The sequence below is a fragment of the Peromyscus eremicus genome, chromosome 19 (genome assembly GCF_949786415.1).
Source record: "Peromyscus eremicus chromosome 19, PerEre_H2_v1, whole genome shotgun sequence".
Classification (NCBI taxonomy): domain Eukaryota; kingdom Metazoa; phylum Chordata; class Mammalia; order Rodentia; family Cricetidae; genus Peromyscus; species Peromyscus eremicus.
The window spans coordinates 2,266,556-2,410,734 of record NC_081435.1 but is presented as its reverse complement, the minus strand read 5'-3'; the positions used below and the strand labels follow the sequence as shown (position 1 = coordinate 2,410,734).

The 144,179-nt window shown below is 41.4% G+C and overlaps 1 protein-coding gene across 4 annotated transcripts; it reads right to left on the bottom strand.

Annotated features, from left to right (window-relative positions):
- Window positions 1–39,615: 39,615 nt before the first annotated feature.
- On the bottom strand, window positions 39,616–140,114 carry Rbbp8 (RB binding protein 8, endonuclease). 4 transcript variants are annotated; one of them, XM_059246036.1, is made up of 19 exons: window positions 139,977–140,114; window positions 114,428–114,632; window positions 105,138–105,180; window positions 97,833–97,928; window positions 88,071–88,183; window positions 82,622–82,688; window positions 75,340–75,515; window positions 71,356–71,460; window positions 67,316–67,413; window positions 65,024–65,136; window positions 62,915–63,803; window positions 62,710–62,836; window positions 59,778–59,866; window positions 58,255–58,363; window positions 53,393–53,533; window positions 49,401–49,470; window positions 44,774–44,870; window positions 41,361–41,502; window positions 39,616–39,828 (listed from the first exon to the last, which is right to left on the bottom strand). In XM_059246036.1, exons 2-19 carry the CDS (start codon window positions 114,534–114,536, stop codon window positions 39,731–39,733), a joined length of 2,682 nt encoding a protein of 893 aa, XP_059102019.1. In that variant the 5' UTR covers window positions 114,537–114,632; window positions 139,977–140,114; the 3' UTR covers window positions 39,616–39,730. The 4 variants fall into 4 exon arrangements, with proteins under 4 accessions (XP_059102019.1, XP_059102016.1, XP_059102018.1 ...); XM_059246033.1 differs by lacking the exon at window positions 139,977–140,114 and adding an exon at window positions 118,849–119,008; XM_059246035.1 differs by lacking the exon at window positions 139,977–140,114 and adding an exon at window positions 118,223–118,476.
- Between the last annotated feature and the right edge of the window lie 4,065 nt (window positions 140,115–144,179).

Sequence of the window (144,179 nt, the reverse complement as noted above, 5' to 3'; positions counted from 1 at the left end):
TCATAACGCAGGTTAAATTTGTGTTGAGATTGTAACTATTATATTGTGGATGATCCAAAAATGGGAAATATTCTTCTATTATTCACAAGTGATTATTTAATACATTGAAAGGTTGCTTACATTGTTGAAGAAGAGCAATATCTTGATATGTCTTTGCTGTTTCAGGTTTATCTCTCATTTTAGGAAAATGTTAACCTAATTCATGTCAACTATACTTTCTCATCACTGTGATGGTTGTTCTTGGTTGTCAGTTTGACTACATCTGAAATCAACCAAAATCCAAAAGTGGAGGTCACACCAGAGAGGGATGTTGGCTTAGTTTGAAGCAGGTAGATCCACTTCTAATCCAGATCTAGAGGAGGGAGGGCACACCTTTGATCTGGGCCACACCTTCTACTGGAAGCCTCTAAGGACATGGAAGAGGAAAGCTTTTCCTCCTTGCCTGCTTGCCCTAACCTTGTTAACACATCTGTCCCTTCACTGGCATCACAGCCCACTTCTTTGGGAGTCCAGAATATATTGAAGGCCAGCTAAGACATCCAGCCTTGTGGACTGAGAAACTTCTGGATTCTTGGACTTTACATTCACAGCCAGCCATTGTTGGATTAGCTGGACCACAGCCTGTGGGTCATTCTAATAAATCCCATATATATTCAATCTATAAATTCTGTTACTCTAGAGAACCTTGACTAATACAATTACAATCAATGTTGGTGGCTTCAGATTTGAGAGTTTGGCAAGAGTTAGTTAAATCATTCCTTGAAAACCAGTAGGAGATGTAGAATTTAAAGAGTACTGTGCATCTTACAGTTTTTAAGTTATGTGATACACTTTTTACCAGTCATTCATCCTACACTTACATACAGATCTATGCATAGCAGCACTTACTGTTCTTGCTGGAGGGGCAGTTGTTAACCATCCTCACCAGGTAGAGTGATCCCTTACCATTTCCTCACACAGGTAACAACATCCAAAGCCTTCCTTTACAACAAGAGTTGGGGACAATAAAAGTCATAAACATAAGACATGTGCACTCCTCTAATCCCAGCACTCTGGAGGCAGAGGCAGGCAGATCTCTGTGCGATCGAGGACAGCCTGGTCTACAGAGTGAGTTCCAGGACAGCACCAAAGCTACACAGAGAAACCCTGTCTTGAAAAATAAGGAAAAAAAATAAAAAAATATATAAATAAATAATAAATGGGACGAAAGAAAGAAAGGAGGAGGAGGAGGAGGAGGAGGAGGAGGAGGAGAAGAAGAAGAAGAAGAAGAAGAAGAAGAAGAAGAAGAAGAAGAAGAAAAAGAAGAAAAAGAAGAAGAAGAATACTGTAACGCTGTAGTACTGTAATACTGTGGTAGGGTCGCCACCTGTGGCCATGTTGGTTTCCAAGGGCCAAGCTGGCACTGGGGTCATGCTGATCTGAGTGGCCTGTGCTGCCACCCAGGGCCATGACGACATCCAGGCCTGAGCTGCTGCTAAGGGCCCCGTCTGGGTATGTTGTTCTGTTGCACCTGGAGTCTGTGTTGATGTCCATGGCCCTTGTTACCACAGGGAGCCATAGGAACCATGTCTGTTGAAATCCGAGGGCAATAGTGAGCCGAACTCGCCCTTCACTGGCCCTGGGATAGCTGGCACTGCCCCTTGCTGCAGCAAGAGAGCTGGTCCCCCCCTTCACGGGAAAGCTGCCTCCCCGACCCCATCCTTGCACTTGGGAAAGATGCTCCCACCTCTCACCATTTGTGTGGGAGAGCTGGCTTTGATGACAAGGGCCTAGAAGAGCTGGCTCCGCCCCTCACCTGAGGGGGGCGGTCCCAGTGGCCTGATTGGCCAGCTCAGCTACCACTCAGACCCACATCCTGGGCCTTCGGTTGGCCCTCCTTAATATCTACCCCATCTGTGACCTGCTGGAGCAGGTAAAGGGACTGGTCCTGCGGAACCATAACTTGGGGCAACAGCAGGATATCTGAGAGGGGTTTTGGTGAGGATTTGGTGATGATGGTTTGCCAGAGTCCTTGAACCGGACCAATGGCTCATTGCCATGAACATTTGTCGGTGGGGCTGAGTGGACAAAAGGGTGTACTGCGTGACACACCGCAGCTCTCAGTGCCACTAGGAGAAACAAAGGAAGAAATGTTGGAGCAGTGGGAAAGACGGAGGAGTGAGGTGGGCTTTTTCTTTGTTTTGTTTTTAATTAATTTGGGGGGTTCTTTTGGGGAGGACACTGCAGGGGTGAGGGGCAGATATGGAGGGACTGGGAGGTGAGTGGGATTGGGATGCATGATGTGAAATTTCCAAAGAATCAATAAAGAATTGTTTGAAAAAAACTACTGTGGTAATGGGTTAAGTTCCAGCAGCCACATGGCAGCTCTCGACCATCTGTAAGTCTAGACCCGGGGGACCTGATGTCCTCTTCTGCATCATCAGACACGGCATGCATGTGCAGGCAGAACACCCAGACACATGAAAAAAATGGGAAAAAATAAAAATACCATGGTAAAATATACTTAGCGTAAAGTTTATAATTTGACCCATTTAAGATGTACTCTCAGTGGCGTTAGGAGCACTCACCATTTCTGAGCAGCAGCAGCAGCAGCATCCATCTCCAGAACTCTTCTTATCATCCCTTACCGAAGCTGTGTATCAACCAACAGTAAGCTCTCATCCCACTTCCCTCAATAAACCTCTGCTTTATTCTGTTTTCTATTTCTTTCAGTTTTCATATTCTGGGCATCTCATGTAAATAGAATCACATCACATTTATCTTTCTGTGATCCTTTTCCCACTTATCATAAGCCTTCAAGGCTTATTTACATTAGAACCTGTCAAAAAAAACCTTCTGTTTTTTTGTTGTAGGATAATCTTTCTGTACACTGTGAAGATGTATCTCTGTCTAAGGCACCTTCTCATTGGTTTAATAAAGATATGAATGGCCAATCGCTAGGCAGGAAAGAATAGGCGGGACTTCTGGGGAGAGAGAAAAACTCTGGGCAAGAATCTGAGAGGTAGGGAATTCGACACAGGAAGTCGGATGTATGGTATTGAGGAGGGGTAACGAGTCATATGGCAGAATGTAGATTAATATAAACGGGTTAATTTATGTTATAAGAGCTAGTTGGGAACAAGCTTCAGCTAAGGCCCAGGTTTCATAATTAATAAGAAGTCTATTTGTAGCATAAGTTTTCCTGCCTGGCCCACAGTCAGGACAAATCTCTCTCACCTGCAAGTCCCACAGCCGCTCAGACCCAACCAAGTAAACACAGAGACTTATATTGGTTACAAACTGTATGGCCATGGCAGGCTTCTTGCTAACTGTGGCTCATGGCTTACCGGCATCTTCACATGCTGTTTGTCATCTTGGTGGCTGGCAGTGTCTCTGACTCAGCCTTCCACTTCCCAGCTTTATTCTCCTCCCTGTCCCGCCTATCCTTCCTCCTGCCTGACTACTGGCCAATCAGTGTTTTATTTACCAACCAATCAGAGCAACATATTTGCCATACAGAACATCCCACAGCATCTCTGTGTCATTATTTGGGAGTTGGCAGTACAAATGGTCTATCCACATATGGTTTATTCATTCACGCATTGTGGAATTTGGGCTGCTTCTACCTTTTGGATTTTGTGCATAATATTTCCTCACTAAGAGTTCTTTCCTTCCTCTTTAGAATATTTTAATTCTTTGTCTTCTGTAGGGCAAACGAGAGCAAGATGGCTCAGAATGGGATTCTCTCATAGGGGCTCACAGAAACTGAACCAACAACCGGAGAACCTGCATGGGACTGACCTAGGCCTTCTGCACAGATGTTACAGTTGTGTAGCTTGGTCCTCTTGTGGGACTCCTAACAGTGGGAGCAGGAACCATCTCTGACTCTTTCACTGGCTTTTGGAACCCTACTCCTCATACTGGGTCACCTTGCCCAGCCTTAATACGCTCAGTCTTACTATAACTTGGTATGCCATGTTTTCGTGATACTCACAGGAGACCTGTCCTTTCCTGAACAGAAACAGAAAAGGAAGGGATTGGGGGGGGGGGGGTGGAAACAGAGGGAGTGGGATGGGAGGAGAGGAGGGAGGGGAAACTTCAGGCGGGATATAAAATAAATAAATTAATTATTTAAAAATAAAATTGGGGTCCGCCCCACTCAGTGTTGCCGCGGCCTACCTGAGCAGGAGTGCTCCGGGGCAGGGTGCGGTCGTGCAATAGGAAGCGGAGTGCTTTGCAAGCTTCCCGTGGGACACCCGCTAACCCGGCCGGACACCAAGTTTGGTGCATCCCCAGCCGGTCTCTCTGGTTTCCATTTGTGGTGCTTGAAGTGCCCCGCTCGCTCGTAGCAGCCATGCCTCTCAGCCGCAGTCTCTCTTTGTCCTGGCTTCCAGGACTGGAAGACTGGGAAGATGAGTTCGACCCGGAGAACACAGTGCTTTCCGAGGTGGCCTAGGAGGTGGCCAACAAGGGTGAGAACGCTAGCCTCGGTCCCTTGACCAAGAAGGGCAGTCGAGGATGGGGGCTCAAAACTGATTCATACGGACACAGAGCTGCCGTAGGGGACGCTTGGGTCCTGTGAAAAGCGCCTGTGACTTCTGTGTCCTTCTGTGAGTAGGCGTCCTAGGCCCTGGGGGGAAGGGACAAGAGACTACTCTTAAGATGGAAGGAGGCTTCAGGTCCTGCGATCTAGGGGAGAAGGCACTCGAGAAAGATTCCTGGGTCTTGGAGGGAGTTTTTCGAGGGCCGAGAGACCTGGGATCTAAAAGGGGAAGAGCTGATGCATGTAACCCTGGGGGGCATTGGAGCCTTTGGGTCTATGGTCCAGAGGATGTGACTGTGGACTAGAAAGAGCTGCTCCTAAAAGTTGGGATTCATGAATTCTTCAGGGAGCATGGCGGACCTGACCACTGTAGTGTAAAGATGGGGAGTGGGGGGAGGTTAGAATTCTTAGATCCAAGGTAGGAAAGAGGTGGGAACTTGAATGCCGAGCTGTGAAGGAGCCCAGGGCCTGAGCCATGGCTTCCTAAGAGGAGCGGTGTCTCCCTATGGCCCAGGTCACTTGCATGCTGGAATGGTTGGAACCCACAGACCCCAGTTGTGTGTGTGTGTGTGTGGGGGGGGGGTCTAGGACCACTGCCTTATTGCTTGTGAGGAGACTGGGTTGGAATCCCCAGGAGCTGGGCTGTGTGGGTCTGAGTTTTTGTTTTCTGAATCTTGGGGGAGAAAAAGACTGAATTTCCGAGCATGGTGGGAGCTGGCAGACTCAGGACTGTGTACTGCCAGGGTGCTGGTTCCAGATGAAGAAGCTGAAGACCCAGATTCCTAAATCTGAGGTGGGGTCACAGGAGGGGCAGGTCCAGCCCTGAGTGAGCATAGTCAAGGGCCCTGGAAGTGAGGATTGTTAATTCCAGGTTCCTTTAGGTAACTGTGGGAAGCTAAATGGGGCCATGTACCATTCTTCCCAGTGCATCTGAAAGTTGGGAGTTTAGAACCGGGGTCTTAGCAGGGCAGAGGTGGCGCACGCCTTTAATCTCAGCACTCAGGAGGCAGAGCCATGCAGATCTCTGTGAGTTCGAGGCTAGCCTGGTCTACAGAGTGAGATCCAGGACAGGCACCAAAACTACAAGAGAAACCCTGTCTGGAAAAACCAAACTAAAACAAACAAACAAACAAACAAACAAACAAACCAAACAAACAAAAATAAAATTGGGGTCTGGGTGGGGTATGTGGCTGACAGTGCCAACTCCTCAATTATGCCATTATATCTGGTCTTTCTCTTCCTCTTCTTTTCTTCTTCTGTTTTTGTTGTTTTGTTTTGCTTCGTTTCGTTTTTTCGAGACAGGGTTTCTCTGTGTAGCCCTGGCTGTCCTGAAACTCACTTTGTAGACCAGGCTGGCCTTGAGCTCACAGAGATCCGCCTGCCTCTGCCTCCCCAAGTAACGGTATTAGAGGTGCACACCATCACTGCCTGGCTTCTCCTCTCCTTAAATAAGAAGTTGTGTGCTATGGGAACAAGACCCAGGAAGGCCAAGCTGGGCTGCTGAGACATGACACTGAATGACGTTTTGCAGATGAAACATGGTCTGGACTCCTACCATAGTATGAACTACAATTGCCTCCTGCAACAGGGCGACAGATACCCCAGAGGGTGGTTTCTGGGGAGCCAAGTGTCTTTGACATTGTGAGAGAGTGGTCTCAGGGGATGAAGGAAGCAGCCAAAGGTTTAACCTCCTCCAGGAAACACCAATCTACCTGAAAAGCTACAGTGATGTGGATCTGAATAAGCTTTTTTTTCTTTTAATGCAGGGAATAATTTATCCTGATATGTGCATAGTTGCTGAAAAAGCATTAGTCTTTCCCAGATGGAAAGAACTATTTGCTATTAAAAATTCATTTTTAAATAACATGCCTATCATCATGTTTCTTTGTCAGCTTTTTTAATCCCCTAAAACAACTAAAAATAAAATAGATGATGAGAAAAGGTTTTTTTTGTATGTGTGTGTATGGGGGGGGGTTGTTTTTTGTTTTTTGTTTTTTAAGGAGAAAAATAGACATTGTTGGCTCTTTTGAGCAAACGGTAGAGCTATGTTCAGCAGGGCAAGGTCACTGTAACAAATGTATTTAGGTGGCATCAAAGCTTGGAATGGAATCAAAGACCCCAAGATGAAGAACACTTCTATAATTACTTTTAAATCTTTTGTCAGGCTAGAAAAGGTTCCTAAGTTGGAGAGTGCTGGCCTCTGCTGATAAGGTAAGAACTTTGAGACGGTAAGGACAGGGAGCAGAGTGTTAAAATGGCCACGGTTGCATAAGGCTTAGGTTGCAGCCACCTCTCCACTGCCCTTTGTAATATCTACTTACCAAGACCTCAGTTTACGGACATTCAAAATTCTGCTCCCTCATTCCTGCCTGCACCTCCTGGTCGTGGGAACTCTCTGGAAGACCCCAAATCTGAGTGTCTTGGACGCAGTAGCAAGTCCTGAGCAATGCTCTCAGTTGGGCCCCGTTGGGCCCCAAGTCTGTCACTATGGAACACAAGCAGATGCTCCGGGCAGAAACTGTCCACCTCAGTCCGTATCTTCATCTGGGGCTGCACCTACCTGGAGTGAAGATGTGTCGCAGTGACTGGTTCACTGAACAGCTGTACGGCCAATAGATAGATACAAATTTAAGTTTGTTTTTGCTAGAACATACTGTACATATATCTCTATTCTTGTTTAAGGCAATGTACCTATGCAGCTCATTTAACAATGTAATGTAAATTTCTAGTTCTTGAAAATTATTATTACAAACTATTTAGGATATAAAGAGAAGCAGGTCAGTAGTTAGTTCAGTCAAACTTGAGTCATGTTAGGTATGTTTGCAAGGTCAGCAAAGTATTTTGGATAGATGGGTGATCTTCAAACACTTCAAAGACCTACAGAATATGGATTTTAAAATATTTTAATAACATAAGGCTTTTCATGACAGTGAGACACTGTCTTCTCCTGGCAGCACCAATGTACTAAAAAAAAGATGATTAAAGAACCCCATATGGAGTTTGCTTTCTTTGTGGCAAAAACTAGCCATTTGGACAAGAAACTTCCCTTGCCTCGACTGCTGACCATATGCTATCCAAACTGGACAAGCAGGATACAAAAGAAAGGAATTGCCAAACTTTGCCATGACAGGATAGAATAGTCCTTCAAAACTTTGCTTCACAGAAAAGTCTGTCAGATATTCCAGGCCTGGAGGCTGAAGATGGATGCCCCACTGTTACAGAGGAACCTTAGGTGACTGTCCAGGCAGCCAGCTGTCTCTGTCATTTCTATAGTTTTGGAAGTTGCTTTCTCTGCATTTCCTGTTTACTCAGGTAATATATCCTTCTTGCATCACTGATGGAGTTGAAAATGAGATAGTTATAGTTACAGTTTTCTTTGTTACCAAATTCAAAAAAAAAACTCACAAAAGAAGTAGAAAATGTATAAGGTTGAGAGACATAAAAGTTTAAATTGTTTACGTAGGAAAATGTTTTGAAGTCTTAAAAAGATAGTCTTAAGATGGTAATACAGGTTACGATAGAAAATGGTCTAGGTATAAAACTTTAAATTCATCAAGATAAGATAGGTAATAGAGTATTTTTTCTCAATATGCCAAATAGAAATGGACTGGACATTGTAAATACAGTTCTTACCTGATAATTGTTCATATTGCTTATAGTTTTATTATATTAAGTTAAGACCTTTCTTTTTTATTTAGAGAAAAGGGGCAAATGTTGCGGAATATTCCTTTACACTGTGTGAAGATGTGTCACTGTGATTGGTTCAATAAAGAGCTGAATGGCCAATAGCTAGTCAGGAAGAGGTCAGGTGGGACTTCAAGGGACAGAGAAGTCTCAGGGAAGAAGAAAAGTAAGGTTGCCAGCCAGACACAGAGGCAACAGGACATGTAGGAGGAAAAGTAAAAGCCGTGAGGCATGTGGCAGCACATAGATTAAAATAAATGGGCTAAAGCCGGGCGGTGGTGCATGCCTTTAATCCCAGCACTCGGGAGGCAGAGCCAGGTGGATCTCTGTGAGTTTGAGGCCAGCCTGGTCTACAGAGCGAGATCCAGGACAGGCACCAAAATAACACAGAGAAACCTTGTCTCAAAAAAAACAAAACCAAAACCAAAACCAAAAATGGGTTAAGTTATAAGAGCTAGTTAGAAACAAACCTAACTTATAGACTAAGGTTTCATAATTAATAATAAGTCTCTGTGTCACTTTTTTTGCGAGCTAGCGGCCCAAAGAAAAATCCGGCTTCACCCAAACAACTATTTGACTAAAATAATCAGGTATTTTCAAATTTCTCAGATTTGATCATTTTTCTAAAACTTTGTAAAGCACAGGGAAACATTTTACTTATTTTTGCCACTTTATTGCGAGGGACATTAAAGGTCCCAAATAAACGGCCGTTGAAGTGGCACCTAAACGAGGTCCAGAAGGGTCCCTGCAGATTTGAGGTGCCTGGGTGTGTTCACCAGCTCTCAAACCCTCAGAGCTCTGTTTTTAAGGTTTCTATGGAGGCATTATTAGGTAGGCAAGATTGATTAAAGCATTGGTATTGATAATTAGTCCAATTTCCAGCTCCTGTCATCAGAATTGGGGTCTGACCACAAGAAAACCCACAGAATCAACAAACCTGGGCTCATAGGGGCTCACAGAGACTGAACCAATAACCAGAGAGCCTGCATGGGACTGACCTAGGCCCTCTGCATAGATGTTACAGTTGTGTAGCTTGATCCTCTTGTGGGACTCTAACAGTGGGAACAGGAACCATCTCTGACTCTTTCACTGGCTTTTGGAACCTATTCCTCACACTGGGTCACCTTGCCCAGCCTTCATACATGGGAGGTGCTCAGTCTTACTGCAACTTGATATGCCATGTTTTCTTGATACTCACAGGAGACCTGTCCTTTCCTGAACAGAAACAGAGAAGGAAGGGATTGGGGGGTGGAAACAGGGGGAGTGGGATGGGGGGATGGACTGGGAGGAGAGGAGGGAGGGGAAGCTTCAGCCGGGGTGTAAAATAAATAAATTAATTATTTACAAATAAAATTGGGGTCTGGGTGGGGTATGCGGCTGACAGTGCCAACTCCTCAATTATGCCATTATATCTGGTCGCTAGAAGATGTTCTGTTGCCCCAAATTACACAGGCTTAAGGAGCTCTGAGCCAGAACTTTGTAATAGATGTACACACACACACACACACACACACACACACACACACACACACACACACACGGGGAGCGAGAGAATCTGACAGACTATCTATCAGATATTCTGGAAGTGGAGTTACAAATAGGTGTGAGCTGCCATGTAGGTGCTGGGAACTTAGCCTAGGTCCTCTTCAAGAGCAGCAAGTACTCTTAACTGGTGATCCAACTCTCCAGCCCTAAACATAGTTATTTAACTAACATCTTGCCTTGATCATCTGGGAAAACCAGGCCTTTAGCATTATAAAACATTATTAACAAAACAGCAAAACTGTAATTGTTCATATTTCACAGTTTTTTTGCTAATATCCTTTTCCAGGCAATGGATCCAGGATCCCAGGTGGTACGGGATTGCTACATCTCAGCTTCCTCTATTCTACAGTAATTTCAGTAAGTATATTCTCAAGAAAAAAGGCCTTCCCCACCATGGCAGTGTTTAGTAACGGAGAGTGCAATGGCCACTAACTGATTTAGGCACCAAAACTACCCTGTGGAGGTATTGTGTTCCCCAAAATATTGTGCACCCTAATAAACTTATCTGGGGTCAGAGAACAGAACAGCCACTAGATATAGAGGCCAGAAAATGGTGGCACTCACACCTTTAATCCTAGCATTCCAGAGGCAGAGATCTGTCTGGATCTCTGTGAGTTCAAGGCCACACTGGAAACAACCAGGTATGGTGACTCACGCCTTTAATCCCAGGAAGTGACGGCAGGAAGCAGAAAGGTATATAAGGTGTGAGGACAAGGAATTAGAGCTGGTTAAGTTTTTAGGCTTTTGAGCAGCAGCTCAGCTGAGATCCATTCTGGATGAGGACTCAGAGGCTTCCAGTCTGAGGAAGCAGGATCAGCTGAGGAATTGGCAAGGTGAGGTGGCTATGGCTTGTTCTGCTTCTCTGATCTTTCAGCGGTCACCCCAATACCTGGCTCTGGGTTTGTTCTTATTAACAAGACCATTTAAGATTCATGCTACACTACCTAGGGTTGCTTTTGTGCTGTCAGTGGAAGTGTTAGCATGGTGGAAAGGCAGTACTGTTACTTCCCACGAGGGTTGTCTGGAAAGCTGCAAGGGCTTCCGTGGAGCCAGAGGGATACCACGTCAGTTCCCAGCGCAGGCATTTCTACTCGGAGTTGATTTTACAGCATCAGGACTGTTAGGCATCCAGAGAGATCTATTCAAAGCTCTCTGTGGATGAACACAATTCCTACCTGGAGGAAATAGCAGAGCCAGGAAGACCCACGGCACTCTGTCGGGAAGCTTCTCTTTGGTGCCTCCTTCCCACCAAAGCCGGGTTCCCACTGCTGCCTGAGGCCACACGGGAGAGAGCCCCGCGTGCAGAGCTGCTCAGCTGTCAGAACAACCCTGTCACCATGTGGCTGTGTCATCCGCAGTACAAGTGCAGAAACCTAGAGGAAAAACTAGGTACCCTAGGGCTGGACTGGGTGCCTATCCCGGCCACGCTTGGACTTTCAGCAGCGTGGGGGAGTAGTTTGTGACTCAGATGTCAGACATTTCCCTCTTTTCTCCAACACTGCACCCTCAAGAAAATCCTTCCTTGAGACTTTTCCACGTTAACCTGAGAAATGGATCACCACCAAGGTAAGGGTGACTGTGAAATGTGAGATGATTCATCAGGTAAAGGGGCTTATTACCAAGCCGGGCCTACTCCAGTTTGATCCCTAGGACCTACATGGTAGGAGAGAACCAAATCCTTTCAAATTGTCCTCTGACATACATACACACACGGACGCATGCACACACACAAGCACATACATATGTAAAAAATTTGTGTTATGTAGGAGTGCTCATGTTTCAATAAGGTAATTTTACAGGTAGCATGAATTAAAAAGAAAACAGTCTGTAGTGGGGCCGTTTCAGGTGAGGCTTGGGGGCAAATGGAGGTGATTCTGGAGCCCCTGAAATTGTATCAAGTGACTACTCAGCCGAGGCCACGTCTGAATGGTTAAATGATTGGAGGAAAGAGAGAAAATGTATGTGTCAGTAATTTAGCTCTTTGTGAGATGAAAGTTGTGGGCTTAAAATTTTTTAAGTTTCTCATGAATGAAAATATACATTGCCAAAGGACAACTAGAATCATGACATCTGTCTCCGTTTATATAGCTGATTTCATAGATAATCACATTTTTTGACATTTCCATGTTATTCCTCCTTGTGGTGTTTGGACATTACTTACATAGGGCATGTTTTGACGTTCAAGGGACAGGTCCCCATACCTCTCCACTGTGCTATTTTTTTGATTCAGAAGGTTTTTCCACGTGCTGTGCAGAGATGGAGGGAGGCATGTGACAGGGAACATCTTTAGATAATTCAGCAGCTCTGTCATTTAACCCGGCTTCCCTTCACCCTATCTGGAACAAGTGGGTGCACAGAGAGGTACATTTGGGGGAACAGTTGGTACTGCCCAGTGGATACCTTGTACCTGAAATGCACACCGGTCCACCACCAGAGCTATCGGTACTCCATTGCATCTGCAGAAGGTCAAACTGCTTTTCTTTCAAGCCCTGAATTATGAAACAGGGCCGCACGCACTCTGGAACATCCCTTCGGTAGGCGTTTTCTGATTGCCTTTTTGTTTTGTTTATAGACACGTTGATTTTGGCTCATGGTTCTGGGATTGCCAGGTCTAGAGACCTCATCTGAAGGTGGCCCCCACGTTGGCAGAATCCTGAGTGCCACAGACTACCAGATACCAAGAGACATGAAACTGGCCTGTTTGTGTGTACGTATTTTTCCAAAAGTATTAATTGGGTCTTTCAGTTTTCATATAGACCCAAGATTTCAATGCTCGACTCTAATCTCCACTGTCTTCATCGTGAGCAAAGAAGTGATGAGTTAACGTAGAATAAAAGCTACTCTTCAAAAGAGACAGCATTTAAAATTACTATGGCTTAGGACTGCAAATGCTGTTTATCCTTCCTACAGAGTGGACATTCAGAGAGCAGGGAGGATCCAGGGCCTTAGAGGGGGTCTGGTCTAATGGATGGCTTCACTTACCTCTGAGAGTGTGTCCTAAGGGTATGTGACTATCCTGCTGGATTCTCCTGCCCAGGAGAGCTGTGGTCCTGCAGCCTCCGCCACAACCTGTGACACTTGTCCTGGGGCCTTCAGGCCTTTGTTCCTGTGACCCGTGTATCAAATACCTTCCCAGCTTCTCCAAACGTTATCTGGCCTTCAAGGTCCAGCTGACATCCAACTTCTCGTCTTTCTGACTCACCATCCACATCCCTGTAACAGTGACAATAATTTAACAACAACCCAATTACTAGGTTGTTTCTTCCAGGCACCATAGTGAGAGCCTATACCATTTCATTTAACTCTCATAATGGACTTGCTACTTGTAAGCATGAAAAGTTCTGAGACTTTAAGTGCATGGGTCATAGCCTACTCTTTAGTGGTGGAACTGGAACTCTGGTCTTGTTTTCTCTGAAGATTATGCTCTTAACTACTCTCTAGTCTTCTTCTATAGAGGTGCTATTACATAACTGTGGGAAGCTGGTGAAGCTGGGTGGGACCTCAGAGGTAATATCATCCCCTCTCTTTTACCCACAAGACTGCCTAAAGGCACAAATGGCAGTCTTGACCAAAGCAACACGGAGAAGCATTGGTCTAGACAAACACTTCTTCTGATTCTCAGACTCATTATTCACTCAACAAAATATGTTACATTCTAATGCATTCAAGCACTTTGCTGGCCTGCGAACACCTTCTCTATGAGTTCCTTTTAGTTTAAACTATATTGTAAACATATTATGTAAAATTTGATGATTTGGATATCATGGAGTTAAACTGTGCTGCCCAATTGACTCAAATTTTGTGGCAATTCACATGAAAGCTTTCCCAAATAAACTAGGGTAAATTCTTAATGTGTGTGGTGGTTTGAATATAATTGGCCCCCATAATCTCGTAGGGAGTGGCACTATTAGGAGGTGTGGCTTTGTTGGAGTAGGTATGGCCTTGTTGGAGGAAGTGTGTCACTGTGGGAGTGGGCTTTGAGGTCTCATATATGCTCAAGCCATGACCAGGGTCTCAGTGCACTTCCTGTTGCCTTTGGATCAAGATGTAGCTCCTTCTCCAGCACCATGTCTGCCCACATGCACCATGTCCCACCATGATGATAATAGACTAACCCTCTGAAACTAAGTGAGCCCCAATTAAATGTTCTCCTTTACAAGAGTTGCTGTGGTTACAGTGTCTCTTCATAGCACTAGAAACCCTAACTAAGACAATGTGGAATCAGTCAGAAAGATTGTATCTCTGCATAAATTTGTGGGCCTTTTGTCTGTTTGCTTTCTGAAGTAGCATCTTACTATGTATTCCTATCTGGTCTGGAACTTGTTAATGTGGACCAGGCTGGCATCAAACTCACAGAGATCTGCAAGTCTCTGCCTTCTGAGTTCTGAGATCAAAGGTGTGTGCCATCACACCCAGCTCTTCTGTGTAGTATTTTATGTCTATTCACAGAACTGTGCAACTAATATACTATATATCCCTAGTATATTTAGCTAATTAGCGAGCAAACTTCAGTTGTACTTGCTATGATCGAGATGCATGTAAGTCAAGATTGATGAATACGCTTTGAAGTTTGAGACACTTGCATGTACTGCACATTGCAAACTATTCAACTTTGTATTGAAATCACTCTTGCTTTTCTTCAAGATTTGGGGGTAATTTTATAGAAGAGGATTTTGTGATGCAAGATAGGTTGAAACAAACTCCCAGCCCTTCCACTGGCCAGCACTCGGCAGTGTGACTGGAGATGCCCTTCAGCACATTGAGGGCATGTTGAGCAATCACACACTGAAACAAACACTGAAGCTGGCATAAGGCTGTGGCTGTCATTTATAACTGCAAATTTCTAATTCACCTGAGTAAACGAAAGGGAAATTACTCCTGCACCCCAAAACAGTTTATTTATAATGTATTACAGTTCTAGCATTAAACATTTAATCTTTGATTCTGTGAACCTGTCAATCAAATGCATGCTAGCAGGATATTTTTGTAGAGCCTAATAGCTGGCTTGTGATTTGTGACTTCCTTGATCATAACTCTAACTTTCTATGAAATCCACTCAGCAACATTTCTGACAATCATATTTATTGTTTCCAATGCTTTTCTTTTCCTTTGTAACTCTACATTTTTTGGAGTACTTTTTCTTTTTTCTTTAATTAGCCTATATTAATTACACAAAGTAATGGGTTTCATTAAGACATTTTCATATCCTTTAAGAAATTATGATGGTATTATAGTACAAGCAAGCTGCTGATGAATTGCTTTTCTTGGAAAATGTCACTCTCCATGTCTTCTCTTTCTTTCTGTCCTCACTCTCCAGTCTCTTCTTCCCCAGGCTACCTTTCGCTTTCATACCACATATTTGGTTTATGTGTCTATAGGAAACCTTAGATCCACAGAGAAACCATGGTATTTTCCTTTTTGAGATTGCCTTGTTTTGCTGAATGATCATCTCAAGTTGCATCCATTTTCAAGCAAACAACATAATTTCATCCTAGTGCTACAATAAAAATGCCTGCTCGGAGACCAGGCAGTCGTGGTGCATGCCTTTAATCCCAGCACTCTGGAGACAGAGCCAGGCAGATCTCTGTGAGTTCAAGGCCAGCCTGGGCTACAGAGCGAGTTCCAGGACAGGCGCCAAAACTACACAGAGAAACCCTGTCTCGAAAAACTAAAAAACAAACAAACAAACAAAATGCCTGCTTGGGTATCTCTGTGGAGTGTTAACCATGTTTATAAACCAGAAGTGGTGTAGCTATTTTATGTGTTAGTTTTGTTTTTAGTTTTTTTAGAAATCCCCGTATTGACTTGGTTAAATTAATTTACATTCTAACCAGCAGATTATAAGGGTTTCTTTTTCCCTTTTTCCTTGGAGGATTGATTTGTTTCCTTCATGACAATCTTCTCACTGGGAGAGATGGAATTTCAAGGTAGAGTGCATGTGGTGCACAGGGATATGGAGCCAGAGTTTGTGCTGATGTTGAGCATCTTTCTTGCCGCCTTCCACCTTGTTTTTTGAGACAGGGTCTTTCACTGAACCTGCAGTGCTGGGGATCCTAATTTAAGCCTCATGCTCTCGTGGTGATCACTTTACTGACTGAGCTATCCTCCTTAGCCTTTTGATATAATATTTAAACATTTTTGGATTTGTTTATTTTATACATATGAATGTTTTGCCTTATGTGTACCATGTGTGGTCAGAAGAAGGTGTTAGATGCTCTGGAATTGGAGTAACAGATGGTTAGGAGACACTATGTGGGTGCTGGGAACAAACCTGGGTCCTCTAGAAGAGCAGCAAATACTCTTAACCACTGAGCCATCTTTTTAATGTAGTTTTAATTTGCATTTCCCTCATGGATGACTAAGGATGCTGAGTATTTTTTCATGCTTAGTGACCATTTGTACTTCATTTTTTGGAAACTGTCCATTTCATTAGCCCATTTATTGACTTTATTTTTCTCAGTAGGCTGTTTTTTTTTTTTTTTTTGGCTAGTTCCTTATTTATTCTATATACAGTTTTCTAGCTACCAGCAGCAATCCCGAGTCTCTCTGTGGTTGTTGGGGGACAAAAGCCCCAGAAGCAGTATTTACCTTTAGCTAGCTACCAAGCCCAGAAGAGCTGGCAGATTTTTTGCAGAGTGGAAATTTGGGGAGGTCAACCTACCTGTCTTAGCAGAGAGGACAATTGATCCCTGTTGCTCTGGTTGTTCATAGTCTGGACAGGATCTCAGCAGCAGTCTAAGGCAGCTTTTCACTGCATGGCTGGCCTTGCCATATGCCTGCAGATGGAAATTCTGTGGCCGTCTATCTTCTTGGAGATGATACAGGATGCTGCCAGAAGCTGACATGTCTCTCTACTGTAGAAAGCAAATGCCATATTCTCAGATCTCTAAAGGTATTTGAGGACTGGAGGAACAAAATCTGTTAGATATATCTAAATTAGACAAATGTTGTTTAGGCTTAACTTTGAGAGCATATATAAGTTAAATCTGGATATACAGTTTTCCCAATTAGTTACAGCTTAATAAAGTTAGCAAGGACAAGGAGGCTAGATATATATTCTTGTACTGTTGTTTTTAAGGCCCTATAGTTCTGATCTTTGAGTATAGCCAGATTATAATCCTTAAATGATTTATATAGAAATAATTTCTTAAGGCCATATAATACCTCTTTGGTTCTGCATAAAGAAGGTCAAGTGTCTTATTCTAGAACCACTTTAGTTAATAAATCTGTTAATTGACACCTCTTGGCCCAATTTCCTAGTATATAGCCATCTTTGTCCCCTACGTCAGGGAGTTTTCCTTTGACTTGGCCTGTTTTGGGGACAGGGATGAGATATTCTCTTCTGTAGCTACTTCAAGCTGAAATGGGGTGTAGGTGGTCAGGGCCCAGGAAGGCTGAAAGGCTAGTAAAAGGTAAGGAAGGAGTTTAGGGAATGGGGCATTTGTCAGCAGCATGTGGTTCTCTGACCCAGCTGTAGAGACAGGGAACAATCACTTTGGCTGGACTGGTCCACATCAGCCTTTAGCAAGCCCAGAGCTTGTGGTCACTTGGAGGAGGTTGCAGCCAGCAATCAGAGGTGCCTGCCAGACAAATGGAAACTGGTTGAGACAAGTTCAAACTAGGAACAAGTGTTAAAATTTATAGACTTATTTGAAACTTTTAGGCCCACAATAATTAGTAATTGGACAGATGGGGAAAACTCAAGCTGCATTTTTATTTTATAAAAGGACACACAAGTTTTAGATATATTAGTATTACCAATCAATATTGAAATCCAAATCATAGGAAAACAAATAATAGGTATCTAGGCTCTTACCTTTGGGTTAAAAGGTATGTTCAAACATTTTAAATAATTTTTGTTTAGAGAGAACCAGGTAAAGAAAAACTGTTCTTAAAAAGAAGCCCCAGGAGGGGGTGGCTTGAGCAGCAGAGCCAGGAAGGCGGGTCCTCTAGGGCTGGTGGGCGCCATAGCATCCTGCTGTCTCGCCCACAGGGAACTGAAATCTGGCTCGCTGTGAGCAGGAAAACACCTTTCTGGAGTCTTTGTCAGCCTTATTGCCAGTATGTGCTGTAGCTCTTTATGGCAGCACAGGTGTGTGGGTTCATGTGGCTCCATGGTGGAAGAAGACTCAGAGGCATCTTAAGAATGAATTTACCCTTTGGTGGCTGCAGGGGGGTCCAGCCTCAAAGGACTTAAGCACTTTCCCTTCGCCTAGAGCATTTTTATTTTCTCTCTATTTACAGATTACCCAGTTAATTTCCCCATCTTCAAAGCAACCTGAAAGGAGTTCCAGAGATAAAATTCCAAGTGCAAATTCCTTGATTTCTCAAGTACCACGGTTTTCCAGGTTTCCTGAACCAAGTTTTGCACAGGCCTTTGATCTTTGGGAGACTCTCAGACAAGATTCACATAGAGAGATAAGAGAAACAAAAGGTATCAATTAAACAAAGGAAGGATTAGGGCTAGGTGCTACTCTCTGGAGCTCCAGGCCAAGAGTAGCTCAGTAGCAATGCAGCCACAATGTGGTGCTGCTGATGCCTGAGAGCCCAGGAGTGAGGGAGGGAGGGAGAGGATAGGTCTCCAAGGGGCCCATGTGAGCATGCTCTGTCCCCACCCATGCTTGAGCCAGGAAGTGACTTCCTGCTGCCCTTAGTAAAGATGGTGCTGGAACATGTGATCACTCTCTGGAACCTGACCACATAGTCATTTTTTTCCATTCCTAGCAAAGATGGTTGGCAGACATGTGTTGTTATGCCCAGATCATGGGGACTTCCAAAAGACCACCATGGAGACCAGAACTCATATGTAAAAGCAAAAAGCCTTTATTCAAGCTCGAGCTTGGTCTCTCTGTCTGTCTGATGCAGTAGTGAGAGCAAAGAGACCCCAACTCAGGAAGGGTAGGTTTTTATCATAGCAGAGGTTGGGGTGAGAGGATTTCCAGGGTTCAGGACCCTGATTGGCTGACATTTGTCTAGGGATATCTTGGTAAAAGGGGGAAATAGGTGTGTGCTAGGCTCAGGGACATCTGGCTCTCTTATTTAATTTTATCGAATGGTTGGAATTATTTGGGATGTCAGGTACTTCCCTTTAGATGCTGGCCCATCCCTGGGTGGATCCCTGGGTAGTGTCAGCTTATGGCTTTTCCTGGATCTGGGTGTTGCCTCTCAGTAAGCCTGTCATGGCAGCTGTGTGGTCAAGCTGTTTTGGGCCTCCCCGAAGTGGCTGATTAAAAATGGTGGCAGTCCAAAATGGAATAATGTTATATCCACCACCCCTTTGCTAAGCAGCAGGCAGGGCCTGGGATCCCCAAGCACCAGAGGGTTCCCAACCCCTATCATATCATCTCTCAGCCTGCCTGTTGGCCTAGGGCTGGGCTCGGGGCTGCACAGCAGCCACCAGGAGAGGAGGGAGGAGAAAACTGGGAAACACAGTGGTATTGAAGCCGGGCAGGAGAGAGGGACTCTCCGGGCTGTGGCGTGGTAGAGCCTTGGTAGCAGCGGCAGTGGCCAAGGGAGAAGAGTGGGAAACAGGGAGCAGACAGAGACGGAACAGTATGAGACGCTGGGCAAAAGCATGAGGGAGTGGGTGGTAAGGGAGGGATCCAGCAGGCCACAGCTGGGATAGGAGCGCAAACAGGATGTGGCTGGCTGGCGGAAGTTGGAAAGATAAGGGGTATTAGAGGTTTGGTGGTAGGCTCATGTTCCATGAGTGAGGTAGAAGGTCCAACAGACTAAACTCCAGCACCCCAGAGGGTCAGCGAGGACTGATGATAGCACGGATTAGCCCGTGGATCGTCATCCAAGATCTAGGGACTATGGGGTGAGCCGAGGCAAGCTGTTCCATACATCGTCACGTAGGAGCAGATGCCTGAGGCCAGAGCCCAAGACACGTGTTCGTCCAGTACCAGGACTTTTGAATAGGCTGAAAGGTGAAAAACCACAGTGGAGGTGGAAAATGGCCAGAGGGGAGGGGCTTATGATCCTCTGATGGGAAGGTACAGGAGAAAATGCCAAGGATGCCTGCCAAGTCACGTGGTGCCAGTGTTATGGACCGACATGCGGGAGTGTTGTGAGATGGAGTGTTGTGAGATGATGGAGTGTTGTGAGATGGAGTGCTGTGAGATGGAGTGTTGTGAGATGGAGTGTTGTGAGATGGAGTGTTGTGAGATGATGGAGTGTTGTGAGATGGAGTGTTGTGAGATGATGGAGTGTTGTGAGATGGAGTGTTGTGAGATGGAGTGTTGTGAGATGATGGAGTGTTGTGAGATGATGGAGTGCTGTGAGATGATGGAGTGTTGTGAGATGGAGTGTTGTGAGATGATGGAGTGTTGTGAGATGATGGAGTGCTGTGAGATGATGGAGTGTTGTGAGATGATGGAGTGTTGTGAGATGATGGAGTGTTGTGAGATGATGGAGTGTTGTGAGATGATGGAGTGTTGTGAGATGATGGAGTGTTGTGAGATGATGGAGTGTTGTGAGATGGAGTGTTTTGAGATGATGGAGTGTTGTGTTGTGAGATGATGGAGTGTTGTGAGATGATGGAGTGTTGTGGTGAGATGGAGTGTTGTGAGATGATGGAGTGTTGTGAGATGATGGAGTGTTGTGAGATGATGGAGTGTTGTGAGATGATGGAGTGTTGTGTTGTGAGATGATGGAGTGTTGTGAGATGGAGTGTTGTGAGATGATGGAGTGCTGTGAGATGATGGAGTGTTGTGAGAGGGAGTGTTGTGAGATGATGGAGTGTTGTGAGATGATGGAGTGTTGTGAGATGATGGAGTGTTGTGAGAGGGAGTGTTGTGAGATGATGGAGTGTTGTGAGATGGAGTGTTTTGAGATGATGGAGTGTTGTGTTGTGAGATGATGGAGTGTTGTGAGATGATGGAGTGTTGTGGTGAGATGGAGTGTTGTGAGATGATGGAGTGTTGTGAGATGATGGAGTGTTGTGAGATGATGGAGTGTTGTGAGATGATGGAGTGTTGTGTTGTGAGATGATGGAGTGTTGTGAGATGGAGTGTTGTGAGATGATGGAGTGCTGTGAGATGATGGAGTGTTGTGAGAGGGAGTGTTGTGAGATGGAGTGTTGTGAGATGATGGAGTGTTGTGAGATGATGGAGTGTTGTGAGATGGAGTGTTGTGAGATGATGGAGTGTTGTGAGATGGAGTGTTGTGAGATGATGGAGTGTTGTGTTGTGAGATGATGGAGTGTTGTGAGATGGAGTGTTGTGAGATGATGGAGTGCTGTGAGATGATGGAGTGTTGTGAGATGATGGAGTGTTGTGTTGTGAGATGATGGAGTGTTGTGAGATGGAGTGTTGTGAGATGATGGAGTGCTGTGAGATGATGGAGTGTTGTGAGAGGGAGTGTTGTGAGATGGAGTGTTGTGAGATGATGGAGTGTTGTGAGATGATGGAGTGTTGTGAGAGGGAGTGTTGTGAGATGATGGAGTGTTGTGAGATGGAGTGTTGTGAGATGATGGAGTGTTGTGAGATGATGGAGTGTTGTGAGATGATGGAGTGTTGTGAGATGATGGAGTGTTGTGAGATGGAGTGTTGTGAGATGATGGAGTGTTGTGAGAGGGAGTGTTTTGAGATGATGGAGTGTTGTGTTGTGAGATGATGGAGTGTTGTGAGATGGAGTGTTGTGAGATGATGGAGTGCTGTGAGATGATGGAGTGTTGTGAGATGATGGAGTGTTGTGTTGTGAGATGATGGAGTGTTGTGAGATGGAGTGTTGTGAGATGATGGAGTGCTGTGAGATGATGGAGTGTTGTGAGAGGGAGTGTTGTGAGATGGAGTGTTGTGAGATGATGGAGTGTTGTGAGATGATGGAGTGTTGTGAGAGGGAGTGTTGTGAGATGATGGAGTGTTGTGAGATGATGGAGTGTTGTGAGATGATGGAGTGTTGTGAGATGATGGAGTGTTGTGTTGTGAGATGATGGAGTGTTGTGAGATGGAGTGTTGTGAGATGATGGAGTGCTGTGAGATGATGGAGTGTTGTGAGATGATGGAGTGTTGTGTTGTGAGATGATGGAGTGTTGTGAGATGGAGTGTTGTGAGATGATGGAGTGCTGTGAGATGATGGAGTGTTGTGAGAGGGAGTGTTGTGAGATGGAGTGTTGTGAGATGATGGAGTGTTGTGAGATGATGGAGTGTTGTGAGAGGGAGTGTTGTGAGATGATGGAGTGTTGTGAGATGGAGTGTTGTGAGATGATGGAGTGTTGTGAGAGGGAGTGTTGTGAGATGATGGAGTGTTGTGAGATGATGGAGTGTTGTGAGATGATGGAGTGTTGTGAGATGATGGAGTGTTGTGAGATGATGGAGGAGTGTTGTGAGATGATGGAGGAGTGTTGTGAGATGATGGAGTGTTGTGAGATGATGGAGTGTTGTGAGATGATGGAGTGTTGTTGTGAGATGGAGTGTTGTGAGATGATGGAGTGTTGTGAGATGATGGAGTGTTGTGAGATGGAGTGTTGTGAGATGATGGAGTGTTGTGAGATGATGGAGTGTTGTGAGATGGAGTGTTGTGAGATGGCCTGAGAGGCCTTGGCGGGTTTGAGTCGAGGAGACGCACCACATGGGCGGCAGCCAGAGGGGCACAGTGGACAGTTACTCACACCACGCAGGCACCGCATCCCTGGGGAAAGTTTTATTAAAGGCGGAGGGGAGAGGGAATAGAGAGAAAGAGGGAGGGAGAGAGAAAAGGGATAGGAAAGCGGAGGTGCACACAGCCTTGGGAAGAGAGAGCGAGAGAGGAAGAAGAAGGGGCAGGTTTTTTTCCCCCTTAAAGGGGGCTTTACGTAAGATGACATCAGGATGCTGGGCGGGTCCTAACAGCAGGGACATCTGGGGGAGTCCAGAATGGACGTGACCAGACTGACTGAGCTGGGCCATGTGGGGAGGGGAAGAGAGAAGGGAGAGAGAGGAACCAGGTGCAGTATTCAGGAGGCCAAAGGCACAAAGGTGGAGGGTAATCAAAATGGTTGGATTATTCAGGAAGATCCTCTGGAGGAAGGGCAGCCCAGTCCCTGGGCTGGAGAGTTCAGTAAGGGACATGGTATGCCAGCCATACCCTGTAACAGGGAGGGACTGAGAGATGCTAGGACAACCCAGAGCCCAGGTCCACTTTGACATATTTTTTGTTTTCCCGTGACAGGGTTTCTCTGTGTAACAGCTCTGGCTGTCCTGGAACTCGATGTGTATATTTACATCCCTGCCTAAGTTTCCCCTCCCTCTTCTCCTCCCAGCCACTCCCCCCACCCCCTCTGTTCCCACTCTCCAATCCACTCCTCTTCTGTTTCTGTTCAGGAAAGGGCAGACCTCCTGTGGATATCAACAAAACATGGCATATCAAGTTGCAGTAAGACAGCACCTCCCCTTGTATTAAGGCTGGGCAAGGTGACCCAGTATGAGGAGTAGGGTCCCAAAAGCCAGTTAAAGAGTCGGAGACAGCCCCTGTTCCAATGTTAGGAGTCCCTCACGAGGACCAAGCTACACAACTGTAACATCTATGCAGAGGGCCTCAGGCAGTCCACACAGGCTCCCCGGTTGTCGGTTCAGTCTCGATGGGCTCCTATGAGCCTAGGTTAGTTATTCTGTTAGTTTTGTCTTCTTGTGGTGCTGGAACTCAATTTGCAGACCAGCTTGGCCTTGAACTCACAGATACCTGGCTGCCTCTGCCTCCAGATAAAGGCATGTACCACCACTGCCTGCTTGCTTTACTATGTTGAATCAACACCTCAGCTGTTTGTCTCGGGTTGGGAACTTAACAATGGTAAATGGTCTTTTTGATGTAAAATTGAGAATTCAATTTTCAATTGAATTCAATTTTCAAGTATTTTATTGAAAAACTCTGGGAGATTTGTTGTTGTGTCCTTATCTGACTTTGATATCAGGGTGACCATCTCTGAAAAACAGTTTGGTAGCGTTCCTTCACTTTCTGTTTTATGAAATAGTATGGGGAGCATTGCTGTTAGTTCTTCTTTAATGGTCTGGTAAAATTTAGCAGTGAATCCATCCAGACATGAACTTTGGATTACTGTTTCAACTTCTGTTCAGATCAACTGTTACGGATCTATTGATATATTCACTTAGTTTAATTTCTGTAGGTTATATGTGTTAGCATTTAGACATCCACACCAGCCTTCCCTCAGGGACCAGCCTCTTCAACTGCCGAGATGCGACACTGTCGCTACTGCCGCTGGAGTGGGGTACCCAAAGCAAGTGCCTCTCTCCTCACCCTCCTTCCCTCTGCTCTTGCTCTATCATCTCTGACCTCCTAAGAAAAAACCACTTTGCCCCACATTTTCTCCCTTTGAAACCCCTGTACTTGCAGTTAAAAAGCCCAAAATGGCCCCCAAAGGGAATGGCACTAATGGGAGGTGTGGTCCTGTGGGAGTAGGTATGGTCTTTTCGGAGGAAGTGTGTCACTGTGGAGGCAGGCTTTGAGGTCTCATATACTCAAGCCATGCCCAGTGAGACAGACCACTTCCTGTTGCCTTTGGGTCAGATCTCAGCTCCTTCTCCAGCACCATGTCTGTCTACATGCCACCATGTCACACCATGATGATGATGGAATAAATCTCTGAAACTGTGAGCCATTCCAATTAAATGTTTTCTTTATACAAGTTGCAGTGGTCATGGTGTCTCTTCACAGCAATAGAAACCCTAACTAGAACAGGGACCTACTGCCTGGTCCAAGATCTCCAGTTCATCAGCTCTGCAATGGTCTACTCTCCCCGTTGTGGATGGATAACCCTTGCACTCTCCTTTCCACTATCCTCTCAGGAGCCTCTCACTTCTCAGTCCTGGCCCTCAAGGATGCCTTCTTCTCTATCTCCCCCAACACCCAGCCACAAAATACCTTTGCTTTCACCTAGACTGACCCTGACACCCAACTCTCTACCCAACTCATCTAGACTGTCCTACTCCGTGGGTTCTGGGACATCCACACCTATTTGGCCAGACTCTGGCCTCTCCGATCTATTCTCTTTATCTCTCCCCAAATCTAAACTTATACAGTATGTAAATGACCTTTTCCTCTGCAGTATGTCCTCAAGTCAGCCAAACGGACACCTCTGCTCTTCTAAATTTTTTGTCTAGTCAGGGCTGTAGAGTCTCTTAAGGTCCAACTGTCCACCTCTCATGTCATCTACTTGGGACTAACCTTTACCCCAACTCATACCTAAGCCAGTGCCTTTAAGGCCCTTCTACCAAAGAGGAGATTTTATCTTTCCTAGGAACAGCTGGCATCTTACATTCCTGGATCCCCTATTTTCCCCTCCTTACCTGCCCGCTATGTAAGGCAGCCCTTAGCCCCTCACATGAACCCCTTCTCACTCCCATTCCCTTTCAGAAGCTAGGCCCTCCTCCAAGTCCCAACACTACACCTGCCATACCTAACCCATCCCTTCTCCCTCTATGGAACAGGAAAAGAGAGATATGCCCTTTGGGTCCCAGGCTGCCAACTGGGACTTTCCTTTATACCTGTGGCATATTTGTCAAAATCCAATTAGACTCACCACCCAGGGATGGGCACCCTGCCTATGCACTTCAGCAGCTGCCACGCTCCTCACCCGAGAATCCCAAACACCAACTTTTGGGCCACCTACCACTGTCTTCTCCTCCCACAACCTGCCCCACCTCTTAGCGTATGAAGGCTTCCAAACTCTACCTTCCTCCGAGGCCCTTTCTCTCCAGGATGCACCAGTGGAGGATGCCACCCTTACTTTCCAGTCGTGTCCACCTCTCAATATCTCAGGTCTTCTTCCCTGACCAAACACAGACCACTCTTCCGCTCATGCTGGCATTGAAACCCTAGAGGAACTACTGCCCCATCCCTCACACATTCAAGAGGACACATTGTCTCAGGCCATCTATACCTAGTACACAGACCACAGCTCCTCTTTACATGACGAGGCCCAAAAATCAGGCTATAGAGTCAGATGCTGAAGTGGTTGAGGCACAGGACCTCCCTGCCCACACCAACAGGCTGAACTAATAGCTCTCACCTGTGCATTCCAATTGGCACAAGGGCAACCCCTAACCCTCTATACAGGCTCCAAATATGCGTTTCCTATCCTGTCCCACGCTGCCATCTGGAAAGAGTGCAGACTACTTACAACAAAAGGAGGGTCCATAGCCAACTCAGACCAAATTATGCTAAAAGCCTCCCATCTCCCCACGGTTATAAGTGTTGCTCACTGCTGGTCCCACCAGACCGACAATTTCATCATCTCTAAGGGATATACTGAGCTGAAGAGGTGGCTAGAGCTGCAGCCCTCAGAAGTCCAGACCCATCTCACCCTCTTCAGGGCATCCTGACACTGTAACCCCCACTGTCACCCCCTGACACCCAACACATTCTGTCCCATCTACACCAGCTCTAAATAGCCAAGCCTTGTCTCCCTTAGTCAAGGCCCACCTGCAGCCCACCTGAGGATTTGCATTTCTTAAGGGCTATTACTGCCTCTTGTAAAATCTGTCAAATGTCAGACTCCAACTCCAGTTATGGCAGCCCCCCATCCCTACTCACTAAGCCAGAGGCTCTCTCCTCAGAACTGACTGGCAACTTGACTTTACCCACGTGCCCATAGTCAAATGTGTTAGGTGCCTCCTGGTCTTGGTGGACACCTTCTCAGGATGGATAGAGACATTCCCTACTACCAACAAAAGGGCTCAGACTGTCGCTGACCTCCTCCTCTGGGAGATCATTTCCCACTTCAGAATCCTCGCCTCCGTCCAGTCAGACAATGGCCTTAATTCACCTCCTATATTTCCCAAACCCTACCTAAAGCCCTCAACATCCTTTGGCATTACCATATCCCATACGATCTCCAGACCTCGGGAAAGACAGAATGAACTAACCAATCCTTAAAAAGCATCCTTGTCAAACTGTCATAGAACTCTACCTTGATTGGGTAAAGCTCCTCAGGCTAGGGGCTCTCCCCAAGCAACTTCTTCCCATCTTGCTGTTTGAGCTCATGCACGGACGCCGCTTCTGACCCATCTTTCACACAAACCCTCACCTCTCCCTCATCACCTACCCAGCCCCTTACTCTGTCACCTCTGCTCCCTCCTACGGAACTTTACTGACCACTGCCTACCCCAGCCATATGTCAACTTCTGTCTGTCTCCAGTCAACATCAGGGATCAGATCCTTCTCCTGCCTCCTGACCAACGTCCCTCATCCCTTCCCCTAAATGGCAGGGCCCCTTCAAGGTAATTCTTGTAACCCCCACAGTCATCAAGCTTGAGGGCCTCCCTCACTGGATTCACCTGTCCCACCGCAAGCCCTTTACTCCCTGCCTCAAGATAACTTCCCTTCCTACACATCAACCCAACAGCACTCTGCTCCCTCGAGTTTCAGAGGACACTGAGATCAACTGCCTTATCCCCAGTTCCAGAAGAATGAGGCTTCACCCTGGCAGCCATGCTGGACTCTACTGGATTGGACAGACTTTTCTCCTTTCCCTCCATCTGCTTCTGTCCAGGGCAACTCTCACATATGGAGATTTGGGGTTCAAGAAACCCTCACTTATAATAAACAGTCCCTCCAAATAGAGTCGGGAAATTGTTCCATTGCAGGCTGTCAGGAGCCAATTAGAAATATCATCACCCCTCCACCCACCCCTCCCTGCTTCATTTCTTGACTTTCTTGTCTGCTTCCTCTATAACCAGACAAAAGGTTATTGTAGAGACTGGCCAGACAGATATGAAGGCTGCTCATACTGGTCTTGCCAATACCATCACCCACATTTATATCCTCACCCTGATTCCCCCTTCTATCGACAAAATGGGGCCTTTTTTTTTTCTCTATATCCAGGATCTATAGAATCCCAGGTGGGACACAGGCAATGTCGGTTAACCCTACCATCTCTTCAACCCCCAACACACAGTGAGCACAATTAAAATCCAGAGAAAATATATCCCCATTACTCAACCCCTGGAGACCGCAGAAGTAGAAGAGCCTTCTCTATCAATCAACTGGGTATAGGAAAAAATAAATCCAACAACTTCAAACAGACATCCCAAAACGTAAGGAACAGCTTGATGCCTCCAGCCCCTGGGCCCTCGAGAACCCCATATGGAAGTGGATACTTCCCTTCCTGACCCTTCTGGCTCTCCTGTTTCTACTAATCACACCCTGCTTTATCAATTTATTCTCTACATTCCTCTAAGGACAAATTCAAAAAGAATTGCTAATCAAACAATTAGTTATTGTTACAGGACGACCAACTGCTAGCCACAGAGCTGGAGGCTCACGACTACCAAATAATGCCCTGATGGTGACAACCAATAGCACCCTGAGGAGGTCTAGCCCCCAGACAGTAGGAAGCAGTCTAAAAGAACATGATGCCCTACCCCTGCCTCACCATCTCCCTTCCTATTTTTTACCTTTTATAATAAAGAAAAGAGAGGAATGCTAGCATTCAGGCATCACACTTCCCTGCCCTCGGGGACCCAGCTACAGTCATTGTCAGCCATCAAGATGTGATACTGTTCCTACTGCGCCACAAGTCATCACACACACTCCCTATGTGCATGCACTGTGTCCCATTATAAAAAGGAAGTGCCTTCTCTACCTACTCTTTTTTCTTCCACTCTCACTCAGAGGCTGCCTCTGCACCCCCCCCCCCCAATAAAACCTTTCACATAAGATCTATTGCACAGTGCGACTTTGTGGAACCCCTTGGCTCCGACTTTGTGGAACCCCTTGGCTCCAACCAGCCAAAATACTTTTCTGTATTTAAATCATTACAATATGTCTAGAAATTTATCCAATTAGATTTTTTAAAACTTTTTTGGAATATAGGCTTTCAAAAGTATACCCTAATTGTGGCTGGAAGTTTTCCTGTGTCCTGGCCTGCCGGCAGTCAGGATAAATCTCTCCCAAGTAAACACACAGAGGCTTCTATTAATTAAAACTGCTAAGCCATTAGCTCAGGCTTCCTACTGACTAGCTCTTACACTTAAACTCAGCCCATTTCTGTTCATCTATATGTTGCCACATGTTCCATGGCTTTACCTATGTGTCATTATGTGCTACTCCCTGGACAGCAGACTGGTGTCTCCTGACTCAGCCCTCCTCTTCCTAGGATTTACCTTGTCTACCTATCCTGCCTATACTTCCTGCCTAGCTACTGGCCAATCAGCGTTTTATTAAACCAGTGTACAAAAGCATTATCCCACAGCACCTAATGATCGTCTGAATTTCACTGCTGTCTACTGTAATGTTTTTTCTTTTCTTTTTTTGAGACAGGGTTTCTCTGTGTAGCCCTGGCTGTCCTGGAACTCACTCTGTAGATCAGATTGACCTCAAATTCAGGGATCCACCTGCCTCTGCTTACTGAGTGCTGGGATTGAAGGTGTATGCCACTATCACTCAAGCACTACTGGGGTGTGTGTGTGTGTGTGTGTGTGTGTGTGTGTGTGTGTGTGTGTGTTTTGAGATAGGATTTCTCTATGTAGCCCTGAGTGTCCCAAAATTTGCTTTGTAGACCAAGCTGGCCTCAAATGCATAGAAATCTGCTTTCTCCTAGGCCACCACGCCCAGCTCTGACTGTGTGTTTTAATTGGGGAACTGAAACCTTTAACATTCAGACTTACTACGAAAGCGATTTTCTGTTGTTTTTGTTGATGCTTGAAACTTTGCTAATTTCATATATTTACCATTAGGGTGGTTTATTTTTCCTGTGGTCTCATGGATATGTTTCTCTTTAGTGTGTAAGATTCCTTCAGGTATCTTCTGTAGTGCTGGTTTGAATTTCTGTGTTTAGTGTTAGGGTTTTCTTCAGTTATGAAGGACAGCCATGCAGGTACAGCAGTCTGGGTTAGCAAACACTGTCATAAAGAGGCTGGAATACATTGTTTCACTCTCTCTTTATAATTTCTTAGTACTAAATGTCTAGAATAGTATCCTTTTCATTTCTGCTGCTTGGGGTTTGAAGAACTTCTTGAATTTTCAGGTTGATACCTTTTGTTTTGAAAACATTTCCAATAGCATCTACTACTGCTTCTGTCCATTCTCTAAGACCCCAATTATATGTAGTAGACTTTTCCAGGGTGCACTGTATTTCCTATTCCCTCCTCCAAACTCTTTGCTTCCCTCTAGGTGATGTTTCAATCCACTAATGTTATCTTTCATGAATGGAATCGGTTGTTAAAGATGTCATTCAGGACCCCTTGATGGTCTTTCATCTCATTCTAGAAAATATTTATTTTTCTGCCATTCCCCGTTGTCATAGAAATATTTCTAAGCTTGAATCATACTAATCACTTGTGAACTTATCAAAAATTGTAAGTGCTCAGGTTACCCCTGAATCAGAATTCTCATGGGAGGGGCCTGAGAATCTGCACTTACCAAGCACCTTGGTGATTAGGTGATTAGACTTGTGGCCTCCATGCTAGCACCACCAGCTGGCAGTGTAAATAATGTAACGCTAGGGTCAAACCCAGACCTATTTAATCAGAAACTCTGAGTGGGGATACAGCAAAATTTAATTCAACACATCTTTTAGGTGATCCTAGGCTAACGCCTGAATACCACTGTGCTGGTGTGTAGTAACATCTTAGGACTGCTTTCATATTTAGCTGCACACTAGAACCATCTACAAACTTAAAACAATACAGTTGTCTGTTGGGGAATACTATTTTACGATGTGTTACTTCTGCTTATGTTGCATTTGTTTAACTCTGTGAAGCTGTGTTACTGCGCCTGTGTAAAACAGTGATGGCTTAATAAAGAACTGGCCAATAGCAAGGCAGGAGAGAGGATAGGTGGGGCTGGCAGGCAGAGAGAATATACAGAGGGAGAAATCTGGGACGCAAAGATCTAGGATCGAGAGGAGGAAGAGGACTCCAGGGGCCAGCCACCCAGCTACACAGCCAGCCACAGAGTAAGAGTAAGATTTACAGAAGTAAGAGAACAGGAAAAGCCTAGAGGCAAAAGGTAGATGGGATAATTCAAGTTAAGGAAAGCTGGAAAGAAATAAGCCAAGCTAAGGCCAAGCATTCTAATTAAGAATAAGCCTCTATGTGTGATTTATTTGGGAACTGGGTGGTGGGTCCCCCAAAAGAACCAAAACAAACAAACAAACAAACAAAAAACAACAATAGTTGTCTGGGTCTTTCTCTTAAAATATTCTGATTTAAATGGTTTGGAGCAGCAAACTTTTGACTGGAATGTCAAGGATGATGAAGGGAGGAGGCACTGGAGAGTTGGCTCAGCAGTTAAGAGCACTGGCTGCTCTTTAGAGGACCCGGGTTTGATTTCCAGAGCCAGCATGGTGGTTCCACAACCATTATAAATCTAATTCCAGAGGAGCTGACACTTTCTTCTAGCCTCCAAGGGCAATGTGTGCATATGGTACACTTACATACAGGAGACAAAACATATTAAAAAAAAAAAAAAAAGGATGAAGCCAATGTAAGACATGACCTGCCACCTTTTTATATTTATCTAGCCTTACTAATTGGGCTTATTAGGTGACAAGGTTGAGTGAATGAAATAAGTTTCTGCCATTAAAGTACCATTGTGTAAAATGCGTGTGGTGGTAAACGCCTTTGATCCTAGCACTTTGGAGGCAGAAGAAGGAGAATGAGGAATTCCAGGCCAGTTTCAGCCATACAGTGTTCAAGGCCAAAACTCTGCACATTGAGGCTCCACAGAAGATTTGGTGTGAATAAAGGAACTCAGAGACTTGAAAGACTCCTGTCTAAACTCCACTTACATTCCAAATCCACGTCAAGGGCTTCTCTTACTCTCCCGCCCCAGGAGTTCTCTCCTAGTGCTCACACCCACACCTAACAGGGGACAGAACAGATGGAGGCCATGGACATACCACATTCTAACGTTAGCTTTTTAGAACCATGGCGTCACTGTTAAATCATTATGAAGTGAGAGTCTTGAACTAAAGTCCTGACGTTCACCTCCTGACACAGAGCACCCTGTCTTTCCTCTGGCTCTCTAGGCTTCCTTAAGGTACAGCCTTAGTTCTAATTGTTTTTTTTCAATTTCTTAGGCACTCAGTCTGAATTTCTTTGGACTCTTGGGTGTCTTTTCTCTCACTGGGTGCTTGGACCTCCTGTATTTCTTTTTATCTCTAAACACCAAGCATACGTTTGGTGACCTGTTCTTCTCTGGACCATAACTTCTTGTTTTTGTCATTTGCTTTATTATAACAGTAGGTATACTGAAATCTCTTTTGACTCAATGAGTTTTCATGGCTGTATCAAAGACACCCCAGCATTCTATTTTCTCTAGACATTTTCTTTTGTGGTTATCCATCTAATTCCAATGTAATTCTCTAGAAACAGCTCTCTGCTGACCTCTGCTGGCATGACAGCAGACAACCATGTCATGAATTATGTTGAACTTCGTGTTAATGTTTACTCAGGAATCATTCTAAGGAGTTAGCTTGCCAATGCTGAGATGTCTTATAGATTGGTAGGTATGCTGAAAAGACACAGCCAAATGGTAGAATGATATTTAATTCACATGTTTAGTTTGGAAGTGACATTTTTCCACATTAAATTCATACTTATAAGGTGTCAGGGACAGTGAAATAGGATGTTTAGACATGTGTTTCTTAAAATTTGCTCTTTTGGTGGTGGTGGGTGGGAAGTTTTATATTCTTTTGTTTGTTTCTTCGAGACAGAGTTTCTCTGAGTAGTCCTGATTGTCCTAGAGCTCACTCTGTAGACCACGCTGGCCTAGAACTCAGAGATCCACCTGCCCCTGTCTCTTTGGCCCCTTGGCAAATGTTTGTTAAATGAGTGAAGTGGTTGTTAGTATTCTGACCCGCCCCTTGGGCCGCCCTGCGTCCTGATGTAAACGCCCCCTTTTTAAGGAAAAATCCCCCCTTCTCTCTCCTCTGCCCTTCCTCCCGCCCCCCATGAGGTGTGCACCCTCGCCCTCTCTCCTCCCCATCTCTTTCTCTTTCTTTCTATCCTCCTGTCTATCTAAATAAACTCATTTCCGCGTGGATGCAGTGCATGGGGTGTGAGTGAGTGTCCACGCACCACAGCCCGACACCGCGTCTGCCCAACATGTTTCTGTCACCCTCGGGACACCTTGGCCTGGCCAACCAGGGCCTCTCGTGTGCTGTATCATTATATTAGTGCGGTGACGTCAGGAGGCTCTCCCACCGCTTTCTCCTGCCCGCCAGCAGTCTGAGAAACTCTGGGACCCTTTACCGTCCACCACTCTTCCAGCTGGAGGACTGCTGAGATTCTTCACCCTGTCAGTAAGAGTCCTCCCTTCCCTTCTGGCCATTTCCCACAAGTGAGGATCTGATCGTCCCTGACCGTGGTCTCCAGAAGCTCTGGTACCGGCATCATACGTCTGGGATGGCGACAGCCTGTGCCCACTCACTCCAAGGCCCACAGCTTTGTTCGATGGTCCACTGGCTGTCTTGAGCTGTTGCTGGTCCTCGCTGATCCCCCGGGATGCTGGAGGTCAGTCCACTGGACCCTGTGCCTCCCTGTGGGAAGATGCGCCTGCTCTCTCTTATCCCGTGCTCCCCAGTCTCCGCTAACGCAGTCACATCATCGCCTGTCACCAGGTTCCTTTCCGCAGCATGTGCACCCTTTAAAACTGCCCCTCCCCTCCGGCAGCAGCCTGCCTTCCCTGGCCTGCCACTGGCTCCGGAGACGCCACACAAACGTGTTTCTGACTGACTCTTCTTCCTTTCTTTCTCTCCTTTCTCTCCTTTCTCTCTCCTCTCTCTCTCTCTCTCTCTCTCTCTCTCTCTCTCTCTCTCTCTCTCTCTCTCTCTCTCTCGTTTTTGTTTTTCGAGACAGGGTTTCTCTGTGTAGTTTTGGTGCCTATCCTGGAACTCACTCTGTAGCCCAGGCTGGCCTTGAACTCACAGAGATCCGCCTGCCTCTGCCTCCCGAGTGCTGGGATTAAAGGCGTGAACCGCCGCCGCCGCCGCCGCCGCCGCCGCCACCACCACCACCACTGGCTAAGTTTTTGTTTTTGTTTTTTGGTCTGACTGACTTCTAAAAGCTTTAGTTTATCTGTTCCTTATCTGTTCAGTTTGTCTTGAGGAAAACAAAAACCCATTTTGAACACCTGGTCAGGCGTCAGAGGGCCATCTTTACTAAGGTCAAAGGCAGGTCATTTGGCTTGGTCACCGTCTTTGCTGTGGCCGGGGCCTGCCTCTCCCAAGTCCCTGCCCAGCACAGTCTTGCACTGTCAAACCTCTGGTGCTAACTCGGTCACCCGCCGTGGAGTGTTTGTGTAGTCCGTTGGGGTTGCCCACTTCAGGCCAGGGTCTCACTCACCTGCGGCAGGTCCGCTTTCCCATTCGCTCTCTTACAGATTTGCCTTCCTGCTCAACAGCTTTACAGTTTGCTACAATGTGCCAGTCAGAGATGAGGCCAGCTTCATCCTGTCAGCACACACTGGTTCTCCCTTTTAAGATTTTAAAATTCCAGATTTTAACACTAAATAGAATTCTGATACTCTTGAGTCACAAGCTCAGGATTTTAAATTTTCCTTGGTTGTCTTCTAAACTTAAACTTCTCATCAGGCCAAAGACATCTCTTGACCTTCTTTATGCAGAACATGAGATATTATATAACCTTGAGAAATTATTTCTATATAAATCATTCAGGGTTATAATCTGGCTGTAATTAAAGATCAGTACTACAACTATAGGACCTTAAAAATGGTAATAGATCCAGATATTACTGACAATGACTTAAAAATGTCTCTCCTTACTCAAGGTCTGTTCAGGCTTAAGAACAAGCATCCTTGTTCTTGCTAACTTCATTAAGCTGTAACTAACTGGGAAACCTGTATATCCAGATTCAATGTATGTATATATATATATATATATATATATATATATATATATATATATATATATATGCCTGCAAAGTCAATTTAAATACATCTAACAGATTTTGTTCCCCTAGTCTTCAAACACCTTTAGAGATCTGAGAATGTTGCATTTAATATAAAAGCTTTTTATGACAGAGAGACATGCCAGCTCCTGGCAGCATCCTGTATCTTCTCCAAGAAGATAGATGGCCACAGAACTTCCATCTGGAAGTTTATAGCAAGGTTGGCCACACAGCAAAAAGCTGAGATCCTGTCCAGACTGAGTAAGTGGAACAACAGAGGATCAATTGCCCCATACTGCAAAGTCAAGGTGGGTCAGTCTCCCCAAATTCCTATTCCACAAAAAAAATCTGTCAGATCTTCTGGGCTTAGCAGCTGAACAAGTGCTGCCTTTGGGGCTTCTGTCCCACAATGACCATGGAGATTGCTTGGGATTGCTGCCTAGGTAGCTGGAAAGCTGTCTCACTTCTTCTTAAATTTATCCTTCTCAGATCTGATGGTGTTTGATGACTAGGAGACTATGAGCACCTTGATAGCTCATTAACAAGTTTCCTGTTAAAATTACGGACAGCTATGCCTCATTCACAGACTTCATGGCACAGGGTAGACTAGTTTCAGATATAACTCAGGAGATTCAAAGTTTTAATATTGATGAATGCAGTTTTGATATAGCATTGACTACAAATAGTTCTTAAGAGTCCTTAAGTTTCTATGGATCTATTCCAGCTGTTTTACAGATACCTGCATGTTCCTGGGAGAAGTTCTGCTACTGTATCAAGAAATCTGGTCTGATAAAAACAGTCTCCAGAGCCCATTTGACCTTACCCATTTCCAAGGATATTTTGCAGTTTCCCTTCTCTTGCCTGGGCCAAGGGGTCCTTCAGGTATGCCAGCCTCTGCACCAGCACTGAGGATGCCAACTGGGATGGATGCACCCTCACCTCCAGAGAAACGGCAGATGTGATGGCTTCTGCACTCCTACAGAACACATCATCCCTCAGTTCACTGTTGGTACCACCTCTCCAGGCTCAGGCGGGCACCTGCCCAGCAACTTGGTTTTCCAAGATGTCCCAATGAAGGGCATATTCGCCCTCATGTCTCACTCATTCACCCTTGCCTCTTCTGTACAACCAGGGCACTTCTCCATCCCATCCTACCTAGCAGTTATCACTCTTCCCATGGCTAGCCCTGCTCATGAGCCAATGAGAACAATCTATTTTTTTCCTCCTAGCAACTCAAGGAACAGACACCTGAGACCTCCACGATGACGACCAACCGTGCTTCTTCACTTGTACCTCCTGCCATGTGTGGGACCCCAGACTTCCAACTCCCCCCCCAACTTCTCCCCTTGTCAGTGTGAAGCAGTTCCGAGAATTCAGCACCCCCATTCCCCCCTCCACTTGCTATCAATAACTCACCTTTTTATATTAATCAAAACATGTTTGTTAGTGTTCTGACCCACCCCTCGGGGCCACCCTGCATCCTGACGTAAAAGCCTCTTTTAAGGAAAAACTCCTCCCTTTCCCCCCATGTGTGCACCCTCATCCCCTTCCCCCTTCTTTCTATCCTATCTAGATAAACTCATTTCCACACGGATGCAGTGTCTGGGGTCTGAGTGACTGTCCTCGTGCCACAATCCGCTACCGCATCTTCCCAACATGTTTCCATCACCTGCAGGACACCTTGGCCCAGCCAGCCAGGGCCTCCCTTGCTGTATCATTACAGTGGCGTCCTTTGGTTTATGTAATATTATTTTTATAACTGAATGTTCTATATTATTAGGCATTCTTAAGAGAAATCTTTGCAGTCTTTTAGAGTTTAATATCTAAGAATGCCCTGTGTGCCGACTATGGTTTAGACTGAGTTACTAGTAGACCTCTCAAGCAGCAACCTTCCCAGATAGACTTTGAAAATTTTTCACTGCTTAAGTGGTTTAAAGAAATATTTTTGTTTCACACACTGCCCTCATTATGTTCTACATACATTGAGGTGCTCCTAATTAACTCATTTAAGTAGTTGCTATAGACAATCTTATGTTTCAAAAGGTTTAATCAGAATATGTTTATCAAAGGCAGGAGTTACTTAAATGTTAAGTGATGGTCTATAGTTCTGCATATTTCCAGCATCTGAGTTAGTTCTTCAACTTTATAAAACTTCTATGCAACTGAAATTACACAGAACTATATATAGCCAGTTGAGTGACATATTTATAAATACCACCTAACATTTATGTTAGACATAAATTATTTACAAATATATGAAGCCCAATTCTATACATTATCTTCAGAAAGAAAGTGTACCGGTGCTTACATGCATGTATGTGTGTATACTGTGTGAGTGCTTGGTACCCACGGAGGCCAGGAGGATTCAGATCCCCTGGAACTAGTTACAGATGGTTGTGGACTGTCATCTGGGTGCTGGGAACTGAGCCTAGGTCCTCTGGAAGAGCACTGTTAACTGCTGAGCTCTCCTCCAGTCCTCCATACATTACCTTATTATATGTATAGGAGTGTTTTGACTGTGTTTATGTGCACCACGTGCCCGCCTGGTGCCCAAGCAGGCCAGCAGAGGGTGTCAAATCCCCTGGAACTGGAGTTACGGATGCTACGAGTGCTGGAACCAAACCCGAGTCTTCTGCAAGAGCAGCAAGTGCTCTTAAACACTCAGCCATCTTTTAAAAGTCAGAGTGTGCTGTGTCATAAACTTGCACTTGCATTACTTCAGGACAGGGCTGGCTAACAGACACATCAGCATAGTAGCATCAGCTCATCCAACCTTACACAGGGTGATAAGTTTACACAACTTAATTACTAATGGGTTAGACAACTGCCACACTATCATTACACAGGCAACTGCCCTTCAAAAAGCTGAATCTACTGGAGGTGGACACCACACTTCTGTGGCACCCTGTCTAAACCCAGGTCTCTCAGACTCCTAGCCCGCGGACATGAGCTCTGCTGCTGGAAGGAGGCAGCCGTGGGCTCTCACATATATGCGAGTTCTGGCCACTGAAAACCAATAGGGTTTTCTGTACAACATTTCTGATTGATTTATCTGTGGTTCTTTGAGACAGTAGTCCTGGCTGTTCTGGAACTTGCTGTGTAGACCAGGCTGGTCTGCCTCTTCTTGCCTCTAACTCCCTGCTGGGATTAAAGGTATGGATAACCATGCCCAGCTCTGTAAAACTTTTGAAAACGGACAAAACAAATAGCATGTGCTTTTTTTCTTTTCACACAGAACACAAACATGATTCTAGATACTGCATAGCTTTTTTACAGCCACAAAGATAAGTATAACACAGAGTTTGGAAGAGCAGGTGTGTGTGTGTGTGTGTGTGTGTGTGTGTGTGTGTGTGTGTGTGTGTGTGTGTGTATTGGGTTATAGAACTACAAGCAGCCTCTTACTGATGATTTCTAGATTTTTTTTTTTTAAGGTAGGAGGGAAAAGCCAGTCATTTGTTTATTTAATCTGCTGTCTAAGGGATCTACTTGTTATAATTTAACATTACTATTAAGTTCACAGGTTATTTAAGAATTAAAAGAGAAAATCCTATGTGACGAGCACAGGTCCTAGAATACAGCAACCAAAAAGATGGTTAGCTCTTGATACAGAAAACCACTAAAACAAAACAAAACAAAACAAAACGCGCACACACACACACCCCAAAACCACCAAACACAGGATAAATAATTATTGAAGGAAAGGTGATGAACAGAAACTACCGTAGTGATGTAAAAGTCGAGAGCCAAACAATGTATCAGTATATTCCTGTATAAGAACTGGAACCATGATTATCATGAAGGAAGACTTGGCTAAGTAAGAGGATTTTCACAACTCTGAGAAGATTTTCTGTAGGATGTTACATAGATCTTACCAGTGTATTCTCTTCAGTCTTTTGTATGCTGGTTTACATAAAATACTAGCAAGATACAGGTTAAAGGAACATGTAGAAAAAGACACAGGTAAACCAGCTATTAAAGTAGGAGGCACAGAACGTACCCAGTCCACTCCACACCTTAGACCCAGGGGAATATACAGTTACTAAAAGACTCTAAGGCCAAACCATATGTTACTTCGTAACGTTAGTCAGTCGAGCAAAATCAGACAAGGCATTTGAACACACAGGCAAAGATGCATCCAACAAATTCAGCTTGAAAACTACTGGAAAAAAATCTGGTGAAAAGAACTGGAATATTATGATTAGGTTAGAGGATATGACTAACTTAGTCTATTGGTATTTGTGGTGATATTGAAAGGAATTTACCACAGAGTGGCACCTCACTTCAACTCTTGGACAGTTGAAGGACTACTGAAAAGTTAGCTCCCATTCCTTTCAAAAATAAATACTTGAATGTCAAAAACCGGTAGGATCTACAGAAGGTTAACGGACAAACTGAAAACACAGAAATTACCAGGAGAACACTTCTTCATGTACACATCAGAGGAAACAAACAGTAAGATCCGTAAGAACAAATTATAGGCCACCGCGACCATACTTCAAAAGCTGTAATTACCAAATAAAGTTATGGTGGTTTGAAAGAAAATGGCCACCAGCGGCTTATTAGGGTGTGGCACCATTAGGACATGTGGCCTTGTTGGAGGGAGTGTGTCACTGGGGGCAGCCTTTGAGGTCTCAAATGCTCAAGCCAGATCTAGTGTGGCATTCTTTTCCTGCCGCCTGCTGATCCGGATGAAGAACTCTCATCTCCTCCAGCATGTCTGCCTGCACACCACCACGCTTCCCACCATGGTGATAATGGACTAAACCACTGAAACTGTAAGCCAGACCCAACGAAATGTTTTCCTTTGTAAGAGTTGCCACAGTCCTGAGTCTCTTCACAGCAATAAAATCCTAACTAAGTCAAAAGTAAATAGTTCTTAAGTTAGAGTGCAAAATGAAACCCTTACTGCCTAAAGGGACAAAAGACAACAACAACATAAACACATTACATTTTAAATAGTTATTTGTATGGTAGGTAAATGTCACTTTAAACATTTTTAATAAAAAATTCATTTATAAATCAATTTATAGAAGATCAAAAAACCAAAGATCAATGTTTATTACAACTTTAACTATAAATAACTAACATGAAAAAAAAAAAAAGGTCTTCTGCTCTGCTTTTGCTCCAACATCTAGGTCCTCTGTTCCTTGCCTTTTGGAGAAAACACTGCAGTGTAAGGCTGCCGTCTTTTGGGACGAGGGCAGAGATCGAGATCTTCCTTGATATAACCTGAAAAACAAATTATGAATTTAGGACAGGATAATATCAACATGCATTTCTTTCAGCACAGATGAGCATGTGGCTGTCTCCACTTGGGAAGAGAAGGCCGGAGGATCAGGAGTTCAAAGCCAGCCTGGCCTTCATGACACCCTATCTATCTTAAAACAAAAACTCCACCCAAACAAAAACAACAGCATTTTTTTTAGTACATATCCATTACATATTTAACTTGTTTAATGCCTAAGTACTTCTGATTTCTAGCTTTGTGATGCTGGTGAACAATTTCACGCTTAGCATCAAAGTGTCCTCATTTATACCAAGAGAAAAAGAGCAGCCAACACTGATAAATGCTCTGTATCCACCACCTTAGATAGCTCTCACGCTCATCCAAGCACTTCTACCACGCTCTTCCCTGAGGAGCGTGGAAAGCTGCGGGACACAAATTACTTGCTCAAGTTCACAAAACTGAAGAGTATGAGAGCCATGCCCGAGCTCTGTCTAACTCAGTACCAGAGTTCTCACGAGTTTCTCCATAGGTTTGTACATGGAGCCACATTGTTAAAGTCAAACTTTACTATTATTATACATTCCAGTGATTGCCCCCGAAGTCTTTTGTGGTAGCTATTCCACTGGGTGAGACGCCTCTATGTTCTCCATACCATTCAGATTCTCCCAAGGAATCTCTAATCACGTAATTTACAATGGAGAACTGCGCTCTGGGCCAGGCTGGTAGGGCAAACACCCAGTACAGGCAGCTTATCTGATTCTAAGCAATGACCAGGAGAAATGATGTCAATGACTTTGTGTATTTCTTACAGTTAAATATATGAAGCTTCTCTGAAAGTGAGGAAGACCTCCGGTGTGAATCACAACTACACCATTAATGAGCTTGAAAATTATGTAAGAGGAGGAAGCTGAACGAAAACTCTAGTTGGTCATCGTATCATCTGATATTTACTCACTGTTATATCTTTCTCTGGGTAAAAGTTTAGATATTTTAAGTTAAACTATAGGCCTAAGACCAAAAGGCTACAAATAAATGCCAAGACTATTTAGTCAAATTATAATCTGAACATTATTATACTTGCCAGTCACATCTCAGAAAATGCATCCTTTTTCATGAAAACTCAGTGTACCCATATTTTTTAGCACTGTGCTACTGGTGACGGTGAGGAACACTACTTGAAACGTTAAAAACTAGCTGTGATGATGCATATTAAATGTAAATGCCAAATCTGAAGGAACTGCTGCACGTCAACACTAACCTCTGTAAGGTTATTTACTTAAAAGTTGGCTGGACAGGCCGAAACTGCTCCCTGTAATCTGAATGACCAAAGCTAGTAATGCACAAGTCACATTAAGGAGATTATAAACAGTGTCTAATCCCAAGTAAATTAACACAACAGTTGAAAGTCTTTCCTACGCAGGAGTTCACTTGATGCTGCACAAGATAAAGAGAGTTATAGAGAAATGGCTAATATTCAGACTTAGGTCTATACAATATTTTAAAAAAAAATCTAAAATACTGAATGAAATCCTACCCCTTTCCAGACATGTCTGAGTAGAAGGAAAACCAACTTCCCAGAAATTCTCTGGTGTGCTGGGTGGAATGTAGCGAAATCGGTGTCGGGAGCAGGACGCCAACTTCTTTTCTCTTTCTTCAGCTGGCATATCTGCATAGTACTAACAACAACAGGTAAATGCTTTCACTGGGGAATAATAAACAGAGCGTCATGTTTACTGATTATAAACTAGAAGCTAAAAAGCTACTTATTTAACATTCTAAGGAAATAATACTGATGATATTGTAGTAATTAATAACAACAATAATAAAACAGTGCTGATACTCTGAAATGCTTGATTCATAAATGAGAAAAGGAGCTTGTATCACACACAACGTGGAGGCTTGCACTAACAATCGCTGACTCTGGCACACCAACACTGAGCTATCTTGGGTCTGCTACTTGGTAAGCTGAGAAGACATTGAAAGGTACTGGCATGATTTAATTTCTATTCTAAAAGGTCATTAGGAAAAACTACAGAAGACCATCATCGTGTTTAATAAGAGCTAAGAACAAAAACAAAGGGGGAACACAGAGGTGAGCATGCCTGAGGACTGTCTTTTTGCTCACGCTCTAAAGTGAAGTGTATCAAGGAAGGTAGAGTACTCCAACGGTCCAGGGTAGGATGGCGTCTGGGTTGTACCGGGGGTTGGTGGTGAACATAGTAAGTGAATATAAAGGGGAATTTTCTGAAAGTAGAATCCGTGGGATTTGCTGAAAGATCAGTTATTGATACGTGCAAAAAGCATAGTGCGTAACCAGAGTCTTCTCTTTAACAGAGAATTAGAAAAACAAAACAGGACAAAACAAAGACCAACCCCAGACATGTAAGGACTGAGTCCCGAAGTATGGGAATCGAATGTAACACACACACTTGTTTTTACACATGTGACAATTATGTTACGACCAAACTCTTTCACCATACATTTGGGATAGACTTTGGGATAAACTTACAAACAGTAAGCTACAGATTACATTTAAGTATATGGAGTAGCACCTTTATTTATTTATTTTTACCATTTAAAAACCTCTTTTACAGTAAACAACTAGCAGAACTACATAAACAAAATGTCCAATGACTGCAGGGACAGCAGGGAAGGAACTGACTACTGAGGAGGAAAGCAGACCAACAAGTCTGTGCTATGGAAACTTATCTAAGTGCTTTTACTTGTACTGATGTGCTGGTTAGTGTTTTATCAAGGACACAAGGTAAACTGGTAAGAGTTCATATGGGAAGAGGAACCTCAACTGTGGCAATGTCGCCATCAGACTGCCTGTGGGAAGTCTGTGGGGCATTTTCTTGATTGATGACTGATGGGGGAGGGCCCAGCCCACTGCCTCAGACTTTGAAAAGACTGTGGGACTTTTAAAGTTATTTATGTTTTAATGTGAGATCTTGGGGATGAATAATAATGGAAGGGTTGTGTCTTAATAGTAATGTGGTTGTGCGGCAGTTGACAAGGGGTCATTATACTGTCTGGTTTGTGTGTCAGCTTGAAGCAAGCTAGAGTCATCAGAGAGGAAGGAGCCTCAGTTGAGGAAAGGCCTCCATGAGATCCAGCTGTAAGGCACTTTCTCAATTACTGATCAATGGGGGAGGGCCTCACACACTGTTGGTGGTGGCATCTCTGACATGGTGGTCCTGGGTTCTATTAAGAAAGCAGGTTGAGCAAGCCATGTGAAGTAAGCCAGTAAGCAGCTCCCTTCATCGTCTCTGCTTCAGCTCCTGCCTCTAGGAAACTGCCTTGAGTTCCTGCCCTGACTTCTTTCCATGATGGACTGTGACATAGAAGTGTAAGCTAAACAAACCCTTTCCCCCAAGGTGCTTTTCATCATGTTTATCACAACCACAGAAACAACTACAACTGCCAAATGGTTTTTGAAAACGGGATCCCAGTTTACATTAGTGCTGATTAAGAGTGTATTTTCACCAAGTGCTTACTGTAGTCAATTCACATTACTTTAAAGTGTTTTGGCTATCAAATTTTTGAGATCATAGTTAATAAGGAAATCTAAACGAGCAAGTTAGATGTTGAGGGGGACATCTGACAACTACAGTGGGACAAAAAAATAAAACAGCATGTTTTAAGATAAAACAACTTGTCCAGAACAGCTTATTAATCAGATAATTAGTACTCACTTCTTCAGCATAAGGCAGCCAGCCAAAAGGAAAAAAAATGTAAGTGTTCTAAGGAGGAAGGAAAACTTACTTTTCACATTTTGTGATGAAAAGTATCTCAGAGAAAAATGGGGCCCATAGTGGTATTGATTCTTTAAAAAGTTATGGATATATCTTATTTCCTGATAGTGAAAAGAATAAATGTTAAAGTTTCCTACTGAAGATCAATTTTCCCTAATGGTACACGTACATCAGCATTTGCAAGTAACTACAGAAAAGAAAAATGGCCAGGCAGTGGTCTACAAATCGAGTTCCAGGAAAGGCTCCAAATCTACACAGAGAAACCCTGTCTCGAAAGCCCACCCTACCCCCGACCCCCGGAAAAAAAAAAAAAAAGGATAAAAAAGAAAGAAAAATGGCACATAATGTCTTACTACAGTCATTAGGAATTAGGGTTAGGGAACCTACAAGATGGCTCAGCAGATTATTGTTGCCCACCAAGCCCAACGACCTGAGTTTAGTCCCCAGGACCCACATGGTGGAAGGAGAGAACCAACTCCCACAAGTGATCCTCTGACCCCACATCCTCACTGTGGCACTCATGTGCCCCACTGTGGGGATAGTTTGCTTGTGCTCTAGCAAATAAAGCTTGCCTGGAGATCAGAGTGTGGAGCTAGCCACTAGTTAACCACAGAAGCCAGGCAGTGGTGGCACACACCTTTAATCCCAGCACTTGGGATCTAATGCCTTTGATCCCAGCACTTGGGAGGCACACACCTTTAATCCCAACACTAGGGAGGTGGAGACAGGAAGTGATATGGCTGGGCAGAGAAAGGAATATAAGGCGGGAGGAGACAGGAGCTCATGCCTTTCAGGCTGAGGAGTTGGAGAGGTAAGAGGTGGCTGTGGCTTTTTCCTTTGTCTCTCTGATCTTCCAGTATTTACCCCGACATCTGGCTCTGAGTTTTTATTATTAAGACCAATTAGGATTTGCACTACATCCCACTACACATTAAATAAATGAATGCATTTAAAGAGAATTAGAGTTAGGCCTCAGACTCAATCTAAGACAAGCTGGGGGCATTCACTTTCATTTTATTCATATCTATTACTAATATATGCTGGTCTTAGCTGGTATGTTACTTATCCCTTCTATCATTACTGGATCAAACAAGATTTGGAATATAACTATGATCTGTATCTGTATTTTTAAATCATGCATTTATGATCTATAAAATCATACTTCGAAAGAAGTGTTTACATTAGTACTTACAATTTCACATTCCTTACATGTGTGTCCAAGCAATTTTCTTCTCTCTTCTTTTTTCCGAACTACCTCAATATGAGGAAAATTCTGTATGCTACTTTCTCTGAAGGAAAAGGAACATAAAGTTAACCTATTTGCTACTAGAAAGATTTTTGGTTTAAAAATCTGAATTAAAACTGTAAGAACTCAGAAGAGAAATAATCCCCCAAACACTCATTTGAGATGTTCTTCCGTCTATTATGAAAACAAAGGATTCTTCTTCCGTCCTCTTTCCCCTGCGCTTCTGGCCCTTCTCTGACAACTGCCCTCTGCTCTCCTGTCAGAGGTGGTCCACTCTCTCTCTTTCCCTACCCTTCCCTTAAGACTCTCCTCCTAATGGTTCCCTTCTTAGTTTAATGATTCGCATATGTACATTCAAATTTAAATCTAACTTTTTAGAAGACAACGACATGAAGAATTACAAAATTGCAAATATATGTTGTTTCTAATAGAAACACTCAGTGAACTTAAACACTCTGAAACATAGAAGATGGCTTTAAGATGATTTTTCTTGGGGACATATCTACTCTGAGTATTTGAATCTCATGTTCCTTTAATTGGAAAGCATTTTTCTTCAAAACAAATTGTAACTGCTCCATTTCCAGCTATACTGGGTAACAGGCCCCTTCTGTGTTCGAACTTTAAGAACTCTCAACTCTAGAGTAATGCATGGATTAAAAAGGGGACAGCATGAAAGTGTGGATAAAACATACTGCTCTACAATATTTTTTCAAAGAATTTATGAAATCTAGGCTTATGAAGAACCCTTTTTACCAAGAAGACTGGCATCCATGGCAGACTCAAAGAAAGCATCGCGTAAAAGGTTGGTAAGCTTGTGCCCTAACTGGATCTGATGCGTACTACTGTCGACCTGACAGAATCTAGTCCCTTAGTTGACAGTCTCTATGCACACCTATGAAGGACTATCTAAATTAGGTTGCCTCTGGGCATGCCTTGAGTGTTGATTAGTTGAGGGGAAAGACCCACCTTAACTGTGGGGGATTCCGTTCCATGGGCTGGAGGCCCAGGCAGTGTAAAAAAGAGAGAGAGCTGAGCTCTCTCCTTCCTGACTGGGGTACAGTCTGACAAGTGCCTCATGCGCCTACTGCTGTGACCCCCACCACGACGGAACAGATCTTAGTTCTCTAAGTCCTCGTGGCTTTTGCCAGGTACTTGTCACAGCAGTGAGAGGGACAAGCAGCGAGCACACCAGGTACTTGTCACAGCAGTGAGAGGGACAAGCAGCGAGCACACCTGGGTTTTCTAGAACTCTCAGTAGGAGAAGCACAAGATCACAGAGACCTTCACCATCCTTCTAACTTTATCCACTTCCTGTTTCCTTAGCTATCCAGTAGCTTCAGAAATAAAACTACTCATATTTTAAAAATTAGTGAATCTCTATTAAGAAACATTTAAAAATACAAGCTATTATTCTGTAATATCTTATTAATCTAGGACTGACTCAAAGATGCAGAACAAAGCTATTTATTTATTCATTGTATCATTAGGTGTACTAGCATCATGGTGATTAAAACAAGTGTTCAATGCTGGAGGACAAGCCACAGTAAGACACATAATGGCTAAAAAAGGAAGACAATCATTATTTACAATTCGACTAATTTCTAGGATATACAATTAAATGAAAACTACTAAAGCAGAAAAAGGCTATATAACATTATCACTTGCATGCATGCACACATGCGTGTCTCATAGGCTACTAGAGGGGTTGGATCTCCCGGAGCTGTGGTTCCAGGCGATTGTGAGCCACCTGATGTGGTTGCTGGGAACCACACTCAGATCCTGTGAAGAGTGGCGAGTGCTCTCAACTGCTGAGACGTCTCTCTAGCCCTAGCTAAGAACACCTTCCACCAAGGCAGCTGTCCACGTCAGGGAACCAACCGCTTGCACTGTTCTACCAGGTGACAACGGGACAATGTCTGCAGTGATCCTCATGTGCAGTTCACTTCCTGCTGTGCTGCTCCGGTCTAAACCATTACATGGACACTTTCAGGGATAAATAATGTGAAGGTTTTAAATGTATGATGTTCTCTGCATGTAGTAGGATGGAATCCCACATCATCACGCTCCATCTTGCCCCAGATGTGAATGACCCTTTATCCAGTGTATCTGATCTGTATATGCCACTCGCTTGCAGTCATTTCGCTGTCAGATTGGCCCCTAGCACTACTGGAATGCTTGTGTTCAAGTCGCCCTATTTATTTAATAATGCTTCTCAAGCACAAAAACAGTGATGCTGACAATGTGGATATGTGAGAAAACTGCTGTAAAATACTTCTTTTCTAATGGGGTGAAAGCTTTCCCAGGTAAAGGATAAAATGTCATACGTAAGGAGTCAGCACTATTTGTGGTTTCAGGTAGCACTAGGGGCCTAAGTGTATCACGTGGTAAGAGGGGACTGCTACTATAAAGAAGTCAAATGCAACGGACGTAAACACATCAGATGTTTAAATTCATGAGTCCATGGTAACACTTAATAAAAAATAGCCTACTTACATTTGGGATTCTAGGGTACCGTTTCTTTGGGAAAGTGGTAAATAAAAGAAAAGAATTAAACATTTAATGACAAAATGTCAACTTAGTGCTTTTAGAGCATAGGAGTCAATAAAAATTCATTTTGGGCTGGGTGTGATGATTGGACCTTTAATCTCAACACTCAGAAGACAGAGGCAGACAGATCTCTGTGAGTTTCAGACTAGCCTGATCTACCTAAGTGAGTTTGAGGCCAGTCAGAATTACACAATTACACAGTGAGATCCTGCCCTTAAAAAATAATTAATTAAAAATTTGCCCTTTGGATTACTAAAGTTTTCTCAACAGAAATGAAAGCTGGAGAGTAACTATAATTTGGGTTGATGAGATGGCCCAGCAGGTGAAGGCACCTGCTACCAAACCTAACCTGAGTTTGATCTCGGAACCTGAACAGCAGGAAGGGAACCTACTCCTCCTCCAAGATGTCCTCTCATTCCCATATAGCAACTGTGGCATGCTCATGCCTTCCCCTATAATATAAATATAAGTGTAATTAAAAAAGAATAACTTGCCGGGCAGTGGTGGCGCATGCCTTTAATCCCAGCACTCGGGAGGCAGAGCCAGGTGGATCTCTGTGAGTTCGAGGCCAGCCTGGGCTACCAAGTGAGTTCCAGGAAAAGGCGCAAAGCTACACAGAGAAACCCTGTCTCGAAAAAACAAAACAAACAAACAAACAAAAAAAACAAAAAACAAACAAACAAACAAACAAAAACCAAAAAAGAATAACTTAGGAAGTGACTCATTTTGAGAACTTCATAAAGAAAAAAAGCATAGTTTTTTAGAATAGGTATAGGTCCTTATTTAGTTAATAATTTATTTATTTTTATTTTACTTAATAATTTATTCTTATTTTATATGCATTGGTGCTTTGCCTGCATGTGTGCCTGTGTGAAGGTGTTGGATCCCCTGGAGCTGGAGTTACAGACAGTTGTGAGCTGCCATGTAGGTGCTGGGAATTGAACCAGGGTCCTCTTGAAGAGTAGTCAGTGCTCTTAGCTGCTGAGCCATCTCTCCAGCCCCACTAAATTTACTTAAAAAAAAAAAAAAAAAAACCCAAACATATAGAACATAACTGAAAGTAACAGAATTTATAATCTTTGTGAAAAAGGCAGAAAGTAGTCTTGAAGTTCAAAATTAAGCAAAAATTTATTGTTTCAAAGGTTGAGAACATAGTTCAAATTTCCAAAGTTTAAAATAAAGTAGACTAAAAATATACTATTTGCTACAATAAAGCAAAGAAACCATTACTGCTGTTGAAAAATGAATGGTACTGGTAAAAATTTCCTTCTCTGTAAAATGTGTATTCTTATTTGAGTCTCTTTGTTTACAAGTATAAAGTAAATGGCACTGTGTGTGTAGGTGTGGGTGTATGCATGTGTATTTGAGTATGCTTGCCCATGAGGGCACATGTAGAGGTCAAAGGTGGACATCAGGATGCCTTCAACTGCTCCCTCCACTTTTTATTATTTCTTTGAGAATTTCATAGAATGCATTTTGATCATATCCAAGTAGCCCTCTTCCCTATTCACCCAATAGAGCGTCCTCTTTTTTTGAGGCAGGGTCTCTAACTGAACTGTTTCTGTTAGACTGGCTGGCCAGCAAGTCCCCAGGACCCACCTGTCTCCACTGGCCAGTGCTGGGGTAAATGATGTGCACTCTGTGACTGACTTGCATGAACTTAGGTCCTCCTGCCTGTTAGGCAAGGATTATACCCACTGGGGCTATATTCCCAGGCTCCCTGCCCCATAGAGGATTTTTATTTTATTTTATTTTTTTGACTTTACAAAGCCTCACTGTGTAGCCCAGGCTGGTCTCAAATGTGCAACTCTTTTGCCTCAGTCTCCCAGTGCTGGTATTAGAGATGTAGCCACCTATTCTAAATGATTCTTTTATCTTCTTCTTTTTAAACTAGGTAGCTTTGGATGGCTTCAGTCTCCTTGTAAATTATTTTATTTTCCATCAAAGCAATAATTAAATACCTTACAGACTGGCGAAGACAGCTCTGCTGTCCCTCCAGTACATGGTGATACTGAGACCCGCTCACCTCTCTTTATCTTGAGAATATGGCTCCACAAATGCTCTCTGCTTGACTTTATCTTGTTGATCACCGTGTACTGTAAACAAAAGAAGAGTTCACAGGCTGTAGAACTTGGTAAGAAATAATCAGTTTGCTTAAAAAAAACTATAGGATGTACCAAACTTCCCTTCATATGGATTTTCACACTTGCATTCTGGTGAGCAATTCATTACAATTTTATTTTTCATCTACATTAAAGGTGATGATTATCTTACCTCAGAGACACTAAACTAAAAACTACATTTCAGGAAGTATTTAATATTTATTTATTTTGAGACAGTGGCCTTAAACTCAAGAGATCCACCTACCTCTGCCTCCCAGTGTTGGGACTAAAGACGTACGCCACCACACCTGGCACATGAAGTACTAAGATTAACAGAAGGATCTAGATGTCTGTTATTACTTGGCAGGAGATACCAATAAACATTTTTTAGTACATCTCACTTATTTGCCCTATTAATTTGTGTAATGCATCTTTAAGATAGGTTATGATTGGAAAAAGAGATTAAAGAATTTTATCAGAAAATTGATGACAAAATTGAAAAATTTCTATCACTTCAAACTTTGCGATTATTCCTTTGTTTCTCATGTACAGGGATGTACTCATGTTTTTCTTCTACCCACTCCCCTAACATTGACTTGATGTCTTTCACCAAAGAGTTTGTTTTAGCTTGGAGGTTTATCTACGTTGTTTTGTAGAGATGTAGGCTGTTTTCAGTTTTAAGTGACTACAGATAGCACTATTAGGAATATTTTTTCAGTGCTAAATCCTAACCTTATGAACAAAAATAAGCACACCTTCTCTGCATCTTCACTTTTCTCAGGACATATCTACACACCTGAGTCCAATGCCATGACAGGTGTATATTAAATTCTGTACAAAACTGGTGACGAATCGATGGAACTGTTTTTTTCCCTCTTTTCTTTGTTAACTCCTGCCAACAATATGTGAAACTCCCACTGCTCCTCACCCTTTCTAATATTTTGGTTGTCAGTGTTTTTAATCACTCCAGGGAATGTGAATTTAACACCTGACGCCCAATAACATTGGATACTTTTTTCATGTGCTTATTGGTTATTCAATTATCTTTTCTCTCTCTCTTTTTGTTTTTTGTTTTTTTTTTTTCAAGACAGAGTTTCTCTGTATAGCAGCTCTGGCTATTCTGGAACTGCTCTGTAGACCAGGCTGGCCTCGAACTCACAGAGATCCACCTGCCTCTGCCTCCCGAGTGCTGGGATTAAAGTCGTGCACCACCACCACCCAGCTTCAATATCTTTTCATTGAAGAACTTCTAGTCAAAAACATAATACAATCCAACTTGTATTTAAAATAAGGTCATCCTGGTATTCTGTAGGAAATACAGGGGGCATGCACAGCATAGGTGAAATAGCAATGCTTTAGATCAGGGACAGAGGGAAACAGAGTAATGTAAAGCACGCTTTGGACAGTACCTCCAAGGCATCAGACGAGGCATAAAAGTGAGGTGAAAAATAAAGTCAAATACAACCCCCACTTCCCATTCCAGCCTTTGGTTCTTGGGCTAAATCTCATTCTGGAAGCGGCTTTGTGTGTCCTCCTGGGTAAGGGAGACTCTTTACAGACAGCATCCACATGGTGGGCAAGCCACTACGGCCACACCAAGTAATTCTTGTCTATTTTCATTAAGGCTTTAATCTTTATACTTCTGGGATTTATTCTGACATTGTTAGGAATTTGACTCTCGTGGAGTTTTGTTGTTATGACTTGTGTCTCTCACAAAATAATGATAATGTCTACAAATAATATATGGTATTTAATTTTGATTGATAATAAAAAAAGTGAACTATGTAAAAACTGATTCTCACATTTCTGCTTTTAGCCACTGGGTAGATGGGTACTGGACAGATAATGAAACCTGGAGTGTCAGGAGAACATAAAAAACTGGTGTAGAAAAACAAAAATTTATCAGGCAGTTGGTGGAGCATGACTTTAACCTAGCACTAGAGAGGCAGAGCAGGTGGGTCTCTGAGTTTGAAGCTAGACTGGTCTAGGACAGTCATACTAAATTCCAGGACAGCCAAGGCTACACAGAGAAACCCTGTCTGGAGAGTCAAAAAAAGAAAAGAAAAGAAAAGAAGACCATTTGTAAGTTGGTTGTGTCTGGGTGTAAACACTTACAAAGGTGCCGCAGAGGGTCCCAGGGAGAGGAGTACAGAGAGTATACAAACATTTTCCCTTGGTTTCCAGACAGCAGAAACCATTTCTTTCCTACCTCATGTCCAGAGCACCGCATCAGTTTCCTGTGCTGCTTTTGCTAATCTGTGCTTTTTCTCTCTTTCCCTCTCCTCCTTCTGTATTTGTTATTATATTTCCTCATTTAATGTGCACGTGTGTGCAAAAATGTCTGTGGTGCCACAAGGACCGGGGAGGACTTGGGTCTCTCCTTCTACCACGTAGACCCCAAGGACTGAACTCAGGAGTCAGGTTTGGCAACAGATGCCTTTACCCACTGAGCCATCCAACTGGGTCTCCTCTGCTCTCTTTAAGACCCTTGGGCTGGAGAGCTAACTCAGCCATCAAAGGCTAGACTCACAACCAAAACCATAAGCTGCTATATCCCAGAGGCTAGAAACCTGAAATGCTTTTCTGCTTTACTTATTTTCAACACCTTGGTGATCTTATTCAGTGTCATGGCTTTATGGAATGCCTACTTCCTGTTAACTTCCTGTCCTCAAATTATCTTCTTGCTTAAAGTCTACATACACTAACTGCTTACTAACAGATCAAAATGAGCTTTTGATATTGTTTCCCAAACTTACTTTTTCCCATGAAGGAAAATCAGAACTCTGGTGAAAATTAAAAGTTAAAATTTATGCCTATGGTTGTTGGTAGGAAATACATGGAACTTGGCTTAGACATTAATAGTTTAAGCTGATGAAACACAAAGGTATCTAACAATTGTTCACAAGTGCAGGACTGGGATTCATTAGAAGTCAAACCTAGAAATACAGATTTGGACTACTTTTCAGTCATGATTATAAAAGCTGTGAGCACAAACTGCTTTGTGAAGGGGGAAAAAGTCTTAAGAGGACTCTGGGAAATGAAGGTTCTAGAAACTAAATAGTTCAAAAAGTTAATGAGGAGAAATTTTGAGATGGCCAGTGTTTAAATGTGATGCGTAGCAAGAATTTTACCTTGAAACTGCAATTGTCTTCCTAAGAGTCCCAAGTAGACGGAGTGCCCTGCACTACCACACTGCCTGTAGAACTAAGTCTATTAAGGATGTCCTCTGAGAAGACAGAGTGCTCCCAGCAGAATAGGGGTCTAAATTTTCTGTGAATTATTGATAAAATTAACAATTATAAAATTAAACTTTTTCACATTTTTAATATATATAAACTTCTTTCTACATACGTACATATACATATATATAAAGAAGTTTATATATACATGTATGTATGTGTGTAAAGAAATTTATACTACTGAACCAAAATGAATTTCTTAGTTCTAATAAATAGTTCAGCTGTGTAAAAGGTTTGCATAAAGAGGTGCTCAGTGGAAGGTACAAGTGAACACTCTCAACTTCTTTTTTGGAATATTTCCTTAGTTTGAAATTATTTCAAGTAAAAGAGTAACTGGAGAGACGGCTCGAGTTGTTAAGAGCACTGGCCACTCTTCAGAGGACCCGGGTTTGATTCCCAGCACCAGCATGGTGGTTCACAACCTTCTGTAATTCCAGTTCCAGGGAATCCAACGCTATCATCTGGCATCTGGGAGCACAAGGGACATATGTGGTACACAGACACATACACATAAGCACACAGCCATACACACAAAATTTTTTAAAATATCTGATAAGAAATTTATATAAGAAACATGAAACTTTTGTTAATATTTCTAATCAATTCTCTAATTAGCTTGATGACTTGGCGAACTCAGTATAACGGAAAAGAGACAATTACAGAGAAAACAGACTTACTGTTTGGTTTCTTTGCGGCAGCAGACAACTCTTCCTCATCTGGTACTTGGGGGAAGCTATCTGCCAAACAGGATTCATATTCTTCATGTGTTGTCTGATCAAACATTTCTTCTAAGCTATCATTCATTTTTATGTCTCCATCTATAAAAAAAAGGCATTGGCTTAGCAGCAAACCAAGCTTTGGCCTTCCGTGAAGCCCAATGTGAATGTACACATTAATAGTAACAACCATAAAGTAATGTAATAAATAAGGTCTTTGAGAGCACTTATTTTAGAAAAGATTTTTACATGTGGTTGTAGGTTTCACCTTCCAGAGTGTTCTTTTAAATAAATGGGTATCGTGAAGTGCTTATGGATACACGTGTAAAATTGACTCTTAGATTTTAGTTTCATGACACTTTCAGAGACATGTAAGTGGGTAACAAACCTTAATACACGTAACAGAGTGTTTAAAGATACTTTAAACACACAAGTATAATATAGACTTCAGATCCAGTTGTAAAAAAGAGTGTTTTACTGAATATGGTGTGAGTTGGAGGCATCTATGAACATGCTAAAAAGATGATTCAAAGAATTTAGTTGTAAACGGTAACATTAAGAGAGCAGAACTCAGTGACTAAAAGTAGGTAACATACTATGATATATGTAATTAAGTATTGAGAGATCTTTAAGTCAAGTTCTTTCCATGTGGCTTAATCCTCACAGAAGGGCACATGAGGTAATAAACTTCGAAGTCCCAGTAGTTACTGTTCAGTTATAAAAGCTTTATGTGGTGACTTCAAGTGTTATCCTATGATGATAAAGCTAGTTGTTGTTTTCATAAAACTGGATCTCTTACACATGTCAAAGACTCCCCTTCTATTAGCTCATGTACAACTCACAAAAATCAAAACAATTCTTGGGACTGGAGAGATGGCTCAGAGGTTAAGAGCACTGGCTACCCTTCCAGAGGTCCTGAGTTTAATTCCCAGCAACCACATGGTGACTCACAACCATCTGTAATGAGATCTGGTGCCCTCTTCTGACTTACAGGCATACATACAGGCAGAACACTGTATACATAATAAATAAATCTTTTTAAAAAATTCTTATCAAGGAAACTGTGAGGACTAGAAAATACACCATAATATATAATGAAAAATGCTAAATATAAACAGGTATATAAATAGCAGACATTAAACTCTGTATAAAATTTTACTTGCTTTCCTATTTTTCTAATGAAGCAGCAAATAATTATTCTGTTTTAAAAATCACTGTTAGTGCTTGGTAACTTAAAATGGATGGAAACAATGAATTCACACCCTATCTACTACATCAACGTGCTGAATTCATTTTCACAAATTTAACTACATTACCCATTGTATAGTCAATTCAGACACAGACTCAGACCAGAGACAGCTAAAATTGCTCAGGATAAATAACTAGCATGGTCTTTTGTTGTTGTTGTTTTTTGAGACAGGGTTTCTCTGTGTAGCTTTGGAGCCTGTCCTGGAACTTACTGTGTAGCCCAGGTTGGCCTCAAACTCACAGAGATCCGCCTGCCTCTGCCTCCCGAGTACTGGGATTAAAGGCGTGCGACACCACCGCCTGGCTCCTCTTTTTTTTTTTTTTTTTTTTTTTTTTTGAGACAGGGTTTCTCTGTGTAACAGCTCTAGCTGTCCTGGAACTTGCTTTGTAAACCAGGCTGGCCTTGAACTCACACAGATCCATCTGCCTCTGTCTCCCGAGTGCTGGGATCAAAGGTGTGTGCCACCACCACCTGGCAGTCCTTAATCTTTAATCTGGAGAACTCTTACCTTGATTAATTTCTACATTTACATTTCATCATTACATTACATTATCATATTATATATTCACTAGTTTCTTCCTCATTAAAATGTAAATTCCATGGTGTATTTTTGTTCTATTTATTCCAGTCCTAGAATATTTCCTACTATGTAATTTTTGATATTTACTGAATGATTACTTATTTGTTCGTTTATCTTTCCCCCGAGGAGCAAATTTATAAATAACCTTTAAGTGATGTCACACACCCCAAACACTCTGTATATTTGTTAGAGAGCTAAGGTGCCAACGACTCGCTGGTCTAACTTCTGAGTGAGAAATACTTGTACAAAGGCAATGCATACTATCTGATACTTCTATCATAGCACCTGGTAGGTCTAATGCACAATAGGGGTACAAAGATATTAGCAGCAGTTGAGATTTTTATTGGTGTACTGCACTTCTGCATTAAAGAGGTTTACTAAGACCTCTTTTTGGTAGAGGCAGAATATGATAGATAAACTCATTATATGCACTTTCTTTTCTTAGCAATAATGTGTAAATCTATACCAAAACTTCTCTATAGATTCCCTCTTCTTATCAAATTGCTTCAGAAATAATTGTAATTCTAAAAGTATACATATATATACTATATACTAAAAATTGTCTACACCAGAAAGATAAGCAAACATTTTTCCAAAAAAGACTAGATAGCCAATTATTTTAGGTCTACGGGGCCACAAAGTCTCTACCGACTAACCAACTGTGCCCTTGCACAAAGCAAACAATCACAGGTAATGCATACAACAAAGGAAGCCATGTTCCAATAAAACTTTATTTACAAACTGGCTACTGGGTAGACCTTGCTGACTCCTGAAAGCAAACTGAATTCCTGAAATAAGGTTATTATGGCTAAAGCATTTCTTCTGAAATAACCAAACTGAACTTTCCTAAAGAAGAATATAACATTAACAGAGCTGGAGTTGGGATGGTGATCCAAGCCTATAATGTCAGAACTCAGGAGGCTGAGACAGAAAGACTGCAAGTTCAAGACCAGCCACCAAACCACCCCTACCATTACCAGAGAGAAAAACAAATAAACTAATTTAAAATAAATGGATAATGAAAATTAGTACACTTAGACAATGGAATATTATTCAGTTCTTAAAAAAATGAAATTATGAAAAGTGTAGGTAAATGGATGGAGCTACAAAGTCATCATCTAGAGCAGTGCTTCTCAACCCTCATAATGCTGTGACCCTTTAATACAGCTCCTCATGTTGTGGTGACCCCAACCATAAAATTATTTCACTGCCACTCTGTAACTGTAATTTTGCTACTGTTATGAACTGTATGTAAATATCTGATATGCGACTCCTATAAAAGGGTCGTTTGACCCCAAAGGGGTTGGAACCACAAGTTGAGAACGCTTCTCTAGAGTAAGGCAACCCAGACCCGCACACACAAATATTCTGTGTTCTCTTCTATGTAGATGTTAGCTTTGAAGCCTTTGGTGTGCATGCTACAATCCTATAACCACAGAGGTTAGGTACAAAGGCCTAGTAGGGAGGAGAGGGTCCCCCAAAGAAAAGAAAATAGAACATATTGTCATGGAGGGGCAGGGGTCAGGACTGGAGTGAGAGGACTCCACGGGAGGGGCTGAAGAGAGGAGGGAGGGAGGATGAAAATAACACTAAGGGCTGTTTGAGGGGTCATATGGAACCTTGTTACTGTAGAAGCTTCTTAAATATACAATAATATGAAAGGAATCTAAATGGAATCACCAAATAATGGGGGAGTCACTGCCCCAAATAGACATCTTATGCCATGAAGCGAAACCTCCAGTGCCTGCCAAGAATTAATTACATCCAGTTGAGTTGTTGGCCAAAAGGGCTCCATGGAAACTCTCAAACATCTCAGGCTATTGCCAAAGCTCTCCACAAAACTGATGGCAATGCGCTATTCCTGTAAACAAGACTTACGTATTTCACTGGATATGGAGAAGTCAAGCTGGTGTCTAACTAGAGGCTTCACCCCTACCAGCTAGTATTCATGGTAATGGAAGGTAGTCTGCATACTACCAGAGGAGAAAGGTAATCATCGACCCAGCTACAAACCTGCCCTCAAGATATGCCGGTATACACACTGTTGGAGGAACCATCACTCTCTGATTGGATGTAAGGCCCACTCCACGAGATGGAAGCCAGGTCTGACACTGCCAGGGTGGACAAGAAACTCAACAGACATGGGCCTAGGTGAAAACCAAACCCTCGTTCTAATAACGGAACACAGGAATAAAAGGACTCTTAACTACGTTCTGCACTACCTATGTCAGTACCTTGCTCACCCATCATCACAGAGCTTCTCGTAGTAAATGGGAACTAACACAGAGACCCACAAAGGACAACATGCAGAGTGAGAGACTTTGGAGTACTCAGTGCTAAATGAGATGTCTTCATCAAACACCTCCCCTCAGGGATCTGTGTGGAAGAGGAGGTGGAAAAAATGTAAGAGCCAGAGCTGATGGAGGACTCCAAGGAAACAGTGTCTTTTAGACACAACAGGACCGATGCACACAGGAACCCACAGAGACTGTGGCAGTATGCACAGGGCCTGCCTGCACAGGTTCGAGCCACATGGGGTCCCAGTACTGAAAGGAGGAAGTGGACCGAGGCCCCACACCTAACCAAGGAGCTACTTGCAGAGGAAAAATTAGTTTTCTCTAAGGGAATCTCACTGGGTACATTAACCACACTGCAGGGCAGGCCCCGTGCCTGGCTATACTCGGCCAACATAAAACGAACTCAATGGCATTTTTGTAAAAGTTTATGTCTTGCATAACTTTGTTTGGGGAATTTTTGTCTTTTGCTTGTATATTTTGGTTTCTGTTTTTGTGGTTTTTTTTTTCCCCTACAGAGAAAGAAAGAAGGCATGGAGTTGGGTGGGTGGGAGGATCTGGGAGGAGTTAGGGGAGGGAAAAGTGTGACTAGAATATACCGTGTGAACGGTTCATAAAGTCACTGCACTTATCACTATGATCCGACCACACAGTTCATTCCACATCTGGCTGAAGTAACCAAAATCAAAACAAATCTTACTTGGAGTTTCTTCTTCCTGCTCTTGTTTCTTCATCTTTAAAAGCACGCTTTCACTGACCAATGTACAGTCCATGTCCACTGTTTCTCCCAATCGCGAATGGCTGCTACCCTAAATAAATATTTAAAAAACCCAGGAGTTTAGCAGTTATTCCTTCATAGTCTTATATCTGCTTTTGACCACAAAAAGCATTAAAAACTCTCATCAAATTTTACTATTTTAAAGCATTAAGTTATTTACTTTCGTATCTCAGGAACAGAGCTATAGATTTTCTTGTCTCTAGAACACTTTAGCCCCAATCTATAAGCTCTTCATGCCAATCCGAGGAAAAGACTTTCCCAGGAAAGGCACGCTGATTTGTTTACCACTACAGTCCTCTGTGCCTGACTCACCTGCTCCAATCTGCCGCGCACTAATAAACTTTAATGCACACAAACAGCAACTTTAACAATAACATTTGATTTCTTCATAGCCACATGGTGCTTTAATAAACTACATAATTTCTTAATGTGCCACCAAGTAGGAGAATTTAACAAGCTATATGGCACCTGAACACAAAGCAAAATTGTATTTCCAGCACAATTAAACAAAACAAAACACGATAGCTGGGTGTGGTGACACACACTTAACCCCAGCACTCGGGAGGCAGAGGCGGGAGGATCTCTGTGAGTTCAAGGCCAGCCTGGGCTACAGAGGCTTCCAGGACAGCCAGGGCTACGTAGTGAGATGCTATCTCAACACACACAAACACAAATGTCTTGACAGAACTTTTTTCTTTTCTTTTTTTTTTTTTTTTAAAGCTAATTCAGGTGGCTAGAGAGATGGTCTGGTGGTTAAAAGTACTTGCTGCTTTTGCAGAGGCCCCAGGTTCAAGTCCCAGCACTCAAATGGTGACTCACAACCATTTATAACTCCAATTCCAGGGGATCTGACACTATCTTCTGACTTCTGCAGGCAATTTCAGGCAGACATGGTACACAAAAATACAAGTAGGCAAAACTCATATACATAATAAATACAAAAAATAAAAAAATTAAAGCTCATCAAGACACATGATGGAACTAATAAGCATGGTGATACACACCTACAATCCCAACATTTGTGAGGCTGAAGCCTGAGTATAGTTTGAGACCAGCCTGTATTGTATGTTGAGATTCTATCTAAAAAACTAAGAACATATGATAGGTGATTTTTGATAAAAGTAAAATCACTCGGAATATGTAACTATAACTCTGTTATTTAAACAGTTACTGTCTGGGGCACACAAGATGACTCAGTGGGTAATACACAAGCCTGACAACCTGGCTTGATCCCCAGGACTCACATGGTAGATGGAGAGGACCAAATCCTGAAGGCTGGGCTCTGGCCTCTGCATGTATGGTGTAACACGCACATGGTGTGCACTAATGTGTATATGCACACATACACAATAAATGAAATGTGTAAAAAAGTACTTCAAGGAGAGGAGACTGATAACTCACCAGAGTAAGAAACAAATGGGCTTTAGTTCAGTTTTTTAACTTACCTTTGTATCTATTACAGTAACATCCATTTTATACTGAGAAAGGTCTGCTCCTGGATCTACACTCCACTGGATATTTTCAAAGGACACATCTTGGAAAAAGAGGAGGAGAAGCACAAATTAAAAACCCAATTTGAAAATGTGTTTCACTTTAAAATGTTGGGGACCCACAGAATAGAAACATAAAGAATTCCCATAGCAAATCCTCAAAAATAAATATCCCAGGGAGCTGAAGAAATAGCTCAGCATTTGAAAGCATTAACTGCTATAGTAGAGGACTTGGGTTTGGTTCTTGGCATCCACATGGTGGCTCATAACTGTCTGTAACTCCAGTTCAAGGGGACCTGATACCCCTTCTGACCTCTGCAGGCATGAACCACACACGTAGTGCAAATATACATACAGGCAAAACATTCATATACATAAAGATTTAAGAATCTTAAAAAAAAATTCAAAGTGGGTAAAGAATCTTACCACAGTTCAAATGGCCAATAAACATTATGAAAAAATGACCAATACAACCAGCAATCAGAAAAATGAAAGACAAAAAATGAAATCATTCACATAGATTAAGATGGCTAGATGCAAAGTGTGTGTGTGTGTGCGCGCGCGTGTGTGTGTGTGTGTGTGTGTGTGTGTGTGTGTGTGTGTGTGTGTGAGAGAGACCTGGAACCAGCACAATCACAGTGTCAATGTGAAATGGCATAGCTGCTTTGGGAAACAGACTGCCTAAGAGCTGGTATGAGGTCTAGCAATGTTAGTCTCAGGGAAACTGGGAAAAAGAAAACACCCATTTCCAAAAAAGTCTGTACACAAATGTTCATAGCAGGACTATTCATAAAGGTAACAATGGCAGCAAATTTGTATTTACTGATGAAAATATGACTGTATTATAATGAAATTTATCCAGCAATAACTAGGGATGAAGTACTGACACATCATACAACATGGCTGGGAACTGAACACACTACGGCACTGCTAGGGAGACGGCTCAGCAGGGAGGTGCTTGCCATGCCAGCGTGATGACCTGAGTTTGAACACTGGAACCTATGTGAAAGTTCAAAGAAAGAACCGACTGTACAAGCGTGCTGTGGCACATACATATCCACATTCAGAAACATATCACACATACAATAGTAATAGTAAAATAAAGTTAAAAGAAAACGTTACACTAAGGGAAAGAAGTTACAAGTTACATAAAACATCTACAATATTTCAATCTACAGAGATAAACATTAGACCATTGATAACTAGAGTTGGGAAGGATGAAAAGGCTTGGAAGATGATAAACTCAGATTGTACAGATAGCTGTACAACTCTTTAAGTATACTACAACCAATGGACATTTTCATGATAAGTGATTTGTATTTCACTAAAGTAATTGCTTAAAAGTTAAAACTGTAAAATTGTTTGGATTTTCAATGTATTATATGTAGACATAACACATGACAACTGCAAACTGTAGTTTCAGAACATGAAAGCAACAGCTGGGTGGTGGTGGTGTATGTCTTTAATCCCAGCACTCAGAGGCAGGCGGATCTCTGTGAGTTCGAGACCAACGTGGTCTACAAAGTGAGTTCCAGGACAGCCGGGGCTACACAGAGAAATCTTGTCTCAACCCCTCCATCCTCCCCTGAAAAGAGCATGAAGCAAAATGATACTAACTGCAAGTAGACTGTGGAAAGTTAATAGGTATAGTATGATCCTTAGAAGAATAATGAAAAAAAAAAAAAAAAAAGACAAAAAGCTAAGAAAAAAGCAGGAATGACAGAGGAAAAACATACAAACAAAAAACCAAAACCAAACATTTTCACTTAGGGACTGAAACCTGTGTAAGGAAAACAACTAGATAATGTGCTTCGGGGGAAATGGAAATAAGCCAATTATGAAAGAGTAACAATTTGCTAATGATAAAAAAAATACTGCATATGAAGCATAGAAGTGGTGAGTGGCTGAAAAACAAAAGGACATTTATACACAGATTAGGGCAAATTTAAGGCCTTGGGAGGCATCTCAGAAGTTAAAGTGCTCGCTGAGCAAGTGTGAGCCCTTAAATGTATGTACAAAGACCAGGCATGGATCCCTGGGCCGGCTGGCAGGCAGCCTGCGGAGAGTTCCAGGCCAATGAGAGGCTACCTAAATAAGGTGAACAGCATCTAAGTAACAACATACTAGGCATACATACACCTACACACACACACACACACACACACACACACACACACACAATCATATACAAGATTTAAACAAGAAGTTAAAATCTTATTAAATTTGTATCTGTATAAGCTCATAGACAAACGTTTCAATGCAAAGAAAAAAGACAGTATCTAGGTATCTAAGAGGTAAAGAACAAGTTTTGAATGATGAATAACTACTACTACTACTGTTCCTTCAAGACAGGGTTTCTCTGTGTAGCCCTGGCTGTCTTTGAACTCAGAGATCTGCCTGCTTCCAGCTCCTGTGTGCTAAGATTAAAGGTGTGAGCCACCACAGCCCAGCGATGAATTATTTTTAAATATTCTGTACAGTTTAGGACTGTGGATGGAGCTTAGTGATAGGCTGCTTATCTAGCATGTTTAAGGTCCTGGGTTCAATCCCTAGTATTGCCTCCCTCTAAATTACTAAAACCCAAAACCAAAGCAAACCCCAGTGGGATAGTTAAAATACTTTTTAAAAGCTTTTGCAAAGTAAGTAGGAAATAACTATATAAGTAAATCCACAAAACCATCTAAAAATACATATCAAAGTATTTAAAATAAAAATTTAAAAAGCATAAGAGCAGAAAAATCCAAGGTAAAATGAAAGGAGTGAGAATAATGCTATTAAACACAGATATATGCAGGAGAAAAAGATGTAGCCCCTCCCCAGTTTTGTATAAGGAATGTAAAAGTCACCCAAGTAAGAAGAAGAGCGAGCCTGTTGATAATGCACACACCTTGGTTGTTTGACAGAGGCTTTGTTTTAGCAACTCTACAGGGATTTAACTGAAGAACTGATGCAGGCTCACATCCTCCATGGACTGATCTGCTTTTTACTTTGGTTGGCACTAGAGAACCAGTACCCTAAACAGAAATGATTATTAGCACCTAAATGAAATCACAAACAATTTTAATCAAACTCTCTGAACACTGAACACAAACCTTCACGTCACTAAGAAGACTCCCTGTCTCCAAACTCTCCTGTGAGCACAGAGGGGTTTTGAAGACAGGCCTTTCCTCTTTTATCTGCACTGGCGTTTTAGGGTCTGGAGAGACTTTACCAGAGGACTGCAGGACACATTGCTGTAAACAGGACGCCTCTGAAGGATCTCTGGCTAATATGCAGGCCCCACTCAAGGCTTTACGACCTGAGGAAGAGCCCTTTGGAATGGGCTTCAAAGCCTCATAAATAGGCACTTGTTTAAACTTGCTTTTACAAGTTTCATTTCCGTGGCTCTTCTCTTGACGTTGGGCAGCTGCAAACCGATCTGACAGGTCCAGGGGTTTATCCATCACATGGTCTCCATTCATGCAGAACTGATTCTCCATGGGGAAAGGCAGAGTGTTTTCCTTATCAACACACGTTTGGGGACAGTTTACTGCATGGTCACTCTCTTCCTCAGTCTTCTTCCTTTTGGATGCTTTGCCTCCCAGTGACTTCAAAGGCACCAAATATTTATCAGTAACAATGTCTTTAACGTGACCAGTACTGCCCTGCTCATCTACGGATTCACTTACATTTTTATTCATAAGTATCTGCTTATTAGGAAATGATTGGCTAATGACCTTGTTCACTTCAGACCCAAGGCTATGATGTGTGAAAAGAGCACTGTCCTCAGATTTTGACCTAGCTTTCTCTGATTTGGAAACAGAAATGTTGCTAAAGGGAGCTGTCTTCAAAAGGTTTCTTTTCCCAATGTCTAAGAGAGAAGGGGAAAAACTTGTATTCAAACCCAAATGAGTTTTCACAGTAGAGGTAGCTCCAAATACAGGTGAAGAGACCCGAATAGTAAATTCTTGGGGAGGTGTCTTTGCCGCCGAGTCTGAAAATCTAAATAAATAAAGAATGATACAAGATTTTTTTTTTAATGGAAAAACACGATAAAAATTAAAAGACCAGTAAACTAAAAAAACATTTCTTGATACAGAATAGTAAGGCATTACCTACCTATTAGAGGCAGATGATTAAAACAAATTTAAGATACAGTCTTGGTTTCTCTTCATTTGATAGAACAGGAGATGAAAGTGGAAACAAAGTCCACTGAGGACTCAAAATTCTTTTGTTACTATTAAATCTTAGGAGTACTTCCAAGAAAAAAATTCTTAACTACAGAACTGAATATAGGGCTCAGTAAGTGCTCTTAATAGCTATATGATCTTAAACAAGATATTCAACCTTATGGAGCCATATTTTTGTTATCTGTTTAAAGAACAGGGTAATAAAACTCACTTGACAAGTTATTATCATGATAAACTAAGAGTAATCAAGTTATCTTAAAAAAAAAAATCAAGCAAGGGCCAGGTGGTGGCAGTGCATACATTTAATCCGAGCACTCAGGAGGCAGAAGTGAGTAGATCTTTGTGAGTTCGAGGCCAACCTGGTCTACACAGGGAGTTCCAGAAAAGCCAGAGCTACACAGAGAAACCCTCTCTTGAAAAAACAAAACAAAACAAAAAACTCAAAAAACAACCAACCAAAAACAGAAACAACCCCAAAAAACTGCAAGTAAAATGCTTTATCAACATAGGTATTGTTAAAATGCTTTATCAACATAAGTATTGTTAAATATTATGAAATTAGAGAAAAACAAAACGACAACAACAAAAAACAAAAACTGGACTAGAGAGATGGCTCAGTGGATTAAAAGCACCAACAACTCTTGCAGAGGATCCAGGTTGGGTTTCCAGAACCTACATGGTGGTTCACAACCATCTCTAACTCCAGTTCCAGGGGATCTGACACCTTCTGACCACTGTTACCTCCTGGAATACATGGTACACATACATACATACAGGTTCACACACAAAACATAAAATGTACCTTTCACACCATTTAGTGTTTGGAGATATAGTAATGACTATGTCTTTAATGGGATAAAGAAAGACTGGGAGCTCCTAATGCTGCTTGATGATGCAGGAAAAGGATCTAGAAATAGTATCTGCAGCCTCTTTGGGGGAGTGCAGTATGGCTGAAATTAAGCCTTATAGGGTTTATGGAGCTACACACAAAAAAAACAAACCCAAACAAACACACTATATGTTCCGCATTACCTTAAACTATCCTCACTACTTCCTGCAGACTCCCCCGAAGGCTGCTTTTTGTGATCTCCTTCAAGACACTGGTAGAGCTCATCCCCAAGAGGGCTCGCAGGACCTTCGTGTTCCTTCAATAGTAAAATATGCTTAAAGTTGATACAATGCAAATAAATCTCAAAAGTACAAGAAGTAAAAGAAACCAGAATGAAGAACTATATAATTAGGGAGTTGTATAATATTGTGAATATATAAATATCTATCCCTGTGTTGTAGACTTTAAAGTGACTAATTTTGTTACCTAAATTTTATCACAATAAAAAAAATGAAAAGACATTGCCAATATTTTAATACTTTATATAATTTACTACTGCATAGAAATATTTCAATAACAAAATACATTAACACGAAGGGTAGAAAACACAGGTGAATTGAAAAGGATCCTTTAGAGGGCATTCTCAAGATTTAATGTGCATACAAGTCAATCAGGAATCATTAAAACACAAGTTCAGTAGCTCTGAGATTCTGAGCCTATAACACATTCAAGAATGATAGATGTTGTAGACCTGTGAATCAGACTATAAGAAAAGTCCTCTGGTATCTTCTCCTTTAATATATTTCATATTTGAACTTGCTAGATTTATGGAGGATAGTAAGGAACTAGAAACTATAAAACATATTTAAATATTCAGAAGCTAAAATTACCCACTATCACTTTTTAGAGTGAATTTTAAAAGGTTAAATTCCAAATGGAATGAAAATTAACTCAAATTTTAGAAATTCAATAGTGAGACAATTTTCTAAGAGCACATACATATTTACTGGCAAGAGCAAAGGAGGGTTATGTTAAAGCTGTCATTTGTTTGTTTTTGTAGTGCTGGTGCTCACACTCCGGGCTTTGACACAGTACACAAGTGCTCTGCCACTGAGCTAAATTCAATCCCCAGTCCTTAAAGTTGTATCACAATGGAACTTAACCTACCATTTGGGAAGCCCCGGGTTCTAATACCCAGTACCATAAACAACGAGAGTAAAACTCTGCAGTTTGGGGCTAGAGAAACGGCTCAGGGTTCAGAGCACTCGCTCCTCCTGCAGAGGACTAGAATTTGATTCCCAGCACCCATGTCTGGCAGCTCACAAGTGCCTGTATCTCATACCAACACACAGATGTACATATAAATAGAAATAAATGAATAGATCCTCTAAGATTCAACTCAATTCACATCCCAAGAGTCTGTTGCTGTGACTGCATGGAAAGGACAATGCTATGGGCCTTTCTACAGTTCTGTTCTAAGCCTTTATCCAATGCTGACTGGATAAAATTATTTTTCCCTCCTCCCTTTCTTCAGGAGGACTCTCAGGAGCTCAGCCCAGTGGTTGGCTGTGGATCTCTGCATCTGCTTCCATCAGTTACTGGGTAGAGTATCTCTGATGACAATTATGGTAGTCACCAATCTGATTACAGTAGATGGCCAGTTCAGGCACGTTCTCCACTATTGCTAGGAGTCTTAGCTGGGGTTATCCTTGTGGATTCCTGGGGGTTTCCCTGGCACCAGGTTTCTCCCTAACCCCTGAAATGGTCCAGGGGGAGGAGCTTGGTCCTACCTCAACTTGATGTGCCATGTTTTGTTCAAGCCCATGGGAGGCCTGCCCCTTTTTGAATGGAGATAGAGGAGGAGGAGTGGATGGGGGGGGAGGCGGAGTTGGGAGGGAGGGAACCAGAGGAGAGGATGGAGGGGAAACTGGTCGGTATGTAAAATTGCTGGAGATGCTGTGAATGTGTTGCTCTGATTGATAAATAAAATGCTGATTGGCCAGTAGCCAGGTAGGAAGTATAGTGTAGGCAGGATAAGGAGAGAGGAGAATTCTGGGAAGTGGAAGACTGAGTCAGGAGATGCTGTCAGCCGCCGCCATGAGGAGCAGGATGTAAAGTACCGGTAAGCCATGAACCACGTGGCAACTTATAGATTAATAGAAATGAGTTCATTTAAGGTGTAAGATCCAGCTAGCAAGAAGCCTTCCATGGCCATACAGTTTATAAGTAATATAAGTCTCTGTGTGTTTACTTGGGTCTGAGTGGGACTGGAGAAAACTCCAGCTACATAAAATAAATGAAGAAAATGTTAATTAAATAAAATAAAATAAATTTTTTTCTCCTGCTCATTTTCATAGTCCCTCTGTCTCTGTCTCTTCAGCATATCCCACTAGCCTATGCCACTATAACTGGCTCCTGTTTAATTCTTTAAGAATGGATCCAAGTACACATATCAATTATTAATAATTCATATAATTATCAAACTGATTACTTACAGATTCTTCTTGAACATTAATTCCAAGTGTTTCAGCAACAGCAGTGTCTAAATTAAAAGGTGACTTATCAGTGGGATAACTGCTTGTTCCACATATTTCTAGAGTAAGAAGAAAAAAATACTCATTATACAATTTTAGAGTAGATATATTTTAAAAAAAACAAAAAAATTAGGAGAATAAAGGTATAAAAAAAATCAAAGACTAGGGAAAAAAAACAAACCACGGTACCCTTTTAAGATGACAGTGAACAAATTTTAAACTCTATTCAATAGGTCCAAAATATTTTCTATATATAGCAATGCATTACAGATATTTAGCCTCCAAACTTGTAAAACTTTATTCACCTAAGTTTTCTACTTTTTCCATAATGAACTGAGTATAACAAGCAGGTTACATGCTTTCTTTTCAAGGAGCTTAGTGACTACACTTGAAAGGTGAAAACAGAATTTCTGTTTTCTAAGGGAAAAAAGAATTTGCAGAAGAATGTAAAAAAACAATAAAGGTTTAAATTCAGGACCCTGAATCTCTTTTGGGAAATCAAGACAAACTACACAAACTGATATCTAAAGTGGTCCTTAAGGTAAAGGAAGTGTGGCCACTTAATGAGATGGGGGGGGGGGCAGATATCTTTAAGGTTACAGATATTAATTGAATCGTGGAAGACAGAAGTAGGACATGAGCCCAAACCTGTGAATGAGGGGTCAAATTATGCTCACAATTTCTCCTGTGAACAAGAAAACGAGTCGTGAGTTTTGAAAGGCCAGATGTAAACACTTGGGTAAGAAGAATAATTCTGACTGTGACAAACTCAGCCAAGAAGCAAATCCCGACAGGAGAATGAAGCAAAAGAACTCCAACAGTTCTGATGATGCTGGTGCCTGAAATTAGTACAGAGGGTACAGAGATGTGTAAAACAAGTGGGAGGCAGTAGAATCCATGGAAAATTTGAGGATGTTTAGAAATGAGGAAGCAGAAGTCTAAGACGACTCAGCTTTCTGACTGAGGAAACCTAAAGAGATGTATACAGTGTCATCACTGAGACTCTGAATGTAAGGATAAAGATTAAGGCTGATGAAAGAACTTCAATTTTGGACATGCTGAAGATAAACTCTCAACAGCAAGCAGATTCACTGCTCTGGATTCAGGAGCAAAGTCTCGAACAGAGACTCAGATTGGGCTCTTACGAGCATATGAACAGGAGCAGACTACTTAGGATTTTACAGAAAGAGAAAGCACATTAGCAAGCTCTGTTTCAAGTGCCCCTCCCTGATAACAACAACTTTGACAGTCTAGATCAGTAAGAGAGAGGGTGTGCAAACACGTTCTCTTTCTCCATACTGGGTCCTTCTCGTCTGGCCTCTTTGTATTCTTTTCTCTCTCCATCACAAGGAACACGGCAGGAGAATAGTCAATTCTAGAGTAGGCTGGAATAGATGAGCGTTAAGCAAAGGTACTGAGAACAGACTACTCCCTTAACCCTGAGGAGAAGCTATAGCTAAAAGCAGCAAAGATTAAGAAGAGGATTTTTTAAATGGAAGATAATATATATGTACATGCCAACAAGAGAAGACCAGCAGAGTAGCTGGAGATACAATAAAATATAAGCAGACAGGCCTGGGGTATGGCTCAGTAGAAAGCCACTTGCCTCACATGTGAAAGCTCTGGTTTCAATCTCTAGCACGGGGTAAGAGGGACACACAACAAACAAATAACAACAAAAACAGGAAACAAAGACAAGAAGGCCAACGACTGAGTAAAGGCAGCCACAGAAGAGAAAAAGGAGCAGTGAGTACTGAGCATCTGCCATATGCATGTGTTCTATTCCGAGCACCCTGGGCAGGGCTAGGAATCAGCCTACATATATACAAACACAACTGTCCAAGTAACTATACATTCACAGCAATACAGGAACATCTGCGGCCTCTAGAATAGCAGTCTGCCACTAACAGGACACGAAACAGGTAATTAACACTGCTAACCCTTTCAGTTAGCCTATGGCTTTCACCTTCTCAATGGTTTAGCAGTTATTTCATCTTCCATGTGTATTACTAATTTTCTCCTTTACACGATCATCTCATCAAGCACAGAAATTTGCTGCCAATCTTAAAAACATAAGGCAATTTGACCCATTTCTCTTGCTAGTCACTGTCCCATTCTTTTTCCTTTACTGAACAATACCCTAGAAGACTCATCAATCTACACGTATGCTTTCTGCTTTTTCAGCCTCCAATTTTTTAATGATAGTTTCAGATAATCACTGTTGTACCTTTCAAGCTTGGAATCATGCTACTAGTTTACTAATGATCTCTATGCAACCACATTCTATGGTCAAGTCTAAGAGGCCATCATCTTTTCAGTACAATCATCTATCAGCACTGTTCAGTATAGCTGCTCACTTCCTCCTCTTCTCTTCAGCTGGCTTAAAAGCCACTACTGTCACGCCTCCTTTCCCACTGGAAGGTCTTTACATGGTTACTTTGTTAGTTCCTCTTCATTTTATCGACCTTTACATCACAATAGAAACAGCTGTAACACTGTCAGGGTGTGTGTGAGAGAGAGAAAAAGGGGGCTTTGGGGACAAAAATATCTTTCTTATTCTTTATGTATAAAGTACAAAGAACACACAGAGTACTTTGTGTGTCTACAGTACTAAAATTCTATGGGGAAATAACTAGGCCGGGTGGTGGTGGCGCACGCCTTTAATCCCAGCACTTGGGAGGCAGGGCCAGGCGGATCCCTGTGAGTTCGAGACCAGCCTGGACTACAGAGTGAGATCCAGGAAAGGCGCCAAAACTACACAGAGAAACCCTGTCTTGAAGAAAAAAAAAAAAAGAAAGAAAGAAAGGAAGGAAGGAAGGAAGGAAGGAAGGAAGGAAGGAAGGAAGGAAGAAATAACTAGGGTGGAAAAACGTGTAAAATGGTTCCTAGAAAAAAAAGGAGATAACAAAAATCACTGCTTAGCACAATGGTGGAGCTGCTCAGGCCTTGGTCCCTGAAATTGTCTCTTCCATCTACACTGATCTGCTTGGTAACCTCATGGTTTTAATACTATGTAAACAATTTCTACATGTATCTCAGTACTCTTAACTTTCTCCTCTAAAGATAAGCTCATACATGTCCTCCACCCCTAATCTTTAATAACCTTTATCTGAACATATTCTGAATTTCAAACAATATTTTCAAAGCCAAACCCCTGAATCTTAAGCTTCTCCACACCCTGGAACCCTGCTATCCCCATCTCTTCTGTAAAGAAGCAGTTCTATTATTCCTGGTGCCTGATCACTCTTCCCTTCACCCATCCTGCACCAGCCAGACTTCCACAATGCTCCCAGCAAGCTAACTGAAGCTGTGCTCTGCTTAGGATGCTGTCCCTGGACACCACTTGCTCCCCTAGCCTCTGCTCGAGTGTCATGTTGTAGTGAGACTCTGCTGTCTTCTCACCTGGCGTTGTCTGCAGAGCACTTGACTTTGCCTGACATGAATTTATTTTCTTTCTCCCATAACCAGACTGAAAGCTCCAAAATGGCAAAGGCTTTCTTTGTTTAGTGCCTGACATAGAAGACTCTTAAATATTTGATGAATAAAGGAATAAATCACAATAAAGTCTTTTTTACTTAAATTATTAGCATTTTACATTACATGAATTAATACTAGCATAAGATTACTTTCTCAAACACACCTTTAAGGGCAGGTGGTGGTGGTGGTGGTGGTGGTGGTGGTGGTGGTGGTGGTGGTGGTGGTGTTGTTGTTGCACACCTTTAATCCCAGCACCCAGGAGGCAGAGGCAGACGGATCTCTGAGTTCAAGGCCAGCCTGGTCTACAGAGCTAGTTCAAGACAGCCAGGGCTACACAGAGAAACCCTGTCTCAAACAAACAAACAAAACTAAAACTCAAATCCAAACACCAAACCAAATCAAACCAAAAACAACAGTAACACCAAAAACACCATACCTTTAAAATACTGCCTAATTCTGACTGTTGGTCATTTTTGCCCACCAACAACCACAATCTTAAACTTACAACCTGAATATCTACTTACTAGAAAGTGGAGAGTGACTTTGATTGCAAGTGTCAGCCACCAGAATTTCATGTTCCTCAGAGTTCTGTGGTGCAGGAGCTAAAGCCTTGGAAATTTTTCTTAATTCTAAGAAAAAGAAAGTTACAGAATAAACAATGATAAAAGATACTATCAAGCTTCATTCTGCTAAGTCAAATAAATTTGTCTTTAATGCAGCACAACCATTATTTTATTGACACAATTCTTCTAAGTCTTTAGTTTCACTGAGAAACAAAGTTGCAGGTTAGGATAGTGGGAGAGGGGAACTCAGAACAGGTTACTTTCTTGTGACCTAAGTTACCTAGGAAGCGACAGTTCAGTCACTTTTCTTATATGGGATAAAGCGCTAAGTTTATGAAAATGTTGCTGGACCATGTTTCTTTACAATCTGTCCTGAAAGGAAACTGAAACATGCTTTATTGGAAATATTTCTACTGCTTAAATATTTAGTTTCAAGATAACCAAAACGCAAGGCAAAGGAATAAAGCTGTACTTTAATTATAACTTGAAAATTAAGAAGTGTTAGAAACTTTTAACGTAAGTAAATATGATAAAAAGAATAGCACTAATTAAGTCATTAAATCATTTAAAATTATTTTTACTTTCTAAGTAAAAAAAATGAATAGAATAAGATTTAAAGAAATTGTTTTAAAGTATTTATATTATATGCTTGTTTTCTACAATTAGGAAATAAGTCAGAAGACTTTATGGATAAATGACTATAAGATCGTCTGCAGGGGTTGAAAAAAAAAAGATCGCTTGCAGTTGTTTTTCACAGATTCATATAGATAATCATGATCTAAATTATACAGATAGCTGTCTATCATGACTCAGATCTTGCCAAAACTTAAAGACCAATAAATATTCATTTAAGACATAGGGTCTTATATTTTAACTCCAATTAGATAAAGGATTTAAAAATATTTCTTCTGTTTTCCACTAGATGGTGATAAAAACTCACAAAATGAAGAAAAATGCCAAGTTTTACATTTTTCAAACAATAAAGATGTTAACTATTTTTTTATAACTTTAATTTTTATTAAAAATTTTCATATATTTTAATCATATATTTTCTCCACCCAAATTCTCCAAACCAATTCACCTTCATGTTTTCACTCAAAAACAAAACAACCAGGAAAACATTTTTTTATAAAACCCCAATCAAAACAGGCTAACTTAAAAAAGCACACACACACAAAACACCATGGAGCCCGTTTGTGTTGGCTCGCTAACTACTCCTGGGCCAGAGGCCTGCCTGCAGTGTGCTTGGTAAACCTAGTGACACTCCACTGAAGAAAACTGGCTTCCCCTCTCCCAGCAAGTTATCAGTTAGGGGTGGGACTTTGTGTCCACTTCCCATTCTCCGTGCTGGAGTTCTGTCTGTTTAAACCTCGGCAGGTCCTGTGTGCACTGCCAGTGTCTGAGTTCCTGTGTGTCAGTCCTGCCTCTGTGTCTGGAGTCCCCTACCACCTCTGAGTCTAGCCATCTTCCGTCTCCTCTTCTGCACACATCCCTGAGCTGCCATGAGTCGGATTTGATAGAGACATCCCATTTAGAGCTGAGTGCCTCAGAGTCTTTCACGCTCTCTGTTTTCAGTTGTACATCTCTTTGTTAATTACTATGTACTGCAAGAAGCTTCTCTGATGGGGACTGAACAGTGCTCTATGGGTATAGCAATATGTCAGTAGGAGTAATTTTACTGCTATATTCCTTTAGCAGAGTAACAGTAGCAGACTTTCCCTTAGGTTCATGACTTATCTAGTCTCAGGTTCTTGGCCACATTAGCAGCATCAGGTAGGGGTCCATCCCATGAAGTGGGCCTTGTATCCAATCAAAAAGTGGTTGGTCACTCCCATAACATTTGAGCCACTACTGTGCCAGTATACTTTGTAGGCAGGTGTCTGTTGTAGGTTATAGGCTTTATAGCTGGGTGAAAGTGGTTACTTTTCTCCTCTTTTAGTGCATAAAACCTTCCAGAACCATGAAAGATAGTCAAGAGGGGTGAAGCTTCTAGTTGGGCACCAGCTCAGTTTCCCCACGTTCAATAAGTAAACTGTGTCTTCAGCAATAGGGCCTTACCATCAGGTTGTGGAGAGCAACCAATAGCCTTGGAAATAGCCTGTAATATTTGTGAGGTGGTGGTCTGAGACACCTTTGGCCAACAATTCAACTAGTGTAACCCATTCCTGGCACTGGAAGTTTTACTTGGTGGCTTAAGATGTCTAGCTGGGACACTGTCTCCCCCATTATATGGCGACCCCATTTAAATTCCTTTCACATATGTATATATTTTAGGAACTTCTGCAGTAGGAGGTTTCCATGTGGTTTTTCCAAGGCTGTTAGTGTTGTCCTTTCCATACTCCTCCTTTACCTGGCCCTCCCTCTCATCACCCTCCCCACTTCATTCTAATCTAGTTTCCTTTGTCTCTTCATAAGACTCACACACTTCTACTTTCAGTTTAAGTGTAATAAGACTTACTTACACTTTCAAAGAATAAAGACCTAATTAATTTTTAAAATTTATTTTACAAATTTGTATGTATGCATGTCTTGCTTGCATATACCTATTTACACCACATGCCCATAGATGTCAGAATCAGATCCCTGAAACTAGAGTTATGGATGGGTGTAAGTCACCATATAGGTGCTGGAAACTAACCCAGGTCTTATGCAAGAACAAGTACTCTTAACTACCAAGCCATCTTTCCAGGATCCTAGATTTATTTATTTATTTTTACTTCATGTACATAGTGTTTTGTCTGTATGTATATCTGTGTATCACATATGTGCCTGATGTCTACAGAGACCAGGTAAGGGCAACACATGGAACTGGAGTTAAAAGAGTTGTGTTATGCTATGTGCTTGTTGGGAATTGAATCTGGGTCCTCTGAAAGAGCAGCCATTGTTCTTAACTGCTAAGGCACCTCTCTAGCCACATAGATCTACTTACTTTTTAAAAGCATGACTATCAACAATGTATTCACTTTATACAAATATCTTTACAACTTAGTAAACCTCCTGGAAAAGACTTTTTTATTGCCCATTTTAAGTTAAAGACTTTGTCCTTAACTTAAAATGGGCAATAAAAAAACAATCAGTGTCATATCACATAAGCTACAAGTATAAGGCCATTTGAAAAAGTAGTTTTTGAAGCATTTAGCCAAAATAGTAAACTGTGATAGAATTAGAAATAGTTTCCACAATCCAGGCATGGTGGAGCATGCCTTTAATCCCAGCACTTGGGAGGCAGAGGTAAGTGGATCTGAGTTCGAGGCCAACCTGGTCTATAGAACAAGTCCCAAGATAGCCAGGGCTACACAGAGAAACCCTGTCTCAAAAACAAAAACAAACAAACAAACAAACAAGGTATATTAAGCCAGGCACAGTGGCACAAGCCTTCAATCCCAGTACTCTGGGGGTAGAGGGAAGTGCATCTCTGTGAGTTTGAAGCCAGCTTAGTCTACAAAGTGAGTTCCAGGACAGTCAAGGGAACAGAGACTGTCTCAAAAAGAAAAGAAATAGGTTCAATAAAATATATACATTAAAAATTCCATGCAGAGGGCTGGAGGGGTGGATCAACAGTTAAGAGCATTTGCTGCTTTCGCAGTTTCTGGGTTTGGTTCCCAGCACCCACGTGGCAGGCAGCTCACAACCTCCTGTAATTCCAGTTCCAGAGGATCCAACTCTATTCTGACCTCTGTGGGCTCCAGGCACATACATATAATACCTAGACACAAACACACATATAAGATTATGCACACATATTCAGATGAACTATTGCTCATGTCTGTATATAATGCCAGCAGAAAAATACCTTATTAGTCATTTTACTAATGGAGGTTAACTTCAGTGATATCCTTGATTATCTGAACAATGTCCAGCTTCCTTCCACCAAACCAGGATACATAAAACAGTAGGTGGGTACTTTACAAAACCAGCTAACTAAAACACAACTCTGATCCTTACCATTTGTACATACAGAGTGCTCCAATTTAGTATGTGTTTGTTCTATGTATCGGACATGGAGATTCTCCTTTCTTCGTAGCCGGTTAGTGCCAGAAAATGAAAAGGATGTTATTGGTGAATCTGGAATAATGTTTTCCTCACATTCAAGCTCAGCTACTTGATCCTGTTGACCATTTCTGGAGCAAAATGACAAATTGAAAGAGAATGAATTCTGTAAATATTTATTAAAACATCTATTAAATAATATGTAACTATAGTAGAATATAAATACAAAGATATAAGAGACGCTATCCCTTGCATCTATTGTTCCAAACCCAGAGACTAGAGAAGTGTGCAGGTAAGTCAGTACAAGGTGGGGAGTATCAGCAGAATTCTAACCTAACTGAAACATCTGAAACTGAAGGAGACAGTGCAGACTGCAGCATCGGAGGCCAAAGTAAAGGTGTTTCAAATGACCTAGAAAAGCTGGGTTTGGATTGAGTTGTATGACCTAATGACCTATGCCAAACCACTGTTGACCTTATTAACTAATGAACAGTACTATTCTGTCAGCCATTTATTTTTTAAAGACCAAACTAGTTATATTATGAAAATTAACTTGTCACTTGAGTTCAAAGAACTACTTAAGAATTTTATAAACTACAATCAGCAAAGACTGACAGAAGGCCAGCAAGACGATTCAGTAGGTAAAGGTGCATGTTGAGTGAACTGGCAACCTGAGTGTGATCCTCACAACATATGTAAAGATGGAAGGAGAGAAATGACTGTACAGAGTTGTCCTCTGGCCTCCACAGGTGTTATCATGTGTCATGTGCACAACACACACAAATTTAAAATAAAATAAAAATAAATCTAGGACAAAGACAAATGTTTCCTAACAAATATTTATACTTTAATTTCCTGAATAAAGTCAGTATTATTTGTTATCTAAAATTCTATAATATATGATAAAGGACAATCTTAGAGCTAATATCTAATTAATTTTTCTAATTGATAAAAATGACTGTATATATATGTATGTATGTATACACACAGGCACATACATATGTATATATCATGTTTTGATATGTTGATACTGTGGGATGATTTAATCAAGCTAACTAATAAATTCACTTTGTAAACCCATTTTATAAAGTAAAACACTTAAAACTTATATTTGTACCAAACTTTAAATCTACAATGTGCTATTATTTTTAGCTACTTTTCTGTGCAATATATTTAACATGTAATTTTTAATAACTTAATAGTTCTCTTACTCTATATAAAAAAAAGTCATATGAGAAATCCTTGCAAGTTAATGGAGTGTAAAACTTAGGTGACCTGGCCTGAACTAACCCTAGCACTGTCTGCATTCTCAATAGTCATAAAAACTCAACCAGCAACATAAATGAGTCACAAAAGAAAATCCGTCCTGGCAGGGTCTATTTACAAGGAGGTGGGAATCACAAAAGAAACAGACAAACACACACCACCACCACAACCCCCAAACACAAAGCAGTCCTAACTAGCAGTGCCTCTGGCTATGAAAACAAGCACGAACTCTTACCCTCTTCCGCCAGGAAAGGCAGGCACTGGACAGAGGAAGTGCAACTTTTGTTTTACCTGATTTAATTGAAGTGTTCCTGTCTTATTCATTTAGTTATGCACCTGCCACCTTCCTCTAGCTTTTCCTTCTGATGATGTCAGTGTTCCCTCTTGTTTTACTTGGAGTCTACCTCTTAAAACTCCAAAACTGTTTCAGCTATTCTTTCTCAACGATCTAGGAGCCAGGGTTTCTCTTCAAAAGGGGTCTACTCTAAAAGTTTTTAAAACTTAGCTTTCTCCTTCACTACTTTGAAGAATTTATATCTCCAGTTAAAACATAATTGAACTCAATGTTATATAGCCATCATGCTGTTATTTAAATTTTCTCATCAAATTTCAACCAAAGAACAAATAATCTGATACTTTAATTCCTTAGAACCAACGTAAGTTTATTATATAAATAATTCAAAGGCTGATTTTTAAAAGTAGAGTTATTAGAACAATGTTCTTAAGGAATGCTTCATTGAGTATCTGGCTACTGGGAAATCTGAAAATGACCTTCTTGATACCCTCTCACTGCAAACAATAAACAAAAAAAGAAACACAAACTTGGTGTGAACACAGACTCCAGTCACCAAGTTATTACTAGGAGTGACACGCTTCAGGGTTTCAACCTCAGGCATACTTTGACCTTGATACATGGCACTGACAGAAGTCACTTAAACCTGTGAGAGACAGAAAGCGCAAGAGAATAGAAACGAACCTGCTATATATCAGTGGGAACAGCAGCACACGGGAGCCGCCCCGACCTAGAGCTATGAGGCAAACCTAGGAAAGTGCAACAGCACAAGAATAAATGCTGGGGGGCCACTGACATGGCTTAGCCAGTAAAGGTGCTGTAGCTAAGCCTGACAGCCTGAGTCTGATCCCTGGGTCCACATAGCAGAAAGAACTGACACCCCAGTTATCCTATGATTACTACACACATGTACACACACACACACACACACACACACACACAGTTTTTTGATTGCTGTGATAAAACAGCATGATCAAGGGAGTTTATTTGGGGCTTAGTTTCAGAGTTAGAGTCTATGGCCATCATGGTGGAGAGCATGGCAGCAGCAGGCAGATAGGCAGGCATAAAACAGAAGCTGAGAGCTCACATTTTGTGAGTGAGACTCACCTGCCCCCAGTGACACACCTCCTCCAACAAGGCCAATCTTTTCCACACAGCTCCATCAACTAGAGATCGCGTATTCAAATATATGAGTCTTTGGGAGCCATTCTCATTAAAACCACCACACATACAAATGTAATTTAAACATTTAAAAAACAGGAGCAAATGTGTCAGAAGAGAGAGAATTTGTGCTTTGCCATCTACAGGGTGACACTATGTACAGGCAGCCTATGGCGGGCTTTTTAAGTCAAGAGTGTCTAGTCACACTGAGTAAGTTATCTAACCTTCCTGCGCTCAGCTTTCCTTATTGGCTGACTAGGCATGCTTCTGCACTTCCCTCTTTTCTTTTTTATGGGAGGTTTGTAAAAAGGAAAGATATAGCTTAGTTCCTCAAATGTAAGCCAGTATTAACTACAAGTGCTATCTCAAAAAGGGTCCTAAGCAGCGAGGGAGATGCCTCAGTGAGTAAACGGCTTGCCACACAAATATGAGGACCTGAGTTTGGAGTCCTAGAACCCACACACATCTAAACACAGGACATGTGTTTGTAATCCCAGGGCTCCTAATATAATATCGGAGACAAAGACAGATAAATCCCCAGGAATTTGCAAGCAAGCTAGCCTGGTATAAGTGGGAGTGACTAAGAAGAGAAGGACAAATGCTTGAGGTGTGGATCATATGTTTGTGTGTCCTCTGACAGCTACACACAAATAACTGCAGACACACAGCTGTTCTGACACACAAGGGTATCATATCAACACACACACACACACACACACATACACACACACACACACACACACACACACACACACACACATACACATGGAGGGGGGAATGAAAAAAGATTAAGAAAACATTAACAAAAATTTAAAAAGGAGTCGGACTGTGGTGGTGCACGCTTTTAATCTCAGCACGGGGGAGGGGGAGAGGGGGCAGAGGCAGGTGGATCTTTGTGAGTTTGAGGCCAGCCTGGGCTACAGAGTGAGATCCAGGAAAGGCGCCAAAGCTACACAGAGAAACCCTGTCTGGAGAAACAAAAACAAACAAAAATTTAAAAAAGAACAAAAGAAAGGTGTGTGTATAATAAAGGGTTTCTCCAATGAACTATTAAACCATGTCTCTGAAATGTTGCATTTATACTTAAAATAACAAATTTGCAAACATAAGGCAGAGAAAAGATAAACTAATATGTATGTTTGTTTTTACTTAATATTGTCCAAACATACATAAGTAAATAGAAACAAAGATAAGGAGTTGGCAGCCTTGCTCTGTGTTTAGATCCTACCTGGATCACTGAGCAAAAACTTAAACGGCACTCTGAAGAGTCCTCATGAAGGACAGCCAACAAGTGAAAGAACAAGGTGGGCCAGGCAGTTGTTTTCTGAGGCACCAAAAGTGAAGTCAAGTTCCAGATGGTCCCAGAAGGTGAAGCCGGGATCAGCGGTGTGACTCTAAACAAGCTTAGAAAACACTCTAAACACTTCATCTTGTCAGACATAATTACTCCTGGGAAATAATGAACTTGCACCAATACTATCCAAACAATGTAAAGACATCATACAACAAATTCACTTTTAGAGTCAATAAAATGAATCCTCTGAAATTCTATATAGACTCCTTTGATCCAAGAGAGCTATGACCTCAAAATCCAGCTTATTTAATTATTTGCTTTCTGTGAATGATAGAGATGGTTCTTCTTCTTTTCTACTGAATAATTTCTTACTGCAGTTTCACTTAATAATTATCTTGCCACACAGGAAATCTGTAACATCAAATTCAGCTCACATGAGTTAGGGGAATTCAGGTAGTCAAAGAGTGACACTATGGTGTATCTGAAGTCAGAGGAAATGATGTTGCCTTTGTAAGATGATACTTGTTATTTTAAAAAACTGCTAACCAAAAGGAGAACACGTTGAGGAGAGTAAGTTACTGAAAAAGTTGGCTCAAGACGATCACAACTGTCTTAAATCTCAGAAAAGTACGGAGAACTATAACAGATTTTTTAAGATCCATTTATTTCATGTGTATGAGTGCTCTATCTGCATGTATGACTATGCCAGAAGAAGGCATGAGAGCCCACTACAGAGGGTTGGGAGCCACCAGGTGGTTGCTGGGTCCTCTGGAAGAGCAGCCAGTGCTCTTAACCACCGAGTCGTCGCCATCTCTACAGCTGCCCTCCTGCACTGTTTGGAGTTTGTCTATGTGACTATTATGTGCTTTTTAAAAGATCAAGATCAATGACTAACAGAAAAAGTCTGTGTATTTCAGAACACTAAAAATAAATTCTATATTAATTAGAATTAACATTTAAAAAACTTATTTACTGTATATATGTGTGTGTCAGAGTGTAAGCATGTATACTACATGCACGTAGGAAGCTGTGGAGGTCAGAAAAGAGCACTGGATCTCCTGGAACTGGAGTTAGAGGCAAGTGCAGTTATGTGTTCTGGGAACTGAACCTGGGTCCTCTGCAAGAGCAGTAAGCAGTCTTAACCACTGAGTGCTCTCTCTAGACTGAGAACTAATGTTTCTATCAAGTAAATGACAATTTAGTTTCAATATACTTAACACACTTTAGGCTTTCAGGCCATCACTCATTTAATTCTGTGTAATCTCTAAACACTTAGTATATTATTTATTGGTATTTAAAGATGTAAATAACAAGGCTAATACTTTCAAAGCTAATGTATCATAAGCTACATGTGCTAAATCATGTTGTAGCAAATAGGTATATGTCAACAATAACCTATCTGAAATTGTTGGAAGAACTATTCAGACGTATTTTTAATGAAAATGCACAATACACGCAGTAAGTAGAATGTAGAGGAGGTTGTCGGTGCTTCACCCCGGGGTGGGGGTGGGATGAGGGTGGGGGTGGGATGGGGATGATGACACCACGAAGACACACACCACCCCTTAAGCCCTGGGATGAGATGTGCTCGCACTCTCTGGCTACCCTGTGGTCTTGGATGCTGGATGCTGGTGCTTCGGATCAAGGCAGAGTTCTCCGAAGAACCGCACCCCACCCCTCCTGGATCCTTCGACCAACTCCTTTCTGCTTGTTGTGAGTCAACCCAGAATAAATCCCTTTGATAATCAGACAGATTCCATGGAATTCCTTATTAGTAGAGTCTGAGGTGTCATCAGCAATAAATACCTTGATAAGGTCACTGCAAAACACGTGACTATTCACATGGAGTAAGAAAATAAATACCACAAATAGCATTCCGGCAGTTAAAATAAACATAGGTTGTCAATCAGCACACGTAATAAACAAAACAACTTTGAGGCTCAGGCCACTTTTCATCACAGAAGATCAGTGAACAAGAATGTATGCATTTTTATACACTCGCTATGGACTCAGTCTTTCCTAGACTTGAGTTTTTAACGGTTGCCTATTTATTATTTGTTTATTTATTTCATTATTGGTTTTTTTTAGATAGGGTTTCTCTGTGCTGTCCTGGAACTCACTTTGTAGACCAGGCTGGCCTTGAACTCACAGAGATCCACCTGCCTCTGCCTCTTGAGAGCTGGGATCAATGGCCTGTGCCACCACTGCTGGCTTAGACTATTTAAATGTAACAGGACATTAATAATTCTGTAACATTACAGGTACTACCCTGAATTCAACAGTCTTAAAAAAAAAATCACAGGGGGCAGTCATCTTGCTGTGCCTGCTGTTCCAGCTAACCAGTAGGTAAGATAACTTCTTGAGACCACAATTTTAAAGTCACCTGGATAACAAGACTCCACTTCAAAACTTAAATACAAACCAAAACCAAAAAAGACACTAAATAAAAACAACCTAACTTTACTTATGGGATACTTTCTCAACTAAGGCTTCTTCTTCCCAGTTAATTCTAGCCTGCGTCAAGTTGACATGAAACTAACCAGCCCAGTGGGAACTAAGAAGTAAGCCCTATCTCTAATCTCAGATTAGAAAAAAAAAAAGTCTTTGTTTACATTTTGAGACAGTGCTGCACAGTGAAAAGAAGCAAGGTTTTTAAGTCAGAAGATAGAGGTTTGGTTCGTGCTCACACTACTCACTAGTGAAGAAACTACAGGTGAGTCATTTGACTTGGTAGCTTTGCATCTCTCATCTGTAAAATATGGATAATAAACTACTCTGCAGAATCACAGTTTGGATTAGGAATAATACAAAGCAGAAGAGCAGGGAGAATGGAGGATAAAAAGTAATTTTCATTCCTACAGAGAAGGGAAGAGCGATAAAAACAGAAGAGAGACGTGTTTATATGCTGAGAATTCTGCAAGAGGAAGTACTTACTATAAAGCCTCCAGAACACTGGAAAAAGAAGTAAATAATCTGAAATATTTATTTGAAATACAAAGTAATTCAATAATTTTTCTACTACTTATGTTATTTGAAGCTTTAAATGTTTTAAGATGCTGATAGACAGTCCCCTAAAACATAAACAAAATGCAGTGATTTTCTTTGTATTTCTTATTGTAGAGCACTTTGTAATTTTAAAAAAATGAAACTGTGACTATACTTTCAGTTTGTACAACTAAGTATAATAAAAGAAAGAAAAGCTGCTATTGAGAGAAAATACTTACTTAATTTTCTGCTGTAGCTGCTCAGAAAGCTTTTTGTTTTCTTCCTGAAGAGTATTTTTTTCATTCACTTAAAAACAACATGGAAGAGAAAGCATATTGATATTCATGTCAGGTTCTTAAAATGTCAACATTTATGAAGAAAATTACGATTTTATTCCTTTTCTTTTTTTGAGACAAGGTTTCACTCTGTAGCCCAGGGTGTTTTGGAAACTATAGGCCAGGATAGCCTCAAAATAAACAAACAAACAAACAAAAAAACCAACCCAACAGAAATCCTCCTGTCTCAACCCCTTAAAAGGGATTGCTGGGATGTGAGGCATGATACCCAGCCAGAAATGAGGATTTCTAATCCTAAATCATAATGTTATGCAAGGTCAGTGCTACTGTGCAAAACTAGCTTGCTCCTGGGTAGTGATTACTGCATTTCATATTGTGCCAATTCTATGTAACTCATTAACTGATAATTTTATATAATGCTTGTGGGCAAAATATTAAGGAGTACAGTCTAATTATTCACACTTATGACAAGAAAGAATTCCATCTGGGTTATTCATTCCTATTTTCAAATATTATGTTAGACACTTACCTTGAAATAAATTTAATAACAAAAATATTTCCTAGTGTTCCCAAGGTCTGGGTTTGATAGCCAGCATTACAAATAATAATGCTGAATATTAATAAAATACAAGCACAATTGTAAAATCAATCTTTCTTCTTTATTATACCTTTTCATGAATAATTTAAATATATCCCACTCTAAGTTGTACCTATTAGAATCTATCTCTACTAAATCTTCCCGTCCTTATTTAATTTATAAAGCTAAAAGGTAACTATAGAATGTACTTTCCACTGGAGACAGCCCCAGGATCCTATCAGTGATTTGTATGTTACTACGGGTTAAGTAAACATTACTAAACTAGGAGGACAAGATCTAAGAAATGTTACAGCAAAAAAAGCCTCCACCAATAAAAGTTAATCATATTCTAGAAATTGATCAAGAAAATAGCCACTTATAAATCCAAATGTTTTTTGTTTTTGTTTTTGTTTTTTTTGGGTATTTTTCGAGACAGGGTTTCTCTGTGTAGTTTTGGTGCCTGTCCTGGATCTCGCTTTGCAGACCAGGCTGGCCTCAAACTCTCAGAGATCTGCCTGGCTCTGCCTCCAAGAGCTGGGATTAAAGGCGTGTGCCACCACCACCCGGCCCAAATGTATTTTCTTAGAGTGAGTAAATGACCTTCTGAGTAGAATCTGGAACTTACAGGGACTATGGTGGACAGACAGATCTCCTTGGGAAATAGAATAGAATGCTATGGATGGATTGGGGACAGGGCTGGAACAAGAAGATCAAGTGGAAAGTGAAGGGAATCCAGGGAGAGACAGCTAACCTAAGGTCCTTTGAAACAGTAGAAGCTTCCTAAAATATATACATATATGAAGGTAATCTAAATGGAATCACCAAATGAGGGAGACACAACCCCAAATGGACATCTTCTGTCACCAAATGAAGCTTCCAGTACCAGAATTGGGTTACATTTAATTGAGTTGTTGGCCAACAGGAACCCCAAAACAACCCAGGCTTTTGCCAAGATTGTATAGATTGTTCTCCACAAACTGAGAGCAAGGCCCAGTGCTGAAGATAACACCTACACAACTCACTGAACATGGAAAATAGGGCTACTGCCTACATTGAGCCTTCATCTTTGGTACAGGAGGGTATTCTGCATGCTACCAAAGGAGAAACCTAAAAACCAACCCAGCCACAAATCCTTTGATCTACAATGGTGTCCTGCCTGCAAGACACATTAGTTTGTAATGGTGGCACAAAGCTCGTGGGTATAACTAACCAATAACTGATCTGACTTAAGGCCTACTCCATGAGATGAAACTCATATCCAACACTGCTTGGGTGACTGAGAACCTGAGACTAGACAGCCCAGAGTCCTAGGTACAACCAGATACTACCGTTCTAAAAAAAAACAAAAACAAACAAACCATAGAAATAAAATGACTCCTAATGACATTCTGCTATACTCACAGATCAGTGCCTTGCTCAGCCATTATCAGAGAAGTTTCCTCCTGTAACAGATGGGAACAAATACAGAGACCCACAGCTAGAGAGTGAGAGACCTTGGAATACTCAGCCCTAAATGGGATGTCTCCATCAAATCCCTCCCCTAAGGGATCAGGGGACCCTATGGAAGAGGACCCAGAAAAGAGTGTATGAGCCAGAGGGAATGGAGGACACCAAGTAAACAAGGCCCTATAAGTCAAAATGATTGATGCACATATGAACTCAGAGACTGAGACAACATGCACAGGACCTGTATGGGTCTGCATGAGATAGAGTATTAGAGCTGAAAGAAGTAGACACAAGCCCCCATCCCTCACCCAGAAGCAATTCCAATTGATAACCACTTGCAAATGAAAATTTAGTTTCCTCCAAGGGAGTCTCACAGGGAAACAAGCTTTAAAAGTAGGCTGCATGCCCAGCAGTAGATGGCCAACAGAAAATGAATGTCTCATAATGTCATGTTAGGGCTCCTCCTTTCTTTTTTAATTAAATTTTTTAAAAAATTACTTTATTTTTATATATTTTTTCTTCTCTCATTTTACCCTACAGATAGAGCCTCTTCTTATATAGTATAGCTTCCAGTTTAGTGTTTTTATGGGATTCCAGCATGTGCGTGCGGATGAGTGGGAATGTTTCTTGTGCCTTCTCTTGGGCTCTTTTCCTTCTGTTTGTTTTGTCCTATTCTGCTATGTTCGTTTTGTTTCATGTGGTAATATTTTGAACAAATAAAATTTGCCTGAAGATCAGAGGACAGAACAAGCCACTAGATTAGACATAGAGGCCAGACAGTGGTGGCACACATCTTTAATCCTAGCATTTGGAAGCAGAGATCCATCTGGATTTTTGTGAGTTCAAGGCCACACTGGGCTACATGAGATTAATCCATTCTAAAAGAGCCAGGCAGTGGTGGCACACACCTTTCATTCTAGCACTTGGGGTCACACACCTTTAGTCCCAGCACTAGGAAGGTTGAGACAGAAGTGATGCGGCTGGGCAGAGAAAGGCATATAAGGCGGGAGACAGGAGCTCTTGCTCTTTCAGGCTGAGGGGTTGGTGAGATAAGAGGTGGTGGCTGTGGCTGCTCGGCTGCTCTGATCTTTCAGCTTTCACCCTGATATCTGGCTCTGGGTTTTTATTAAGACCAGTTAGGATTTGTGCAACAGATCTCATGTTATTATATTATTATCTCACAGAAGTCTGTTTTCTAATGAGAGACGGAAAGGGGGAGGATCTGGGAGAAATGGAGGGAAACTGTAATCAGGGCATATTATGTGAGGGGGAAACAATCTTTTTTTTCAATGAAAGAAAAAAAAATCACATTTACCTGAACAAAACTTATCCCAATCCATGTGAAGTCATTCTGTAACATGACATTTTTTTCATATACACTAGCAATATACAGAGGGGAGTCATGGGACAAAATGTATAAAATTCAGCCTTTTAGTTCTTACCTTTGCAGTAGGTCTTAAATACTGTGCCAGATGTCAATTTTAACATCCCCCATTATCAATCCTATTTCTTTTATTTAGAAATAGACTGGATTGATTGGCTCTTTCATACAATGGGCCAATACTTAATTTCTTCAAGATATACATTTGTGGAGAATGTATCCAGTAAACTTCGCTTTTTAATTTTGAAAAATGAATACAGAAATGGGAGCTGGAGAGATGGCTCAGCGTTAAAATGCTTGCTGTACAAACACGAAAACCTGGGATCACGTCGCCAGCATCCACATAAAATGCTGCTATGGGGGCCCATGTCTGTAATCTTAGTACTAGGGTGTGGGGGAGGGAGGCAAAGACGGGGTGACTTCCCAGGGCTTGCTATCCAGCCAGCCTAGCTAAGATCGTGAACCCCAGGTTCAGTGAGAGACCCTATCTCAAAAAATAGTATGAAAAGCAACACTGACTTCTGTCCTCCACATGTGTACTTAGGGCACATGAACCTGCAATCACATGTGCATGCATAAATCACATATATTCAGAGAGAGATAAATGAACTGAACAAATCATTATGTCAGATAGAGAATTAGTACAAAAAGGAAGACTGAGTATAATTAGTGATGAAAATCTTTTAATACTAAACTAAGAAATTAGGATTTCTGATGGCTGGTGATAAATTCTAATACTACCTGTGGGATGGGACTCTGTGCATGTCTCTGAGGGACTATACTGATTATGTTGAGGCAGAGTGGAGAAAGAGCTGAGCACCAGCACGCACGCACGCATTCAGTGCTCTCTTTTCCTGACTGTGGGCACAACTGATGAGTTACTTGAGCTCTTGCCACTGTGACTTCCCTGTTGTGATGGATGGGAACTGTGAGCCAAGATACGCCCTTTCCTCTAGTTTCTTTTGTTAGAGCATTTTATCATAGTAATAAGAACAGAAACTAAGACAGGATTATGTTTTAAGACTACCAGGAAACTGGGAACGGTGACTCTAATCTATAACTCCAGAATTGAGAGACTGAGGCAGGAGGATTGCCATGACTTCAAGATCAGCCTGGGCAGAATGAGACCTTATCTCAGAAAACCAAACCAAATAAAACCAAGATTACCAACTAGCATTTTTCAGAAACAAATAATAGAAAGACTAAAATGTTGGTATGTAGTACAGCATAAGCAAAATGAAAACAAAGTACGGACAAAATGACTTCTGATGATAATGAAAAGAAATCAGTGACTTGAGCCAGGCATGTCGGAATATTATCTATAATTCCAATACTGAAGAAGCTGAGGTAGAAGGATTATAAACTCAAGGACAGGAGGCCAGTGTGGGCTACAATGGAAGACCTATCTTGAAAAGAAGAGGCGGGGGAGAGCAGGGAAGTGGGGAAAAGAGGATCTGAACTGACCGAGGAGGTATAGAGACAAATAGACTGTTTATGCACAACCAGTAGGATATGGCAACTCAGTTTTTTCAGGGTGACCAAAGGCAAAAATGACTTTAATAGAGCAAGAGATAAAAATTTAACAAAAAACTTAATGAATGGGTAGGAAGGGGAAAATGAAAATAATATACTCACTTATTATACATGAAAATCAAAACAGTACACACCTTTGTGAACATATTACATTGTTGTATTTAACTTTACTATGCATCCAACTGCATGCAGTCAAGATAAAAGAAATAAATATAGATATGCCCAGAAACATGCTTCTGGTCTCAAAACTTAAGAGATTTTTAAAGGACAATGTAAACAATACATAGATAACTTTTGTGCCTATTTCCTACTAAAACAATAAGATTAAATCTATAAAAGAAGACACTTAAAGTTTTAAAAGTGTAAAAAATGACTATAATTACAGCCAATTCCCTAGTAAGTTTTAACAACAGGACAGTCTACTTTGGTTCTTGGTAAAAAGAAAGGGAACTCACTAAGCTCTGTGATAAGCTTGAGATTCTGCTGCCGGATGTTCTCAAACTCCTGCTGCTTTTTGTGCATATGCTCTTCTGTTACTGCACAGCGGTCACACAGTCCTGCTCTCAACCTGTGAACAGAAACAAAGCAGTTTTCATCTACTAACTCGGACTTCCTTATATAGATGAGTATCCTTTTTCACATACTTCGGACTTGGTATTTCAGATTTTAGTTTCTTTGCTTTTGAAGTATTTGCAGATAGTCAATCCAAAGTCTAAAAACAAAAATTTTTTCAAAGTCTAAAAATATACCTAAATGTAAAGTTTTTGGACTGCTGGCATGACATTGGAAAGTTCTGAGATCTCGGAGCATTCTGAATTCTGGAATTTTTAAAAATTGATTTGTATTTTCTAATTATGTGTACAGATGTGTCTGTGTGTCTGTGTATGTGAGCACAGGTGTTCCAGGAGGATGAGGTGTCAGCTCCCCCGGGAGCCGGAGTTGCAGGGGTTGAGAGTTGTCTGACGTGGACGTGGGAATCAAATTCAGGTCCTGTGCAAGAGCAGTGTGTGCTCTGAACTGCCAACCCGTCTCTCCAGCTGCAAACGTGGAGTCAGGGATGACCAAACTAAGCAGTATCTGACAGGGTTTCAACATGTAGCCCTAGCTGGTCTGGAACACTCTATGTAGACCAGGCTGATCTCAAACTCACAGAGATCCTGCCTCAGCCTCCCCAGTGCTGGAATTAAAGGCTGTGCCACCACATCTGGCTAAAAAGGTGGTGGTGCATGCCTTTAATCCCAGCACTCGGGAGGCAGAGCCAGGCGGATCTCTGTGAGTTCAAGGCCAGTCTGATCTACAGAGTGAGATCCAAGAAAGGCTCAAAGCTACACAGAGAAACCCTGTCTCAACAAAACAAAACAAAACAAAACAAAAGCTTCTTACTTTGCTTACTTTGGTTTTGAGATAGGCCCACTCTGTAATGTTGTCTAGGCTGACCTAAAGCTGACTATGAGATAGGCCCATTCTGTAATGTTGTCTAGGCTGACCTAAAGCTGACTATGTAGCCCACACTGGTCTTGAACTTCTAATCTCCTTCCTGTAGTCTCCCAAACTGAGGGAACCCTTTTCTTTTTCTTGGGTAGGTGGGTGGGTATATATCTGTGTGGTATGTGTGCATGTGTATGAGGTGCACATGTGCATGCGGGCAGGTAAATATGGAAGCCCAAGACTGATCCTGGGCGCACTCCTTGACTGCTCTCCATCTTACATGTTGAGATAGTCTCTCACTGAACCTGGAGCTCACTTTTGACTAGTTTAGCTAGCCAGGTTGCTCTGGGATTACAGGAAGACCACTATGAATGTGAGTTCTGGGGACCCAAATCCCTGTCCAAATGCTTTACCCACTGGGTCATCTCACCAACCCCAAGAAACTTTTTTCTGAAGAAAGCTAACTCTGATTTTTATCTGCTGTAGTAAAAAGTAAGCCCTACTGTTGTGGTAATTCTGCCATTTGGTCCAATGACCAACTGAATGGCACGGATCAGCCCATGGGGTGGTCTTCTCTGAAGATAACCCTTTCAGAACCCAAGGAGGGGGGTCACTTGCTCTCCTGGACTGTGGAGGGACCTGCTGAAGCCAAGGAGGAGATGCGGCTTGGTGACCTCCTCCATAACCACTGGAAGCGAGCGGCCCGAGTAGCCAATAGCTGGGTCCCCAGCTGGAACAGTGGGACAGCTGCTATGTGGCCCCGACTCGGACTGTCCTTTCTGACCTGTTTATTCAGTAAAGGTAACTGATTTCCCCAGGTCTCCCAATACTCTACTCAGTAGTCAGTGGCATTTTAGCAACTCTATATCTGCTTTGCTCAGTATGACACAAGACACACGTAGTGAATGTCTGACATTTTTTGTTCAGTCACCTTATTTTCTTTCAATATTTAAAAAAAAACAATGGCAATAAATTATTATATAAAAAGATCATAAAATGTCTTCTAGTAAACTTGTAAATACCAAAGAGAAAAGTACATATATAAAAAAAGTATGTGCAGAGAATATAAAATATATTCTAAAATGTTAAAATGTTATCTTATAGGCAATGATATGAGAATTCTTAGTGTATATACACACACACACACACACACACACAAAATTAAAGTTTCTCTAATTTACCACTTATATAATCAGAAAAAAATGTAGTTAAAAATGAAATATCCACCAGGCGGTGGTGGCGCACGCCTTTAATCCCAGCACTTGGGAGGCAGAGCCAGGTAGATCTCTGTGAGTTCGAGGCCAGCCTGGTCTACAGAGAGAGCGAGCCAGGACAGGCAACAAAACTACACAGAGAAACCCTGTCTCGAAAACAACAACAACAAAAAAAAAAAAACAAAAAAAACAAACAAACAGCAAAGCAAACAAAACCAGGGAATGAACACACTATGCCACGCTCTAGGAAAAGCAAGGGAACTGATTCAAAGAAATGATCCACTCATCAGCAAAACTCAAGAATGAAATCTGGTAACAGAAAAGAATGATGTATTATCAGTCTTAACATTTCTGTTTTAAAGGTTAGGTTAAGGGAAGCAGAAGGTAGAAGAAAACCAGTGATTCCAAGAAGGATAAAAGCAGGGTTAAAACAGTGTCTTCCTGTAATATACCAGAGAGCCCTTTCCCTGTCTTTTGAAGTGAAGGATTATAAAACAAAGATTCGGAAAATATGTACTGTGGTTCAAAGGTAAAATAGAACTAAAGTAACTCTTTAAAACATGAAAGAGAAAGCTGGGTGGTGGTGGCACATACATTTAATCCCAGCATTCTGGAGGCAGAGGCAGGTGGACCTGAGTTCCAGGACAGCCAGGGCTATACAGAGAAACCCTGTCTTGAAAAACAAACAAACAAAACCATGAAAAGGTTAAATAATGTCACTGTTTAGTCATAAAATGAAGCAATATCCTCTAGCTTGTCTGTTATATCTAGTTTTTCTCTGCAACTGCCCCTGCCTCTCTTAAGTGGTCAACTCTTGATTGTTTACAGATTTCAGTTCTTGTATTTAAATTGATATATTGAAATTTACCACATTAACAAACATGCTCAATTATTACACCACCCCAATGATTTAAAATTTATTCATTTTAATTCAATAAGGCTTCAATGAACACTACTGTAATCTATTCAGAGACCAATATAATGTCATTTCTTTTGCATAACTCAGTTTACTAGAATGGCAGACAATAAAAGAGTATACAGCAAAGTAATTTGATTCGCATTTTGACAGTGGCAATACAGAAGACCACGAAGATGACCTAGTTTCAGAAGTTAGAGAAAGTCTCCTCAAGAACACAATGCTTAAACTCTATCCTATAAGAACCACCAAGACAAACAAGGACTTGTCTGTCTCAAACACTTGGTCCAGTATTTGAGAACAGTTGCAAAATCTTCGGTCTTCTTCTAGTTACATGTGTCAGTTTCCCTTTTAACTACACTGACATGCTTGTTTCCTGCCACTGCCACGATGTTTTAAAACACCAGACACAGACTAGTGGAGAAGACTGTGAGTTGAGTCCAACCTGGACATCAAACCAAGATTCTGTCTCAAACCAACCAACCAAATATAAACTGCAGGCTCTCTATCTGGCTAAGCTGGCTGGCCACTGAGCTCCCAGGATCCACTGATACCACCTCTGGGAGTGAGGGGAGGGCTGGGGCTACAGCAATATGCGCTATACCTGACTTTTTAGTGAGTACTGGAGATCAAACTTAGATCCTCATGCTTAGAGAGGACCTAATCCGCAGTCTCATCTGTATTTAAAAATGCATTCTAGGGCTGGCAAGCTAGCACAGTGGGTTAGAAAGTGCTTGCCCTGCAAACCTGAGCTGGATCCCCAGGACTCTCAGTAAGACAGCACTGACTCTTAAAATTGTCCTTTGATCTTTACTTGTGACCCACCAAATACACAAATCATGTATATACACACATACAACAATAAAAAATGTTTAATGCCTTCTATTTGCTTTTCTACCACAATGGCTATTAGATTTCATGAAATACTATGGATCCTTAAAGTTCTATATGTGTAACAGCACAACAGAACTATATGAAATTATAGACTTTTTTTTCCCGAGACAGGGTTTCTCTGTGTAGCTTTGGTGCCTTTCCTGGATCTCACTCTGTACACCAAGCTGGCCTCAAACTCACAGAGATCTGCCTGGTTCTGCCTCCTAAGTGCTGGGATTAAAGGCTTGCGCCACCACCGCCCGGCAGGCTCTTTTTTGAGACAGCATCTCCGTGTAGTGAACTCAGGGATTTGCCTGCCTCTGCCTCCTTAGTGCTTGGATTAAAGGTGTAAACCACCAAGCCTAGCCTTAGAATTAGAACATTTTATTAGCACCGTGCAAATGACTCCATTTATGACACTATCTGTATGTATATACTGTACCATGGTAATATTCATACTATTGATTTAGACTCCTATTGGTCCTTCTCCCCTTTCCAAAGTGTCTCTTCTACCACTTTCATCTCATTAAAAAAAAAAAACCTCAAGACTCCACAAGAAAAGACACGTATCTGTTATCTGAGTATGGCTATTTCACTTTACACGATGTTCTCTAGTTCCATGTAGTCCCTGTTTTTTGTTTTGTTTTTTGAGACAAGATTTCTCTGTGTGTAGTCCTGGCTGTCCTGGATCTCGCTCTGTAGACCAGGCTGGTCTCGAACTCAGAAATCTTCCTGGCTCTGCCTCCCGAGTGCTGGGATTAAAGGCCTGCACCATTATGCCCGGCTCCTCCATGTATTCTCTTGCAAAAATATCATTTCATTCTTTTGGCTGGGTAAAGCTCCACTGTGAAAATATTTTTTTAACCATGCATTTGTTAAAGGGTATGTATATTAGTCCCATAACTTGGCTTTTTAAAATTGCCTTTTCCATGTTTCTTGTGGGAGATGTGCATGTTTGCGTATGTGTGTGGGCATGTGGGGGTGCAGTGCACATGAGCCTAAGTCTGATGTTGGGAATCATTCTCAATAGCTCTTTCATCTTTGAGGCAGGGTCTCTCAATCAAACCCAGAGCTCAACAATATGGCTAGTCTCCTTAGCCGTCTTGTTCTGAGGATCCTGAATTCTGGTCCTGACTCTAGCTAGCATGCCAAGGGCTTTAACCACTGAGCCTCTTCCCAAGCCCTATCTTGGCCACTGTAACTAGTGTCACAAGAAATGCAGAGGTGTAGGTATATCTACTCCATATTGACTTGATTATTTTGCATACATACCCAGGAAAGGTATTACTGGATTTATATATAGTTCTATTCTGACTTTTTCAGGCAGTTTCCACACCGACTTTCACTTAGACTACATTAATTCTCCTTCCTTCCCGCAGTGTCAAAGTCTTTTCCTCCACATTCTTGCCAAGATTTGTTGTTTTCCTGATGATAACCAATCTGGCTGGGGTTTATATACAATCTCAATGTAGTTTTGATCTGTATTTCCCTGACAGCTAAAAATGTTGAATACTTTTTTTCTTCCAATTCTGTATTGGATATTCACTTCTTTTGAAAACTATCCACTCACTTCACTTGCCTGTTTATTGATTTTGTTCTCTTGGTATTTGAGTACTCCATATATTATGGATATTAATCCTATGTCTCTTCACTCTACTAATTATTTCTTTTGCTGTGTAGAAACTTTGTAATTTCATGCAATCCCTTTTGTCAATTCTTATTACATCCTGAGTTATTCTAAAGAAAGCTTTTATAATCCACCATCTTCTGGGCTCATTTATTTTCTTCAAAATTTTTCAGTGATGCAGCTTCTGTAAATCACCCCCAATACTGGCTAAAGGGACCGAGTCCAAGCCAGTGTCAAGCCCACCTTTAGGAACAGAGGTGGGGAAGGAGAAGAAACGGGGACGAGGCTGGAGCCTCGGGTGCATAGAAGTAGGAGCAGCAGGACTTGTCTGTAGCCCCGATGGCCAGTGCTTTAAAAATTAGAACTCCTCATCATCTTACCTGCTTTTATGTATTGGACAATTTTTAAAATGCAAACACTATCTATTTTGATATAAATTTAAGAAATGAGCAGGGTAGTGATGGTGCACCCCTTTAATCCCAGCACTCGGGAGGCAGAGGCAGGCGGATCTCTGTGAGTTCGAGGCCAGCCTGGTCTACAAACTGAGTTCCAGGACAGCCAGGACTATTACACAGAGAAACCCTGTCTCAGAAAACCTACCAACCAACCAACAAAACCAAACAAAACAACCACAACAACAACAACAACAAACATTAAGAAGTGAGAACCAGGTGCTCCTTTCCCAGCAGCCCTTGTGCTGGCTTGCCTCTGTAGACACCAGGACTCAAGATGGCATCATTTGTGCCTCTGAAGAAAAACTCAGGGAAATTAAACTTGGATATTGGTGCTGGATTTCACTCCCACAGGCTCTACTGAAGTCTTTCAGAGATTATGGATGGTGTTACAAATATATTACACGTGAAAAGATAGCATTGTAGGTCTTAAGATGGTGCTGGCAGCCTATGTACTTTTTAGTTACTGCATTTCACACTCCTAATGGACTGGTGACTAAGGACTGGCTCGTGTAATTTTTTTTTTTTGGAGACAGGGCTCTGGAACTTGCTTTGTAGACCAGGCTGGCCTCGAACTCACAGAGATACAACCTACCTCTGCCTCCCAAGTGCTGGGATTAAAGGCGTGCAACATCATCGCCTGGCTCGTGTAATTTTTAAACCATTCTATCTTAAGACTATACAGCAAGCATCAAAGCTGATGCTTTGAAATGTTCACAAAGCTGAGTTGGTGGAACACCACCACAAAGCCTGGATCAGTCCCCAATACCACACAAACTGGGTGCAGTGGTACACACTTGTAATTTCAGCACTTGGGAGGTAGAGATAGGAGGATCAGAAGTTCAAAGCCATCTTCAGTTATACAGCAAGTTCCAGGACAGCCTGTAATACATGAAACTTTGTCTTGAAGAGGAAAAAAAAAAAAAGAAAGAAAACAAATTTTCATAAAACAGATGTTACTTTTTAATACTCTCAACAAAATATCAATTGTTACACTTTAAAGCTTGTTCTAGGAAGCTGAAAAGATAGCTGTGGTTGAAAACATCTGCTGCTCTTGCAGAGGACTGGAGTTTAGTTCCCTGCAGCCACGTCAGGCAGCTCACAGCTGGCTGTTTCCACCTCCAGTGAATCTGACCTCCTCTCTGGCCTTCACAGGTACCCTCATTCATGTGCGCGCGCGCGCACACACACACACACACACGTACATGAAACATAAAGAAAGAAAAGAACCTGCTCACATATCATTCTTACATGTGACATAAAGTGAAATTTAAAGGCAAAACTTCACTAAAATTACATTTAAAGATAGTATTCAGTAACAATTAAAAAAAGAACCTTCTAAAAAGAACAGGCTATGTAATAGACAATGTTGAAGATTGAACATTTCCAAATGTCAATTTTGGAAATGTAGGTCAAGCATAAACACTCTGAGATGTAATTAATTTACATTCACATTCATAAACTCAAGACCTACAAAGTATCACAAACCACAGAAACTATGGAGAATAAGGACTGTTTCAGAGTTGATCTAATTACGTATTAACTATGAGAGCCTGGAAAAGTCTCTCCCTTCTTTGCCAGCTGTTTCCTTCCATGGAAATAGACCCATCATGTGTCTCATGGTCTTAATCTGAAAACTAACTGCTAGGTGCCTGAGAATAAAGTTAATCCTCAATGCAAATGGAGTCCCACTTCAAGTGAACCATGACCCTAGGCACAAATAACACAGAAGACTGTAATCCAAACATTGAGAAGGTTGAGGCAGAAGGACTGAGTTTGAAGACAGCCTCAAGCACACCTGTCTCAAAGATAAAAAGGCAGGCAGGCAACATTTTAACTGAAGAACAGCAATGAAGCACAACCCACGTGAAATTAATGACCAGAATGGTCAGAGGTTGGACAGCTTACAAGAAAGTAGTCTACTTCTAAAGAAATTACAGTATTAACAACTAGATATCTTAATTGAGTAAGGAAAGTAATTTAGAAAACACTTCCATGGGAAGTAGATATACTGACATGTCTTAAAAAGGGTGTAGAATAGGAAAACTCACTTAAGAAAGAAGTACAAGCTGGGTACAGTGGCGCACACCTTTAATACCAAAACTTAGGAGGCAGAGGCAGGCAGATCTCTTTGAGTTTGAGGCTGGTATGGTCTACATAGTGAGCTCTAAGACAGCCAGAGTTTACATACTGGGACCCTGTTTCAAAAACACCGGTGAGTAAATAATAAATAAATAAACAGAAGAAGTAGAGGATACAAAAGCTGACTACACTGGAAGACCAATTAAACTGCAAAGTGAAACATGCTTGAAGACACTGGGAATGGAGAGAAGGAACGTGAGGAAGAAATGGAGAGTCAACTGTACCAAGCCAGTTCCAGCAAAACAAACAAACAAAGCTCACATTCTGAAATTGTGTCCTCACACCCACTTCATTCAGGTTTTCTCTCAATAGTGCTGCCTCAGAAAGGCCACCCTTTGAAAATCCTAAGTATCCTTCTTAGAGTCACTCAAATATATCATTTAACTACATTTTCTTCATAGCACTTTGTAAATGAAATTCTCTTATTGTTAGTTGTACGAGTTACTTCCAGAATTTGACAATTAAATATAAGGTCCATGATACACCAAGGAGAGTACTACTCCAAGTCCTAGAGAAAACCTAGGGTATAAGAACAGAAATACTCATTACTGCATCTTCAAGATACACTATGAAACTGGAATTAAGATACATATATGTGATCCCAAAGCATGCAGATTCTTTCCCACAAAATACTGCCTGTTCAAGTAAATGGATATCCTCAAAGCCAGCAGCTGTAGATGACACTCTGCTCTGGTTTTTTTGGAATGATAAGATGGTACAGCAGGTAAAGGCTCTTGCTGTCAAGCATGATAACATGAATTGAATTCCTGGGACCCTACAGTTGTTCTCTGACCTCCACATGCATATCAAGGCACACACATGCACACAAATAAATAAGAAATTTATTCCACCACTGAAAAAAAAAAGATGCTAGTTCAAATCAGTTAGCCTTTTTGTAAATGAAAAGCACCCAATTCTGGAAGCATTTTTATTCCTGGGTATTGATCTTATCTGAGTGGAAAGGAAAAGGTCTATGTATGAAGGCTGATTATGTTATCTCAAGAATATTCAGAAAGAAGAATCCCTATATTGGTGGGAAGTGAAAAACTATAAAAGAAAAGAAATCAGAGTTGAAAAGATGGCAGAAATAGAATTTATTAGTTTCTATATACTTGGAAATAAAAGGTAATGTGAGCATTGAATGATGAGAACATTGATACCCTTAAGTTCCCCTTATATCTAAGGTTAAAGACACCATTGATAGGTTAAGCTACGATTGCTAAATATAATGGGAAAAGATATGCAAAACCTGGGAGTGTGTCCGCAGTGTTGAGAGAACTTTTCAACAATGACATAAGGCTAAGAGGGGAAAAAAGTCACTTCCTACCCCAGTAAACCTAACAGACTCCCAACAAGAGGAAAATAATTTCTTTTTTTTTTTTTTGGTTTTTCGAGACAGGGTTTCTCTGTGTAGCTTTGCGCCTGTCCTGGAACTCACTCTGTAGCCCAGGCTGGCCTCAAACTCACAGAGATCCGCCTGCCTCTGCCTCCTGAGTGCTGGGATTAAAGGCGTGTGCCACCACCGCCCGGCCGAAAATAATTTCTTATTCAAGTATCAAACTTACCTATCTTCTAAAATTTTAATGGTTTCCTGAAGGACTTTCTGTTGGTCTCTCAGCTGCTGATTTTTGGTGAAGAATTCTTCTAGTCTTTGTGCGTCTCTGAAGTTAAGAAATAAACAAAAATTCCACAGAAAATTAAAAGGATATTTCTGACATAACTCCAAAGTTTGGTCTCAAAAACAAAAATAGTTCAGACAGTAAAGTGCTTGCTCACATCCCTAGCAATCAAGGCAGCTTGCACCTGTAGACACAGCACCCAGGAGGCAGAGATAGAATTTCTGGGGCTTGCGGGCCAGCCAGCCTAGCAAAATCAGTGAGACCCTGTCTGAAAACTGCAGTGAAAAGCAAATGAAAACACCCAACATCAGCATCTGGCCTCCATACACATGTGCATACACATATGTTCACACACACCACCTTGTCTCAAAGAAAAAAGTAACGGCTGATTAGGGTTGACATTATGCTTATTGTTTACTTAGTAAAATAATGCATTTTTTTTCTGTTAAATAATGGCAGACTTCTAAGTGTATCAGACTGACTAATTGGCCACTATAACAATTTTTCCTTTTGTTATGGAATAGACATAAAAGTAGATAAACACAAATTCCTTGTCCCACTATGCAAGGACCTAGCTTACTTTGGAGAAGGCAAAATAACTACCCTTTAGTTTTCTGGTTACTAGGGAATTTAGCTGCTCATTCGTGCTTCTAAACTGTCATATCACAATCTACCTGGAATCCAGACCTTAAAGAAGGCACTAAGAAGACCAAATGACTGGGAGCTATAAATCAAAGGGAAACATTGTTATCACCTACTGAGTAACCAGCTGTTTCAATTCTTTAATATTCACAAGTGTTACAGGTAATTTTGAGAAATTCATAGTCACATTCAAGAAGCATCTTTATGTGGCTGTTTAGTTATGGGTGAGGAGTAATACTTTTATAAAAAGTATGTTTACAATAAGCAAATCTAGACCAATTCTAAGAATGCATAATTTAATTTGCAGGGAAATTACTTTGATTCAAGAGAAGATAAAAAGCTACTTTATAACTTTAAAACTATCATTAAAATAGTATTTTAGAAAATAAAATTAATATGTTTACAGGAAGGATACATTTTAATAAAACTAAGTTCTTTCAAAAACATGTAGTGAAAGTAATTTAAAATGTATAATCAAATAGTAAGCACAGTGATTTCTGGGTTTTAGTACTGCTTCTTAAAAGTTATCAACATCTGACTCTTAAAAAAGGCATTTGAATCAGTGGTTGTTAATTCAGAATTTACAATATTAGTAACGGTAACACTGATCCAAGAAGTAACATAAAAGATTTAATCCTACAATTACTAATCAACTCTGAAATATTAAACCTATTAGAAAAAGCCAAACACTAAAGCTGAAGAGATGGGTCAGTGGTTAGAGCACTGGCTGCTCTTCTAGAGGACCCAGGTTCGATTCCTAGCACCAAAATGACTGCTCACAACCATCTGTAACCTTCTTCTGGCTTTCATGTGCACTAGGCACACACATGGTACATAAGCATACATGCAGGCAAAACACCCCAAAACAGACAAATAATGATGATAATAATAATAATAATTCTTTTTTAAAAGCTGAAAGTGAACAAGAACTCTGAGACTGTTGGGTGTATTATACAAGGGAGACCTGTAGAACGACTCCAATACACAGTTTTCTAGATATTTCATTTGGTTCTCTAAGTCACCATGATATCACTGACAGTATTCATATTCTGGTTGACCATGTCTGTAAAGGACATCGACACAAATTTTAAAACTCAAGTAACTCAAAAGAAATGTGGCATCGAAGAAAAGTTTATTTACTCTTAAATAAAATAGGTATTTCCATTATATTTCTTTTTTTTTTTTTTTGGTTTTTTGAGACAGGGCTTCTCTGTGTAGCTTTGGAGCCTGTCCTGGAACTCACTCTGTAGCCAGGCTAGCCTCGAATTCACAGAGATCCACCTGCTTCTTCCATTATATTTCAAACAGATATAAAAATGAATTTTACTTATTAAGGAAATAATTGTATTTTTTGTCTCATACAATAAAATGCAATTTCATCATTTAACTTTTGAGTAATCTATATCACAGGGAGAACTTACACATAAAATTTTTGAGGTAACATGTAATTCATATACACATATAATGAATAAATATAAGGCTATGCTATCAGTGTTAAAGTATATTAAAAAGCTGGGCAGTTTATGAAAGTCTATTACCCACAAAAATAAAATTTGTGCCACACGAAGAATATCATGCCCCAGGAGCTGCATTAGTTAGTAATGACTCTTTACTGGCTACGGTAAGAATTGGCGACAGTCAAACCGTATCGACGTTTTCAGTTGCCTACTCAATAGCCATTTCTCTAGTTTATTTCTTGCTAAGATCAGTCTTCGTTTCTTCAATATTTAGTAGTTTTGGGGAGAGAAATTGATCTTTTCTAATGATTCATTTTGAAAACTATTTCAGACTTACAAGTACATTGTTATTACAGAACAGTAACAACCAATCGTCAAAATAAAAAAATTAACACTAATAACAGTGGTAAGTGGTAACTAATTAACAAACCCCATTTAAATTTTACCAACTATTCCTTTAACATAATTTCTCTGGTCCAGGACCCTACAATGTATTTGTCATGTCTCCTCCAATCTGGAAAAGCCTGTCATGTCTCTCACGTGTTGACATCATTGCAAAATACTGTACAGTTATTCTTTTGACTATGTTGACCTTGCTTCCCCAGTATAAAACGGTTTTGCTAATATGAGAGAAGCAATATTGTACCCTTTTTATCTCATCACATCGAGATACTTAAGGCAAATACATCTCATTATTATTAGTGGTATTAACTTTGATCATTGAAGTTGTAATGATCCCCCAGCCTTTGAATTTAGTTTTAAGAAATTTGCAGATCCAGTTTCTATTTTAAATTCACATATTTTATAGGTAATGAGTGTTCTGTCTGCATGTAAGTTATGTGCACCATGTGTGTGCCTGATCCCCACAGAAGTCAGAAGAGGGTGTCAGATCCCTTGGAACTGGAGTTACAGGCCATTGTGACAGCCATGCTGGGAACCAAACCTGGGTCCTACGGAAGAGCAGTCAGTTCTCTTAGCCATTAAGCCATCATTCTACCCGAAAACACTGTTTCTTATCATACTGTATCATACTTTTTTTAAAGGCTCAATTGGTGGTTATTACCTTTAACAATCACTGCTGTAAAGCTTTCCAAATAATGATTTTTTTTCTATGTCTATTATTCTTTCTACATTTACTAACTGGAATTTCACTAATAAAGAGTTATCCCCTTATCTTAAGGGAAATATAATTTGTGGTTGTGGTAATATTTTGGGTATGATCGAACAAAGCTTACCTGAAGATCAGAAGGCTAAGCCACTCACTAGTTAGCCATAGAGGCCAGGCAGTGGTGGCACACACCTTTAAACCCAGCACTAGGGAGGTTGAGAAGTAATATGGCTGGGCAGAGAAAGGAGTATGAGGCAGGAAGAGACAGGCACGCAGTCTTTTTGGCTGAGGAGTTGGTGAGGTGAGAGGTGTCTGTGGCTTGTTCCTGATCTTTTAACTTTCACCTTGATATCTGGCTCTGGGTTTCTATTAAGATCAATTAGGATTTGTGCTACAGTGGTGGTTTTAATGTAACTGATCTCCATAAGCCCATAGGGAGTGGCACTATTAGGAGGTGTGGCCTTGTTGGAGTAGGTGTGGCATTGTTGGAGAAGTGTGTCTCAGTTCACTTCCTGCTGCCTGATGTAGAACTCTCAGCTCCTTCTCCAGCCTCATGTCTGCCTAAACATTGCCATGTTCCACTGTGATGATAATGGACTAAACTATGAAATTGTAAACTAGATCTAATTAAATGTTTTCCTTTATAAGAGTTGCTATGGTCATGGTGTCTCATCACAGCAATAGAAAATATAATGAAGATATAATTGATCATTATTTATTTGTACAAGTTGTCTTAGATTTATTGTTGTGAGTTTTTTCACTTTATTTGCCTCTTTATTTTTATTTTTTTGGGACAAGGTTTGATGTAGCCCAGGCTGGCCTCATACTTACTCTGAAGTCAAGGATTACCAACTGCTGATCTCCAAGTGCTGATATTATAAGTAAGTATCATCATGTCTGGATTTTATTTGGTTCCAGGAATCAACCTCAGGGCTTTGCACATGCTAAGCAAGTCCTCTACCATGTGAGTTACATGACCACTCTTTTATTATCTTCTAACACACTACCTTTTTCACTATGTCCTTCTTTTCTGACATCACAAAATGTCCCAGCTCATCTTGCATGTTATAAGCCTCAAGTGGCTGTTACCATTTCTTCAAAGAACATAGATTCCTTTAGAAATTACTCTTGAATTTACTTATGTGTATGAGGATTTTGCCTACATATATGCCTGTGCATCACTTGTATGCCTAGTGTTCTGAGGCCTAAGAGGACATCCGATCCCCTGGGACTGGAATTATAGACAGTTGTGAGCCACCATTTGGGTGCTGGGAATCAAACCAGGTCCTCTGGAAGAGCAACCAAGTATTCTTAAACATCAAGCTGTCTCTCCAGCTCACACAGACTACTCTACTAGAAGACATTGTTTAGAAATCAAGATCAGAGCTAGATACAGATGTGCTTGCTCATGATTACTGAGGTGTCACTGCTTTTAGAACTTTTCAAGAGACCACACATAGAACCTATACATATGTTCTCACCCATATTAACAAAAATATCAACTTCTGTACTATTTATCTGTCAAAATATTCTATTTAGTGCCTACTGATAATTCCAATTCTCTACCAACAGCACGTTTCTCCCCCTTTCTGGGGTTTTAACTGCCTTCTCCTAAAAGTGACAATCCTAGCACTCATTGTCAATAATGTACTTACTTATTCGAACCATTCTGAAATACAAATAACACAGATTAAGCACTGTCAAATCTATTAATTTAAACCAGTCATGTAAATTCTGTGTAGCTCTTTAGGAAATGATGGTAACATTTGGTCAGTAAGTTAGAGCAAGTCGGCTGAATGTTCTGGCAAATGTGGATAATTAATAAAAAGGGATACAAGTTCTCCAAGAGATGATTACAACGGCATGGCCATTGTGCCATTTTGCCAGATCTAAGGGGGAAAGGGAAACATGAACAATGGTAGAGAAGAAAGAAAAGATAATCTGAGTCTTCAGTGATTTCTAAGTCACTGATTAAGTAGTGTTAAAATGTCCCTTTTAGGCGCCTTGTACAAGAAAGAATATAATTTCCTTAATATGAAAGTAATTTCTGGATGGTTGGTTGTTTGCTAGTAAGAAAATATATTGCAGTAAGCAATACATTCTAACTATGTACTCTGAAAAAGCCCACTAACTTCTATTAATAAGCATCTCTCAATTGTGAGAGCTGAACACTATTTTATTACAGAAACAGAGAAATGGCTTATTCTATTGTTAAGGTAATTTAAAACAACATCCTTAAAAAGGAGCACATGGACCAGGCATCAAGGTGTACACATAATCCTAGCCCTCAGGAGGCAGATGCAGAAGCAGGTGGATCTCTGGGTTCGAGGTCAGCATGGTCTACATAGATTTCAAAGCCAGTTACAAATACGTATACACACACACACACACACACACACACACACACACACACACACACACATATATATACTACACATATATGTATAGTGTACACACACACACACACACATACACACACAAGTCATTTGCCAATATGTTTGTATGTGCACCAATGTAGGTATCTGGTGTCTGTGGAAGTCAGAAGAGGACATAGATCTCCTGCAAATGGAGTTAAGGTGGTATACCACCACAAAGGTGTTGGGAATTGAATCCTGGGCCATTTCTCCAGTCCCATGTTTAAAGTTTTTTGTAGTCTTCCTATTTCTGAATCTACCTCTGCTATCAAATATTACTTTCTAAGTGTGAAGGAAAAGTTCTGTTTTTTGAAATAAATATAAATGGTAAGTAATCTTAGATTTCAGCTATAGTCTGGAAATATTAGAAACATGAGGCTCACTAAGTACATGAGTATATACTGTAAAGCAATATATATAAAATCACTTGTCATAATGACATTATTTTTGGTATGTGTATTGACATTCTATTATGCCATCTATTTCATATTCTCAAATGTGCAAACTCTAAATAACCATGAGTAAAACCTATTCCAAACTTCAAAATCACATATGATTTATAGTTTAACAATCAAAGCAATTCAGAGGGCCTTCTGGTCATCCTAAACTTCTTAGAAGTAGTATCAGAATACCCATTTAGCATTCATTCATTCATATACGTGTGTGTTCACACATATACACACATTGTGTGGTTGTGTGGTCTTTAGAGACAACATCTCATGTAGCTCCCATGTGCCTCTAACTCCTGTGCTTCCTGTCTCTACCTCCAAGTGCTAGGATTAGTGGTGCAGCAGCCCCAGACTCAGCTTTGTTTTGTTTTTAGGACACATCCTCATAGCTCAGACTATGTAAATGAGATTAGTCTAGAACTCCTGATCCTCCTACATCATCTCCCAAGTGCTGAGACGACAGGAATAACCCTCTCTGGGTAAGAGAGCTTTTATGTAGCTTAGGCTGGCCTCGAACTTACTATGTAGCAGAAACTATTCTTGAACTCATGGTCCTCTTGGCCCTATTCTCAAGTGCTGAGATCAAAGGTGCCACCATGTCTGGCTTCCATTTCTTTCAAGTGTAGAAATCTCACAATTACTCTTCTCCCCTTCTTGTAATAATTTGAATTCTAAGAATTAACATACCAGAGAAAAGAATGACACAAACAATTCTCATTTTACTAAATATTTTATGAAAAGATGATTTTATGGGCTAGAGAGATGGCTCAGAGGTTAAGAGCACTGACTGCTCTTCCGGAGGTCCTGAGTTCAATTCCCGCAACCACATGGTGGCTCACAACCATCCATACGAGATCTGGTGCCCTCTTCTGGCCTGCAGTCATACATGCAGACAGAACACTGTATACATAATAAATAAATAAATCTTTAAAAAAAGAGATGATTTTTATATTAAAAATATACACATGCATGTTAACTAAGCTTGTACTTAGAAACCAGTTATTTTTTATTTAAAAAAAAATAAAATAAAATAAAATCACAATTAATTAGCCCAAAGCTAATTCCTTTTTAAGTAAGACATGAAGTTTTTCCAAAAAAATTAAAAAATAAAAAAGGGACTGGCTATTAATATCAATTACTTATTAATAAATAAGACATTGACATTACATACTGATACTTACAAAATTCGTTCCTTTTTCAGTTTGGTTACTTTTATTTGTAAACCTGCAAAGTAACAAAGAAAAAAAAAGCACAGTATTTTTGTTACACATTGTACCAATTCTAAAGCAGTTATCTAAGTTCCTTTATGAGGCAAATGCTACACTATTAAGCCAATTTAAACTGGCTTCTGAATAATGATCCAGAACTTATTTGATGTACAGTGTATTCCCCTTACTAGTACCCTCAGGCTACAAAAATAAATCTGCAACATTATTGCTTTTAGTCTATTATATGACAGCCAAGTAGATTAAAAGTGAGTTATTTCCTTTCTAATAGTGAGGGCAAACATATAATTAGCATTTCACTATAAACGCAGGTCTGTGTTCTGACACAGCTTATGTATTTGCTAACAAAAATAGAGCTTATGTAGGCTCAAGTCTCTGGGGATTAAGCTAGATTGTGGCAGGAAGTCCTGGATTAGAAACAAAATTGCTTACAGAAAAGTACTTAACAAAGGGCACTAAGATTTTTAACTCTAGACATGCTCTTTTCAATTTTAATTAAGTCTGATATAAAACAAAACAGCAAGGGAAAATATTATCAAGTAATACAGAATATTTCCAATTCATAGCAGTAACCAGTGAAAGAAAACCACCAAATAAGCACAAAACATAGTCTACAACATTACTAGCAACTTAATATAAATGCAAACCAAAATAATTCATTACTAATTATGTGCTGATTAATTATATGCTAATTAATTACTGATAGTGCTGAGTATTGGTTAAAAAAAAACCCTATATAACCATACTTTTCTAGTATAGTCTTTGGAAAACAACTTAGCAATATATCCAAAGCTGTTCTCAATAGTATCTGATTTCTTGGGTTCTAATCTATGTAGAAACTCCTAATCAAAAATATTCAAACCAGGCAGTGGTGGCGCATGCCTTTAATCCCAGCACTCAGGAGGCAGAGGCAGGCGGATCTCTGTGAGTTCAAGGCCAGCCTGGTCTACAAAGCGACATCCAGGTCAGGCACCAAAACTACACAGAGAAGCCCTGTCTCGAAAAAAAACCAAAAAAGTCAAACTAGCTGAGTTTTTCTAGTTGAATATGGCTTTCCTCTTTCTCCTCTGCAAATCTGATTAACATAGGAGAGTAAAAGGACTTTCTGTTTACTTTGATTCCAAATTAACTATTCTGTAATTTCTTCAACTACAAAGATTATACTTTAAAAATAAGATGCCTAGAAATTGTTAATATTCTCTAAGAATTCCCTTTCCTTTCTTTTTTTAAAGTTTGGTTTCCCAGACTGGAGAAATGGCTCAGCTGCTCTTCAGAGGACCAGGTTGGATTCCCAGCCCCACATGGCGGCTACAACCACTGTAACTCCAGCTCCAGGGGATCTGTCGCTGTCTTCTGACCACATGGGCAACAGGCATGCAAACGACACATGTGCATACATACAGGCAAAACACTCATACATGCAAAGTAAATCTTGGAAAAAATTAAAGTTTTGGGGGGTTAGAGAGATGGCTCAGTGTTTAAGAGTCACTGGCTGCTCTTCCAGAGAATCCAGGTTCCATTCCAAGCAACCACACGGCTGTTCCTAACTGCCTATAATGCCAGTCTTAGGGGATTTGATATACTCTTCTAGTTTCTAAGGGCAGCACACACAATATACATTAAGGCAAAACAATCATATCCATAAAAATAAAATGCACATAATAAAACTTAAAACAAATCAGCATCTCTCTATATTGCTCAGGCTGGCTTCAAACTCACTATGTAGCCCAGACTGGTCTCAAACTCACAATCCTCCTATCTCAGCCCACTAAATGCTGAGAATTTAAGTGTGTGCCACCATGTCCAGCTAAGATTATCTTGTATCAGACAAAATTAGTCCTGAAGAAACAGTTATTAGTGGAATGATTTCTGATTAATAAAAGACTATTTACTACCTGCCTTTGATAGTTTATAGACACTAGTAAGCTACATACTTCTAAGCAACATGATGTGTCTAGAAACACTAACGCACTTACTTCCAAGAACCGGCTTCTTCATAGTATCTGTAATTACTACAATCTTAGACAACATAATCTAGATAAGGGAGAATTTTTTAAAAAAATCCTCATATTTCTTAATCATTGTCAAGACAGACACTGATGGGGAAGTCTGTCTACTCTCTTTATTGTCCCCAGTGATGCCAGGAAATCCAAATAAGCAAAATGAAGGTTCTGAAGAATTTGGGGGTTAGCGTTACAGTTTCACTCTCTCAAGTTTGGCCTCTAGGAAATGGTTAACTAATATGACACATTTTACCCTTGGCTCCACAACCTATTATTCAGTTAAATAAAGTATTATTAATAAGGGAGTGTAAAAAGTCATAGACATTACAGTAGCTTTGACTATAGCAGCTACACATAAGAAACAATCAAATGCTCTTCAACTTAAGTAACATCTAACAACAATTAAAAGCCTACTTCAGAGACAGAGAGAACAGCAAGTTTGAGGCCACCTTATGCCACACAGCAAGACTCTCTCTTAAGCAATTAACTATTGATACATTCACAATTTGGATAGATCTCAAAGGGCATTGTGTTGAATAAAATTCACCAATTTCAAAAGGTTATTTTTTATGACTCTACTTATGTAACATTCTTGAAATGAAAAAAGTTAGAGATGAAGAATAGAGCATCAATAGCAAGAAACTGGAGAGGAAGGATGGGATGGAAGAGGGTAAGTGGCATAGAATCTACACATTACTAAATTGTACAGAACTAAACACACAAGTCTAGGTTTCACACATACACAAGTGTACATATAGAATTTGTGTGATCTGAATAAGGCTAGTAAATTATATCAATAAAAATTTCTTAGTTGTGATAATATATAATATATATAAAGTATAACCAGTTATGGTGGCTCACACCCATAATCCCAGCATTAGGAGGTTGAGGCTAGAGGACTGCCATGAGTCTAAAGCCAACCTAGGCTGCAGAGTGACTTCCTATCTCAAAAACAAGCCAACAAAACTATACAATATACTACCAGTGGGAAAACCTAGGAAAAGGTATACAGGATCTCTGCACTCTTTCTTTTAGTTACATGTGATTTAAAATAATGAGAAAAATGTGATTTGCTTTTAAAAGATTTGCAAAACAATAAAAAGGAAACCTTGTATTATAACTGGTAAAAGTAAACTGTTGTGCTTTTAATTAACATAGTAATAATAACAATCCTTCACAGCTGCCAAGTTCCTAACCCGAGTAGTTTCTTTCTCTCGGGTAATGACGACAAACTCAAGAGACCTTGGAAGTACTCCGCAAAGCATCCTTCTTGCAGAAACGAGAACTTATGCCCCATTAGAATAACGACTAGAGTCAGCAGTTTTTTGTCTCTTCTTCCCAAAATGTGGGGATTTTTACTTGCTGACAGATTTTCTTGTTTTTAATTTGGCTGACTTCTAAAACTCAGGTCTACTTTTGCAAATGAAAAGTAGCCAAAGATGAAATGGATTCCTGCCATGAAATAAAGATTCTTTATTTTTTAGAAAAGAAACAATGAAGTGGAAAATCCACATAAACTTCAAAAGAAAATTCTTGGGAAATATGGAAAGACTACTCTTTTATCCTGTAAGCATTCAACACCTGTGAGCATCTGTTCTGTCACGTAGATCAGCTCAGAACAGGTTTATGTGTGTGTGTGTGTGTGTGTGTGTGTGTGTGTGTGTGTGTGTGCATTCAAATTTTAGCATTCGCTATTCATCAAGTCATTAGGTGTCTACAATTAGAACCCCTATAAAGTGTGCTTTAATCCTGCTCCACACCCATCGGAAGGAATGAGGCCATACAACAATGCAGCTCCTGTATGAACAGGTAGTCTGTTCAACACAGTATTTGGGATCTTAACACTAGCAACCCGAGAACCTACTGAGGAAACAGTGTTCAAAAGACTAAGCACTAGGACGTCAATTAATCATACACCTATTCATTCTATGAATTTCAGAGGAAATCAAATAATCAAGGGCAAGCATGTGTTGTTATATTACACCAAACAAGTTTAAGAGTTCATAAATGAGGCAAGAGTTCAATTTGTGATGTATAAACAAAAATCAATGCTATTGATTCTTGTTTTAACTTTTTATCCAGATAAAAACCACATACAATGCCTACTGTCACTTTAGTTGCTTATGTTTTTTAAACAGAAATGATTAAACTAGTACCACTTTTCTTGACAAATAACAGCTTCACCTATAGATCAAATAATTTGATTTACCAAAAAAATCCTATTTCTCTAACTACACAATAATTATTTCTATTCTAAAAACTTCTATTTATGAAATCAGCTATACTTAATGTATGTGTACTTTGCTTAATATTTAATTATCTCAAAACAGATAAACTAATCATTATGAATTTCACTGAATTTATAGTAGTTATGAATGCAAACAACAAAACAATATGTGACAGCTACTTAGAGAGCTCTTAATGAATAGGCCTTGGTACTATGAACCAACACTGTTGATTCTGTAGTCTTAATGTAAATGTTTTGTGTAATGCTGATGAAACATTTGAGAGTAAGCAGAACAAGAAACTGGGAACAATCAAAACCACTCAGTGTGCAGTTGTACTGCCATGTTAGAGCCTACAACCTGTTCCATTTCTTTAAATCAGCTGCAATTTTGTCCCCCAAACTGCCTATTTTTTTATGAAAATGGTCCAGATTTATGAGATACAGAAATTATATTAACTGAGATGTGATAGCAGAAGCTAGTGTGGACAGTGAACACTATTAAATGGTATGAAAAACAAATATTCTAAATTCTACTTTATTACCTATGCTTTTAATAATAAACCCGATGCTAAGTTTAAAAAAAAATCCTACCCAAATATACTCTTAGGACTTTTGAAATTTAAAGAATTCTGAAACTCCTATTAAAACACGAAAATTCGCCGGGCGGTGGTGGCGCACGCCTTTAATCCCAGCACTTGGGAGGCAGAGCCAGGCGGATCTCTGTGAGTTCGAGGCCAGCCTGGGCTACCAAGCGAGTTCCAGGAAAGGCGCAAAGCTACACAGAGAAACCCTGTCTTGAAAAACCAAAAAAAAAAAAAAAAAAACACGAAAATTCTATTAAAACCTGTTATTCTGAATTCAAAGCATAAAGTTGTCTATTCTCAATGACAATTAGACACTAGAATGAACAATGAAGGATACAGTCATGGTAAAAAGATTAAAAACTTAGTGACAAACGTCACCAGAATCACCCCTGCAAACAGTGCACCTTGCAAACTGCTGGTTTTTAACATAAACGGGAGACCATTTATTCTTAGTTTTAAAAGAAATGCATGTAGCTTACTCTGTTATGATCAGTGCACCCACTTTTTTTTACGGCATATCATCGATGTTGCTTTATTATGTTCTGGTCAAATGGAGCAAACAAGAAACCCCAAATGCATACACAGCAGGGTATACAGATGCACCTTATTTCTTATGGACAGATTTCCTTGGCTGTCTATGTAAAAATTATACATCTCAAGTACGTCTACTCTTCCTAGTATTTCTCCTTTGTCTTTTACTGACATGAAGCTTTAAAAAGTAATGAGTCAATTTTGATTCCTATATATACTTCAGAACCTGCGATGTCCAGACACGTCTGTGTTTGATGTCCTGCAAACAGCTTCTTGTATTGGCTTTTCTAAGTAGATCCCCCACCTTCTTTTTAAAAAGTAAGCACCCCCTAGGCAGGTCTTTGATGTTATTACATAGTCATAGGATCCAATTTTATATGGAACTATGTGAAACACACTGACAAAGGACCAATAATTAAAAAAGCCCTCTTTCATTTGGGAAATTTCCAGTAATCCAAACTGAATTTTTAAATAACATCAGTGTTTACCATGCTAAGCATGGTGATCCCATCATGCCTGTGATCCCAAGACTAGGAGGCTGAGGCAGGAAGACCTTGAGTCTGAGGCCTGCCTGGGTTACACAGCAATTTCTAGACCAGCTGGGCTCCAATAGTGAAACTCTGTCTTAAATGAACAAACAAAAACCACACCTTCAAGAATCCATAAGCAGGAAACAAGCCTGCTTCTTCTTATCCCCTACCCTCTTAATGCTTTTTATAGTACACTAATGTTCCTGGACCATGAAGCCTATTAAAGAACAGCAATAAGGACCACACAACATAATTATCTACTACAAACAAAGGTGAGTGATCTACTATGTAGTATTTGTCAAATTTAAGAACAAATATGTCGCTTTGCTCAAGGAATATATTATTTTCTTAATGCTACTTCATCATAAAATAGAGATCTCCTGAAGACCCTGTTTACAGAAGAACAAAAAGAAGAAACCTGTCAAAATGTATTCCCTGTTAAATAAGACAAAAAGTAAAACTTTCAATGGTATGTTAGTCAACTTTCTATCACTATAATAAAACACTTGGCCAGGTGGTGGTGGCGCACGCCTTTAATCCCAGCACTCAGGAGGCAGAGGCAGGTGGATCTCTGAGTTTGAGGCCAGCCTGGTCTACAGAGCAAGTATCAGGACAAGTAGGGTGACATAGAAACCTTGTCTTGAAAAAAAAAAGAAACACTTGAAATTAGAAAGAGCAAAGATTAGACTGGCAAGATGGATCAACAAGTACAGGTTCTTGTTGCCAAGTCTCACGATCAGGGTTCGATCCCTTGAATTCACATGGGGGAAGGAGAGAATCATCTCCCAAACATGTCCTCTGACCTCAACTAATCTGTCTGCCTTATACGTAAATATCTCCAAGACAGGATAGGAAAAAGGCCGGCTACTGCAGTGGCATGGCTGTGTACCTGTAAAACCAGCACTTCAGGAAGCAGAGGCAGGAGGAACAGGAATTCAGTCACCCTCAACTATACAGCAAGGTCAAGGTCAGCTGCTCTAACTGCCCACCCCCACACAAACCAACAACCTCAGAAAATAATTAACGAAGTATATAAATAAATCACAAAGAGATACAAACTAACTTTAAACAGTCCTTGGGACATAGAGGCAGGAGGATCAGTTCAAGTACATCATCATACACTATCTCATCTATTTGACACAATATGAAAATAAAATGTGGCCCAGTGTGACACACAGTTCACTTCCTGTTGCCTGTGGTTCAAGATGCAGAACTCAGCTCCTTCTCCAAAGGAACCACCATGATGATAGTTGGCTAAACCTCTGAACTATAAGCCACCACAATTAAATGTTTTCCTTTATCAGAAAAAATAAAATAAAATAAAATGCTTAGGAGACAAAGGACTAATACACTAAAAAAAATCATAAAATCTTTCTGAAAAAAGCATTATAGAAGGCACTAATACATGCCAAAATGTTTCATGTTCATGGTCGGCCTGGGCAATATAAGGGAATTTGGGCCAGATCCTGTCTTTAAGAAAAGACAGGGGAACCAGGCAGTGGTGGCGAACACCTTTGATCACAGCACTTGGGAGGCAGAGGTAGGAGGATCTCCGAGTTCAAGGCTAATCTGGTCTACAGAGTGAGTTCCATGACAGGCAGGGTACAAGAGGAACCCTGTCTTGAACTCCCCCCACCCCCAAAAGAGCTAATCCTAAAGATAAAGCTGGTAAGACTCTCCTCAGCATGTACATACCGCTAACCTGAACACATCTGCTTTCCTAGCATTATATATTACCTACAAGCCTAACAGTCGCCCATCACATTACCACTTAGAAATATTTCCAGCTGTCTATAATTCTCTGGGGGAAAAAAAAAATCAAGCTCTTAATATGCAATTTTTCTAGAGTCTTCCTCACCCTCCTTCCACTTGTATTGCATGGATGTACCCAACTGTAAAGCCTGATCTTCCCAAACACCATACACTGCATTGAAATTCTGTCCCACAGCAAATCCTCAAAATACATTTTGTGATTAAGTATCTCTATGTACACTTGGACTTGAAAGGTTACTTTGAGGTTCATAGTTCAGAATCTACTGAGGCTATTATAAGGTTTCGAAAGAAACTAAATTTACCTTGGGAAAGATTCAATATAGCCCCAAAATTAAAAGTTGATTCACGTGCATCACATTTTAATGCACTACAGTGTAATGTTAAATCTGTGGGCGCTGTAACATAAAGCATATGGTTGTAGCAGGCAATCAAGAAATACTCATAGGGTTGGGAGTGTAACTCAGTGGAGAGTACTCACTCAACATACGTGAGGCCTTGGCTTCCCTCCTCATCACCACAAAAAAACAAATTTGTAATAGGAAACATTTCATTCTCATATATGAGGAAAATCTATCATACAATAAAGATCTGAGAAAAACCTTAAACTCTGATCCTCTTGCCTCTCCCTCCTAAGGGCTTACAGGTGAGTGCCATTACATCTGCTTATGTGGTACTGGGGGATCAAACCCAAAGCTCTGTACAAACCAGGCAAACATTCCAACAGCTACATCTCCAGTCCTCAAGGTATCTTTTAACACCAATATTGATGTGCTCATCCTAATTACAACAACCTGCACGTTCACTGCACTCCATCTAAGTCTTCTGAGCTCTTAGTTCACTGGACTGTGCATGACTGTATCCATGACCATCTCTGGCAGCCTACAGGAACTTTGAAAGGAAACTGCCATCACTTTTGTACATGAGTTTCAGTCACAGACAACTCCTGAAAGGTTTGTCAGATTACTTAAATGGCACTTTTACATCTAGAGATAATCCTGCAAATAATGGTAGAAAAAAGATAAAAGGTTATGCAACAGTGGAGATCATAAAGCCATCAGGAAAATGAAATTAGAACTCAAATCTAAGTCTTCAGTCAATAAATTCTGTTTTTCAGTACCTTAAAGCATATTTCCATGAATAACTAATAATAAGTTATATACAAACTGTTCTGGGGGCTGGAGAGATGACTTAGCAATTAAGAGCATTTATCGCTCTTGCAGAGAACCAAGGTTCAGTACCCAGCACCCACATTGTGGCTCACTGCCTATAACTCTAGTTCCATGGGAATCTGATATCCTCTTTTGACCTCCATGGGTTCCTGAGCACATATTGTACATATATACTCATGCAAGCTCACACACATACATATACATTTCAAAAATAGTAAAACAAAACAAAACAAAACTATATTCTGCAATGGTTGTAGTTACACAAAGTAACTACAACATCAATAAAACAAATCATAAAGCATTACAATAGTAAATGCCCTTTAAAGGTGGAACATTTGCCCCTAAGGTTATTTCTATCTAAAAATACATAAAATAATCAAAGCTAGTTCCTACTACTATAGTCTCAAGCACTCAAGAAAAGACGGTACCTTGTACTTCCTTATCATGATATTCTTTTAGTTTTGTCCAGAGTTCCTTGAAGTCACTGGACACATCTGCAGAGCTGGGGCTTCCACAGCTGCTTCCCGAAATGCTCATCTTCTTACCAGGCTTCACACTTCCGTTTGCTGATGTTTCCTGGCCTTTCTTGTTGCCTTACATAGGTGTGAAGTTGTCTCTGGATTACTGAAATGCCTGAAATGACAAATTGCAACAGGTCATATTTTGCATTTCCATTTATGTAATTTGAAATCAGGATGAAATCAGAAGCCCAGCTGTTTTCAAGTTTTCGTTATCTATTTACAAGCAATCTTTCAGAGAACTTGACAGAAATTGGGTAAGAGTGAGGAAAGAAGGTAACGGTGGGAGCAGGGTGTGGTTGGGAGACAGAGGCAGGTGGAGCTCTGAGTTCAAAGCCAGCCGTCTACTTAGTGAGTTCCAGGAAGAGCCAGGGCTACACAGTGAGAGAAAACTATGGTTTCAGCTACCTGGCCTTCATACAGGGCAAATCTCAGGCAGATTTTCAGTTTTTCCATCTAAGAAGGAGTAATTACCTAAATTATGCTCAAGTTAAAAGGACTCTAATAATATTGAAAGGTTTATAATCACTCACAGTCAGTATTCTTTTACCCTTATAAAACTTACTGGCCAGCTGTGCTGGCTTATGTCTATAATCCCAGTACTCCAGAGGTGGAGGCTTCCCAAAGTCAAGGTCAGCCTGGGCTATATAACAAGATCCTATCTTTAAAAGAGAGAGTGGAGAGAGAGAAAGGGAGGGAGGGAGGGAGGAGGGAGGGAGGGAAGGAGGAGGGAGAGAGGGAGGGAGGGAGGGAGGGAAGCGAGTGGGGGCCTGCAAGACTGATCAGCAGGTAAAAACACCACCAAGCCTGACAGTTTGATTCCCTGGAAGGGGACAGAGGGGAAGAACTGACTCCAACAAGATGGCTTCTGACCTCCACATGTGCACTGTGGTATGGGCATATATGTTCACTCACAAGGTAAATAAATAAATGTAGTAGTGATAAATATGCAAGGAATGAGAATGTAGATTAGAAAAGGAGTGCTTGGTGAGCATATGCAAGGCCCTGGGTTCAATCCCTAGCACTGAAAAAAAAATCATTGCTTTAATTTTTGGAGAGCTGTGCAGTTCAACACTATACTGAACCACATACTAGAAAACATTCTGAAATATTCCCGATTTTACAACCATTTACATACACACACGTTATGAAACCAGGCAGATGGTTGAATATTAAAGCATGGAAGGATCTATGTATATTTCTGAGAACAAGTCAGTAAGATATACATATGACAAAGCTCTAAGAATATTCTTTCTATTTAGAGGTACACAAAGCTATAGGGTAAAGGTACTTTGTGACTCTTTACTAGTAACGATTAATGATTACGACTCATGTAGCCCCTAAAAAGAAGTAACAGACTATTAAGAAACTGAAGTGGTTTAATACATATTTTAAACTGGGTTCTTACTTGAAACCATTACTTAGCTATCATTACAAAAGGAACCTGTTGGGCAGTGACTCATGCCTGAATCTCAGCACTGGGGAGGCCGAGGGAGAAGAGCTGCAAGTTCCAGGCCGACCTAGGCTAGCACAGCAAGACCTTCTCAAGAAAAATGATGGAAGGAGGCAGAGGAGGAAGGAGGGGGAGGGAGGGAGCAGGACACATAAGGTGTCCAGAGATGTGGCTCAGCTGGTAAAGTGTGCATCCAGCATTCACAAGGCTCTGGGTTCTATTCCCAGCACCCATAAATTGAGCCTAGTAGTCAATGCCTATATCCTAGCACTTAGATGAAGGCAGGAGGATCAGGAGTTCGAGGCCATCCTCTCCTCTCCAGCTACACAGAGTTTGAAGCTAGCCTGGGATACATAGACTCTGTACAAAAACAACTTGTGGGCTAGAGAAATGGCTCAGTGTTTAAAAAGTACTGGCTCCTTTTTCAGAGACCCCCAAGTTCAAGCCCTAGCACCCACATAACAGCTTACAACCTTCTGCAACTTCAGGTCTAGCAGATCTGACACCCTCTTCTAGCCTCCATGGATACCAGGCATGGATGTGGTACATACAGTTAGGCAAAACAAAAACTAAGACTTTCAAAGGAGCAATAATGCATTCAACCTGACAACACTGCATAATGACATGTGTGTATGAAGAAACGCATTACTTTGGCCAGATGTGGCTCACATCTTTAATCCCAGCACTCAGGAGGCAGAGGTGGGCAGATCTCTTGAGTTCCAAGACAGCTTGGTCTACAAATTAAGTTCCAGGCCAGCCAGGGCTACACAGAGAAACTTTGTCTTAAAAAACAAAAACTAAACAAAAAGAAACCCATTACTTTGTATTCTAACCTAAAATTAAAAAAGAATAGACTCTGAGTTTGAGGCCAGCCTGGTCTACAGATTGAGTTCCAGGATAGCCAAAGCTACACAGAGATACCTTGTCTTGAAAAAAACAAAACAAAAAGAATGTATGCAACCACTTGGTTACCTATATAGCACTACAGAAATAATATACATATTTACTAAGTGTTACAAAAATTGCAATTAGGCTCTCTAAAAAAATCAGAAAAAGATGAACATACATAGATTTCAAATAATCTTATTAATTTTCTTGGGTGCACTAAGTTATTGTTAAATCTCTTGCATGCAATAGTGATGTGACCACTTAAACTTTTTAAAATTGTGTATTTCTTATGGTGCTGGGAAAGAATCCAGGGCTTCAGGCATGCTGGGGGAGAATTCTAGCACTGAGATACATTCCCAGCCCCATTTTCCTTTTTCCATTAAAAGGCTGTGTCTGTTACAGGAATATTATGAGATAAACTAACATTCTCTGGAATTGTCTTGAAAATGGGTGTAGTGGAGAGATGAAACAAGAACAGCTTACTTTGGCAATCACTGAAGCTGAGTGATGGCTGTGTATATGAGGGGTTAATAATGCTAATGTCTCTCTCTCTCTCTCTCTCTCTCGTGAATATTCATTTCATATTAATTTTTAAAAGTGAGATGAAGAGGGTTAATATGGTTCTGCTTCACAAGCCTGTGTGTAACTACTTAGCCATAAAAGATACATTATGGCCAATAAGAGACTGCACTTAGCTATGTACAGTAGTATATGAGTTATAATTTTACTAGTAATTTTAGGGAATTATCAGAACTCTACAAAGAGGTATAATTATCAACTCCAATAGAGATAGGACTTGGCTATTTCAGGGCTAGGATTTGAGCCCAAAACTATATTTCTCTGTAGCAAGAAATAAAAGTATGGTGGGTGGTCCTGGCGCATATCTTTTATCCCAGCACTCAGGAAGCAGAGGCAGGCAGGCCACCCTGGTCTACAGAGCAAATTCTGAGAGCCAGGCCAGGGCTACTCAGAGAAACCCTGTTGAAAGAAAGAGAGGAAGGGAGGGAAGACAGGGACGGAAGGAAAGGAAAGGAGAAATGAGGGAGGGGAGGGGAGGAGAGGGAGGGGAGGAGAGGGAGGGAAGGGAGGGAGAGAGGACAGAAAGAAATGAAGGAAGGAAACATAAAGAAAGGTTTAAAGATTTAATAACTTTAATGGAAAGCTTAAAACTAAAATTAGCGTAAACTAATTATCCTTTAGGAAAGGCCTCAATGAAGAGGTAGTTAAACTAATCCAGGGCTTTTGTCGTTTTGAAACAGGGTCTACTTAGCCCTGGCTGACCGGGAACTCCCTACGTAGACCAGGCTGGCCTCGAACTCAGCGCCGCTGCCACCAGGGCCGCTCAAGCTGTTTAAAACAGCTACCTAAAACACCATCAGCACCAAGTTCGCAAACCTCGGCTCACAACATCCTTCCCGTCTACCGTGCTCGCCCAGCACTTGGGCGCCCATCTTTTTGCTCTGCACCGTTATCCGCTGCGCACCGCGCCCTTCTCTCTCTAACACTCCTGTCTCCCGAGCCCCGGACACAAAGGCGCGTGTGCCGGGCGGCGCGAGCCTCCCTCCGCACCGAGGACGCTCGGGAAGACCGGGCTGTCACACCGCACGAGGGAAACGCACGGGACACGCGGCGTCCCTCTCCCCCACCCGGTCCCCACCCGCCTCTCTCCAGACGCCCCTCGGCTGGCCCGCTCGCCCCGGGTCACACGGAAGACGCTCCCCAGGGCACGCGGAAAGCGCGCGGCGCAGAGGGCGCATGCGCGGGGCGGGCTCCGCGCGGAGGGGCGCGCCGCCGGGGCGCGCGGGAGCCCGAAGGACAGCGGGGAGCGCGAGCCCGGCGCGCGTCCCCCGAGCCGGCCCGGGCCAGCCTCCCTCGGCGGGCGCCTCACGCTCCCGGAGGCCGCCACAGCCCCCTTAGAGCGCGGCTCCCGCCGGAAGTGGCCGCCCCGAGTGCGCACGCCGGGCGCGGGGAAGGAGCGCCCCGTACTCACTGCTCCGAGCCGTCCCTCCGAGCCCAAGGCAGGCAGCGAGTGTCCTCCGGGGAGGCCCTGCCGCTCGCCGCTGCGCTTTCGTCGCCGGGCGGCCGAGCCCACGCCGGGGACGGCCAGAGCCTCCCGGAGGAAGGCCGGAGGGCGCCCGGCCCCGCCCGGCCCCGAGCCCTGCGGCGTCACGTGACGTCACGCGGGAGTTCCCGCGGCGCCACGCCCCTTCGCCCCGGCGGCTGGGCGGCGGCGGAGGCGGCTGGAGGTCTGGCCGGGACGGAGGTGCTGCAGCGCTGGGCTGCCCGGGGGGCCCGCGGCCCGGCCCGCTCCGGCAGCGTCCGTGGAGTTCTCTGGAAAACTGTCCGGGCGAAGTGTTGAACGCTTGCCCGCGAGCGAGCCCGTGTGTCGGACGGAAGTTAGCCTTGACTGTCTGACTCCGGCACGGTCCGTGGCAGGCGTGGACGGATGTGGGGTGCACAGGCTCACTCTTGGTTTGCAGCCTTCATTGCCTAAGGTTTAGTGATGGCATCCGAGAGGACTGGGTGGGAACGCCACATTGCAAAACGATTCTGCCAAAGTTAAATGATGAGTTTCTGGCAAGTGCGAAGTGAGAAATTAGAAGTGTCTAGAATTAATTGTTAACAGGCTGTTAAAACTTTTTTTTGTGTGTTTTTGTTGTTGAAGCGAATGCTGAGTGCCCCAGGCGGGCTTCAAACTCACTATGCATGATATTGAACTCCTGATTCTCCCGTTTCCATCTTCTGAGTACTGTCCTTATAATAATATAGTCGCGAGGCAGCCTCCACATCAGGTCAGTTTTTTTGTTTTGTTTTGTTTTTTTACTTTTGGGCAGTGCTGGGCACCCAACCCAGGGCTTTGCGCATGCTAGGTAAGCACTCTACCAACGGAACCACATTCCTAGCTTTTCACTAATTATTTTAAAATTAGGATTTCCTGTGGCTTGTTTTAAGATTCAAAGAAAGTAGGGGGAAGGACCAATTTGAATACAAACAGCAGATTCTACAGGGAAGCAAATAGAATTACAGTCTCTTTTTAAACCAGCCCAATAGTTTTCTGTGATACTTAGGTGTTCTAGAAGACCTAGGAATAATACAGGTTTTAAAAGTTGGGTAGTGCTGGACATGGTGACCAAGCCTGTAATCCCAGCCCAGAGAAGCAAAAGCAGCAGTAAGCCTGGCCAGTTTGAGGCCAGTCTAGAAGGCAGTTTTCCACTCATCTCAGATCTAAATGGATAATACTTTATTCACTCATTGGGACTGCACATTCCAGGGTAATTTTGTCCTATCTTACCACGGCCATACAAACGTTGGAATCTTTTAAGGGGCTATTAGTATTCATTACTGTTACAGTAACTTCCCAGTTTTATTTTTTTTAAAGATCTTATTTTATGTGTATGAGTGTTTGCTTGCATATATGTATGTATACCATGTGCGTGCCTGGTACCTGCAGAGGCCAGAAGAGGGCTTTGGATCCCCTGTACCTGGAGTTATAGATGGTTGTGAGCCACCATGTAGAAACTGGGAACAGAACCTGGTCCTCTGCAAAAGCAGCCAGTGCTATTAACTGCAGAGTCGTCTCTCCAGCCCCCTATTTCCCCGTTTGACAAGACTTAATTAAAGAATGAAAAATGGATTATATTTTCCCTCCAGCAAACACTACCACAAAGTTATGTACCCAGTCCTATTATGCTATTTTTAGCACAACATATAGTTTCTAATTGTCAGAGTGAAACAATATAGTTTCTAATAGAAATAGGAGTATAGATGGTACACACCTTAAAATCCCAGCCCTTCTGAGGTCAGGAGGCTGAAATAGGACAGTTGCTGTGAGCCTAACACCAGCCTAGACCACATAGCCAGACCTTTCCTAACCAAAACCAAAACGAAACACCTCTCTATGTATGTAATCCATTGATATAAATCGGAATCCATGAAAACATCTCTTCTCCCTTAAACATTCTATCAAATCTATCACCAAATCCTGTGTTGTACCTACAGAGTCATCTAAATCCATCACTTTACTTTCATCATTGACTCCATAATCTACCATAATCTCTTATTTTGGTTTGTTGCTGAGACAGGTCACATGCAACCTAGGCTGGCCTTGGACTTGCTGTGTAGATAATGTTGGCCTTATGACAGTCCTACTTGTAATATCCAAATGAAACTCCAATTTAACAAACTCCAAAAGGCAGTTCAAATATCCATAGATGAGCTCAACCTGGAATATAGGAGGATTTCTGACAGATAAAAGCCAATATTCCTCAGGAACTTGTGCAGCTGATTCCCCTCTACCAAAAGTAGTCATTTCCCTTACCGCTGGCAGAAGGGACTTATGACTACCTGTGGCACCTATTAGCCTATCAAAGCTCATGCTGGCCTCCAGGCTCCCTCAGTAAGTAACCTGGTATACATTTCAAAGTCCATGCTAGCATATTAGCCCTTCTCACCTCCCCTTCCCTAACCTCCCTCCAGCTACTCATTCTCCTTATAACCCTGCTATTCTCACTATGTTCTCTCGCTCTCTCACTTTCTCTTGCTCTGCTCCTGCTTCTCACTGTTTTCTATTCTCTCCTGTCTTGTAGATAGCCATGGCCTTGTCCAGTCTGCTGCCTGTGTTCAGTCTACTTCTGCTACTTTCTTCTCTGGACTCTTAGACATGCCTGTGGCTTTTCTCTCTCATATCTACAATAAAAACCTTCCCTTGGCCATACCATGGAGCAGTGTGTTGTCACTTTACACACTACCCCACCTACAAAGTCATGGGATCACAGGCATGCACTAACTACCACAATCTCTTACCTAAACTACCAGTTTATCTTCCATCCCACCTACCCTGTCAACTTATCTAGGCCTTTCTCTTCTCTGATATTTGGGAAAAATTGGGCATCTTTTTCCCATGGTGCATATATTTTTTTGTTTATGTTACTAAACAATTTTTAAGATAGTCTAATTAGTAAGATGCAGAATTTGGAGACAGAATTGAGTTTGAATCCTGCTCTCACTATGACCTCTGTCACATTTTCCCTGCCTATAAAATGAGTATAGTTGTGCAAGCTTCTCGGGGTATAAGGATTAAATGAATCTATGAAAGCCAGTTAAGATAGTATTCACAAATATAATATATGCTCAATAAAAGCTAGTTATTATTAACATTTCAGAGCTAAGAGACAAATATTGTGATACATTTAAAAGTAATTTTAAATAACTGAGGAATGGAATTAAAGGCCTAATCTCCAAAAATAAAAGTAAATATTTTGAATTTAAAGTTTAAACTGAGCATTGTGGTACATGCCTTTAATCCCAGCACTCAGGAGGCAGAGACAGGCAGATTTCTGAGTTCCAGGCCAATGGGGTCTACATAGTAAGTTAAATTTAAATTAAAATACATACTTTAAAAAAAAGGTGATTTAAATTACCCCGTCCTTTAAAATGGTTACTTCCAGAGCACTTGCACAGCAGCTGTGCATTTAAATCTGATAATGTCACCTTGCTGCTTAAATCCCTTCAGGGCTTCCTGTTGCTCTCTCAAGAAAGCCCAAGTAAGGCCTCGAGCTTTGCATTTTCTGTTCTGGCCTCTCTAGCCGGTGCTTCTAGACCTTGCCTTGTCTCCCTCCCACCAGACTCCTTTCCTCTCCTCTTCACCAGTCATCTTTTGGTTTTATCGCAGTGGATGACAGCTAGTTCCTTTTCCAGGAACTTAAGCACGTGTTCCTGTCTTACACTTTGTAGTATACAGCTTTAATTACTTAGTGTTTCTCTCCTTTAGGCTTGGAAGTTCCTTCCCCTCGATAACCATGATGTATTCACTTTTTCTGTTGTTTTGTTTTTCTGGGGTGGTTTTCTTTTTGTCTTGTTTTTTTCAGACCGTCCTGGAACTCACGCTGTAGATCAGCCTGGCCTTGAACTCACAGAGATCTGACTGCCTCTGCCTCCCACGTGCTGGGATTAAAGATGCCATGAGCTCTTGTCATTGGCTTCTACCTCCCAAGTACTGGGATTACAAGAGTGTGCCACCACATCCTTCTTTTTATGAGATTTTATAATGTTCACTTTAGTCATGGAAATGGTGATCATAACTGTAGATATTTGCCTCCCAAAAAGAATTCTAAGAACTACCATGGGAATAAATTATGAAGTTCCAAACATTTCCTGAGAAAGCATACTTAGAGAAGCAGTTACTTTGGAGTCTTCATAATACTGCTTTTTCCATAGCTTATAATTTAGAAATTTTATATATTTATATATTTTTCCCTCACACTAGTGTGAAAGTGATATGTGTTGAGTAGAAACCAAACTTCAAAGTTTTGGCTTCTGATCTTTTCCTGGGCTAGTGATAACTCTACATGATTCTGCTGTAATTCTGGGCATCCCCAGTGACCCAAAACTCCCAGACAGTTACTGGTCATGGAGGAAACAAAGCTGTACAAAGTACCGTGTGGCTAAGCTCAGATGGCCTCCTAGGTTTTTCTTGTTGTTGTTTATTTTCTATTTTGCTGAGTGTATGTGTGTAGCCTTCTGCATGCACAGCAAGTGTTCTACTACTGAGCTACATTCCCAGCCCTATTAAATGTTGTTTTGACTTGAAATATTTCTAATTCTTCTTGGGTTTATGGGAACACTGCCCTGTTGTAAGACAAGGAATGTCTGTTCTTGTGTGTGTGTGTGTGTGTGTGTGTGTGTGTGTGTGTGTGTGTGTGTATGTACTGTGGTGGCAGAAGAAGACTGCTTCCGTCACGTTTGGGGCCCTGCACCCCACCCCAGAGCTGCCCAGTCAGGCCCAGGAACGCACTGCCTCCACCTAACTTCCACCCATAGATGCCCCTGTTAGATGCTCAGTTAAGAGTTGTGTGAGGAAATGGTTAAAATGGTAAATTCTGTGCTGTGTGTATTTAGTCAATTACATTTCTTGTGTTTTATAGGATTTTTTAGAATTTAGGATCTCATGTAGCTTTCAAAACCACTTAACTCTCACCGTTTTAAAAATAAAATTCTTGATTCTACAGTAAATACTCAACTCCCACAGTTGGATAACTGGGTAATGTGAAGGAAAGTCACATGTCAGGGTAGGCTAACGACACTAACATGGCGTGGTTTAAAACCTCCTGGAAGGTATTGGTTAATCTTTAAATAGCCCTTGTTCAGCTCCTCCTGTTTCCTTTGCTCTCTTCCACATCCTCAGTGTATTCTTCAAGCCTTTCTGTACAGTATTTCCATCTTCAACTGAAAAGCTAGTCCAGATTAAATAAAACAACTGAGCTAAGAGGGTGTGATATTCCTACATTTCTTTCTCAATTCTGTGATTTGGACAATGCCATAAGGCAGGTTTGAAAAAATAAATACAGTTGCTTCTCACCACCTGCCTTTTTCTCCCCTTAGGGTGCAGAGCCTTCCACTGCAGCTCAGGCTGTTGAGGGACGCACTACAGTCCCGGCTGACCTGAAAACATGCAGTTTCTAGCCCCTCCGCAGTGCTGGATGACGGGACTGGGTTCCCCTGGGGCTCGCTTCTCACCGCCCTCCTTACATCCACCCTAGGTCACCAGTAACTCTTGCAGCAATAACCTCCACTAGTTTTTAGTATCCGATATCCTTTGTCCCTCCTGACAGGAAGAGACAGTCCTTTAAAATCACCAGATTGCATGTGCCTCCTCAAAACAGGCCAGGGTCTTGCTCCCACCCCATGTGGTCAGACAAGTCACCTACACGTCTACAGATGTCACCTCCTAAATAGTGATTTGCTTAGTGCTTTCTTCCCATTCATACTTTTTCCCCCCCAGTTTAGGCCGTTTCTTACCTCTGCGGTCTTGTCCACTATAATGAAGTCTCTGTGCACTTGCCTAAGATCTGAGCCATTATTTTTTATTTTACCACTGCTTACAACCCTGCACTGACTACTCCATTGCCTAAGGATTAAAATGCAACCCTTCTTACAGTGTCACAGAAACTTGAGTCCTCTCCATTCTGCCTTACACCTTGACCTTCTCCTTTATGAACAGGAAAGAACTTTTATTCTTTTCTCCTGTTTTGACTTGGTTTATCCAATCCCTCCCACCCCCCCAGCCCCCGCCGTTTCTACTTGTTAAACTCAGCGTAGGCAGTGCTGCTTCCAGATGACTGACCTAACATTTCTTTCCACTCCCCTTCCTGTCTTCTTCCACAAAGGCCCCTCATTGGCCCATACCTCAATACTCATCTTTATCAGCACGCTAATGCTATTTAATTCTTTTCATAATTTTTTTCCACTGATCGGAGCTTCTAAATACCAGAGGATGCTTTCTCCAGTCATCTGGTACCCTAGTTCTTGCCAGAGAGTCTTAGCATTATGCTATCTGATAGCACCACAGATATGAATTTAAATTTTCTAATAGCCACATTAAAAACCAAAAACAGAACATGCAGTTGGGCGTGGTGAGTCATGCTTGTAACTCTAGCACTCAGTAGGTGGAGGCAGGTGGATCTCCGTGAGTTCAGGGTTAGCCTGGACATAGTAAGTTCCAGACTGACGAGAGCTACATAGAGAGACCTGTCTAGAAACAAAAGAAAACATAAAAACAAAAAGATGGGATTAACAATGTGCTTTACTTAACCCAATTTGTCTAAAATAATTGCCTTAACACGTAGTCAGTTAAAAAGTAATGAGAAGCCAAGGATATGGTTTGTGGGTAAAACTAATTGTCCTGCATGCTTGATAACCTAATTCTGATCCCCAGAACCTACATAAAAATCTGGATGTGGTAGCCCACATCTGTAACCCCAGAACTACGGGGAATGAGAGGCAGAGACAAGCTTTAGAACCAGATAGCCTGGTGAACACAGCAGCAAAACCAAGAGAAACCCTGTCTAAAAACAGGATAGAAAGGCAAGGACCAACTCCTGAAAGTTAACTTTTCACTCTGTACAGGTGCCTGTACACACACACACACAGAGACAGACAGACAGACAGACAGACAGACACACGCCATATACACACAAAGCCCCGAGATTTTTATATTTTTCTTTATGCTAAGGGTGTCTTCTTGTTTCCTAAGGCAGCATCTCACAGTAACTCATGCCAGGCTCAGAATTGCAGACTCTCCTACCGGTGTCACGGTCCCTGCTTTCACACCGTGTTTCTGAAGACTAGTGGATCTCTGACCTAAACGGCACATCTCAATTCAGACTAGCCATGTTTCATGTGCTCAAGGCCATGAAACTACTGTTTTAGATACTATTATATAGAATGAAAAAATTACTGTTAAAGGAACAAATGGTAGTTTGTGGTTCATATAAAGAACCAGGATGGAAGTAGGAGCAGGGTGCAGTATTTGAATCTCATTGTCCCCTGTTTGTGTCTGGAACTCCCCATGTTTCTTTAGCCCCTCCTCCTCTTCCATCCCATTAAGTGAGAACCTGTATCTCCTGGCTCAAAACTTAAGCCAGGGATTAAATCCATTATGGCAATTTACAAAAAAAACAAAAACAAAAACAAAAACAAAAACCCAGTATGTCTAGCATGAACATATAACACTGGAAAACTGGAGTGAGCGGCCATGCTTGTAGTCAGCATTATTTTAAGCACAAACCAAAAGTTGTTTGACAGACAAAAGGGAATAGGATTTTAACTCACAAGTATGTTAACTGAAAATACTGGTCCAAGTTAAATGGACACTTGATATAATTTTTTTAAGAACTGTTTATAGCTGTTGGTAAGTGGTGTTCATGGATGGGCATATACACCATCCATGTGATCCTACTCCAAGTGCCAAAATACTTGGTTTATGATTTGAGTTAAAAGTGCCAAAGTTAATTATGCTGAGTAAAAATATCTCTCTTTGCTGGACCTGGTTGTAAGGATTCTGTCCTTAATTACATTATCAGCATGCAACGGCATCCCAGCCTAAAAAGCGGGTGGGCCCTCTGTGCACCCCTCTCTTCCCTTTCCGCTCCTTCCTTCCGTCTGTTCTCTCTCCATGTCTCTCTCTCCCTCTCCCCCCCCCAATAAAGCTCTAAAAAGGTAACCATGGCCGCTGCGGGCAGCATGAGGAGCAGCGCCACAGCCTTACCAACATTGGTGCCGTGACTCGGATACACCACCGAACACCGAGGACCTGCTGTGACTGCTGCTGCCTGCCGCCTCCTCCCTCATCCAGCGAGACTGCGAGACTGTGAGCACGCGCACGTCCCTTGCCACCTCCGCTGGACCCCCACACAGCTACCACTACTGATACCGCCATGATTCTTCACAGTGAGTCTGCCATTCTCATGGCTGTAGTCTGAGCTATATTCTTTGCAACGGACACCCCGGGGGTTGTCCTCAGGCTGTACTGGCAACGGCAGGCACATTTTCCGCTCCTGACGAGGTAAATGTTGTCTAAGGTTCAACGGTGGACCAACTACAGTACAGTCGCAGCCCTCACGATCCCTTGACAAAGAGGACTCATGACTTGAGCTGATTCATAGATCTCTCTCCAATCTCGGGGACGCCAGAGATTGTAGTCTGATCCCAGTTTGTTATTTTAATTTTTTATTTTTCTCTCAGCTACAGCCGTGAGACAAAGGGGCGGATACGATACATTTACCACCTACATTGGCAGATGGGGCGGGCACAGCATAAACCTGGCCACATAACAGTGTAAACCTGGCCGCATAACAGAGTCACAGGAACTTCTGCCAGCGAATGGGTAAATAAGAGTTACTTTATCTCCAAGCTTTCTGCTAAAGCTCTAAACCCTTCTCCTTCCCCACTTCTGCGTCTGCCACGTGCAACCTTTTCTGTCTGACTTCCGCCGGCAGTGGGCCAGCTCAAATGGGCGGGCTTGGACTGTTTCTACGACTTGCCCTAACTCACCTTAACTCCACCCACTCATTCTCACATGCATACAGACAGGGCCCTGATCTTTGACTTGTCCCTAATTCCAAAAATAAAATAAAATAAAATAAATTCTCATGCACCACAAGCTTTTCTCTTCCCAGTTCCCTGTTCTCACTGTTCAGCCAATGATACAGGACCACCACAGAACTGGAGTCCAGAGATCATCAACATCTTGTCAAACAGAAAGTTCCCAGCCACAGCCAAGAGGGATACATGTATCCAGAGCAAACGGATAACAGACAGCATCCCACAATGCCTGTCTACCTCAGAAGACTCCCCTAAGAGCCAACCAACGTCCAATTGTCAGCTGGAAGCAGTTTTTGAGAGGAACAACACCCCTATTCCCATCTACCTGCTTTTTTATAATAAGTGAAAGTCTGGGATATAAGAATTCTGTCCTTAGTTACGTCATCAGCACAGCGTCCCAGCCTAAAAAGCATGTGGGCCCTGTGTGTGTCCCTCTCTTTCCTTTCTGCTCCTTCCTTCCATCTGTCCTCTCTCTCTCCCTCTCTCTCCCAACAAAGCTCTAAAAAGGTAACCATGGCTGTGATTCCTCCAATCAGCACTCTCCTCTGCTGGATGACCGCCGCGCCATGAGCAGCGCCGTTTAACCAACACTGGTGGCACACACCTTTAATCCCAGCACTTAGGAGGCAAGGGTAGGTGGATCTCTGTGAGTTCAAGGCCAGCCTGGTCTGCATAGTGAGTTCTAGGACAGCCAGAGTTACATAGTGAGACCCTGTCTTGAAAAAAGAAAAACACAAAAGAATGTTCTACTCAGGTTTAGTAATTTTATAATTATTTTAAAAGATATATTTAGCATCCATGGGTCATGTCAGCATTAATGTTTTTATGTTGATAGTGCCTTAGATATTCATGGAAGTACTCACAGCAGGCATTAAAGATTGTCAGGGCATGGTAGTTTCCACTTGTAAATCTGTAATCTCAGTATTTAGGAGGTTGCAGGATGATTGCTGCAAAATGGGGTCCAGCTTGGCTATATAGGAAGTTCCAGCTAGCCTCAGCTACATAACAGAATATTTCTCAAAAGTATTTACCCCATAGCTAAGGAATGTAGGTCATTAATAGAGTGCTAAGTTAGCATGCACAAGCTCCTGGGTTTGATCCCTTATACCAGCACTGCAAACACATAAACACAAAAGATTACACATTACCTTCAATGAGAAAGAATAGCCTCATTTAGTCTGGCCAATTTCCAACCTAGATCAGCAAGTTTTATTATTTATTTATAGACTTGGACTCTATGTGAACCAGGCTAGCCTTTAATCCCCCTCTTTCAGCAAGTGTTACACATGTGTGCCATCATACCTGGCTAGAAGCTTTATTTAGTTTGGTTAAATAAGTAGTTGTAGCTCTACTGGAGTAAATGTCCTTCTTTTCCTCTAGAAACGATTTGTGTGTTTTAAGACAGCATCTTACTCTATAGCCTGTGCTGACTTCATGGCAATCTTCCTGCTTCAACCTTCCAAGCGTTGGGATCACACGCATGAGCTACCATACCTGCTGCATATTTGTTTATATTTTAATTTAACCTAACTTGTTTTAATTTGGTGTGTGTATTGTTGTGGCATGTGTGATAAATGTACATGTTGGTGTGGATATGTGCATGTGTGCATATGCCTGTGGAGGCCAGGTCAGCATCAGGTGTTTTCCTTTGCTCTGCTTCCTCTTAGTGAGTGAGTCAGTGAGTCAGTGAGTCAGTCAGTCAGTTTATTGAGACGGGGTCTCACTATGTAGCCTTGGCTGGCCTGGCATTTGCTATGTAGATCACACTGGCTTTGAACTCAGAGATCTGCCTGCCTCTGCCTCCCAACTTCTGGAATTAGAGGGTGTCATCACTCCTGGCCTCCATCTTATTTTTTGAGACATGGTCTCTCACTGGACCTGGAGCTTACTGACTGAGTTAGGCTGGCTGGGTAGCAAACTCTGGATGTCCACTTGTCTCTACCCACTGGGGTTTTTAAGGTGCTGGGATCTGAACTTAGTACCTATGCTTGGACAGCAAGTACGTTTTGGACCAAGCCATCCCTTAGTCACGTCGTTACTGTTTGTTGTTGTTGTTGTTGTTTTCTGCATTTATTTGCGTATTTTACTGGGTTTGGGGACACAGCACACGTGGGTAATCAAGACAACTTGCAGGAGTTAGTTCTTCCTTTCTACCATGTGGGTCCTGGGATCGAACTTAGGTCATCAGTATTGGCAGCAGACGCCTTTCCCAACTGACTCATCTCACCAGCCCCCTCATTTGTTTTCAAAGATTCATTGAGTTTCATTTCATGTTAGTAATGGGCAATGTTTTCCTGGATATGTGATTTTTCTCAATAAAGAAACTATATGCGTGATAAAGAAGGTTCTTATACAGTTTATTCCTAGTTGTAGATGTGGTAATAGTTTAAGAATGTTAGTCTCTTATTTTCAAAATGATATGTCATGGACAGGGACATCTATTTATAATGTAGTCATATTTAGGCAATGTTTCATCTCCATGGCCACTTTGTAGGTCTTACACTGCCTTTCTAACAGTGGCACTTAGGAGAACCTCAGGACTTAACTGTCAAAGAGATGCCAGGAAAATGTAAAAGCAGTCGCCAAGACTATAAAATTGAAAAGGTTTGTTTATTTTAAGAATCTTGAAAATTGGCTGGGCAGTGGTAGTGCACACCTTTAATTCCAGCAGAGGCAGAGGCAGGCAGATCTCTGTGAGTTCAAAGCCAGCTTGGTCTACAGAGCGAGTTCCAGGACAGGCACCAAAGCTACACAAGAGAAACCCTGTCTCGAAAAACAAAAACCAAAAAAGAATCTTGAAAAATGAGTCTTTCTACTTTTATCCAGTCAATATACTGTACTGTCGTGTGTATATGTGTATGTGTGTGTGTGTGTGTGTGTGTGTGTGTGTGTATGTGTGTGTTACAACCATGTCAGAAAGTGCGAATAGTACTTATTTACAGTTACATAAATACAAAATATTCTGAAGGGCTAACTGTAAGAGCTAACTGTAAGTTACTGACACTTAGAGTCTATTTGTTAAAACATTCCTCAGTAGATTTATAAAAATAAACACAGGTAATCGTCTCTGTTGTAGTTTGCTTTCTGTTGCTGAGATAAAACACTAACAGAAAGCAACTTGGGAGGAAAGGGTTTGTCTGGCTTCTGCATCTCAATCACAGTCCATCACTGAGGGAAGCCGAGGTAGGAACTCAAGCAGGAACCGTGGAGGAAGCTGCTATGGCTTGCTTCCCCTGGCTTGCTCAGCCGCATTCCTTATAGAATTTAGGACCCAGGGGTGGAACTGCACATACTGGGCTGGGTCCATCAATTAACAATCAAGAAAATGCCGACTGACATGCCCACAGGCCAGTTAGCAAAGACTTTGAGTTTTAGCTAGTACTTTCCCAGTTTTTCTTGAGTTAGGATCAAGAGTATAAAAATTCATAGTGAAATCATGCTTTAACACATCATACCCTGGTGACTTTCTTTGTGAGCTGTTTGGGACACTGATGTTGTAATGGACAGGCTGTGTAAGATCACCATGTGGCTGGCTTACCAGTCATAGTCCTGGTTAATATCTGTTGTTCTAGTTTAATTGTTAATGGGACTCCCTGTTACTCGAAAAAACTTGGATTGGGTCTTAAATCACAGGTCATAAGTTTTAAAGAATTTTAAATGTAAACTAATAAAAAAGAGAAGACAGATGATTTTGTGATCAGGAATATTTCCTTCTCATCCATACATAGTCAATCCTACAGTCATATCCAAACTATCTGTAGATTATTGCATATGTAATATAAGCAATGGAGCGTTGTATTTTTGATTTACTAATAGCACGCTGAGCCTGGTGTTGTGGTTTGTGCCTATGATCTCAGGACATGGGAGGTGGAAGTAGGAACTCAGAAGTTCAGGCCGATCTGCTGCTGCTGCATAGAGTTTGAGACTACTCTGAGCTACGCGAGACCCTGAATCAGATAAAATCCCCAGATAAAACATAATAATAATACTCAGAATTGCTATGAGTTGAGAAGTGGTTTAATATTGGTAGGAAATTAATTCAAGAACAGTGTTAAAATACAAATGTACGCGCGCGCGTGCGTGCGTGCGTGCGTGCGTGCGTGTGTGTGTGTGTGTGTGTGTGTGTGTGTGTAATTGTTTGCCTTGGTTTTCTGAGATTGGGACTTGCTTTGTAGCCCCAGCTGGCCTAATCCTTGTTATATGCCTAGTCTTTCCTCAAACTTGTTCACTCCTTCCGCATCAGCCAATAGAATGCAGTATATATCTTCTTTTTTGAACCTAAAAGTAAGACTTAAAGGTAGAGCAGGTACAGTTTTTTTTTATTTTTTTCACAGAGGTTGAAAACTAACTGCTAACTACTATTAGGTAATAATAGTAAATAATAGGTAAGTAGACCCAAGACTCCAGTCTCAGCTCTGTCTGTAAATGTCATGTTTGTGTATAGATGCTCTCTTCTCATACACCATGCAGTTTTTGATGATAGAATCAATATGAAAGCTTTAAATTTTCCTTTTTCTTTTTTCTTTTTTTTTCTTTTTTTCTTTTGGTTTTTCGAGACAGGGTTTCTCTGTGTAGTTTTGGTGCCTGTCCTGGATCTCGCTCTGTAGACCAGGCTGGCCTTGAACTCACAGAGATTCACCTGGCTCTGCCTCCCAAGTGCTGGAATTAAAGGCGTGCGCCACCACTGCCCAGCCTAAATTTTTCTTTTTTAAAAACTATTTAATCGTCTTTATTTTTCTGTTTTGTATTTATTTTTGTTCCAGGCTGACCTCAAACTTCCAATTCTGTCTCAACCTCTTAAGTGTGAAGTATAGCATTCACCCAACCAGCTCAGGTTTTCAATTTTGTTTTTTGCTTTTTTGAGACCAGGTTTCTCTGTGCAGCTCTGACTGTCCTCGAACTCACAGAGATCCGCCTGCCTCTGCCTCCTGAGTGCTGGGGTTAAAGGTGTGCACCGTCACTGCCTGCCTAGAAAATATTTTTAAAAAAGTAATAAAGTTTCTGAATTTTAGCCAAAAAATTATTACATAAAATTTAAATCGGACATAATGCTCTACATAGTTTTCTTTTAGTAGGTTAAATAATGTCTATGCAAAAGGAAGAACTGACAGGAATATTTGGCATCTCATAATACAGCCTAAGATCATCTTATCAAAGACTAGGTTTTATTCGATATACAGCAGTCAGTCACAGTCACATGTAACTCTTTCTGCCAGCAGGTTGATGAAATTTTATTTCCATCTGGGTGTTGACAGTACTCTCATGTGACATTTCACATTCAAACAAGTCCCTGCAGTCATTGTGAGCTAATCTTGAGGTACAGGCACATGGATTTTAAATAGTACAATGTCAAGAGAGCCAAAGATTGCCTCTTCCCCCTACAAAATGAATAAATAAATAATAAAATAGATATTTTGTGCAAAAAAAAAAGTTAACTTATATCCCCAACATATCTGTCTATTTACTCCAGAAAGCTTTAAAATGCAAGAGATCATGAGAGGTTTTAGTTAGTTTCAAGATGGTCTTTCTACGTGGTCCAGGCTCACCTTGAACTTGCCATTTTCCTGCCTCTGCCTCCTGGGGTTACAGATATGTGCTGTCATGCCTGATGAAAAAAGACTTCAACTTGATGTAACTTGCCATGCGTAGGGGCGCACACCTTTAAGCCCAGTACCTGGGAGGCAGAGGCAGGCGGATCTCTGAGTTAGAGGCCAGCCTGGTCTACAGAGTGAGATCCAGGACAGCCAGGGCTGCACAGAGAAACCCTGTCTCGAAAAACAAACAAGCAAACAAAGTTTGATGTAACTTAGTCTCCAACTAAGGAAAAAATAGATGTTTCAGCCAGTGTTGGAGTTAAATACCTACCATAATCCACCTTCATTCATTATTATTGAAATTTTGGATGTGAAACCACCCAGCCTTTAACAGCTGAGCCATTTCTCCAGCCCTAGAATTTAAATTCATTTCATGATTTCATAGAAATGTGAAATGTACTTTGATAAAGTTTTCCCAGTTTATTATATTTAAACTTTTAAAATGTATTTTTATTAATTCTATGAGAATTTCATAATTCATACAATATATTTTGGTGATATTCATCCCCAACTTCTTCCCCTAACTCCTAAATATGGGGTTTCATGTAGCTCAGGCTGGTATGGAAACTGTATAGCTGAAAATGACCATAAACTCCTGATCCTCAAGCCTCCATTTCCCAAGAGCTGGATTACAGGTGTACATTACAGTACTGGGTTCTATCTTTTAGACTTTTTTGCATTAATAATTTATTTCTAAGGAATTTTGTTCTACACAGACTTTTATTTGCCTTACATATATATGTATATATGCATACATTTGAAAGATGAATATAAATCAACTTCTGATGGAATTAGAAAACATATTTACAGTAGCTTTTCCATGCCTGTGTTGTGGGTTTTTTCAAGTCCTAATTTTTTTTTAATTCTAATTTTTTTTTATTTCTTATGTGCATTGGTGTTTTGCCTGCATGCATGTCTATGTGATGATGTTGGGTCCCCTGGAACTGAAGCCACAGACAGTTGTGAACCACCATGTGGATGCTGGGAATTGAACCTGGGTCCTCTGGAAGAGCAGTCCATGTTCTTAACCACTGAACCATCTCTCCAGCCCCCCTCAAGTCCTAAATTTAAAAATTTATTTATTTTGATTTTTTATGTGTAGGAGGGTTTTGCCTCAAAGTCTATCTGAGCATCAAGTGCTTGTCTGGTGCCTGCAGAGACCAGAGGAGGGCGTCAGATCCAAGAGCTGGAGTTAGAAAGCTGGTGAGCCTCCGTGTGGGTGCTGGGAACGGAGCCCAAGCCCTCTGCAAGAACAGTAAGTGATCTTAGCCACAGAGACATCTCTCTCCAGCTCTCATGCACTAAATTTAAATTTAATAGATCAAGGCAGACATGGTAGCTTATACCTGTACTCAGCACTTAGGAGGCTAAGGCAGGAGGATTGCCACAAGTTCAAGGCCAGTCTGGGCTGCTGAGTAAGACCCTATCTCAAAAACCAAAACAAGGACATTTAATTCATTGAGTTAGGCATGGAGGCACACATCTAATCCCTGGACGAGTGATGTTGAAGCAGGAGGAGTATGAATTCAGAGCCAGCCTTGGCTATGTATGAAGACTGTCTACAACAAACAAACAAACAAACACCAAAACTAAAATCAAAACAAAATCACAACAAGCCATAGATCCAAGGGCCTTATCTCATTATTTCAGAAAAGACCAGAAAAGGAAGTGCTCCCAAAAAAAGATCGTATCTCATAATCAAAGATGGCATATGCCTATTATCCTCAGGAAGAGTTATGAGCTGGGAGATGGGACCAGAGCTTAAAGCTATCTCTAATTATCTACATGTTTCCTAGACTGGTCTTATTTTCCCAACAGAAGGTATTTATTATACCTGAAGAGGTTGTTCTAAGAATGAAAAACATAGTCTGAGACTGTAGAGTGCACAGCCCTAAATGGGATATCTACATCACACCCTCTTCCCAAGCTCAAGGATCATAGGATAGGGAGTAGAAAGATTGTGAGAGCCAGAGGCGTTGGCTGAATGAAACAGTTCTCTGGACACAGCAGGGCATTTGCACACATGAACTCACACAGTTGTAACAGCATGCACAAGTCCTGTGCAGGCTCAAGCCAGACACAAGTCTAAGCACAGGGAAGGGAGGTGAGCGAGTCCCTCCCACTTCCATCTGTAGAGCCATTGGCAATCGAGAGCTCCCGGAAGGGGAAAGCCAATTTTCCTTGAAGGTGTGACCTGATAGGTTGACCCAGTCTCGGGGATAGCCTCACTTCTGAGTATTTGGGCAGCACAAACTGGACAAGGTGGGTTTAATAATAATAATAATAATAAGGGACGTGAAGTTGGGTGGGTAGGGAGGTGGGAATGGATCTGGTAAGAATTGGGAGAGGAGCTGGGCGGTGGTAGCGCACGCCTTTAATCCCAGCACTTGGGAGGCAGAGGCAGGCGGATCTTTGTGAGTTCGAGGCCAGCCTGGTCTGCAGAGCAAGAGCCAGGAAAGGCACAAAGCTACACAGAGAAACCCTGTCTCGAAAAACAAAAACAAAACAAACAAAACAAAATACAAAAACAAAAAAAGAATTGGGAGAGGGGAGTGAAAATAACCAAAATATACTGTATAGGATTTTCAAAGAATTAATACAAGTATTTTTAAAAAATCACCTATTCCAATTACAAAATTCTATAGAAATGAGAAACCAATTTATTCATTAATTTCAGAAGTTAGTGTTTGTTTGAAATTACTTAATAATGGTGATTCATGTCCAAGGAAGGTAATGTTGATGTATTTTTACCTTTGGTAATATGTAATAGTAAATACCAGAGTGTGTTTTTTCCCTCCATTTGAAAGTGCATCTGGGTTTTTTGTTGTTGTTTTGGTTTGGCTTTTTGGTTTCTCCGAGACCATCCTTGCTGTCCTGGAACTCATAGAGATCTTCCTCCTCTGTCTCCTAAGTGCTGGGATTAAAGGCATGCACCACCACTTCCCAATATTATTATGGGTTTGTTCAGCAGTGTGTGTCCTCACCTCTTACCTGCTGTACATTAGGGTTAACTTTCCTGTTTTATCCTAATTCAGTTCATTGGCTACTTTAGCACTCAAGAGTTCCTTTTTCAATCCCAGGCATAATTATTCTAATAGAATTCAAGCTAATGAAAGATACACTCTTTGTTAGATTTCTGGGTCTCTTATCTGCACCTGTGTCTCCTTGACTTTTGTTCTGGTTTTTACTGGATCACGTCTCATGCTGTAGCTCAGGTTGGCCTCCAGCCTGCAGCAGTCTGTCTGCATCCCCTCCCAAGTCCTAGGATCACGGACATGAACTACCATGCCAAGCATCGCCCTCACTTCTGGAAACTATGCTTATGCATTGCATGAGTGCATGTGGTGTCGTTGCCACTGAAGCACCGACAAGCTGTTGAGTTTTTCGGTTTCTCTTCTGCTTGACTAGAACTTGCATACATATTCTTCAGAGTCAAGCTCTTATATCATGTTAGAGGTTATATTTAATTACTTCTGGTAACCAGAACTTCTTGGAAACACTCCCAAATAAACTTGTACTATTCAAAATCCTGTGTTTCGCTAGAATGGAAAGTGTTACTTAAGGTCCAATGTAGTCAATTTATTTTTACTGTAATTTTACCAATGTAAACTTAGTAAAATCTTTGGATCAATACTGGGAGTAGAGTGCATCCTAACTGGTCATTTCTCTGCTCTTTGGCCCTTTAAGATCAGCAGCCAAATTCAGGAAACGAGTTGTAGTTTATTAGAAAATGCCTTTCTCACAGAAGGTCAAATTTCAGTGCATCTCAGGTTTTGTGGGAATGGATTGAATACATGAAATAAAAATAAGCTAAAGTTCCTCACTTCCCATTTGAAATCCTCTGCTACTAGCTCAGAAAATACATATTAGGTGTAAAGTATATCAGAATTTATCAGTAAACTACAGAAAAAGCAGTTTGATGATGTTTTTCCTGTAATATAATAGATTGGACACTTCTCGGGCCTTGCTTGTTCCAGCCACTTCAGTGGCAACCAGATTTAGACAGTTGAACTTGAAAGCTCCTCCCCTAGCCTTTTGGCCTGTGGTTTCTTTGAAACTAGTGGAAAACTATACATAATCTGAAGTTGTAGGGAATTTAGAGCCTGCAAGGGCCCTCAACTGGAAGTCAGAGCTGGTACATATGTGCTCTTTGCTTCTGTCCTCTGACAGGGAAATCTGGGTGGTTTCATGGCTCCTAAGAATATATTGGCTTTGGGCACTATTTGGTTGAAGTTGAGGATGGATTTAAAAGTGCATGCAGTCTTAGGGCTGGAAAGATGGCTTGATCAGTTCCCAGCACTCACGTCAGGTGTCTTACAACCACCTATGACTCCAGTTCTTAGCCTCTATGGTCACCCAAACACATGTGGCATACATTCACACAGGCACACACTTTAAAAAAAATCTTTTAAAAAATAAAATGCAGAAGTATAGTTTGCATTGGCTGTTCCCTGGTTCCTTTTCTTGTCCTCTCATTCTTGATTGGGATGACCTCCAAATACAGAGTTACACATTGGCCAGAGGACCAGGCTCTGCTCGCCGCTGTGAAGGACATTAACTAAGGGTAAGAGGGACACACAAGATTTCTATTTCACTATTTTTTTTTAGTAATGAATGGACATTAAAAATTTTAGAAGTTCATGTTGGACATGGTGGCAAAAACCTTTAATCCCAGCACTTGGGAAGCAGGGACAGGAGGATCTTGCTGAGTTCAAGACCAGCCTGGTCTATATAGCAAGTCCAGGATAGCCTGGGCTACAGAGAGAGACACTGTCTCAAACTACACACACACACACACACACACACACACACACACACATACACACACACATACACACTGCCTCAAAAACTGTAGAAGTGTACACACATAGATGGGTTCAGACTAATTGTACAGAGTTGTTTTTAAGGTGGAGTGTGACCTAAGATTTGTTGAACATATGTGTTTGGGGTTTTTCTGGTAGTGTTCATGGCTTTGCATGGAGGTATTCATTATAGTAATACATAAGGTCGAAAATGCATTTTTTTCCCTGCTTATTTTTAAGGCTACCTTTAATACAATAAACTGTAAGATTCTTAATATTCTAGTTCATTTTTTATTCACAGCAAGTTTTTAGTCTTGAATTATCCAAATTAGCTAGTTGGGGTGGGGGGAGTTCAACTAAGTGAAAATTAAAGAATCCCATTCCAAAATGTAGAGTTGGGCTTGAAATTTTAGCCATGTATTTTTATGCAAAACACGCATTTGGTTCTCCAACAGCTTTTTCTTCAAAACCATAAACATAAGAAAGTGTTCAGTCTCAGGTTTGTCTCTGAGCAGTAAGCCCTGCATTTAAACAGCATCATTTACAGTTTTACAATATGCAGCAGAGTAGCAGGAACATCATGATGTACTCTGAATGTATATTGTACCCAAAAACTAACTGAAAAGAGAAAATTCAACTAAATAAAAGTTTTGACTCATATTACCTCAAACTTGGAAAATACAATTTATGTGGAATAAAAGGAAAGCTGGTTCGCTGACTCAGCACATTCCACTGCAGCTGCACAGCAGAGCTCCTGGGGTAGTTTACGCAGAACTGCCTAGAAGCAGGACTGAGAAGCATCTAAGGTGTTCTCTATAAAAGTGGGTCTCTCCTGAACACCCCCTGCCTGCTTTACTAACACACTGAAAGTGTTATGTTCTCTGTTTGACCATAACCATGACCTGGGGACAATGAAAAGGTCCACTCTGTCCCAGGCAAGGTCCTGCCAAAGTAACTGACAGGAAAGTACTCAGTCCAACTCTTTAGGTTTTTAAAAGTTCCTTGATAAATTCAAACGTCAGCTGTTAGGTTAAATTCCCCAGAGGTGGGTGGGCTCAGTTCTCGTGATGACTAGCAGAATACATGGTATGCTAAAGGAAACCCAAAGGCTGCTTGCCTTCTAAGTGACAAACTCCTCACACAAATTAATTGGCTCCACGAAGAGACGGGAAAGAACTGTTTTAGAATGTAAGTGAAAGGAAGATCCAAGTCTTCTGTAACATACACAGCTTTCAGACCTAGCAGACATGACACAGCCTGTCCTCATTCCTTTCTACCCAGCTCAGCAATGCCTTTGAGCCCAATCGTTAATCAGTTACCAGATCCCACAATCTTTGTTTTTCACACTCTTCAATCTTGCTGTGAATTGTCCCTCTCAGGTGCTTAGGATCACCAAGCAGGACAATATCTTTTTTCTTTTGCCTTAAAGAAACAATTACTATTTTATTCTCAATTAGATTTACTATATGAAATTGTTAGCATGTAGCAACAGCCTGTAAAACATAATAGTATATATTATCAAAGAAATAAATGGCTGAAGATGATTCATTAATATGTGAGATATACTTAGCAGAATTATTCAACTCAACTTTTTAAATGACAATAGTTACAACTAACTTACAAAAAAGTATAGCAAAGTGTATAGTGTACCAAATAGCTTTATCTCAACAAATAGATGAACATAGATGCAAGTTCATAAAACAATACTCAACCAGCTTTACAGAAAAGTATAATAGTGCAGGTGTTTTAATGCTGCCATATTAAAATATATATCTTAAACATTTAATTTAATCTTTCAAAGATGCATTTAAAATTGGAAAATATAAAAAATATGAACTTACCCTTCAATTTATTTAGATGCTGTTTGCCCCTGGTCAAAAGCAGATGGTCTTTTCCTGCTCACTTTACCTGAAGCTATGAACATAGATGTCAGATCAGTGAAAGCCACCTCTCTGGACCACATCAGAGTTAGCTAGACACTACTGCGATGTGGCAGAGTTCTGCTGCATCTAAGCTCTATACCGTGTGCAATGGATAACCTAATATGCCTTTCATTGAACTCGCCGGGCAGGTTTTCTACCGACTGTGGAACATGGAATCAAACCAGAATATGTTGGCATAACAGGCCAGTCAAACTGGTTCTTCTGTAGATCCAGAACCTGTTGGACCAGTCTGCATCAAAGGCTAGCCCAACATGCTGCAGCGGCTCAGCTCTGCTAAGTTTGTATTGGGTGAGTTATCCCCACCTCCAGTCAACTCCCAACAAACTACTCAGAATGTTGTAGCCTCCAGCAAAATAATTCAGAGTTCTAGTGGGAGGAGTAGCTATGTGCCAGGTACACCAGGAGTCCATTGTTTGGAGCTTCTCCTGGTGGATACGTGTAGCAGGCAGCCTGCTATCCTCAGGGGTGGGTAATCTGTTTCAAAATGTACCCCGGGGCCGTGTGCCAACCAACGCCTCTAGATACAGATTATCCACAGTGGAGAAGAATCTCATCATGACTGCCCTTTCCCGCTTGTCCAGCTAGGTTCATTTTCTAGTTTAGCCTTGAGGAGTGAGATTACTGTTCTCCACAAGGGTAGTTGCCCTGGGAGCTAGAAGGAAGCATTACCAGAAGGGAGCAACAGGTGTAGGTTGACCAAACATTTGCCTGGGTGTGTTGTCTTCCTTGTTTTCAGTGAGCTTCACAGCATTCCAAAGTCTAGAACTGGAAGAGGCCTGCTTCCACCCAAGAGAGAACTTAGAGAAGGTTTTACTTTAGATATCCAACAGTTTAACACAGATCATTGAAGTCTATGTCCTAGGAAGTGTGCCAATTTTAGGTTAGTGTGGAGAAAGGCACTTGGGAGGAGAGTTGGGAATGATGTCAAAGTCTCCTGTTAAACATGACCAGTATGCTTTTGGAAGAAGGAAGCGAGCCAGCCACACAGAATTGTGTTTTGATAGAAATCGTATTTCATTTTATTTTTAGGGAGATGAAGAGGAGCTCTAACCCTCACAACACTTCTGTGTTTAGAAACAGTTTTCCTACTGAGGCAGCGATTCTCGAACTTCTGTGCTTAAGAATCGTCCATCTGAAGTACTGCCTAAAACCACTGGCTGGACCTTACCTAGACACTCTGCTTGAGTAGGTCGGGGTGTTGCCCGAGCACTGCCCACAGGTACAACTGTAGTGCTCATAGGCCCAGACTCTGTGCTCTGCCCCTCCCCCACTCCTCTCTCCTCCTCCCCTCTGGTGTCCCCACACTTCTTCTCTCTTTGAGACAGGGTCTCACGTAGCCCAGGCTGGCTTCATTCTTGTTATGTAGTGGAGGATGGCTAAGTTTCTGTCCTCCTGCCTCTGCTTCCCAAGTGTGGGGAGTACAGCTGTGCTTTGCTCTCCTGGACAAAAATTTAAAAAGAATTTTATTTTTAAGTTTCCGGGATGAAAATTCCACTGAAATAACCCAGGTTGTCCTGATACCCACTATCCACCATGCACTGGCCTTGAACCCCAAGCGCTGAGATTTCAGGCATGAGCCACCATTAGTAAAGTAACAAAGTTACTGTATTCATTTTCCAATCTCCAGTGTCTGGAACACTAACTGATGTTTAAAAGTGCTTAATAAATGCTTTCTAAGTGACTGTCTATTCAGAGACAGCATTACTAGATTCCAAGGAAACCACAGTGAGTAACTATTATGTGAATCAAACTGCATTAAGTACTATAATTATAACAAGAAGGTGGAATCCCAGAAAAGAGAGCAGGTATGACCGAGAGTATAGTGAAAATGTCACAAAAGACTGTTTAGAACAGGGCTTCTTTTAAAAATTTTTATTTATGTGTTTCGTGTGTGTGTGTGTGTGTGTGTGTGTGTGTGTGTGTGTGTGTGTGTGTGTGAGAGAGAGAGAGAGAGAGAGAGAGAGAGAGAGAGAGAGAGAGAGAGAGAGAGCAGGATGCCATGTGTCTTGCCCGGCTTGTCCTTCTGTCTTGTTCCTTTGAGATATGGCCTCTCACTGAAACTTGGAGCTAGGCTGGTGGCCAGCAAGCCCAGGTGATGATCTTCATGTCTGCCCTGGACAGTGCTTGGATTATAGAGGCATGCACAGTGTGTCTGGCCTCTTGTGTGGGTACAGGGATCTGCACCATGGTCTCATGCACAGCGAGTGCTCATACCTACTGAGCTGTCTACATCTTCAAGTTGGGTTTTGTAAACGTTGTCCACTCACAGCCCCTTTTTAACTGAGAAATATTTACATGAGCTTGGGTACCTTGAAATATATAGTAGGTATACCAACCAAATATTTACCGATAATAGTGTTAGTTTTTCGGCTGTGTTGTGTTCTTACCCTGCAAGGAAATGCCACGAAACACGACAGAATTCGCTAACAAAGAGTTTTATTAAAGGTAAAGGGACAGACAGCGAACAGGCCTGCAGGAAACACGTGTGTGGACAAGAAGGAATCGGGAACATGGCGCCTGATTTTAAAGGCTGGGCGTGGACAGATCAGCGTCACTACTACACCCAAGCGCGTAGATCACATGGCCATGTTGCGCGCTTACATGGCTAGTGGGACGTCACAGATCTTGGTCACGCGAGATGCCCTGACCCGGAAATGGCTATCCTGACCTGGGCCTGGCTAGGCGGAAGTGTCCGCCGGGCATATGTGAACACGCCTGACCGTGGGGGCGTGTTGTAAACCTTTCAAATAGATCATAAACAAATTCACTTTAAAATAATTTTTGGTATATGTATAATTTTGTCACTTATTAAAGAGGAGAGAAAATTTGTATTCTAAGGAAGTAGATGTCCGTGTTTGTTTTTACATAAAGAGTTAATCTTAGCTGAATATTTAATTCTGCAGGATGTAGAAGATTAGAAACATTTTTCATAGTTGATTCATATTTTGATTTTATAATGGTTGCTGAGAACACTGCTTCACATAAATCCACTGTAAAGAAAACATCAGACATACATAGTATAGAATGGCTGAAACTAGTTTAGGCCATTGTAGAAATTGGTGGAAATTCTGTCCTAATCACAAACCTAATTCATTTAACGTTTCTTTCTCTCTCTCTTTTTAAAATGAAATTTAGGTCAGCAACTCAAACAGTAATTTTTGACATTTTGATTGTGAAGCTAACCTTTCATGGCTAAGCTATCTCTTTAGCCCCAAACAGTAATTCTTTTTATTAAAGTATTTTTTATACAATATATTTTGATCATATTTCCCCTTCTCCAACTCCTCCCAGGTCCTCCTCACCCAACTTTGTTCTCTTTCAAAAGAGAAAAAAATCAAAAAACAATAAAACAAAAAATGCCCAAACAAAATACAACAAAAACCCCACAGAAAACCATGGAGTTCATTTTGTGTTGGCCAACTACTCCTGGGTGTAGGGCCTGCCCTGGAGTGAGGCTGATATACCCAGTGAACTTCACTGGAGAAAACTGATTTTCCTTTGTTGGGGGGAGGGGGAGATCAGTTGCAGGCAGCTTCTTGGTTAGGAGTGGGACCCAATGTCCACTTCCCCCTCTCACTGCTGGGGCCTCATCTGGCTAGAACCTGTGCAAGTCCTGGGTGTGAAAGCCACAGTCTCTGAGTTCCTGTGTGCATGGTCCTGTTGTCTGGAAGACACTGGCTTTTGGGAGTCAACCCTCCCCTCTGGCTCTTACAGTCTTTCCACCTCCTCTTCTGCACAGATCCCTGAAGGGAGGACTTTGGTGGAGACATCTCATTTAGAACTGAGTGATCCAGAGTCTCTCACTTTCTGCACATTATCCATTTTCGGGTCTCTGTTGGTTCCCATTTACTGCAGGAAGTTTCCCTGATGAGGGTTGAATAGTGCACTGTGTATGTATGGTGTAGCAATATGCCATTAGGAGTATTTTTATTGCTATTCAAACAGTAATTTTAAAAACCAAACATTTTCATGCACCAGGGATGGATCCTGATCCTACTGCCAGGGGGCCCCCTTAAGCAGATCAAGCTACACAATTGTCTCAATTATGCAGAGGGCCTAGTCCAGTCCCATAGAGGCTCCACAGCTGTTGGTCTAAAGTTC

Bases quoted from the DNA above. Each gene is read 5' to 3' on its own strand.
- Rbbp8 (XM_059246036.1), bottom strand. From the start codon at position 114,536: ATGAGCATTTCGGGAAGCAGCTGTGGAAGCCCCAGCTCTGCAGATGTG. The intron at 62,837-62,914 runs GTTTGTGTTCAG...ATTTCTGTTTAG, and splicing joins GTCTTCTTAGTGACGTGAAG to GGTACTGGTTCTCTAGTGCC. The intron at 59,867-62,709 runs GTGTGTGCATTA...TCTTTTTCCAAG, and splicing joins GCCTCTGTCAAACAACCAAG to ATGTGTCCTTTGAAAATATC.